The sequence below is a fragment of the Scomber japonicus genome, chromosome 19 (assembly GCF_027409825.1).
Source record: "Scomber japonicus isolate fScoJap1 chromosome 19, fScoJap1.pri, whole genome shotgun sequence".
Classification (NCBI taxonomy): Eukaryota; Metazoa; Chordata; class Actinopteri; order Scombriformes; family Scombridae; genus Scomber; species Scomber japonicus.
Genome location: NC_070596.1, coordinates 12,187,573 through 12,307,847, shown reverse-complemented (window position 1 = coordinate 12,307,847; position 120,275 = coordinate 12,187,573). Strand labels below are relative to the sequence as shown.

The 120,275-nt window shown below is 39.0% G+C and overlaps 3 protein-coding genes and 1 long non-coding RNA gene across 5 annotated transcripts; 1 reads left to right on the top strand and 3 right to left on the bottom strand.

Moving 5' to 3' along the window:
* The first annotated feature begins 3,926 nt into the window (after positions 1-3,926).
* Positions 3,927-16,526, top strand: crkl (v-crk avian sarcoma virus CT10 oncogene homolog-like). 2 transcript variants are annotated; one of them, XM_053339932.1, is made up of 4 exons: positions 3,927-4,594; positions 4,835-5,147; positions 5,774-6,248; positions 14,123-16,526. In XM_053339932.1, the coding sequence occupies exons 2-4, from the start codon at positions 4,837-4,839 to the stop codon at positions 14,255-14,257; spliced, it is 921 nt and encodes a 306-aa protein (XP_053195907.1). In that variant the 5' UTR covers positions 3,927-4,594; positions 4,835-4,836; the 3' UTR covers positions 14,258-16,526. The 2 variants fall into 2 exon arrangements, with proteins under 2 accessions (XP_053195907.1, XP_053195906.1); XM_053339931.1 differs by having other exon boundaries at positions 3,927-5,147.
* Positions 16,527-20,739: 4,213 nt separating this feature from the next.
* On the bottom strand, positions 20,740-23,841 carry LOC128379817 (T-box-containing protein TBX6L-like). The gene is made up of 9 exons (XM_053339459.1): positions 23,718-23,841; positions 23,287-23,434; positions 22,953-23,055; positions 22,240-22,404; positions 21,989-22,135; positions 21,762-21,838; positions 21,567-21,640; positions 21,147-21,360; positions 20,740-20,929 (listed from the first exon to the last, which is right to left on the bottom strand). The coding sequence occupies exons 1-9, from the start codon at positions 23,839-23,841 to the stop codon at positions 20,740-20,742; spliced, it is 1,242 nt and encodes a 413-aa protein (XP_053195434.1).
* An 11,718-nt stretch (positions 23,842-35,559) lies between these two features.
* LOC128380203 (matrix metalloproteinase-17-like) lies at positions 35,560-99,901 on the bottom strand. The gene is made up of 10 exons (XM_053339928.1): positions 99,767-99,901; positions 75,557-75,689; positions 75,267-75,402; positions 60,754-61,040; positions 48,139-48,315; positions 47,338-47,440; positions 45,289-45,371; positions 44,240-44,392; positions 43,612-43,869; positions 35,560-35,885 (listed from the first exon to the last, which is right to left on the bottom strand). The coding sequence occupies exons 1-10, from the start codon at positions 99,899-99,901 to the stop codon at positions 35,560-35,562; spliced, it is 1,791 nt and encodes a 596-aa protein (XP_053195903.1).
* Positions 99,902-111,844: 11,943 nt separating this feature from the next.
* Positions 111,845-112,839, bottom strand: LOC128380211 (uncharacterized). The gene is made up of 3 exons (XR_008323476.1): positions 112,719-112,839; positions 112,030-112,099; positions 111,845-111,920 (listed from the first exon to the last, which is right to left on the bottom strand). It is a non-coding gene; the product is annotated as an uncharacterized LOC128380211 (long non-coding RNA).
* Positions 112,840-120,275: the final 7,436 nt, after the last annotated feature.

The window sequence follows — 120,275 nt, the reverse complement described above, 5'->3', positions numbered from 1 at the left end:
CAGGGCAGGGCACACACAACACAAAAAAATTAAATAAATTGCCTAAACACACAATTGTACCGTCCTTGAGTTGTTTTTTTTTCTTCTCATTTTCTTACACAATATAAGTTGGCAAACAAAACATGTGCATAGTTTGCTGTGTGGTGAATCTGATGCTGTGGCAAAAACAAGCATCTGATAAAATGTTGAGGTTTATATGGGCTAACAGCTTATACCTCAACGGAGGGATAAGGTCTGCAATATATTATTATAGTGAGAGCTTTTAACCTTTAATAAGGTTCACCAACCAATAAACTATGCTATCATTACAGCACTTCAATAACAGTGTGTTCCAGACCTAGAGTTTTATCATCATTAATTTTAAATATTGTGTTACTTATTCGGGAGGAAGAAAGGAAAATATCTCTCACTGGTTGTTTCAATATTACAGACATCCCAGACCAAGCAATATACAACTGTGATGATTACAGCAGAGTGTCCTTCATTAAGAAATCAAATGTGTTCTTTGTGTTGTTTATTTGGACAAATATATTTGAAGAAACCTCTGTTTACTATAGTCTGATTCTGCTCTTTGTACAGTATGGCTTGTGTGTCAGCATTTCCTCATTCATGAACTCCATTTTCTGTATTCACTCTCTTTGAAGAAGTCAGATTCTGTGTAATAATGTGCGTAACGCACATATACCATATGCATACTTGCACAGTAACTTATCTGTGAACCACAAAACTCCCATATTAAATATAAGTATGAACCCAACTGCCATCATTTTTCTTTCTTGGATCAACTGCACTTCTTGTGAATGTTTAATGAAAAACTGAAGTAAACAAAGACAACACAGGGAAGTGGTAGCTCTGTGGTCCAGAGCCTTTGCTACACTGACTTGCAACATTGTCCCACTGTATCTGTATGAACTTTCCACCAGCTGTGTGTGTGAAAATCTCCTACAATGTTATGCATGTTAAGTGGAGCAGAGGAGGACTTGCACACAGAGAACAGAAAAAGAATTCAGAATAGAGTCTGAATTTGTCACATTACATTACAGGCCAGCACAGACAGCGAATAAAATGTGCAGAAGTGAATAGAGTGTGAATGTTGGACTCAATGCAAAATGAGGCATGTATGATGAATCACCTTATATATGGGTTACTCTACTGATGCACCTGATCAATGATCCGGGGCTTGATTGAACACCCTTGAAGCTTATTACCAGCAGATCAGGTCATTACAAACACATTAGGATAATATAATTTGATAGCATATATATATTATATACATCGCCATACTGATATAAATATACTCACACATGTTCACTTTTACACAGGGAATGGGACCATCTGATACAGAAAGACACAGAGCCACATGGGAGGCCTGCAAATCAATTAAAAATCATAATAATGGGGCTTCCAGGCTTAATTTTAACAGCTCTTTTATTAACACTCCTCAGTGAATGTTAACATATTAAGAAAGAGATACGGTTAATAAATAAATCATCATCCTGTACACAATATTCCTGTTGACTTAAATTCCCCCAATAAATCTATGCTCAGCAGCTTTGGCAGTCATGTAAACATGTATCACTGAGATGGCACAGAGCCATGTGGAAGTCAGTACATTTAAAAGTATCTGGCCTGTCTTCCTAACATAACTCAAAACGTAGCTTGTAGTTGTGCAACAAAGTAGGGCAGGTTAAGAACTGCAGGCAGCCAGGTGGGGCAGACAAACACCCACCTTTCCCTGCCTTGTTATGATCATAATTTATTTTTGCCATGGAAATTCTGAAGAAATTCTTAACTTTGCCAACATAAATGTGTTTGATTAGATAATAAATATGATGTTTAACAAAATCCACTGCAATTGCGATGAGTGTTCATGTCTTTTCTCTTTGCACAGTGCAGTACCTCATATAGCTCAGGCCAGGAAGCACATTCTTAAAGCAGTAGTAATAGCCTAACAGGGATTAATGGTTACTAAAGTAATCCTGAGCTTGAGGGACACTACTTTCACTCCCAGAAGTAAAATCAGAGGAGTGGCCAGGATATCCTCTTTAACCCTGTCATCATTGCATGCATTTGTGTTTCTGTATGCAGACAGCTAATGGTTACAGTTGTGCTACACAGCTCATGTGTCTTTCAAATTTTTATTACATCTCTTGCAACAGTCTACAATGAAACATGTACAAAACTGTAGCTTAAAGTTCAAATAAAAATGAAACAGTTGTATCACGCATTCACCCACCAGATGGTGGTATTTCTGGGGGGGAAAAAACTCTTCACTGAGCATCCTGTCTATCTAAGCCTACAAATTGTTTACAGTGGTCACACATCGGCATGTTATAAGGTCATAACCAGAGCTTCATTTCAAAAACCTTATAGAAATATTTTATAATGTCACTTTCAGCATTTGGGATGGTGACAAACCCATTTATCTAAATGCTACAGATAATCACCTTAAGGAATGGTTGTAGTCATTTTATGGTAACTAAATACAGAATATATTGTTAAATCAAAGGTGTAAATCTATTGTATAGTTAAAGCAAAAGCCTTTTGTCAAACAATATGAGTCCCTAAATATCATTCCTTTTTACCTATACTTCTGAGTAGGGAGAAGCCCTGTTTGACTTTTTTTTTTCTTTCTTTCTTTCTTTTCAATTTGTTGCATCGGGAGCCTTTGTGGAAATGTGGGAATTGGCAGGCATTAGCCAGTAAGACCCAGTGGGTGCAAATCTATTAACATTCAGACAGTGTTGCAGTGATGAGAGCTGCTCTGTGACAGCTGCAGCCTGAGGCACGGGCACTGAGACCTCAACAACCAGAGGAACAGAGCTACCTTTTTATATATTTTACTTTCATCAATGAGCAGAAGTAGTCCCGCCACATTGGAAGGCTTTTCATGCTCAGTCGCTGCTTTCCTCCACTATATACCCCACCACCTCCCATTTGTATGACTACTTATTAAGTCTTCTTTGGACGCACTGCCCCCTGCATTTAAATTCACTCTCACCCTTTCAGCATATTGTGCTGTGGGGTGGATAAATTGGGGAGCTCCAAATCGATGTGTCACAGTTCTGTGCCAGATAATACTTATTATGAGATTGAATTGAGGGGAAGTTGGAGAACAACAGGAATTGAAAATAGGGAAATATGTAAAACTTTTCACTGGTGGCATGAAAAAGCTGTTGCAGAAATAGACTACTGTACAACAGTAGGTAACATATACCTACACATGACATATATTTATTGTTGTCTAAAATACAAAATGTGCAATAGCCTACATTTCATTCACTACTGTAGCCTATATCTGAACAGGCTGTACAAAACCACCCACTATGTCTATAATGTATCTTTCTATAATTAAATCTGAGTACTATTTACTTAGTTGCACTGTTTATATCCTGTGTAAGGTTCACAGAAATGGTTTTACCTGTATACACTCATTTCTTGTGAATATTTCTGAAGATGGTTGCGTTGTTATTCCGTGTAAGTACATTGAAAGCCACTAAAGTAAAGCTACTTGGACAATACTATATTTTTGGATAATATTGTATTAAATTAGCTCTTTAATGCAGTTTTTGTATTTTATTTTGGAATGTTTTTACATTGTGGTATTGGGGTTTTTTCCTTCTTTTTTTAACTTATTGTACTTTTTAATTGCATAAGCTTATTCAGTATTTAAGCGCAAAAACAAGGGCTCCTGCTGTTGTTATAAATAGACCCTAACTCATGTATTTTGACCCATATTCACTCTAGCTGTGTCATGGAAACATGATTGACACCTTGCTCGACATGGGGGTGGGGAGCTGTACGTCCTCGTCAACCGCCTCCCCCTCCCCCCCCCCACAGCCCCCCCCCCCTCCCTTCTAGGCGTCAGTGACGTGCAGTTAGAAAGCGGGACCTGCCCTCCCGTCGCCATTTTTCGGTCTCGTACTCGCACTTCTGCTGGCTCGGGTGAGGGGGGGACGAGCAGAAATAAGGGAAAGTATTCCAAAAAAGATAAGAGTCGTAAAAGCCCGGGATACCTCGTGAGCAGTTTACGGGATGCACGCGGGAGCTACAGTTAGCACCTGAGATGCACGCGCAGGAGACAAGCCGCTGCTGTGAAATCATTTTTTGTGTGAAGACGTGTTGCGGGCCGCCATCTTTTTTTGCTCAAAAAGTCTGCTCAGAGTCGAGAGAGGGGATTCAAAAACGCATTTCCATGACGTGTGCCTTACCGTAACACCAAGAAGATAGAAATTAATCACTTGGTTTGATTACCCGCGGGCTAGTGGCGACCTTTTTTTTTCTACAGACATGAGGATTTATCAGATGAAAAAGTGAGGCCACCTTTTCCGCTCTCATAACTGACACTGACTGTGGAGGAGATAAATTATTAGAAGAGAAGCTCGTGTGTATTCTCTCGGAAGGCGGAACGAAAAGGGGAAGCTTCATTGATCATATTTTTGCTTCTTCGGGCTCCGTCGATGTTTGTTTGTCGCGTTAACTTTGAATGTTTTCTATTTTGGCCGCTCCAACAATCACTCAGCCTTTGACTGGAACCACATTATGCTTCAAAGTTGGGTCCAGCCAGTCGCAGCCTGCCTCTGAAAAACGTCAGGTTGTTTTATTATTATTATTATTATATTATTATTATTATTATCATTATATAAGAGGTCTTTGGAGCCTGCATCGTCTGTGCAGATATCTCGGAAAAGAAGAAAAAACCTCAGGGCGACGAATGCCCTGCTCTGCATCTCCCCATCGGAAACACGCTTACACGTTTTAACTTATTGTCTAGTCCTGTTTTAGTGAATTTTTTTTCTCGTTTGTAGACTGATATTAACTTATTTTTGAACAGAAATGTCAACTGCTCGGTTTGATTCAGCCGATCGGTCCGGCTGGTATTTTGGACCCGTGTCGCGACAGGAGGCACAGAATAGGTTACAAGGACAGAGACATGGCATGTTTCTTGTTCGAGACTCGTCGACCTGCCCGGGCGACTACGTGTTGTCAGTATCTGAAAACTCCAAAGTGTCTCACTATATCATCAACTCTTTACCCAGTAAGAGGTTTAAGATAGGCGATCAAGAATTTGACCACCTCCCTGCCCTCTTGGAGTTCTACAAAATCCACTACCTGGATACGACCACGCTGATAGAGCCAGCCCCCAGGTAGGAAAGTCACTCAGTACCCCTCCACTAGCTACCATAGCTGTAAGCATGATGCTATATGTAAACATCTGGGCCTAGCAGAGGTGTTGTACTATCAAATTATCTCGTAATCCAGATTGTCTATTTTTATCAGAGGTAACCTACTTTGAGTCAGACTGCAGTATCCTGCGGTTATGCCACGCAGCGTCCGTTTTTTCCCCCAAATTTGAAACTGTTGGACACACCACTACTATCAGCACACATACATGTCTCTTTTTAGTATAGCCATGTGGTGTTCTTAAGACCCCAGGATTGAAAAATAAATAGTCAACAGCTAAGATGCTGGTAAAGTCTGTGGCTTGTAAGTTTATGTATTCTGTTAGCAATGTTTGCTTACATAGAGCCACAACTCTTAACTACACATTACATTTTGCTACTGCAGCACTGATTGTTCCTTGCAGTGTTTCTTTACGCTGAGTTTCTTTAACCTATTCAACAAAAATATCTGATGCTTGAGGGAAATCTGTCCCTGATGTCATTAGTCCCACCATTTCTGAGTTTTCATATTCTCCTCTTGACAGTAACCTTCTTTTTATGGTAACCACATTATGTCTTCTCCCTTTGCCTCATTATTATGATCTCCAAAGGTACCCAAGCACAGTGACAGGTCCCATCCAGCCCATGGGTGGTTTAGACGAGAACCTGGAGTATGTGCGGACTCTATATGACTTCCCAGGCAACGATGCAGAGGACCTTCCTTTCAAGAAGGGGGAGATCCTCATCATCTTGGAAAAACCAGAGGAGCAGTGGTGGAGCGCCAAGAGTAAAGAGGGACGTATTGGGATGATCCCTGTGCCCTATGTGGAGAAATTGGTACGACCCTCACCCCACCCTGGCCAGTCAACCCACGGATCTCGCAACTCCAACAGCTACGGCATCCCAGAGCCCTCCCATGCCCTCGTCCATGCCTACGCCCAGCCACAAACACCTACGCCACTGCCCCCTGGCACGCCTGGGGCAGTTATCACCCCTCTACCGTCCATGCAGAATGGCCCTGTCATGGCAAAGGCCATCCAGAAGCGAGTGCCGTGCGCCTATGACAAAACAGCTCTTTCTCTGGAGGTATTGTAAAAGTCTGTTTGTTGTTCTGTCTCTTTCTCTGCAGTCTCTTTTCCCCTGTCCTGCCTTTCTAGGAATCACATTGACGTCACTTGCCATTCAAAATTATGCTGTAATAGATTGCTGCTTTTGTTGGGGATAAGCTGCATTGTTTGGACATTTGGATCCAGCTAAGCCATGCCTACACAATTAATTATATATGGGTCAATGCCCCAGTTTTCAGTTTTGTGAGGATATTGTGGAGTTTTGCAGGATTTAATTATTTCATTTTAGTGAGAACATCTGCTGCAGATGACAGTATTTCAGAGGCTGATTGAAGATTTAAGGGTTTTCTCCTCGCGTCATCACAACTTGTGGTGGCAGTGGCGGTAATGGTGCTAAACCAACGAATGTAGTTGACATGTAATTGTCTCCAACTATTGTCTCTCCCCTGTGTTTGTGTGTGTGTGTATATCTCAGTCACAGAATAGAGTAACAGCGCTTATCAGAATATACAGATTTGATTGACACATGAGATGGTTTACAATACGTGTAATTGGTATCTGAATTTCCTGGGCTACTATACCAGTGCTGTAAAGGTTAGAAAAGCTGCACCACTTAAAATAGAAACACTCAAAATGTAAATATCCTCAATCATGTATTGGTTAATAGGTCTGGGTCCGGATAGGATTTCGTCTGGGTCCGAACCCTGACCACTGTCTGCCTATTAGTGAACTCAGCACTAGTCAATAGCTCAAAACAATTCCACAATAACATCAGTGTTATTGTGCTCACACAGTGGACGAGTGAAAATCATGAGTAGCCCATTGATATTAATGATAGTGGGAAGTTCTAGCACTGGCACTTACTATGCAAAATGAATATAGAGGAAACACTGCTGGGATCTCTAGGAGGGAAAGCTGTAGGCAATATTGACGGTCCTCAGCAGCATGCATTTGCATTTTGAGTTTTTCATACTGTGTGTGTATAGATATGTATATTTCAAATATGGGCACATTAAAAGTTCATTATAAAGTTAAATAATTTATAGGATATAAATGTGTTTCACACCTTGAGCAACATTCTTCTAGCAGTGTAGTGTTTCCTGTAATGTTAAACAGCACTCGGCTGTAAAATTGCAGCAGTATTATGCTACCAATGAGAAAAGGGGAAAACACCAGTGCTGCCTGCAGGGTTACTTCAGCAATCTTGCACGAGATGTGTGAAAGTGTCTTGAGATGGTTTTCGGCTCTTCTCCAATCCTCTGATGTGTCAAACTATGTTCTTGTTGAATGGTCACATCAGAAGATTCACAATCAAACAGTACCTACTCTGGTTGCTTGCTGCCTGCCCGCACTACTTGTTGCCAGAGATGTGGTGTGAAGCAATGCTTCAGGTTTGCCTGTACCCAGTGATTTAACATATTATCAGTGTTAATTCTTCAGTGTTTTTAAATGCATTAGGAGATTTTTAGACAAGGAGAAAATCCCCTATCTGCAAGTCATTCATATAATCTTCCCATTAACAACATGCTGCTCTGGACACTGGTATCATACAGTGTGTTGATGCTTTCATTCATTCATGAAAAGGAATTAGCCAGCATTAATTGAAATGAATGGATGTATATTGGACAGTGTTTTTTTTTTCTTTTTTTTTCCTGGGGAGTGGATGAGGACTCTGTGAAGAGACTGACCACAGTGTTGTGCTTCAGTTTCCACTAATGAGCAAGTGGAGCCCAAAATCAGTTGTCTGCCTCCCAGTGGCTCAGGCTCAATCTTCCAGAAAGCCTCCAAACGGGCAGCGGCTCTGTTGCACTTCACAGCTCTGTTTCATTTCTCAACAATGCACTCTGGCTAATACAGATCTGCTCTGACTGTGGCAACATGTTGAAGCATGTGATGTAATGCATAATGTGCACTTCACACATTCGCTGGGGCTCCAGAACGCTGCGCTCTGATGGCATACTGAGCAGTGAGGCCCCCAGGGGAGGGATAAAAATGAAAGGTATCTCAGCCCATCTCTGCTGCCATTTACCGACATCAGTGTGTGTCGGAAGTAGGCAGTCCCTATGACTCTTGCATGGAAATAAGGGTGTAAATTAGACAATGAACAATCCTGGTGAATGGTTTTCACACTAAAGGTTACACAGCTCCCTGGTACAGCTTTGGTCCTGTCTCCTCTGCTCTCCCCTCCTCTGTCCTGTTTTTAAATATCAACATCACATCAGGAAATGCCTAACACCTTATTCAGGCTAACACTGTGACGTGAGTTGAATAGGTCAACATGACACATCAGCCAAGGTCTGCACCCTCTGCTGCCTGTCACTGTCTATCTGTTGTCAACAGCCTCATGGAGCAGAGATGGAAACTCTCATTCAATAATTATGATAATTAAGTGTTCGTTTAACTCACACTGCAAAAAAAGAGAGAGCGAGGGCGGTCAAGAATGTGGAGCGTGCACGACTAGGCAAGCACAGCACGCATTGGAGAAGTGAAACTAAACTTTGTTTCGGTGTCAATGTTATGCAATTCTGTAAAATCATTGTTTTAAGTTAGTGTCTCTGAAGGAGGAGATATAACCTGTAACTGCAGTCCCATGCTGTATAATTAGGTCAAACATACTTTGAATATATGTTAAGTACGTTAGGCTTGTTTCACTCTGTTCACAAGCATCCTCCTTTTCCAGTGTAACTTGAATTCAATTCAGTTTCACAATTATTAATGGAATAGATTACAACTGAAAATTGCACTTGAGTGGAAAATTAATGGATGTATTATTGCAACAGCAAGTACATGATAGATATTCTAGTGTTTCCCTAAGTTATTAGCTGTGCTTCATAAAAGTTAACGATAGATGGTCTAAAAGGTCTGTATTTGAACTATTTTACATGAACAATTATTACCCATATTAAGCCCATTTAAGTCCAAATCTATCTGTATTGTTGCCATTACACGCTGGCCAACATGACTGCCAAAACATGTCCACTGATCTCTTTTCAAAACACTACAAACTGTTTTTAACATATGAGCAAAATGCAAAGGGTCAATTAATTTTTTCACTCTGATAGTGTGCATCATTGATCAAAGCTGCTATGGGATTAGGTCAGTCAGTCATGTTGCCTCTGTAACAACATATTTCAGGCATGTGGAAACTGTATCTAAACTTCCATAATTTATTATTCCTGATGACAAAGAGAGTCTGTTCAAATCTGTGCCAGCGCATCCTCTTCTCACTGATACTGCTCCATCCACAAGCACAGGAAAGACAATAACCGACAATGTGAAGGAAAACTTTGATGCAGACTTCATAGTGCTTCCTTGCACTTTAAAGCATAGATGGATTCATTTTTAATTGTAGTCCATTTTTAATCTTGAGTTGAACTAAAGAATGTTAGACATAATGCATTATGTAAAGTAGACAAGTGGAGTAGGTATATTTAAAGTATGTTAAACATGATAATGAGATCATTCATATGTCAGCAATAGGCTACATGTACAAGTTTAGTGTAAACATACTGTAGGTCTGAGTAAGGTTAATCTTTGTTAGTTTTCTTGATGCCAACATCATCAAATGGATTTTGGAAATTGTGATTGTGTCAAGTTTTCAATGGGCACAAGTCATTCAGTCATTAGTCAAGTTGATTTTTTTTTTGTCTTTCTTTCCTAGAAAGGGTAAAGGAGTTGTGTCTATGTTCTTTAACCTTTCTTCTACCTACTGTACAGCTCAAAGATGAGCAGAAGATTAGATTAATGAAACTTATAGCTTGAGAACAGCATCGGTACTATGACTGGAGGCATTAATGTTTTCAGGTTCTCCATCCGTTAAGAATTTGGTGGTTAAAGATGTAGGTCAGTGTAACCTCACAAAACATGTTTTTGGCCATAACGCAACAATTCACATGCTAATAATCACACAGATGTCTAATAAGATAAAATTATGAAGTGATATCCAAAAGGTAAACTTCACTATGACATCACAATTTTCTGCAAAAACACTTTTCTTGCCATTCTTCAACAGCATAGCTCAGGAACTGGAAGGACAGATTGTGGACCTATTTCACATTTGGTCGGATGCTAGCTCGGTGACACTAATCTTGAAACTGTGATGGTTGTACAGATCTTGTGGTGCCAGATTAATGACGTGTGTGACATATCCATATTAGCTTCTTTGCACCACATTGCATATCTGAAGTATCGTCTACGGTCACAGCTACAACTTTTGTGTTTTATCAGAATCAGCTTTATTGGCCAAACATGTGAACACACATGAAGGAAATACACTTAATACCTTTTTATTACATTCCCTCAAAGTCTTCACTACAAATATTATTTGAGTCTCGAGGGTCTAAGTTGTAGCTCGACTTGTTGATGGAGGCATATGAGGATGCTCTTGTCATGGATGTTTGTTTGTGGTCTCCTGAGCATTAGTAAATAGTTAATGAAGACATCTGTAGGGTTTCTGAATGCAGTTGTACTGGAGCACAGTGAAGGTATAAGTGCTGCTTTTCTGGCCTGAAACAGGAGTATTGGGGAAAACCCTTAACAGGCACATATTCATTGAACTTTGGATTACTAGACATCCATTGTCTGTCTGCAATGAATTCTACATTTTAATGCATTAATATTTCTCAATATTTTCATTGATCTTGTACTACTTTTGCACTTTTAATATTGTTTAATAAAATTCTCTTCGTTGTATTAAAGAACTAGAAACCATACCTTTTTAATACATCAGACCTAAGTAGATTGTTTTGATACTAGGTGAAAAGTTGACATTTTTTCAGTAACTACAGTTAATACTGAGTAATCATGGTTCACTATCATAATTATCATCATACAATGAGAGAAGGAAGCCACCGCGAGCCGTGTTACATTTGACTGACTGCGCTAAAGTTTTCTTTGCTCTAAAAACTACCGTACCGTATCTGTTCTCATCATGACTCCTCTATCTGTCTCTGTCTCTGTCTGTCTCAGAATAAGTCATGGCTTACGTCAAAAAAGCTTTCTGTTATGTACTGTGGCTATTTTGGAGCCTTTGGGGTACAAGCGGCAGAAGCTATGAGTCATTATTTATTCACTGGGAGACAGGCAGTCCCCAACTACTGAAATCAGATTATGTTCCTCAATGTTTTGGGGTTTCACATTTAGGCTACTTGGTTTGTTTTTATAGCATATTATTATTATTCAACTTTTTTATGACTACTTTTCAACAAATCTTAGAATGAAGTGTAATGAGATGCATTTCAACACTTACAAATTTAGATTATATGGAAATTAAAAAGTGAAAATGTCTTACAGGCTGCTATTTTTCCACCTTTTTAAAAAGTCTTTCTTTGAACGGAAGTGATAGTGATCTAATTTCAGTGCATTGTGACAGGACAATTACGGGGGAGTTTTTTTTTTTTTTTTTTTTAATATTACCACGGAAGCCTTTTATGACTAAGTAGCATTCTTGTCATTCCAGTGCAGTGTAAAGGATTATTGTTACAGATAATGCTTAGGATGAGATGTCCTTGAAGTCTCATTCTGAAGATGAAGCTACAAATAGTGTGCCCTCACATTCTCGTTTCAATCATGGTTTTCATGATGGAGATTTTTCTCTTCTAATCCTGATGAAGAACATATGGCTTAAACAGATTGGGGTCACATTCAATGTCACAGACCCATCTGAGCGACTGTCATCAGTTTAAACCACAGTGTACCATGAGGAGATCTGACAGACAGGTTTTATTCTAAAACGTTGACAAATCAGTTGTGCTGATATGGTTTGGAGCAGGTTTTAAAATAAACATTGGACATTTGACAAAACACATTTTGCTTTTACCTTGGGCTATGAAAAATGTTGAGTTTTTTCTTTTTTGTAAAGAATTTAAATTGGCATTTAATCAGCAGTACATTGTGTGAAAGTTACTCTTAAGTGTGTTTTCATTCACATGTTTATGTGCCCATTTTCAATTTTGCTCATATAAAACCCCAAGAGGAAATGTCAGAAAAGTGAAGAAAAAAAAAAGTCTAAATATAGCATACACATTTTCACACTCGGCTGAGGTGGAAAGGTTGGTATGACAAAATATGACACAGTGCAATGGAAACAGACTTCCCAATAAATTATGATGGACATGAAGCATGTGACTTAAATGTCAGTCCAGCTTCAGCTCCATTAAAAAAATGGTGTCTCAGATCAGATCAGATCTGTATGGAGCGATGAGGAGACATTTAGGGCCCCATTTTAACAATCTATAGTGCATGGCGTGAAGCACGTAGCGCAAGTGCCTTTGGGGCATGTCCAAATCCACTTTTGCTATTTTAACGGCGGAAAAATGGTCACTGCTCCAGGCGCATGCTCTAAGAGGGATGGACTTAAGTCTCCTCATTAAGCATAGGCGTGTTTTGGGCGTAACACACGGTAAACCAATCAGAGTGTCATCCATTCCCTTTAATATCCAGGAGCGCTGTCACATTGGCAGATTGCTATTATAACGGAGCATTTACCCAGCAATGTGTTTCAGTAATATAACATGAGTTACTTTTGCTGAAAGGAAAGTTGGCTGATGAGCTGCTAACCTCACATTTAATTCATATAAAGGAAGAATATGGAGATATAACCAACCAGTCTGATGAGTGTAGACGTGTGCAGCAGCCTGGTGTCATCAGCTGATTTAATAAACAGTGAGTGGCTCTGTGCAGCATCTCAGAGGCTACAGACTTTCATAGGTTGTTAGGACTGTCCACAACGGCGCTCTCCAATTACAATTAATTAATATGATACATTTTATGACTAACTAATATGACGTGTATTTTTAATATATTGATGTCATAATACGATTTCACATTGGTCCTTTTTATTTGTGATGTTTTGCGTGTGTGTGTGTGTGTGTGTGTGTGTGTGTGTGTGTCAAGCACAGTGTCTGTGCCTATATACCCGCCTATCTCGGAGCATATTGGACTGTTGATGATGTGCCAGTGACTTTAGACCTGTTTTGTTTTTTTTTGTTTTTTTGGGTCAGTAGCGCAATCTCTTTCCTCTGCCTCAAAATAGCAAGGCGCCACCAATGCGCCTGACCACACCTCATTTTGAGACCAACACGTCCATAGGCGCACAGACTGGTGCAAGTGCATTTCCTATTTAGACAACTGCGCCAGGGGAAACTAACAAAGACACATGCGCCACGCCCGTCATCTGCTGTGCACTGACCACAAGATGGGGCCCTTAGTGTTTGAATGATGATAAAACCTTGAAATCTTGAATCTTGTTTTTGTGTTGCCTTCTGCTTTCATTTAACCTCATCCAACTGGAATATGGGTGCCACCAAACATTTATAAAAACACACAGCAGCAGATGGAAACTCACACTAATTTCCATTATTTTTAGCTGATTTTTCCAAAAGTTTTCAGAAAAAAAATTGCACTGAAAATCTACTTATTAAATAGTTTCGCTATGGTATGTGTTGAAGCATCAGGATGTTTTTAGGGAGTTGTCACTTTGCAGATAAGCTGTGAAGTGTGCTGGGCTTACTGTCACATCGTGACCACATCAAAGTGTATACACACTTAAGATAAATGTTGCTACTAAATGTTGCAGTCCCATTGTCGTGTGAATTAGATAAAAAATGTTCCTCCAGAAATTAAAGACTGAATTTTTTAATGTTGTCATCCAGTAGAGTATCTTAAGACACCATGACTGAAGTTGAAAATCTGGTTATAGTTGGGGTTATTTATGTGTCTAACATGCATATAACTGTGTAGGACTGTGTAGTATTTACAACATTGTGCTTCATATTGTCATCAGATAGTGTTTGATGTGATATTGTCCACCCATACTGAAACCTTGTGTGTCATATAATATATTCAGATGTCCTGCCCCTCCTGTAACTCGGCCTCGTGTCCTTCTTTCCTCAGGTCGGTGACATCGTCAAGGTTACACGGATGAACATCAGCGGTCAGTGGGAGGGAGAGGTGAACGGACGGCGGGGTCTCTTCCCATTCACCCACGTCAAAATCCTAGACCCCCAGAATCCAGATGAGAGTGACTGACCTAAGCGTTTGACTGGGCCCTCTTGCCAGTGTCGACCCCGCTGTCGAATCCGCTGGCTGTCTCCACCTTTCCCGCCAGTGTCACCACGGTTACGTGCTTGCCTGCTTGGGGCTGTACCATGATAGCGACCCCTCTGTTGTTGCCAACCGTTGCAAGGCTTTCAGACTGTTTACAGCTTTGGACGTCGTATCCAAACTTTAAAAAAAAAACCTGACCCCCACCCCTCTTCTTCCACGGTTCCCTTTCCCATGTCTCTGTTCTAGGCTGGGCAGTATTTGTTTTTTTGTTTATTTGTTTTTTGTTTTTTTTGCATTAGTTTCCTTTCCAGAACTGGGCATCAGTGTGAGAGTGTATGTGTATGTGTGTGTGTGTGTGTGTGTGTGTGTGTGTGTGTGTGTGTGTACACAAGTGCATGTGTGTGTTCATCATGGATGGATATTTACCACATCATGTCCTTTTTTTAAAAGATTTCTCTGAATATTTGTTATGTTTGAAGTCTCTGGGACTTTAGAAAGTGTTGGTGTGTATGTTTTGTTGATGTGCAGATATTTGTACGAAGTAGGGTGGAGCAATACCCCTATGGACTCGGGAGAGCACTGAGGCAACAAGGATAACCAGCCAGTCAAACGTTATTTCTCCAAACAATCAAGTCACTGTTGTACCTTAACCATTACACAAGCACACACATGTGAATACACACACTTATTGGCCACGAGTTGTTCAGGTTAACAGGTTTTTGATGTGTATGCGTGTGATTTGTGTCAGGAGGAAGCAGAAGCGATGGGTTCGCAGAGGATTCTGGCACAAGTCTGACTGACTGGGCTATTTATCTTTATGTTAACAAGACATGACTCGGCCATATGTGATTTATCATCTTTTTACCTAATATTTGTGCCACATGATCAACCATAGTGTTTGTTTTTTGTTTTTTTAATTTTGTTTATTTTGTTTGTGACATGGACACGTTGTATGTTTAGAGGGGTGACTTTGCATGTCCTCTGGGTGACCTCTCTACTGTCCTTTTTACATTATTTTCAACTAAAAGGACATTGCTTAGAGATTAGCAGGTTTTTTTCTTTTTCTTTTTTTTTCAGTGCACCAAGCACTAGAAAATACATTTCAACGTTTTTTGCATAGGAGTGCCAAGTTTTGAACAGGTCAAATAGCAACAACAGCAGTAGCCCTGGACAGCACTTAGCATCCGACTACAAAGCTTGCTAAAATCGCATTGTCACAGTGTGGGCACGAGGACAGAACGCCCTCCACTGAGGTGGCATAGGTCGGAGAAGGAGGAAATGTCGCAGCAAGCCAATGAGATCCCATTAAATGCCTTTTTCAGAGAGCAAGATAAATGCATATTTTAGCGCATTCAGTCCCCTCTCTAACCTTATGTTTTTAATGTGCGGTAATTCCTCTCATTTAGGATTTTTCTACTAGCTTTATTCCTTAAATATTTGGTCTGTGCACAATTTTTGATCCCTTTTTATGCAAGCAGACTCTTATCAAGAGTAGCGGAAAAGCATCTGTGTTCATGCTGTGCTGCAACCAATTCTATTTGATCAATAGGAGCCGTGGATTAAACAGATGAGCAAACAGTGCTGACCCCTATATTTCTGCTGTAAAAATGAACTCCCCACCCCACCCCCCACCCCCCTCTCTCTTTCTCCTCTTAGTGCTTTTCGTTCAAATCATTGCTCAGCCGGAGTAATATTGCGCAGCTTTAGTTGTATCGCAATTTCTTTCTCTGTCTCTCAATTTGTAGTCAGCTGTTAAATCAAGCCTTTTTTCAGTCAAATGAGTAATGTTATTAAACAAAAAGTACCTACGGTGGACATTTACAAAAGGGAAAAAAAGCCTGCTGGTTGCCTCTGTGCATGACCTCTTGGCCAAGGAGATGGTTCAACTTGGCCAAATGCTGCTTAATGTCGTTTATTTCCTTATTAAAGAAAAGTTTCTTGTTTTTAAATGCCGTCTGGTCTGAATTCAACCAGTGGATTTTTTCTCATCAGACTTAATGACTTCTACTAATTAAGCAATACGCCCTGATTCTTTTCTTTCTAGAGGTGAACTTGCTTTTCTCATGCTTCTGACTTTTTGTTAATGGCATTAACAGTATTACTGTGCTCTCTTCTCATACTCTAGGAAAGCCTGTCTTTTACTTAATAATTGAAAATTGTGCCTTTTATTTTCTTAAACCATTTACACCTGTGCTGGTATTGACCCTTTATGTACAGAACAAGTAAATAAAATTTACGTCTACTTCTTTAAGCTGCTCCGTCTGGTATTTTTATCCTCATGTCGTCTTTTTTTTTTTTTTTAACGCTGGCGGGTGGCTGTTTTTGCAGCAGCCAAGCATCACAGGTTGTGTATCTAGAGCACAGGACAGTTGCTCTTGCTCTAATTTTTGACAGTTCCAGTTTAGATTCTGGCTGTGCCCAAGAGAAAGGAAGCAATTAATGAATTTTAATGAAGTGCTAATAAAAGAATGTCAGCTGACCTAGAGATGGGGACTGGAAAAACTTTTCAAGGGCAATGTTTCAGATGGGTACATTCAGTATCTGTTCAGTGTATATATTATGGGCCCTAAATGCTTTTGGTGATTGACAGGTGACATTTATGTCCCCTGAGTTAGATGTGTATGGAGACTGTTCGTTTAGCTAATTCAGGGACTCTTCACTAGGACTTTATGAAAGCAAATATGCTGGATTATGCAACTGTTCCCATTTGTACTACCCTTGGGCATATAGTACATACTTCTATAGTACATGTACCGTGACCGTGGAATGCCACTGTTTAACACAACTCGCTTCTTCGTGTACATATATGTGTAGTGCATCATACTGATCATACAGCAGCCTAGAAATAATTGCTGCATCATATTATCATAAGCCACAAAAATAGTAACTAATGCCCAAGATACCTTATAAACATTACCTGATGAGATGCAAGGTATTATTGCATAAAATTTCAAGTAAATGATCTATTCATACTGTATCTATAGTAACCTCAGTTAGAACAGAAGTTTTGTTTTTTCTGTGACTTCCTTAATCCTCCTCTTCCTTAATGTCTGTCTGGTTATGAAGAGGAAGAGGTTTGTACAATTTGCTTTGTTGGCCTCAGTCTACCTGTTGCCAAGAATAACATCCAGCATCCCTCACTAAAGGTTAAAACTCAATGAAACCTTTCAGGTAATACATTTTTTGACTGGTGTGTTAATTGTGATATGTTTTATGTTCCTTAATTGGAGCATACGGTTTTGAAATTATGATCCTCACATCAATCCCAACTTTGTGTATGTAGTTCTGGCTGTGCCCTTTATCACTGGATGCTCTGTGCTGGCTGTGTATGTGCCTGGTTAAATTGCCATTAAAAGCAGTCGATGTACTCCTCTGGAATGCGATAGGCGGTGGCTGCAGAGAGAATGACCATAATAAATCAAACGTAGCTGAATCTGACCTCTCCTCGAGGCACTGTGAGCGTGTGTGTGTGTGTGTGTGTGTGTGTGGGTAAATGGATGTGTGGTCCGGTCGATGTAGACCTTCCTACAGTCCATTACCACCACCGCCCTCAAGCTAGCTTTGATGGCAGCTGCCATGCTGTACAGGCTTTGGCCGACAGAGGTGAATGCACAGTATATATTTGCTGTTTAAAAAGATGAAGAGTAATGAGATGGAAGGTTCATAATTTATATCTTAAGGTAAACCAAATAATTGTGTCACTGATGAAATAATGAATGTAACTGATTCTGGTTCCACAGTCATTAAATTATTGATATAATATAGATGTGCTCAGCATAATGTAGCAGTTAAAACACATGGAATACATGTACTGGTAATATATTATTCAGTTGAACGTCAGTGCAGGCAATTGTCTGTTTGTAAATGTCTCTGTTTAAGCTTGCTTCTGAACCTGCAGAGCTATCAGTGATTTTAGAACAGCAGGTACGGTAGCCCTGAAGTGCAAAACACAATATTTCAGGAAGCACACCAAAACAGAAAAAGGTAGGAGACAACAATTCTTGGTTTCTTTTTCCAGAACATTGTGCAAAGTTATGTTTTATGAATTGCTGTTGTTTTATTTGAAATGTGTTTTCTAAAATGTTGTGTTTTGCACCTTATACATCAGCTCTCACAAAAAGAATAATTTAATATAGCTCAGAGTCATAATGTTCATCAAAAAAATAATGAACATTTTCACTCTTTGTCAGTCTGCGTTTTAAGTTTACGTCAATTTAGTGTGATTAAGTGTGTTCCAGAGACCTCCGTGTCTTATCCTGCAGTTGTAAGTAATCGAACATGATGAAAAAGATGTAAGCTCATATATTAATCAGCACTGAAACTGGCACAGTCAGGCTTGTATGCGTATAGTATACGTCACACTTTACTCCAGGAACTGCCGGGTTATCTCACTCTGTCTGTTTAAATAAGCCTTTATGAGCCTTATGATATTCACTTCCTACAGCATATGATAGGACTACATGTTCCAAATACTCCAGAAATTAGAGAAACCCAAACAAGCAGTAATGTATATTTTTTAATTAAATGAACACACACACAACATTTTATCAAGTTGCTCACTGAGATCTTTTCCATATTTCATTTTTTTCATTTTTCATCTAGTATAAAACACATCTTATAATGGTAGGTTGACTGTGGTAAATGCCTACACTAAATGCCTACATGGCCTTCGGTTGTTAAATTATAAATCAAGCACACTAATTGACCCCATCTGTTTTCTATAATTCATTTTATAGTGAGGTTAGAAGAATCCAGGGCTCCATGAGCTATGTGGGTAACCCAGATGACCCAGGGTACCTCAGAAAGAGCTGGAGGCTCAAGCGGCCATCATGTTAATCAGAATGTCACAGTTTCAAATTCCTTCAAACCGAACATATCTGACATTAATGAAGCATACCATACCATGCCTACTCCTGGTATGGTACAATACATAACTTCTCTCTTGTAAAAGGAACACATCCAATACATTTTTTACTGCAATTTTAAAACTGTTACTCAAAAAATATGTCACTTGATGTGCTTCAGAAAATTCCTTTGCAGTGTCTGCTCCCTGAAGCTTTATACATGTCCCAGATATGGCTTTCCTCGGTCTCCCTCGTAAAACATTTACAGCACAGACGTTCCTGCCTTCTGCTGGGGAAACTATGCCAGACTATGATGGTAATTCCACACTAGCTGTCTGTCATGGCTTTATCAGGTCAGACTCCCCGCTCTAGGACATTCTGTCACCGCTCCATCGTTCTCGCCCCAAAGTTCACTGTTGTGTAATATTTGTGCTCAAATGATTCAGATACAGTTGATGCCGACATACTTGGTGTTCCTGTGACATTTAACAGCTGAACTCTTAGTTAGCTGTGGTAAAGCAACATATTACCAGAGCAGCAGGGTCATGATCTCACAGTATTAGAGGGATTGACATTAAACTTTGAAGACACTTTTCATCAAGTACCAGTGGGTTAAACCTTTGGACATATCCTGTGAAATACCTCAACATCTACACAATTCTTAACTCCGATAAAACTGTAATGAATACTAATCACCTGACCATAACGCCACCATGAGGTTTAGCTTTTTGTTTTTTTGTGTATGTGCCAAAAACTATCAGATGATTTGACATGGTTGATACGTTCATACTCCCCTCAGGATGAATGGTCCTGTGACCCCTCTCATGCTGTTTGTTCAGTACTTTGCTCTGTACTTTGTTTAGTGCTAATTAGCATTAGTTAGCATGCTAACACACTAAATTTAGATGGTGAACCTATCATCCCATTATGAATTAGATGTCCATAGTCTTAATTCCAATCAAAATACTTAAAGCAGTGTTTTATTGTGATATTTATTTCCACAGCATCTTAACTACATTCTGTATTTATTCTGACTTAATATGACTTTTTGGATATAACACTGAAACTATATAGTCTTTACAGTTTGTTGTTCAAAGTACATTTTGTAAGGCATGTCATTTTTACACTATAGTGTAAGATGAGCAGTAAATTATTATAAGGGGATAACCTTTTGAAGCTTTTCAAAATACCTTTCATACCTCAATATGATACATCTTATTAAAAGTGGTATAATACAAATGGGTATTTTTTTCATCATATCTGCAGATTCAATTTCCAATTTATTTCCCAGCTGTCCTGAAACAGAGCAATATACTGTGCATATAATGTCTCAAGACACATACCGTACCTATTTTAGCCCAAGCACAGGCTGTACTTGTGTGATAGGGAATATAAAAAGTCAGGAAAACATCTCCACTTTAGATGAATAGGATTTTTGTCCAAGTTACGCCCCACAAACATGACATGCTCCTGGAAATACATGAAACTCTATACACATTTATACACTTTTAACACAGACTGCTGAAGAGGCCAGTCAGTTGCTTGTCCACTCATAATAACAGCATTCCTTGAAGATTTTAGTGGTTTTATCCTCCTCCAATCATTGCAAAGGGTCAAAGTTCACCAACAGGAGTATGAGAAAAGTGGGTACTGGCTCCAATCTGCTGTGTTGCTGTGGTGGTGGTGGTGGTAACCGTGTTGTTGGGTGCTGTGTTCAGCTGTGGCGAGTGGGTGAGGGACAGGGTGGACATGGGTATGAGCTGCATCAATGTCACTGGAGGGGAATGGGAATCTGGCGTAATCCACAGATCTGGAGAAAAGACAATAATGTTGCAGTTAATTTTCATGTATCATTATGCTTATTGTCCATGTATCTTAAACCAGTGAAGGGGTCTCATTCCTACTTCCATCACTACAGTCAGATTTATTTATTTAATTTATATGTGTTATCACTGTTTATATATTTTATTTTCCTTTACTAAAGCCCACTGGTTTGTATATGTAATGCTGAATATCTTAAATCAGACCTGTAGGGCTGGTATGCCATGGATGCAGGCACCATCTGTTCTTCACAGCTGTAGTCATACTCTTGCAGCTCCAAGGGCTCAGCATGCAGACTCTCAGATGGGTCCTGCTCAAGAGCCCAGGCTGAAAGATGACCCCCCTTCAATGACTGCTCTGTGGAGGCCTGATTCTTCCCTGCATCCACTGACTGGGTGGTGGAGGGCATCCTCTGCAGGCCTAAGAGGGAAATACAGTATTTAAGAGGATGCAGTGTGATGACACAGATCTAAGGGAATACATACTGACATTACCAAGTGCTGTTTTTAAAAGAAAATCTTTTGGCATGCTTCAATATGGGAATGAAACAGTTTTGTGATTAAATTAGTTTAACATGCAGACACTGACATTAATGAATATATATCTCAACAATTACAGAATCTTACCTGAAGGACTCTTGCAAAGAGCTGTCTTGTCCAGTGTGGCTCTCTTTGCAGGGGGACTTCTACTTGAACGACACCTATCGAAGAAAAATAGAAAACAGCAAAAGTTAGCATAACATTTTATACTTTAGCTACATATGTGCTTACAAGGAGCTCAGAACTTCCCTGCAATAAACTACTTCCTTAATAAAAACATACCTTTTACTGTGGGAATGGGTGCCACCCTCCCTGAATCCTTTAGCGAAGGGGTTGTGGTCAATCTTCAGTTTGGTGATCTGAAAAAAAAAAGATGATGAGAAAAGTTAGTTAAGAGTAAGAGAGTTATAGGTTTAATCATTCAACATCTGTAATACCTAGTTTGGGTCTGCATGTGTTATCATACTAATGTTATCTTTTACTTTTGATTATTATTTATCTGTTTGTACCTTTGGGTTTTGGTAAGCAGTCACTGCAGTGAAGGTTGTCTCTGGGAAGGAGAAAGTCTGAAAGGGGCCCCAGCGGACAGTGTAAGGACTGTCTGCCTGGATGACATGAAATCTGGGGTAGTAGCGATGCATGGAGTGCAGGATGATCTGATGAGTAAAAAGAACACAATAAGCAAAATGCATTGTCCAGTAAGGCAAAGGGTAAACATAGTGTGTTATAATCTCTGTAAGAAAATAGGAGAATGTCTTACATGACCATGCTGATCCAAGGTGTTGTTGGTGAGCTTCACCTTGAGAAAAGACAATGACTGTTTCATCCAGTGACTTCCTGTGGCAGGGGAATCCGGGTGCATGTATGTCCGACGTGGGGGCTGGGGCTCTGCCTTTGCTGCGACCTCCCACTGCTCCTTTTTCCACTACAGAGGGAAAAAAAGCAGGGGGTTGCAAAGTGTGAGACTTCAGGACATGTCTAATTAATCAGAACTCTTCATGAATTATTGAAATGCTGTTTTGTATAATGACTGATAAAATGAAAGTTTGTTGGTAGGATTTCAAGATTTCAACAAACTGACCACCAAAACAAATCAGTCTTACAAGTTCTCTCCTTTCATTTTATTTTCAAGTGTGTGCTAAAAGCAATATCTGTGAACAAATGGGCCAGAGCAGTTGATGTAGGAGCTGCTGAATGTATGAATGACTCACTGCTCCTCATTCACTAGTGAATGGGATGCTAATTGATTGGGCCTCCAGCCGAGTGTACACAAACAGGAAGCTTTGAAAGGCTTTGATATGCAGCGGTGAACGGCCCAGAGTAGGAAGGCCGATGTCTGGCTGCAGACAGTTTGCATTTTACATACTGCAGTCTGTTGGTTTTAATTCAATGTTTTTGTCAGTAAACAAAACAAAATGTGGACCACTGTCAAAATCACAACTCCAAAGACATCTATGCTGCATATGACCATACCTTATATTTGAAGCTGTCTACGGGAACCATGTCGATCATGATGACATAATTGGCAAAAGGCTGGAGTCCAGATAGACTCACACTGCAGTGTGGAAACATTCTCCTGAAACAGGCACACAAAACTCATTAGTTATGTATTGTTTTACACTTTTTTATCTTTGAAAAGTAACTATATGCTATATGTGTGGTAAACTTAGCATATTGGCAATTTCTTGTACTTTTTTGTTGATAAATTATACAAATTACTACTGATATTTTCAGAAAGCAGGGAAGTCCTTGGTAACTGGATTAAATCTTAAATCAGAAGCCAACTAAACTGCACCAGCACTATTACCTTCCATGCTTTGTTATAATCATCTCTGTTCCAATGCTGTGAAAAGACTTCCAGAGATCAGAGTTCTCCAGTGTCATCCTGATGCAGCCCTGCTGGTATGAGTCAGCTGCTGAGGGGGACCGGGGCATGCTTAGATTAGATTTGGAGTCTGAAGAGAAAAGACAAATACACACATAAACATGAAAAATCAGATCAATATGATTCGAATAAGACAGCAGTACTTGAGACAATGTCTTAATTCTACTTAAATGTTTTATTCTAGAGATAAAGGGTAGGCATTATGTTGCACATCCTTAATTTGATCTCGGTTTTCATTCTTCATATTGGTAAAATATACACAGTTTTTCATGCAATGGAATAAATGAAAATGCATGTTTTTCTCTTTTAACATTAGTCCATGTGCACAAGCATGCTCATAAGATACAACTTACCAGACATGTGCTGCATATTTCTGTATCCTCTGATCATCAGTGCCAGCAGCAACCAGTAGATACTCGATGCAGAAGTTTGTTGTGCTGTTGTGTTGAGATGTTCAAACACTGAAGTCAGACACATCAAGCATCTCTACCCTTGAAAGACCGGAGCCTTGAACTTGATTGGTTATCCCAGAAAGGGTGGAGTCTTAACAGCCAAGAGGGTGTAGTTGGAGCAGACCGAGGGGGCAGGTGAGAACATTACCTGATGTGTTAAGCCTTTGTTGTGAACTCAATGCAGTGGGACTATACTATGGGACTGTATGGAGATATTGGTTTCTTATTGTTTCAATGCTCATACATGGGCCATCACAATACTGGTATGCTGTGATGAAAGTTTTGTTCTGCATATAAAACTGCAAAGTTGTTAATCTTGGACATTTAGATATTTCTCATCCCAGAGAGACAAGAATACAACATTTTCAGAGCAGAAGATGTTTGGTTTGATTATAGATACGGATGTTTATCTATTAAATAGGAACACAGTTTTACATCCTTCATTTGTCTAGTTTGAATGACATCCAAACAGACTTTTACAGACTCCAAACAGTAATAAATTAAACAAAACACTCATGTATGATTAGTCTACACAGACACGCTAGACCTGATTGTGATAAATCCAGCATTGTTGCAACTATATGCAGACAGACACTACAAAACAGGACTGAACTATGGTTAGTCACTATGTCCAAGGTGAAGGATAGTAAGCATAATTTCAAAGAATGCCTCGGGGGGTGGAAGAACAGACAAACAGTTCCCTTCCTGGAAGCTTTGGTTGTGTATTGAGAAACAAGTCTAGAGATTGCAGAGAGTGGAGTTGGGGTCTACCCTTGACAATGGCAAACAATGCTGCTAATCCTATGAGGCCATTTGCCTCCTATACTCAACCCCCCCCCCCTTCCCTCCCTACACACAAACACACACACACTTTGCATTTTCTGCCAATCTGGGGACTACAAGAGTGGGCGTGTGTGCCAGTGATACAAAGACATACAATCCAACAGTTTTATTTTTCATCATGATGAGACTGTGACCGTGACGCCAGGTTGCATTTTCAGCAAAATTTATGCCTTGACAGATGGCCAAGAAGGTCCAATTACAGCACCTTAGAACTCCCTCCTCAAACCGCTCCTGAAGCCTCTCAGAGCTCTCTCCTCAGACTCTTCAGACCTCTCCCCTCAGACCCCTCATGCAGGTATTATCACCACTGTTCGCTTCTTGTTTCCAACCACGAGTGTTACCCCAGACAGCAAAATTAATCTGGCCCATACTTGAACCACATGTTTGCATTTCTTCAGGCCCAGTATATGCCCAGTTCCTCAGCCCGAATCTGGCCAATATACAACATAATTATCAAATTAAACATAAATGGGCCTCATCTGACCTAGTGTGTTTAACACAATAGTAAAAGGCTGTGGTCCAGTTCTGGTTCATAACATTATAAATTAAATAATTTGGGCCAGCTCTGGCCCATACACTACTGATATCAAACAGAAAATGTGCTGCAGGCCTAGGTCTGGCTTATGTACTGCATGAAGGGTATCCTTGTTGCCATGGAGATGCAAAGTCCCATCCCACTTCAGTGCTAATAAATAGTAGATGTCCTGGTATCATTTTTCAGCTTTTCAGAGAGACAGATTAAAGAAACTATGCAAAATATACATTTAGGAAAAGAGGGTAGTGCAACACAAATAAGCCCTGGAGAGTGTGTGTGTGTGTGTGTGTGTGTGTGTGTGTGTGTGTGTGTGTGTGTGTGTGTGTGTGTGTGTGTGTGTGTGTGTGTGTGTGTGTGTGTGTTGTTTGTGGGTATGTGTTTGTGTTCCTGTGAAAGTCAAGACAAAAATAAATTAAGCTCAACTTTCATTTTGGGAAAGAAATTGTTTTGTTCAACTAATAGTCAAACCAAAACACTACTGACAATAAAAAACAAGGCTATAGCCATGCTAGAGGCTCTGTGAGGATGAATGTGCACATCATTGCTTTAAACAAATCTAATACTGCCACACCAACATACTCATAATGACAATGCAAACAATGCTGATGTGCGGCAGGTATAATGTTTACCACGCTCACCATCTTAATTGTTAGCATGCTAATTTGACTAATTAGGACTAAACACAAAGTACAGCTGAGGCTGAAGGGAAAGTCATTAATTTTGCAGGTTTTTGGTCATAAACCATAGTACTGTATGAAGAAGGCCTCCTCAGCATGAGACCCGATATGTTCATCCACCCCTCAGAGGCCCATTAGCTGTGTCCCTTACTGTATGTCCACCAGATAACACAGGAAGGTCTTATTGCAACCAGAGGAATACTCCAAATCTTTTAACTACTACAAAAGGATCAATCTGGACCCTAAATTCATGCAACTAATGTGGCTAACAAACAACAATACATCTTCAAACCCGACCCAGTGCTTTCCAGTCTTGAAATTCAACTCATGGTGTTTCAGAGATTTTGGCTATCTGTCTTTTCCCCCCTTCTCTATCCACTGCCAGCTGTGACCATGGTGTACCATCAGATGATGTGATCAGTTCTGGCCCAGCAACGACATGTGCACATTAGACCTAGTTGGATTCAGTCAACATTGTCGACCAAAATTATCTCAGCCAACAATGGCAATGTAATCATGTTTCAAGTGATTGTTTTAACCCAAGCCATGATCTTAGCCTAGCTGTGACCAAGTGTTTTTTGTGCTCAAACCAGACCTTAACATCACAGCTTTGTAACACCATAAAACATAATTATTAGTTGTAGTTGTTTGGGGCTTTGCTGCTTCACTTCAGTGTCCCCCATAAGCTTAAAGCATGGCCAAGAAATAAGTAGCAACCAGCAGTGCAACAGTGCCCTTGCCTTGCAAAGGTCAGAGTAAACATTTAAATCAGGCCTTAGATCTAATATGAGTGAACATTCAGCTACTGGGTTGCTTTTTTCTTGCATCAGGTTTGTTCAGACACAGATTTTGGTGGATTGCTGAGGTGAAATGTCTCAGGAGGCCTTAGGAGGGGGACCTGCAGTTTGGTCCTTCTCCAAACGGACACTGTGTTTTTTTGCTGAGCCCTATGTGATGCCCACAGTGTAAATACACTGCCACCATTAACATTTATGGGAGGACTGCTGCTGGAATATGGGAGGACTGCTGTTTTTCACGTATTGCCAGATTTGATGTGAATACAGCTGGCTGCATTTGTGGCAATATCTCAGTCCAGTATCTGAGTGCAGCCTGAAACAGACTTCAATCAAAAAAAAAATGTAACTTTTGTCTGTTCACCATCACATACATGCAAGAGCACATTTCATTTCACTAAGTGGCATGTACTATGTAGGATTATGCTAATTCTAAGTGTCCTGGGAGGAGAGCGGGCTCCCTGATGGAGTCGGCAGTTAACAGCCCGTTCACATGAAAGACTGATGGGAGGCAGGCAAGAGCAGCAGATCAGACTTTAGAGGACACTATTCAAGGATTAAAGCCCAGTGAATTTAAGCATACATGAATTTCTTTCTGGAGGTGTTTTTAATATCAATAGATCATTTAAATAAATGACCTGCCCTTGTTGTGCAGCAAACTCACATAACTTAATTTCAGATAGTTCTGGAGATCCCAAAATGTACTAAATGAAGAAATTTGTGAGGGAAAATATGTGTCTAAAATAACGCACAAGAGACCCAGAATTGGAATTTGAAAAAAATTGCATATACATTACATACTGTATATATTTGCAGTCCCATTTTGGAACAACCTGATACAGAATATACAGTATATAATGCTGTCAGAAAGTGTAATAAGAGGGTTTTTACAAGCTACTTTAGGGGGATAAAAAGTAAAATGAGATGAGAGGTTAAAAGTTAACCATTCATACGAATGTAAATGGGTTTTGATCATTTACTCACTTTAAAAATGAAAAATCCAAACAAAAACCTTTCAAAACATTTTAAATATTTGGCATTCTTACACACAATTGATTTGTTGATGGGGGAAAGATAAACTAAATTAAAACCCTTGTATTATAAAAAACAAACTAATGGCTGATTATATGTTTTTAAGACAGAATACAACATGAAACCAGGAAATCAGGGTCCCAAAGACACCAAACCATACGCCCAGTCAGTATGGTCCAAAAACCCCTGCTGAGGTCTGTGAGTCTTCTCACCTTTAATCTCTGTGGGTTGAATATTTAAATAGATATATATAAAAGGTTACAGCATTTGAGCAGAAAATCTCCTCATGGTCAAAGAACAGAAGATTTTTTTTTAAACTGGATAGTCCAGAGGTTTCACAGATAAATCAGAAATATTCTGAAAGGTTACTCTGAGATCAGGCAGTGAGATCTGAATGCTTCATCAGCCTTAGGCAAGAGTTGGAAGAGTCCAGACCAGCTATTACTTGCTTTTGCCCTTTGCTGCTCTGTGATGCGCTCTGTGTCAAGAGGAACTGAAACAAACCTAACATGATCCTCTAAGTCATAAGTTTGATTTGTGGTATTGTTTTAATTTTCAACTTATCTTTCTTTCCTTATCTTTCACTGCTTACAACCTAATCTTGCACCTTCTATTAATGTTTGTTTTAGACTGAATTGTGCAAGGCATATCTGGGAAATACAGTGCTATGTTTCAAATAAAAATGTGAAAGAGTATTGAAGCTGTGTTCCGGGTTGTGTTTGAGGATGTGCATACTGTACAATATTGTCATAATGTTTATGTTGGTTGAATGAGTCACTTCTCCTTTACAGTATTGCTGAAAAGGATGTCTTGCTGCCTCTGTTATGCCTTGCTGCTCTGACTGCAGGCATGTTGAAACATTTCTTCTTTGCTTAAATCAACTTCAGACTTGGAGATGGAATTCAGTCTGCTCCTGCCTGAGGCATGTGTCACCTCTGCAATTATTCTATAGTTAAAGTCTACTTCTGCTGATTGGATTTTAGCGGGGTGTCAACACTTTACATTACATTATGAACAAACTGCAGATTGCAAATGATACTGCAAAGGGGAAAGCCACGGTGCTGTGTTTTTACAAGAAGGTGCCAGCAGGGTTTCTCTTACTTTAGATTTGTTTTGTGTCTCTGTGCTTCTGTAATGCATCAGTTCTGCTGCAGTAAAAATATCTTAAGGCACAGGAAATGTGGTTTCGACAGTTTCGACATGCTAGTTTAAAAGCTGCGGAAACTAAAAGACGCAGTGCATGACCACAGTGGTGTTAGTTTGGAGATATCGCTCTGTGATCTGATCACTGGTATAATGATGGTGACAGTGAGTGCCATCGTGTAGGTGGGATGAATAATTCTTTCTCCTGGTTACAAAAATGTAAGGTGCCCACAAGCATGACATTTCCTTCCTGCTGGGAAAGTGTGCGTACGTGTGTGTGGTTGGGGGAGGGGGAGGGGGGGATTCATAGTATATTTCCTCTTTCAAAAACCACCTTCTGTAGAGTCATGAGAGCAGCCAGAACCACAGTGACAACCTCAGACACAAAACTTATGGGCCAAATATCAAGACTGAATCATGAAGCTACATGGTAACATTAAAGATAATTGTTCCAATATTTAAATGTAATTATGATTCCAAAGACAGTTATATTATGTATCTTATATTTCACTATTTTTCTGTTTTAAATAACACAAACATCCAGGGCAGACTAACTTCACTTGTGTATCACAACTGTACAGAAAAAAAAAGTTTCACTCTGGCTCATCTTTAGCAATACTGCCACCTACAGGACCTACCCTATTTTAACATATAATTGCCTAATGTTGTCATCTTGTCTCTTACTAATATGACCTGGTAATCAGTAGTCCCCCAAATTCAGTTTAAAAAAAGATAATTACATGATAATAAATATAACTTCATGATTTGAAAAACAGTTTTTCAGCTTTCATATTTCATCTTGAACAACATACTGTAGCTAATGATACTGATTATAGAGGGAATCATGTAATGCCTTCAAAAGAAAGTATTTCTTGGACCAATTCTCCTGGTCGTCTGAGCACGCTGACACTTACAGTTAGGAAAATTAGGTTTTGTGTGCCAAATATAATAAGTACTCTTTCTGAAGGAACTTAACAACATGTAATTCTGTTTTCTACTGTGGTAAAATCATATTAGGAGGACAGTTATGTGACTGCCAATGAAATACGGACAAAGAATGAATACAAAGAATGCATTTCTAAATAAATACATTTGTTCAGTTTCTTCCTTGCTTTCTTGTTATAGACTGCAGGTATTTTGTCATGACATCCATGATTAAAGGAATTTATCTCTGAATAATGATAATAGAAATTCAAGAGGGTTGGTAAATTACTCTATTTATTCTCTATTTTGTTTCATTACAGGCTAAAGTGCATGTTTGTAAATGCAATTTGACAGACAAACAACATTAAGCTCTATGTAATAGCTTCTTTGGATATCTCCTGTGCTATTGTACTGTAGTGATAACACTATATCATTACTATATATTATTATTGTTGCGTTTACTGTCTTTTTCATTCAAGTTAATAGCCTTCCTGACACTACACAGCATTAAAAAACCTCAGCCTCCCATAAACATTTGGGTGCAATATGAAATCATTTTAAAAATAGATATATTTATAAATAGAAGTGTAAATACATGCATTGGAAGTCTAGTTAGTACTTGTAGTTGTAGCTAAGGGTGATGTCAGCAGACAAGAGTGGAGGTTAGTGACGACAGGAGAAAGAAAATTAAAAATCAAAGGTACACAAAATAATAAAAGTGGAGACAGTAAGTGGAGTGCTGTAAAGGTCTGATCAAGAACAGCGAGTCACCAACTTTTAGCTTGAAAAGCGTGACAAATAAAAGGAAATTGAGAGAGAATTGATGGAAAGGGGAGGAAAGAGAGAAATTAATGAAACAATTAAACTGAAAAATTAGAGGAGAAGGAAAGAAAAGTAGGCAAAACTAAGAGAAGGGCAAGAGAAGGTGAAGAAAGAGGAGAAAGGGATGACAGATGAGAGATGGAGAGGGTGTGAGCAAAAGAGAAATACTTTATTTTTGGATAAAAGGGGAGCTGTTGAAGATAAAAAAAGCCTGAAATATGATGGACATTTCTTCCATCTGAGAAAAAGACAAAATAATAAGGGACGAAATCTTTGTTTAGTTTAGTTCCAAAACTTTCTATATTAATTAAGAATAAAATATATATATAAATGATTTGACTTGTCAGAAACCAAAGTGCCTGTAGCTCTAATAAAAACTGTCTAATGCTCAGAAAGGCAGTGTTTTGTCAAAGCCTCTGAGAAAAATAACGAGACTCCTGAGGAGATCAGAGCTGAGACCCCTGCAGAAACTTCTAGTACCAGACCTGCGTTCAGCTTTCTCAGGAGGGACACCCAGAGAAACGGTGAAAGGGTTTTAGCTCGCTTGAATCAAAGGCAATTTTTGTATTTAGTTTCTCTATGACCAAATTTCACACGTGGAATATGACTGTGGTTTTTGGCCAACTTTGAATGCAGATAAAGAAAAATCAAGAAAACACCAAAAAGAAAAACATACAATACACAAGTTCTTCCTTCAAGTTCATTAGATAAAACGAAACATGATTGATGTGTCCTTACAGGCTCTGTATCCACTTCTATGAAGATAATCATCCTGCCGGTTTGGCAACTCATGCCAAAATGTTATATTCTACCAGCAGAGGGCAGCAAAGCACAAACAAATGGCAGCTACAAATATTGTATGTGTGTAATACAGTAGGTTTCACTTTCCCGAAACAACTGAAATGAATAATCTTACCCATTACAATTATTCAACTTTAAAACAACAATGAATAAAGATTAACTTCTTAAACTCTAGGGGTTGAAATGATTTAGAAATTACTGGCAAGTCAGTTAACACATGGAATAATAACAGCATGAGGGGAAAGTGCAGCACCAGCAATAAACTCACACAGACACCCACATGAAAACAACTAAAGCTAGGATCTAAACCCAAGACCCTCTGGTGTTGAGCAATTGAAATGTCTTTCTTTTTAAATTGTACATTATCTTCTCATTAACTCATTAAAACTGTGGTTGCTTAGATCTCAGATAACCATAATATATTTAGGAAGTGTTTAGGATGCAATGCGACGCAGTTTGCCACCACAGCAAGTGGAACATCTCACAGTTAACGTGCTCTCTAAACCATCCCACCAAGTTTTGCAGGCAACCACTCCACCAGTGAAAATTTGCACTTCAGTCTGGTTCACTTCAGACTGATTGATTGGCTCTGCTCGGCCCACAGGAACTCTACCATTGGTAATAGGCACAAAGGCCTTCAAGTGTCATTTCTAGTTAAAGAAAAGGCTTTGTGACTAGCAGCATTTCACACATTTAAATACATTTACATACTGTAAATTTAATGCATATGCAGGTACCATGACTGAATACACTCATGTCTGACATGGTTTTAGTCAAGCTCTCAGTGTGGCAAAGAGAGTTCCTGATTCCTCCATCTGCATTTATACCTGGATTTTACAGTACAGGATTTCCTAGAGTTGGACTTTTGCCAGTATTTTGTGGGTTTTCACTGTGGTCCAGAACAACTACCCCGGCAGTCTGTCTCCTTGCAGCATGTCCCACGGCTCGAGCGCTTTTCAATGTCAGGTGTTTAGTGGTCTGGGTTGTGTACTCTGCACCTGTGCCAGTTTCACGGGTCCTGCTCTGAGCTTTTTGATGTGTGTGAGGATGGGTGAAATGCAAAAAAAATGGACAGCCACAACAACAGCTGCTCTTCTCCCTCGTGACCACCACTCCCCTGGTCTGTATAGGGCTATCCTGAAAGCCAAAAATCCACACACACACACACACACACAAAGACAGACATAATGTTATGCATGTGTTTGCCAAACTACCAGCGGTACAAAGAGAGTGTGAGAGTGTTTGATAGAAAGCATGGTTCAGAATGCATATCACTGCAGAGCATTAACCTCCCTTGTCTGACGCAAGCTCTCTCTCTCTCTCTCTCTCTCTCTCTCTCTCTCACTCTCTCTCTCTCTCTCTCACTCTCTCTCTCTCTCACTCTCTCACTCTCTCACTCTCTCACTCACTCACTCACACACACACACACACTGTCTGACATTCTATCTTTCATGATGTTGTCTCTATCAGTTCTTCAGTTTCAGGTTTGTTTGTTTACCTGCATCTGTGTATTTATGTGTCACTAACCGGTCATTTCTCCTCTTACTGTACGATCTCTTCCTGTAAACCACCTCGCTGCAAATGCTCAGCTTTGCAAGCAGCTCCTCCAGTCTTGCATATTTTAGTTACAGAGTGATTGATTGGTTCTGCCTGGCCCATCTGGAGACTCGAGCATTGAGAGTGTGTCAACTACAGAAGAGTCTCCATGTGTGATGGTGCTATTTTAGCATATTCAGTGAACTTGTTACTTTGTAAAATGACAACTTTGTGTTTCCAGGAAACATCCTAGATTTGAAAAAAAGAACACTACATATAATTGGTCTGTTAATGGTATCTTTCCAAACAGGATGTAGCAGCTAGAAAGTGACCCATTCTGCTGCATTTGCCTGTGGCATCAGGTGCTGTGGTAGCTGCTGAGCCACACCAGTTAATTAATACCATTCGAGTGTGTCAAGAGGGAAGGAAGGAAAAGTGCTGCTGTTAGCAGAAATAGCAATTGGGTGGCTTTTTAAACTTTTACACTTTATTTTACCTCAAAACAGAAAGAAGTTTTGGGTCTGCAGTATTTTGGTGGGGGTTCATCCGCAGCCTTTGGGTAGAGTAAATAAACAAACATCCACACAAACACCTACACAGACACGCACATGTTTGCCACTGCGCACAACTATGACATTAGGTAAGTGTTTATGGCTGAGGTTGTAACTAAGGAGTCAATTTGTGGTGCTCACTGTGTGTACTTGTGTGAGTCTACAGGGCTTGACAGGCCTGACATCCTGTTAACTTTGATCTCTGAATTAGCAGTATCTGAGTTGGTGAATATTTTTGGATTAGATAACATTACTGCTCTGATTTGCTTTCCTTAAGAAACACGGGTGTTAACTGTATAATCGTCTTGCCAACAAATCAAAGTGTGAGCGTGTGGCGCGTGATGGACGTGATGCCGTTTGCATTCATGATGAACAGCAGTGACCATCACAAGAGAAAAATACATGCTTAAGAACATCAGAGAGATCGAGAGCCGCTCCTCAGTTGGTGTCTGTAAGCTGTCATATTACCTTCATCTGTCTCTCTTTCACTGACACTGAATAATTACACACTCAGCCCACACAGCCGCCAAACTCTAAATAAAATGTCTCAATATAGATGCATAAGACCACACTTACCCAATAAAGTGACTTTTTTAATTTTTGTACAAAAATATTTTACATTAGAAAACACAGCTTAAAATATACACAGTCCACATGGTTTTGTAATACCAGCAGAAACATCTGAACTCAAATATATCAGTCTATAGGTAAATATATCTTTACAGCAAGAATAAATCCAGGAGCCATGTTGTGAATCTTGTCTTCAGAAGGAGTTTGGGGGAGGTGGGCTGAAAGAAAACTGTCCAACAAGTTACAAAAAGGCTCTGTGAACTTTATGACCTGATCAAAGCAATGTCAAATAAACAGGAATATATTTTTATCTGATGTTGATACAAAAGATACGACTAAATCGAGAGTCAGGAATGATTCTGAGCCAGAGGTGAAAATGAAAAACTTGTGGAGATGCATACATGAGCGGCAGTTTCTCGCTTTGGAGAGCAGTTAAGGGATTCAGGCAAAAGAACTGGTACTGACAGAGTCCATCCACCTTCTTATCCATCCATCACTGCAGCTCTCACATTAGGAGTTCGCAAACTGTCTGCAAGATATTCCCGCTTATCACAAGCACTTTAGTCGCGCTAGTTCAGACTGTGGAGTGATATGTGTGTCTGTGTGTTCACAATTCACAAAAATCTCACATTCCTCTGGTGATATCCTACTGTGCAAAGAATTTTGGCATTATTATTCCAGTTTTTCAGAAATCCGATACAATGGAGGTGAATGGAAATTGAAAAATCACATTAAAAAAGTTCAACACCAATGTGTTTTTTTCCTCATTTGTGTCGTGTCCCCATTTCTCTGGATAATTTTCCAGACCATGTTGTAAACGGTTTACATTAGAGCTACTTCTTTTCACAATAGAAATAGTCAATTTCAGTTGTGGATTATCCAGAGTAACAGGGAATTTTTTTGCAGAACGTCATTTTTCAATGTGTCGAACAGCGCAAACTAAATCTCATTCACCTCCACTGTATTAGGGTGGAGATATGAATCTGAGAGTGATATCTTAACATCAAATCAAACTATCAGCACAGATACACTACTAGAAAAAAATATGTTTTTTCGGTTTTGTAAATGTAGTGAGACAAGCCTGTAATGAAGCACCTGCTGTAATTTCCTAAAATAGGCAACAGTCTGTATGTGTGTGTGTGTGTGTGTGTCTGTGTGTCTGTGTATGCTGTTCACCTGCCTACAATCCAGGATGCCTTCTACTTTACTGTATGTGAAACATTGCTGCTGTAAACATGCTGCTCATGAAAACAATTATTCACTGTTGGTGTTCGGTTCATTTACCTTTTTCCCTTCAGAAATTAGGTAGTATGACACTGTAAAGCATTGTAAGTGGGTTGATGCCTATAACAATGACTACTTTAGATGACAAAGCCTACCAAAAGGCTTGTGAAATAAATAACAGCAAAAAGGATAGCAAATTTAAGAATAAGAACAAAAGTTTCCAGTTCATGGTTTGATTGAGTGTCCAACTGCCCTTCAATCAGCTCAGGAACTTTGTCCCATGCTTTGGCATCATAGCAGTTCAGAGCGAAGGGCCAGTAAGAACGTCCAAAAAGGTGGCAGCAGCCAGATGGGAGATGGGGAGAGGCGGGCACCTAAAGGTGAGGCAGTGTCAGAGGTGCAGGAGCACACCTCGTATCCATTCTCTGCGTGGTCTGGGTGATGGTGCACGTTGACTCTCGTCTCTGTGCTTTTGGGCTCTGTGTCTGGAGAGTCCGACTGCATCTCAGTGCACAGCAGCCAGTCTTTAGCAATGAGGCGGGGGTATCCTGCCTCCACCTCCATGTCACTGCCTGGGACTCGCCAGTATTCCTTCCCTTTGAAGAAATAGGACGAGCCTTTAGGGAGAGAGGGCAGAGAGTTGGTATTAGTGTGTGTGCATGACATAGAACAGTATTTAATATAAGAATATATATTTTATTATTCACAAAAGGCCCAAAAGTGACTTAAGCCTCATTTGGAATATGCAACAAGCACTCAACACATAAAACAAAAAGGGGCTTAATTTCATGAATCAGTGATCCAGGGTGCAAAGTGTTTATGTTTAGTACTTTAGTTGTCACAGTATTATTACCTTACCCCACAGCACACTTTATATTAAGAGATGTGGTTGGATTAATATGAAACATGATTGGATTATAAAACATACATATGAAGGTGTTCAATGACATCATATAATAATATCATTTCATTTGAATTGACAGTATTTCTTGCTAGTGAGTTTATCCATTTTTGGATAAAGTTCACATCAGTTCACAAACATGAATTCTTTGTATTAAAAGATGGGTTTTCCCTTCCTAAAACTATCTTAATGTACCATCTATTTCAGCAAGGAAAACATTTCAGCAAGCAAGATGTTTGGATATAAGGAAATAGTAATATAAAGATGTTCACTGATGTATTACCAAGGTCACGCAAGTTTCAGTTATCCCTAGTGACACTTTCCCTATTGTGTCTCCACTGCTATCAAAACACCAAACTTGTGCAGGCGAGGAAAAAGGCTTGCTGCAAAACAAAGTTGAAGTGAAGTTTAAAGCTCTCCGGCTTCAAATCAGGCCCTTGGTTTAGTTTTGACGCATGAAAAGACTTTCACATTGCTTTTGTAATAGTTAATGTGCTTGCTGTTTGGTTGGTTGACTCCACTCAGTTCATATAACAACAAGAGTTGAACTTGTGCATAGAAGTGTTATTGTGCACCATGTGTTGACAGTGTAAGCTTTTATTTTTAGGCATGTTAGTAACGTTGGTTGGTACTTTGGTCCAGACTTAAATATTTTAACAGTTACTGGATTGGATCTCCAATTCTCTGATTTACCTGAAAATTATAATGATATTCCTATGAGGCAGCTATATGACATAATAAACATGACACCTACTCAACATCCACATTGTGGGCATGTTAGCATGCTGATATTAGCATTTAGTTTGAAGCATCACTGTATCAAGGCTGTGTTGCTGTTAGGTGGTGTGGGGACAGTGATGTAAAAAAAGGCCACTTGACGATCTGACTAAGAGACTGATGATTCAATGGGGGAGTCTCTGACAGACGATCGACCCAAATTCAAGGTGGCAGACACATCCTGCATACAGTAAACTTGACAGTAGACTGGACCAGATAGATGGTGTATTTAGTTTTGCTGAGTGGAAGAATTTAACTGGCTAAAGGTCAAGACCCTCATACAGTACATACAGCAAGGCAAGCCCTTGTAGGTAACAGATACATGTACAAATCTGAATACATTCTGCCTTTCCGGTATTATTAAGCCTGATTAAAATATTATGATAAATTACATTTAATTACACATATTGTATGGCCCACTTTACCAATGAATGAATTACTATTCACAATCACATGGATAAAAGGGTTTTGGTGTGTGTGTGTATTGTCCAGCAAAGAACACATCTATGCCTTGTGGGCAGTCTTGACACCATAATTGCACTGTGCCACTTGATTGTTGGTGACACGCCCCCTACTGCGCCTGTCCTTTCACTTCAGGGCACTTAAGTTAATTTGAGTTGCCAAAATACCAAATAGGCACTGACAGAATGTGCGTACCACTTTGTAGGAACAGAGCTTCAATAATGCAGCATATGCCATTGTAAAAAGTGTTGTTACTATTCAAATATTGAGAACATTATCTTTTGTGGCACAGTCTTTTTGCTCTCTCATATATGATTTCTGATTTAAATAAAAAATATATACTAAATATAAAAATCTACTGTGTGCATGTTCATGCTCATGAAAAACTGAATTTCATTTTCAGTTTATCAACTCAAATTCAGTTTCTGATAAATTTGTCATCTGGAAGGCAATCACCTCCTCCATGGCTGTCAACACTATTAACTTAACCAACCACAATATATATTGGGCTGTTGTCTAATTTGTTTTCTTCATTAACTGGTGTCTGTGACAAACAAGAGGAGAGGAATAAAGATGTAATAGTATTTTGGCTCATTCATTTTCTAAACTGGCGACTTAGATTAATAAGAGGCGAGAGATAAACAATAGAAGGAGCTTGAGCGCCTTAGAGAATGGCCTTAGAGAATGCCTTTCAATCCGGGTAAACATTTTTTGTGTTGTAGTGCTTGTCTCACACAAGCTGAATCTATAGAAAATGGGGGATTCTTATTCTGTCACATCATACAGGTTTGAGCCTTGCATATATCCAAGTATTGGAGCAAGTAAGAGAGTAAGTAATAAGAGAAAATTAGAATGACAAATATATTCCTGCAGTAAAGAGCCTGTACCCACAGAGGAAACAACATGGGTTCTAATTTCTAGCAAACAATATTATAATCTTAATGAAGAGTTCTTTTTAAAGCAACATTATTATTAGCATTATAATGTGTTGGCTATATGACTCTTTAAGCTATATTAACAAGATACAATTTGCTCATTTGTAGAAGCAGCTCTTTGCCTTAGATTTCTATTTCTACTTGTTGGCCTTCTTAAGAAATACCAAACATATGTCAAACATAATCTCTAAACTTCCAAATAAGGTCGAAAATAAATGTCTAAAAGAAAGTGTATAAACACTGGCTACATTTAAAATTGTCCAAAACCCCCAACAAGAACCCTGAGGGCAATTTTTTACAAGAAATCTTAATTTCCTTTTTGAGTTTATATTGGACTAACAATTAAAATGCATAAAATATAAAAAAAATAGTTAAGAAGGGAATGTTGTTGGTCTAGGCAGTCTTCTAGTAAGTGGGTGAGGGCTCAGAGCACCATGTTGATCCATTTCCTGTGATAATTATGTGAATATATTCAAGCCTGGCTGCAGCTTGTTGGAATAAAAAAGAAAGGTATGATCCTATAGTGTGCAGAGACACATCTCTACATCTGAGGACCGGCAGTGACACAATGCACCTCTATCAACCCGACTATAACCCTAAAACCATGTCCAAATCTTCAAACAACTCTCCGGAGCACTTTGAAGAAGTGACGACTGACAATAATGTCCTCACTTTCCAAAAATGCCCTCACTCTCTAAGTCGAAAAATTCAACCTGATTTTTATAAGGATAGAAGTGCAAAAGCTCACATACTCACAAAGTCTCCTTATCCATATATCACTATTACTGGAAAACCAAGCCCATACTGTAGGGTTGAATGCCATTTTGTCTTCTTCAAATGATTCTTTCTTTTCCTCAAAGACTAAAAGTCCCAGATCTGTCAAAGTTGGTGAAAACATGAGATCTCACAGACTACTGGTAGATTTCTCCTAAAACCTGTTTGAAAATACAGTTTTCTTTAGATATCTGTTTATGTTTCACTTAACAATTTAAATTAATATGATATATATATTTTTTCTTTATAAATACAGGTTTCATAGTAATTGTCATCATTTAGTTATTATTATAAATGTGTACTTATTTTGCAATTATCTCAAGACCCGAAAAATAACTTGCTTGAAAAGGTGATTAGATTACCTTTATGCTAATATCTGCTCTTGATAGATTTCCCCTTGACTACACTATTACAGCTTTGGGCTAGCTTATGTGACATTTTTCTACAGATTAAACTGTATTATTTATGCCTGACAAGTTTAATTTCCCTTATCCTTTCAAACTTTTCTCACCATGACTGAAAGGCTAAACTGTTTCTGGTTGCCACACTGAAGTCAGAAATGACGATTATTATCATTAAGGCCATTTATGCCACCTTTCCCCCTTCACAACAATCCTTCTACATGCTTTTATCCTGTCTTTCTATTATTTCTCTATCTCTATCTTTTGTCTGAATCAATCCATCAATCTTTCTAATATCTGTTCTTACTCCTTCATTGTTTTCACTATCTCTCTGTCTATTTCATCCTCAGGTGTCCACGTATCTTCTCCTGTCTGGATTCCTCCTCTTTCCCCTTTTCTACATATCGCTCCCGGTCGTTCTGTTCTATTTTCATAACAAGTTGTCTTCATATCTTCTTGCAACCGTATCACTCTTTTCTCTCCCTGTCTGTCTCTATCTCTATTCTCTCTATATACACCCTGAGAAACAAGCAGAGAACAGGCTTTGATGTGGCTCCAGTTCTCAGACCCCACGGTCCGTCTATGTGCATTTGTGTGTGCAGGTTTCCAAGCTTACCCTTACCGGCTTTGTGGTGATAATGGCCAGGGGTGAAGCAGAAATAGGACTGTGAGACTGGCCTATTCTCTCTCTCCTCTCCTCTCTCTCTCTCTCTCTCTCTCTCTCTCTCTCTCTCTCTCTCTCTCAAACACACACATCCACGTGCATACACACATCAAATAACTTATAGAATATTTAAGGCTCAGAAGACAGAAGACAGACAACCAAACACCTGACAGGGAAATAGCTTCCTTGTATTCACATACTGTAGGGAAGATTAGGGACATCCAGACTTCCATTGAGACTAGCCTCAAGTTTCAGAGTTCAGTTGCTGGTTTTTGGGGCGTATTTTTGAAATGTAAAAAAAAAAGCCTTTGCATCACCCAGAGACGAATACACACATAACATAACAGAAAATATCAATTTCACAAAGTTTCTAAAAAAAATGGTGCTACACTGTTTCACACCTCTCATTAACATGAATATTTGATCAAATGATAACTATGATCCTTTGATGGAAGCAAGCATTGTGACCTTGACAACCAGCTGCTACAGTGTAGCTGCTCACTGTGATTACACTGGGCGAGCTCCAAGGTTTGAATGTGTTTAACTGTGTGAATGTGAAGCGGAGTGTTGGCAAAAAAAAAGACCATGTCTGCTACGTCAAAATAACAGATAAAGGTTAAAAAAAATATTTTCACACATGAAAAAACAATTAAATGCAAATGTGACTCTAATCTGTACACTGCAGCTATGCCAATGCAAAATTGTGCATGGGTGCAAGCAGAGAGACTGTCAAAACAAACTAAACTAAACTAAAAATAAATGTTATGACAGAATGTACTGTATGAATGATAACAAACTTTAAAATATGGAATGTGTTTTCTTTGGTGGAATTTATCATCCATGAGGGATACATGTTTTCGACTAATAAAGAAAATATTTTAAACTACTTTCAGACTTTATTTCCTTTGGAGAAAGAAAAATATTGCACCCCCCCCCCCCAAAAAAAATTAAAAAAAAAAAAAAATTAAGAATTAAAATGCACCGTAACTCAATTCAATATACTCAGGGCTTTGCTGTAACAGCCTTGCTTATTTGAGCAGTGGCTTATGCTAGCTAACTCATTCACGTGTAACTCGGGTCATTAGCATCAAAGCTATCATATGAAGGTGGTATAAGACCCACACTTTTAAAAAATGATTATTTATTACTAGGCAGATTTTAACATAGCATGCATACACAACACACATACATACGAGTGCTGCTGACGCTAGCTTGTCATTGATGCTTAGACACCAGCTAGCTTAGTTAAGGTGGGTCACGCATTGTCATGACAAAATGTTCAGGAAAGCTTGGCATTTCACCTGTTGCTTAGAGCCTTTTTGATTTTGTTGGAATGTCCTTATACTGACTGACAACATCCTTACTGTTTGGCTAGCTAATGTTTCGTTAGCAAGATAGTGATAAGTTGGGAAGGGTGGCTAGTTTTCATTCAATTGTTACCGTAGAGTAGACTGGTCTATTTTTTGCTCCCCCAGACAACATGGACATATGGAGATTATTTTCAACAAAGAGGAAAGTATGTCATCACTGTACTGTAATCAGGTTACTTTAACTAGCTTCCTGTTTTGACAAATAAAAGCCTGGCTGGCCCATGTATAACTTGAGTCACATAATTGACTAATATGTTACTTTTTGAGGAGCATTTTTTGTCCCACTGCTTGGTCTTTGGACTGGGTAAATTCCCAGTGTCACAGAGTCATACTTTAGTCAGTTGTCAGTTGCAATTACATTCAGTTTAACTTGCTATAGTTATACATGTCAAAGAATACTGCTCATGAAATAATCACCACTACCACCTCTCTTGACATCTAGATGCTTGACAGTGAGTGAGTCAGAGGCAGAGGCACAGATGCAGGGACAGTGGAGACAGCTCCATTGCTGATGAAAGGGGTTTTTCATTTTTTTAATTTGGATATACCCATAATTCTTATGCATGCTAGAAAATGTCAACCTCTTGGTGGTATTATAACAATAGTAAGGGGATATGGGAACAAGAATGTTTATACAAAATTTTGTGTCAAGCCATTGCATAGATGTTAGTCAAGACAGAAAAGTAAAAAATGTCAACCTCATTGTGACCCCGGAGGAAGTCTGGGGAACATCAAAATGTTTAAGAGTCATCCTCTGGAGACTACAAATTTAACTGAATGGCGATCCATCACTTGTTGCTATTATTGATATCCTTTTTAGCCATGCTGCTAACATGAATTCCAGTGATTCCAACACTTTTAATGCTTTACTGCACCTAAGAAGATGGCTCAGAATTATAATTTGATAGTAAAACTTCATCCAAGATTTGGCAGCTGCATTTTAGCTAATTTGCATAATTGTTCCATCCTTGTCTCATTTTTCTCTCAGAGTTCATCTACTCAGAGGATTTCCCCTGAGAAGGATATTACACGGTCCTGCCTTTAGGCACCAGCAATGCCAGAGCTACCAGTGGAGTGACGCTCTGATGGAGTGTTGCAACTCTATTTTTCTCAGAGAAAGGCGATAATTTGTTGCTGGAAGAAAAAGACAACGGTGATCCATCATTCATACATTGAATGTGATAAATTAGAATGTCTTTTTAATCAATTTTTAATCAAGACAAAGGAGGTCAAATATGTCACTGGCTTCCTTCTGTATACCTTTCTACTTTGGGTGATAGATTATTTTACCGTTTTGATCATTTATGTTGTGGAATATTGAAAAAATAGCAATACAGCTTTATTAACGCTCCTACGTTTATTACATAAAGTTTCTCAGAGAGGATGCCACCTTTTTGAAACAGCGAAGATTTTTAACCTCACTTTTTAATTAGATTTCATAAGAACACTGGCTGCAGCTATGGAAGCAGTGTAACAGACAGTTTTGGGAAAGAGTAAAGGCGTCAGTAAATGCCAAACTGGTGGCATGATGAGTCATGCAACTGGGTGTAAAGACAAACCATGTTTACTTTCACACATCCACGGTCAATAAATGCATAAAGCAGGCATAGCTGTTGGCTTGTCTGGTTGGAAAAATTGCTGTTCTTGCTTGAAGGGCAGTTTTAGATGCCATTATTTGAAGTGTACTGATGCCTTAAATCCCCAAACAAACCTTTCCATATACCCTCATTTCATCTCTCACCTTTAATCTCAAGCAGTGACAGAAAGAATGAGATCATGGATCCTGTGGACATGGGGTCAAAATTAAATTTCTCTGCAGAATGACAGGCTATATTCTCTGTGACAGTATGACAAGGTCAAAAAAATTCAACCATTGCCTCTCTTTGAGTTGTCTTCTGCCACACTAGGAGAGGTCAGAAACAGAAAAACACCAGAGGGACTAAAACTCCCAACATGCCTGGGAGTGCCTGGAGATTCCCCGAGAGGAGACAAATCCCAGTGTGGTTTGAGTTCATATAACAACAGGAAGAAGTGAGCCTAATTTTATACGACTACCTACCATCAGACCACCTCATAGCATCGTCCAGTTCTGTAGGCAGCCCTTTCCAAAGTGTACTGTCTTTAGGGTAGCCCAGATCCATACGTCTCAGGTGGTCGTCATAGCGCCAGTAGTGGTTGCCCTTGAAGAAGTAGGTTTTGTCATTGTGTAGCCAAACAAAAGCTGCATCCACACCTTCTGAGGGTAGGCCAAAGTCACTGATGGGACGTGGGTAACCCTCCTCCATGATGTTGTCTTTGAAAATCCAATATTTTAGACCTGAAGAGGGCCGACAAAGAAGTGTCTGAGAAAATCTACAGTTTTATAAATCACACATTGCAGACATAGTATGAATTTGAGATGATACATTTGGAAAGATGAAAAACCTAAAAGATATTTTCTTGCCATGCAGACAATGAAGAACATTCTCTCCCAGGAAAGGTGTTTTACATTTTAAATCAAATATGCAACTCGCCCTTTATAACGCTCCTGTACTCTATAGAAAAAGGAAGTCACACAGTTTCGATCTGTCCCAGCCACATTGTAAGAAAGGTGTGAACTGTCTTTTTTCATCAAGCAACATTATAGTGCAAATAAATCACATTTTTTAAAAGTCGGCAGGTCATCAGGGACTTTCCTGGGATTGTACCTTTGAAAAAGACTATTTTGTGATCCCCAGGCCTTTCATACACGGCATCCACGCTGTCAAGATTGGCTGGTAGGCCCCTCCAGAAACGATGGAGCTGAGCAGGACGCAGAGACACCAGGTGCTTCTCTCGAGTTAGGCGCCAAAAGTACTTTCCTATGCATAGGACAAAAGAGGATCACTAACATTCAAGATGCTGATTTGTATGTGGTGGTCAATAATTAGTTGTTATTTTTATGCATTCCTAAATGATTGTGATGAGGAATGAGGAAATAGAGGGTTCATATTTCTGTTGCCATATTTGTTTAAAGAGCTGGAATACATATTTCTAACAGCAAAATAGACTATATTATTTCTTTAAAAAAGTATGGACTAGTTCCTTTCTTCTACACTTTTTCTCTTGTCATATTTACCTTTAGCAGAGGTTGTCATTATTTAAAAAAAAACATAGTGAAGTGGTTGTCAGAAAATACCCAAAATATAACAGATTGAGTCATGTGTCACAAGGATCAATCCTCGTTTATGAGGTTAAACATGTGACAGGATGACGCCATCTCATACTTTTCAGGCTGATTAGACCTGGAAACAAAATCTACTTCTTCAGTTCATCAATTAAAATGTCTTAAAAACATTCAAAAGGTCATCTCATTATGTCACCGCTTGTGTTATATAATACATTGAACAGGTTAAAAATGATTTATGAAAAGGCCAGTTAAAGTTCACCATACTTTTCTAACACTGCTGCTGCTGACGGTATGTGAGTCTGTTTCTTGTTTCTGTTGTCCGTGGGAGGCTTAGGGTCATTCCTCCAGAGGGCAAACATGAAAGCCTGATGTAATTTGTGGACTGCAGTCTCTCAGCAGGGCTGAACTGGCTCAGTCGGGTGTCTACAGCTACCCCGTCTCTCCTCTTCATCCTCGTTAATTTTCTCTCTGCTTCTTTAATTTGCTCTTCCTCCTCTAACTTCAGCTCATTTAGCTAATTTCCTTTCTATTTTTCCCCACACAGCTCTGAAGCTTTGCATCTGTCTTTCCCCCCTTGTGCTTCTGTACCTTTGAAAAAGAAGGCCTCCCCTCGTATCTGGGCCACTGCATCAAAGTGACTGGTGCATCTGTCTGGGGCATCTCGCGCCAGCCTGAGAGAGATGTGAAGAAAAAACCAGTAGAGAAGATTGTAACAATTGTGAAAAAAGAACCTCTTATGTAAAACTGGACATTTATGACACTATAAATGTTTAAACATTACAGACAATGTTGTTGTTGTATTCTGATGAGTTACTCATCATCAAAAAATGATATAGAATTATACAAGTGAAGAAAAGTTTGTTTGTGGCAAAATCTGTTAATACTTGTTTCCTTTAAATCAGATAATCTATTTCAAGATCTTTTTATGCATTTAAATTTTGTTCACGTTTTTCCTGTCATCCACTGCAAATGGGTGCATGAGTCTGTGAAACCTGGCTAAACAAAAGAGGAGATGCTATCAGGCTGACATGGTGAGGTCCCTCGCTGCATTTATCCCTCGGGTTTATAAGTGATATAAAGCATCGACGTGGCCAGCCTGCTAATGATGAGGCCATTAGCATCACAGGACTAAGAGTGGGAGCCCGCCAGGCCTTATATTATCAACAAAGGTCTCTATTCAGAGCTCTGTTACACCACTGCCTAGTGGTCAGTATTGGCTCCCTTGTCAAGCCTAATCCAGCTTTTTCACGCATTTTGACCTGACTGACTCGCTGGGAAATGATTAATGAAGTCAGGCGAAGTTTGAAACAGGGGAGCAAAAGATGGTTAAATATCCCACCAAGGCTAAGCTGTAGCTCAGATGTCAGACGTACTTCTCAGTACTGCCTTGTTGTTTACTGTTGTGTGTGCGTACTCATGTGTGCATTTTGTGAAACTAATTTGAATTGCAGACCTTCAGAATGAAGACATTTTTGTGTTTGGTTGTATCTCTTGGGGGCTACTCCAAGGTTAGGGCTTGGTGGTTTGGGGGTGTGTGTGATACTTAAATGGACAAAATTAAGTCTAATTATCCTTGATAATCTGAAAAAATAAGGCTGATAGCTGCTCAACGTGCTTTAGGGAATCATTTAATTAGATGGGCTGGCTCCAAAGCTCACTCTCGGCCTCTCGGCTAATTTGCTATGTTGGCACCTCATGACTTCATATCAAGTTCCAGAAAACTTGTTTTACATTCAGCAAATGTTAAGTATTCCTGCATGGATTCATTACATTCTTTCTTGGCAGATGTGGAAAAAAGGTTAGCAAATGAAAAACACAATTACAATAGATTTACAAATTCTGATGCACATTGAGTCATCAGAAAAATAGAAATCTCTCTATAATGAGATCCAATGTGGTAACTCTGCAATACATACTACTTTTTTGAAACCTATTAAGAGCATGATGTTCTTTTGGATGTCTCAGTTACTGCCTTAACCTCACCGTTGCCATTTTTATGGCTGTGTAAACATACCTAGTAAAAGGATTTATATCAACTTAAAGCATGAGTGTAGCACAGATTTAAAAGGTTTGTGTGATTTAAAAGGAGTTTATATGTGTGAGCACCTTTACCGACTGAAGTCATGAGTTCTAATAAGATGTGTCCTGAGTCAGTTGTAATTCAAACATCATTTTTGAAACCAAAATTGCAAAGGTGCTACCCGATTCTCTCAACTCAGCTGCAATCCTCTGGACATTACAGCCCAAGCAGTGTTATGTTGACTAGGATTACAGAATGAGTGAAGCCTGAAAACATCCTCTGTCACCAAACAAAACTTCAACTTTGGTGTTGCAAGGTCACTGCATTTGATCTTGGTACAAAAGTAGAGGTCTGTATGTTTGAGAGGCAGAAACTGAGAGCAACAGAGACTTAGGGACAGCTGAAAGACAACTAATTATTTCTATGCTGCATAGAACTGGGTGACAGTAGCAAGTGCATGCCCATGGGGGAATGTTGGATCTCTGTAAAATAAAGAGTATAGTCTAGATCTGCTCTATGTGAAAAGTGCCCTGAGATAAACTCTGTTGGGGTTTGGCACTATATAAATAAAATTTAATTGAATGGATAGCACTATATCTTTGGAATCTTCTACTTACAGAAGAGTAGATCTGTTTTCAGGGAGGTCCAGCAGGACAGGTGGTTCAGCCGTCTGGGAGGGGTTGCCTGGTCGATTTGTATGGGACACTGAGTCTCGGACACCTGGGATGAAGTCACAGGTCAACTCAAATTGATACACATTATATCATTCTGCTGATCCTTAGTTTTCTTTATATTCTTAATTGTACACTGTGTATTGATTTTAATTCTCACACTTGACTTTACTCCACTTCAGTTCACTTCAGTTTGATTAAATTAATATCCCCCACTTCATTGTCCTGTTCTTCATGTTTATCACTCTCTGCTCTCACATTGCCATTTCCTATATCAGAGAGTGGTGTGATAAGGTCGCATGCCATAACAAAGTCCAATTAACTCCATCCATGTTTTCATTAAATCAATAACCTTGCTCTACAGAGCTCATCAGTTGCTGCTTCCTGTATGATAAGGCCTTTGCACTTCAATCTGCTAGGCTGACACCAGCAAACTGGGGTTTCCAACACAGCACCTGCGCCATGTTCATTATGTTCTAATAAAAGGTTTTAATTTGCATTAACAGACTGCAGGTGTATGTGCAGTGTAGAAAACTGGAGAACAGTCACTTTGGAAATACATGGAAAGCTAACTGTAAAATATTTTTCAACAATGGCCTCCTATAAATGTCATGCATGCTGTCACTTCCTGTTGTTTTTGAACAGTATCGTCCCCAGCACGAACTACTGAAATACCATATTTAATCATCATCATTTTTGTAACACTCAAGGAAGATTTTTTAAAGGGTACTGTGATGGAAATTATACCATAGAGCTGCCAGACGCGGACTTTGTCTTCATAGGGTAAGTCGTATTTCAAAGGGTCTCCTACAGGACCCTGGTAGTATGGTCTCATGATGGACTCCATGGCTGAGGTGTGGACCAGGCCGATAGCGTGACCAAACTCATGAACTGCAACTGCAAACAGGTCCATCCCATGAGAGTCTGAAGAAGTCAGAGAAAAAAAGATAATTACATACAATTAAAGTTGACAGAGTACATTATGGTGATAAACCTGGGTGCTGTCTCCACAACCTTGGTCACAATCCCGGGTTAATGTGCACAATGCTCAGTGTTGGTGTTATAGGTGAACAGTTACTTTTTTGCGTGAGGTTACAATAGAGTAACTATAGTGGTTATTACACCCATAATTTAGTAGATAACAGAGCTAACTTGTAGACCTCTAAGCTATATGATCTGCTTTTGTAATTAAATAATGAATTTAAAATAGTAACGATACACATCTCTGACTATGGATTTCTAGAAACTAGGTCTTCTATAGTTTTTTCGAAATACGACAAACATCTTCAGGACACACCATCACCAACGTGACCTTTCTGCTATACTGTGAGTCTCTGTCCTAAATTGACCCACTCAAACCCCTGTTCAGGTATCCTTTTTCTGACTCATCTGCTTACGGTGCAAATTAAGAGGCATGACAGACAGCTCAGGAGGCTTTGAGGGCTGTTAGGAGTGTGGTGTAGTGAGATAACTATGGTAATACTGCCTGAGTCCCTGGGTTGCCAATCAAAACCTGAGTGCAGAAAGTAACCTAAAGAGGCTGCAGGCTATTAAAGCACCTTTCCCTCGATGTTCAGCAAAAAAAAAAAAAAAAAAAAAAAAAGAAAGAAAGAAAAGAAAAAAGCCTCGAAAACTCCTTGTCTGGCTCTGCGAAGCAAGACAAAACCTGGGGCTTGGAGATTTAGATTTGCAAAAATATTGAGAGCTAGCGTGTCAAGCAAAGCTAGCTTAGAGTCCCTTGGTGGCTAGGCTCAAGTCTGCATTCAGTTAACCTTAGGCTGGCCTCGGCTTGGGACATGCACTTGTGCTCACAGTACCCATCTGGGGTATACAGAAGGCAAATGCCAACTTTAATCTACAGAAGCACACGGTGCAGAGAGGAAAGGTGAACAAAAGGAAGGATAGAGGGAGAGAATAGGGACAGAGTATGTACCATGTCATCATATTTATGGTCCATGTGAGGCTGACAGAAAAGATCTCATGCCTGTGGACAATGTTGGCGTGGAGAGAATTGGGTAAGTGAACCAGATTCATTTAGGAAGGCAGAAATAGATAGAGAGACAGAGAGGACTGTATAACTCTACAGGCTATTGAATTCTAATCTTTATTTAGGGGTTGAATCTTTGTTCTGTTAGATTCACTAGTGAGTCATTAAGTAGCCCTTTATTAACCTAATGCTTTCATTTTCTGATGCTGAGGATGAGAATTAAGAACTACATTAACTAGACCTCTAAAATATTCCTGTCTGCCATTTTCCCCAGTCCTCAAAAAACTGGGATCACAGGACTCAGAGGAGCTTTGAAAGACTTATGTTTGGTTACCTTAAAAACATCACACACACCGTCAGATAGCAAGTTTATAAGCATGATAATAAACCAACTTTGAGTCTTATTGTATTTATTATTAGGGTTTCTTCTCTATCAGAGTTCCAACCTTCACAGGGACATAAACCATGGACCCAAGCATGCATGCACACGGCAGAAGAACACACACAGAGAGAGCTGAATGCAATGAAAATTTCACCTGCTTAATGACGCTTTTGTTTCTGTCAGGGTAATCAGTATGCAGAAGCAGATTGCTGGTGGAGTGATAATTAACAGAAGCAATCTACTGCCTGTCAAAGCAAAAACAGCACTTCCAGACCTCCACTTATTTGATCACACCGAGATTCTGCCTCTTGCGACTTGCTGCTAATGGATGCCAGAACTATCAATCACACAGCAGGGACGAACCGGTCTGCTAAATGTGTTGCTTAATATTCTACTATTCAACATCATCATACACATTAGGAGATGGCCTTAGCGGACCAAGATTCAGGGTCCCGCTGAGAACAATGCACCAGGAGATGGGGGAAGGGAATTAGCAAAGGCAATTACTCAGTATATAGGATTTGTCTGATAAGGTTAATTTTTATAAAGACGATTATAGAGCTCTACAATCTGCTGAAGTAACAGCATTCCTTTTTTACCTTCTGGGCTGAACTTACAAGTTTACATCTTCTCAAGGGATTAGCATGCTTTTGAAAAGTTGCTAAGAACAACAATTTGTGAATCTGATACCTTTGTGGGAGCAGAACTACACCAGGCAGGGCTTAACATCTGCTGTTTTACAAGCAAAACGACATGCAGAGACAGTGATACTGACATCAGCTAAACAATGCCTTTGAGACAAGCTGATGATGTTGGAGGAGGATTTTGTGAGATAGCGGTGGGGGTGAGACTGGCAGAGTGTGGCTTTAAGAAATGAAGAGTTGTTTAATTAACTTTATTTCTTCTGCCTGAGTGCATCAGTCTACATCAAGCCTCAGTGTGGTATAAACGGCAAACTCAACAGCCAAATAATAGCATTAGGTTAGTCGAACTTTATGACCACACCACAGGAGAAGAGAGACATCTACCTGGTCTGTGGCTAGGAGTATCTTCAGGGAGCTGATTAGTCAAGTAAAACCCTTCTAAAGACATTTGAGATGAGTTTTTTCTTCAGAAGATTTAACAGTTAAAAATAGATGTCTGTGTGCTTGCTTTACAGATGAAAAGGTTTGATGCACTGGATGCGAATTTCACCCTTGAGGGGATTCACCACAGTGGAGGAAAGAAGTATCCTTGAAAACAGGAATGTCTAACAAGGTATGATGATTCACAGAATCTATCCATATTTTAATCTTCTTCCACATTGAAGGCCACTTCACTGTACTAACACAACGGATGCCATCACCCTTGAATTTGACTAAACATTTTACGCCTGGCAAATTTAAAACTGTTTTACATCATTTTATGATATAATATCAATTAAGTGCACTCAGACTTTTTACACGTCTCAAGGACTTCTGATTCGTTATTGTCTGCTGTTTTGTCTGTATTATTGTATTGTTTGTGTTTTCTTTTGCAGCTTGACTCCTGAGAGGAATTACATTGCATTCACTTGTATATAAATGAATAATAGTAAACTAGAATGTGAATGGTAAAAACTACTTAGATTATCTGCTTCAGCACAACATGTCTTTGATACAGTTCTCTACTTTAACTTTAGCTCAGTGGTTGTTAAAACTGGTGAAGAACTGTCTATTGGAAAGCTCTCTGATGGACAAAACAACTATTATGACAAAGACAGAATACTGTCATAAGGACACCTCTGACCTCTTCCTCCTTTACCGCCCTGCTCCTATTAACCAAATATACATTTATGCAGCTGTTGTTGCCTGCCCCCCATTGTCCCACACACACACTTTCAAACAGACACACACACACACACTCAGGCTATGACAGTGTTGTCTGCTTGTCCTGCCACTGCTGCAGCCTGCTGGGAGGTCTAATTGGAGCAGATTGAGTTGCTGTCCTGTGACATATGGTTCGCAGCCCTGACAGCGCAAAACAAAGGAGGGAGACCCACGCAGGTCCTGGCCCCATCACAGACTCACCAGCTGTGGTAGTCAGCCTCACACACACTCACTACAAGCCCCATCCCTTAGATTGAGGTTCAGTCCGAAATGCAGTCAATAGGGCAATATATCTTTCCATAGAGCCCTCAAGTGGACCACAGCTCAACAAAATGAATCTGTTAACCAACCATTAGACACAGTCTTCACATCTATGATAGTTTTTTGATCGGCAAAATGTTTACTGTTGTATATTTTCTTAATGAGGAAAACTAATTTCATGAAAATTTAGTCAGTCTAAATTTTGTTATGGAGAAGCTAAATCAAATTCATCCTCAAGATTTTCAATATCAGAAAACAAAGACTTTGGTTTCACTAAATATTCACTGTTTGCTGTTTTACGTTTACATTTTGTAATTTGGCTGATGCTTTTATCCAAAGTCACTTATAAGTGAATTAGAGGACAGAGACTCAGAAAGAGCCATGGTACAAATTCTCATGTAGCTGACTAGGTACAAGTGCAAAAAGAAAGAGTACTACACAGTACAAGTCTTTTTTAGTTTGAAAGAAACAATAAATAAAGTATGAAACAACTGGAAGTAAACAAGCACATAAGAAATACTGTCATACAATACATCAACAACAGGAAAGTAGTGTAGCAAGGTTAAAGGGGCTCAAGTGAGGTTAAGGTAAAAATGTGAGAGTTTGTGTGTCAAACATACGGTGTCATGACAAGAAAATAACCACATGTCCACAAAATGACAGGTTCAACTAGTGAAACAGTTCTAAGCCCAACATAAAGAGAGCCGAAGGGAGAGTGGAACTTCCTAAAAGAAAACCTTACTGAAAATCAGACTCACTTTAGTAATAGCGCAATAAATTAAAAGTCCATCCTCAAGCAAAGGATGTAATCAAAATGTGTCATGTGATTCACTATATTAAAAACAAGTTAATTAAAACATTTCTTAAGTTATCTTTAATGAACATCAGTTAAACGTTGTGGCTCAACAGAGCAGGTAACCCCACGGGCGATATGCTCACAAAGTAATTACTGCTTAACTTCCTCAGAAACACGCTTTAGTTTCTTTCAAAAAGATGAAAGAACTGTTGCATTCAGTTACAGGAGCTAGTGGAAAAGAGGCTAGTGTGGATATATCTTTTAGTAACCTGAACAGGATGCAAAATGAGCATGATAGTGATATTGCAACAACTAATCACATTAGAACAAAAGATGGATGATGATGGTCTTTTTCTATGTAAAATTAATTGTAAGTGACTTTACTTACAAGTACAACTGCTATCTTTTATTTGCTACTTGTCTACATAAGTGTAGTGTTTTATTTCCATTATTACTAGTATTTATACAACAAGAATACATTTATTGTACTCCATATAGCTAATAGATTTGGTTGACGCAGTAAACAAAATGAAATCCACTTGCAACTAGCTGACTGAAGCACAATTGCAAGATTATATTTTGCATACATGCAAAATGAAAGATAATGAAATACACAGAAAGTGCTACAATGTAGGAATGGACAAAAATATGATTTATATGATTTATATTAATTGATAATCTGCTTGGATGCTAGTTCCTGGACTTCACCCTGGGGATGGCCCATAAGTGGCAACTTTTTCAGAATCAGGCAGCATCAAATAAAGCATTTGTGTTTGTGTTACACTAACTGAGATCTGTTCTATACAGGGCATTGCACAAGATAATGCACACATAACACTGTAAATCACACAGTGTATAGGCCTGCTGTCACCGTGCCTGTGTGGCAAAATCACTCATCTTGTCAGTGCAGCTGCTTCATTACATGCTGCTTGCTTACAGATTTCTCTCTCTGTTTTGCTTCCAGCTTTAGAAAACGTATTCATGTCAGGTTTTGTCATGAATTCATCTTTCATCCAGGAATTACTGTATTTGGTATGTCTGAGGCTGAGGTGAGAAAGGGGTTTAGTTAGAAATAGGTATAGGCTGCCAAGGGGTGCAATCCAATGTTTCTCCTGGAAGGAAAAAGGCTTCACTTGGAATCAGAAGAGGAGTAATGGCATCCTCATATATCACAAACTTTTGGCACCCCTTCATCTCTAGGCTTCAGGGACTTCTCAGCAAATTATGGTATACCGAATGGCAATAACAATCACCCTTGCACTGGTTAGGTAGTTGCAATTTTATAGAAACCAAGACAAAAGACATACATTATTACCCACAAGAAACACATGATTTTAAAAAATCTTCTTTTTTTTTTAGCAACATTTCACTGGAACAATGGATGCAGCACATGAGCCCACAAAAACACATCTGTCATTAAGACTGAACCTTTGGCTTCACCACAAAATGTGTGGTTTCTGCCATGGAATCCACTTTTTTAAAACCACATTCTTATAAAAAATGAAAACCTTCTCCACAAAGGTCCATGTTGTGTTGTGTCCGAATTCCTTCCAAGAAAATGCTTGTTTTACCTGACTGAGAATGTGTGCTACATTTTTTTCAAATTCACAGTACACACAGTTAACTTACAGTATGATTATGTTAGGGAGAATTTAGTGAAAATAACCAGAAATAAGGCCTTAGTATGCTTCAAACTAAATGCTTGTCTAATTGTTTAATGGTGCCTTAAACCCCCATTCTCTGCAGCTTTCCAACGTCAGACTTATGGGCACCACGTTAGACAATTTCCGAAACTGACAATTCGTCATGCACTACCACTTCACTCAGCAATTAGATAGAAGGGCTCTGGTGACAAAGTAGGCAGGATGTCAAGCTCCCTTTTCTCATTCTTCACACAACTGAATGCCTTTGAGGAGAAAATGACCAAATGTGTCTGTTTTCCTCATTTTTAGTCAAGAGTGCAGGGACACGCAAAAGACATAATTCTTGGAAAGAGATGAGTAAGGCAGTGTGACGAAGCCAAGAGGAGGCTCTGAAGGCAGGCTCTTCACCACAACTTTGAGTATGATCTTCTCACAGTTATAGACTTTTGCTGTTAGATGAAGTTGGCCAAAATTTCACATTACCTAGTTCATCTCAAGCATGTGTAATCCTCTCTGTCCCCTGTAGGGAGATAAAGCCACAATGGACTCCCTCCATCCTCAGCACCATGTTAAACCCTCCCCCAAGTCAGGTTTATCTTAGCTACCTTGTCAGTCACAGCTCTGTGCCAGGTCATTTTTGGTCTTCCATGGGTCTTTTTGCCTTGAGGATTCCATCTCAATGCAACCCTTAGGACAATTCAAGCATACTGAATCCTACAGTGCATCCACCTATCTGCAACTGAACTCATAACAGATGATAGTAAAACATGTTTGTGATGCTTTATATAACATATATAACATACTATACTATATATATATATATATGCCTCTGATCAACTTTGTTTTGGCTGTATATGCATGTGTATCTCCTGAACAGTGTTCAGTTCATTTAGAGCCACAAGAAACCAAGTCAAATTCCTTGTGTTCTGTTGTTATGACCTGAGCTGAACTAGATAAAACGAAAGTCAGTTTATGAAATATACAAACAAAGAAAAAATAAAGTGGTGTGGAGAAGACTCTGCTGCTACAGACTTGGCTGGCTGAGAAAGAGGGTGAGGTGGTGAGAGGAAAGGCTTTTTTGTAGTTGCCACTGATTAGACAGTACAAATGATTTGTCTCAGCACCCTGAAGCAAAGGACAGGTATACAGAATACACACGACCACCCACCCTACCCTGCAGCCTGCCCCTGCAGTGTATATTACCACTCATGTCCTGAGGAGGGCATCAGCCAGTTCTTGGTCTCTCCCAAGAATGGAAACACTATATGTTGCATTCTTGCAGTAGTAACTCAGACACATTAGACATTGGTTGGACAAGTTAGACATTGTTTCAGAAAAAAACTAGGCATTGATTGATTGAGGGAATGAATAGTGCCAAATCTGATGTGGGTTAAACCTAAATGCCACAAACCAAAATATTTGTGAATGAGCAAAACTCTGCTAGCAGCTAACACATCAGCAAAGGCAAACCTGTCTTTAAAGCTTGAACTGAACCATAGTTCATCATGCTGACTTAATACCTAATACTTAATAAGGGTACTGGAGATTTTAGGAGGTCCATGCCTTGTCACACTTTAGGCCCAGTTTTCCAGTCCTGAAGTTGACTTACAACACTAAGAACACACCTTAACAGTGCCACTAAACACAAAAGCGTCTTATGAAATTAGTGTTCAAATACATGAAGCGATAAAGTACAATGCTCTCTCCATTCAACTTCAGCTTAGCCAAGGGTCAAAACTGAAGTTACAAAGTCAGTGCTAAACACCAAATGTAGCACACAAAAATATTTCCTTAAAAAAAAACGTACAAGTCAAAAAATCATCCTAAAGATGCAAACAAAAAGGGTAACCTAGCTACAATAAAAAGCTCTATAGCACTAAACACAGCCACTAAATCCTGAACTGTTGAGTTTTGGAGACTCAGTGCAACAGCTAAAGTCAGCTCCTGTCTCCCCTGACAACACAAAGCACAGATAAAGCTGTCATGTGTTCAAAAGCCAAAAATTGTTCTCTAGAAGACCCCAGTCCCTAAATTTCCAAAATACTACCTTATTTGGGGGATGCAGGGTTTAAGGCAACTTTAAACATCGCAATGCATGATCAGCTAGAATAGGGCAAGAGCACAATACAGCATACCTCCAACAGAAACTTGTCACCACCCAGGGTTACCTCAGAAAAAAAAGATGGAAACAGTTCAGCAGGTTCACTTGGCATCTAACTTACCACTTTTAATCTGAAAAGCAACTTGTACCACTGTACAACACAAAAAAAAGAGAAAGACTACTTACCACCACACCATACTTGGAGAACAAACAAAGCAAAAACTACCAAAATCTAGGGAAAAAAGAATTGACTGGATGAATATGTACGTTACAAGAAGAACACCAGCTAAACCAAATCAAACTACTGCTCCTGATCCTATCCCAGATGAGCCCCCATTTCAATCAGGAGAGATATAGTGCGTGAAATGAAGATAATTGTTTATTATAACATGATATAATGATAAGTAAACCTTGTCAAGAAAGTATTTGGTGCTTAGAACAGGGAGAGTTTTTAATGAAGGGAAATCAGCCCTGAGCATAATAAATCCTCCCAGGGAGTCCAGACAATGGCGGTGGTGGTGGCTGATGACTTCTATTGAGTCTGATGAGGCTGATTAAGTTGACTAAGTGATGAAACTGATAAATCTGCAAAGACTAGGTGATAATAGGGATGTGGAGGGGGTGCGTATACCAGCAGCATGAATGTGTTAAAGGCAGAGAGAAACATTTAAAGACACAGTAGCAAGATGATAGTCTAACAATGGAGGTGTGTGACTGCACAACTGGACAGATGTGAAGAGCAGATAGCTCCATTCAAGTCAAGTCAAGTCAAGCTTTATTTATAAAGCACATGTAAAAACAACCTCAGTTGAACCAAAGTGCTGCACAGTTATTAAAATACAATATAATCATACACACAAATATAATAATAAATTAAAAAAAATAAAGGAATAGTAAGAGCTCAATTAAAAGAAACTAAAATTAGAATGAAAAAAAATAAAAAGAGTGAAAGTAAAAAGGATTCTTGCCTAGCTGGGACTGAACGCCAAGGAGAAAAGATGGGTTTTCAGCAGTGTCTTAAAGTGCTCAACAGACTGTGCAGCTCTAACCTGGAAAGGTAGGCTGTTCCACAGCTTTGGGGCCGCCACTGAGAAGGCTCTGTCCCCACGGGTGGAGAGTCTGGACCGAGGTACTGCCAGGAGCAGCTGGTTTGTTGACCTAAGTGCTCTGGAAGTACTGTGAGGCTGTACAAGCTCTGATAAATAAAGATGGTGCCAGACCATTTAAACACTTAATACAACAATTAATACAACCAAAATTAACAGGCAGCCAGTGCAAAGATGCAAGGATGGGACTGATGTGATCACGCCGTTTCTTTCCAGTCAGCAGGTGGGCGGCTGAATTTTGGACCACCTGTAAATGGTGCAGTGCTGACTGGTCGAGACCAACAAACAAAGAGTTACAGTAGTCTAACCGTGAGGTAACAAAGGTATGAATAACTTTCTTGAAATCATTCCTGGGGAGATAAGCTTTTACTTTTGCTAATAGTCTTAGCTGGAAGAAGCACTTGTTTTGACAATAGAGCTTATCTGCTTATCGAACCTAAAGTCACTGTCCAAAATAACACCAAGGTTTCTTGCAAATAGGTGACAGTGAGACTTCAGGGTGCCAATGGCGCTGTCATAGTCATCTAAGAGATTTTGTTGGCTGAATAAAATAATCTCAGTTTTATTTTTGTTCATGGAGAGAAAGTTTGCTTCTATCCAAGATTGAATATCATTGAGGCAGTCTAATAAGACCTGGACAGATGCTTGCTCATTTGTTTTTAAGGGCATATAGATTTGTACGTCATCTGCAAAGCAATGAAATGAGACATTGTGCTTTCTAAATATGGATCCCAATGGCAACATATATATGAAAAAGAGGAGTGGGCCCAAGATAGAACCCTGAGGCACCCCACAGCTCAGGGGGGAAGTGGCCGAAGTATACTGGCCCAGCTGGACAGCCCCACACAATGATAGCAAAGGAAATTATTATTATTATTATCATTATTATTATTTTTAGGTTGCTTAGCTGCCACACATTGGACAGGACCAATGATTTGTCTCAGCTCCTTGAGATAAAGGCCAGGTACAGAGAGCACACACACACACGACACAGGATGTAACATATGCATAGATGGCGAATAAAGCTGATTCATATGTGATTGTTTTTATATCTGGGGACTCTTGGAACAATTTTTAGCAGCCGCTGTTTACAATTAAGGGTACAATCTTTTGTTTGATAACACATTTCACATCCTTTGTAACCTGTATGGCAGTGTCACAGCATGATTTATAGTTAAGTTTTTGTCAGAGAGTTGACCTTGAGCTGGGATTGTTTCATCAAACTACAGTTTCCAAAGTCGATAACTGCCATGTTTTACTTCACTCATGTTTTCAACTGGAAACCTGAGAGAGGTTTTAGCCAAATATTTATCACGCCATCTCTTCTTATCACTGTTCCCTCTTTCATGATGTCCATCCATCTTTCAAAAAGAGGGGATGAATGGAGGTACTGAGCAGAGGAGAGAGGAAGGTCATTTTAAGCGTACTCATCCAGAAGAAAGGAAGAATAAAGAAAGCAACTCAGAGAAAAGGAGAGTTAATGGTTTATACTGTCATTTGTGTGACCACGCTGAAACATCCTTTGCCTGACGATGCATTCAGAGCAACTAGATCACTCCATCTGCTCATTTCATCCAGATGAGTGGATGTATAATGCTCCCCCACCCTTTCCTGCTTGCCACCTCCCTCCAGTTCTTTTTGACTGGACCGTAACAGCGGGGCCAGCCCTATAAACATGAATGTCCCTGACTGACTAACTGACTGACTGACTGACCGACTGAGTGACCAAATGGTCAAATTGTTGCCCAAATTCCAAAACTCCTGTATTTGCCCTCTGTACACATTCCAACCATGAACTAGGTTCTGACCTAATCTTGTTTATAAAAAGCACAGGACAGTGGAGAGAAAATGAGGCTGATTATAAATGACAAAACCTCTGGTTTCCAGAACATGACCATTTGGTCACATTTTGAATGGAACCGATAATTGTTTTTGCACCACAGCAAACAAGAAACCCAGCAAAATCTCTGGAGTTCACAATTATTCATAAGAAAACAAGGACACGCATAGTTTAGCAGATGTACGAAGAGGAGGCAAATGACTGATGATGTCTACAGAGAGGAAAGATATTATAGTACTGTGAGAGACTATCTGTATGAAAGAGTGAAAAAATGAATCCGTGAATGTGAGTGAGTTACTATCTGAGCCCTAAACAGGAAAGGACTGCGTTGTGTTTTCTATAGCTGTCTAAGAATGAGGGATAATTCTAATATAAGCTCATCTATTTCTGATCAGCAGAGCTGATTGAATTCCATTTAGAGCCGCTGTCATCCTGTCCTCTTTTCAAACTCGTAGATCTCCCTCAGCGGGCAATCAGGCTCTTTGAAAACTGTTTGATGAAAGAAATTTGGCCAGATCACTCAGGATAACATTGCATAAACCAATCTATTAGCCCACACAGCTCAAAGCAAAACACACTGTGTGAATGTGTTTCATTGAAATGGGCCAAACACAGCATGTAATAAAGACAGACTTAATAATGATACAGTACAGATAATAATTAATCTAGCTCAGGTTAATAATCCATCTTGATAGTATTACCAACACAGATAATATTAATTTATTTAATGGGGTTAATGAGATCTCCACAACTGACTTCTGGCTTAGTGCAATGGAGGTTAATGGAATGTCATGTTTGGTGCATAAAATATATTTTTAAAATCTCAACAGTTGGGCTAATGAATATTGATTAATCTATCAATTATGGTTTTCAATAATTAATTTCCATCAATTGCACAGTCCAAAACCCCAATAACACTCATAGAAAAGCAGCATATTCTCACATTTTAGAAATTGGAACCAGACAATGTTGAACTTAAGCCATTCATCGATCATCAGTTAGTCAGTTGACTAATTCATCAGTTCTAATAATTTCATCATAACACAACTGCAACTTTGCTTTACAAAAACAACAGTGCACACATCTTGTTAGAACTTTTTTCTTCACTATTACGTCGACATTATAGGAAGTCAGTCGGCTCACAACATTGCAATTAGTTGAATCTCAGAGGTCTAAAGCAATTAAGGGCTGTTCTTTCTAAAATATTACCCAGGATAACCCCTGTTTTAAAACAGACCGAAATAAACTAATTAATAGCAAATTAAATCATTTTTAGAGAATATAGACATAGCTGTATAATAAAATATGTGTAAATCATAGCTGCTGGCACCTCATGGATAAACATTCAAACAAACACACAGGGACTTGTGGTTAATAAGCAGATTGCAACTTTCCTCACCTGGTGACCTGAATGTCCAGGCTTCATCATCATCAAAGTGTGTATCCCCAGCTGTGAACCTCTCTCCGGGGAAAAAAGCATGTGCCACGGTGCCCCCTGGTCCATCAAAGGGATATCCATCATTGTGGTCAGCCTTAGTGAAGTCGATCTGGATGTCTGCATCACTCCCTGCCACCTCGTGGAAGTTAAGCGGTGCAATGTCACTCCAGACCTTCAAGGCGTAGTACATCAGGGCTCGAACAGTGTCCCTGCCCAGTAAGGCTGAATCTTTAGGAAAGGTTCTTACTCTGAAGGAGAGGAAGAGGAGAAAGAATTCATTAAATGCAAAAAGGAGAAATAACATGGGTGAGTTGAGAGGACAAGATAGGAGATGAGAGAAGAGGTGGCTGATGAGAGGGAGCTGGATGGGAGAGTTGACAGAAGAACAAAGTAAAAGTTGAAGACAAGAGAGCAGAGCTGGGCAAGAACAGAGGAGACACAGAGGACAATATACAAGACGAGAAGAAAAGGAAAAATTAAAAGGAAAGGGTAAGAGAGGTAAAATCTGTAGGAGGAGACAAGAAAAAAGGAGGATGTCAAGTGTAAAGTGACAAATCAAAGACAAACATGAAGATCGACAAGAGACATACAAGGTAAAAGTGTGGGAAAGCAAACAGGAGGGGTTGGTACACAGCAAATTCTGTAGAGGAGCAGGATGGAAAGATAATTTTGAATTGCACAAAAGCATACAGGCCAGATACACAATGTTTACCACTGTGCCAAAATTGAACGAAAACAAAAATTTGTTTATTTTATGTGAGTCCATCAGTTTTTGAATTTCATGGTTAGATGCACCTGCTTCTCACATAGATTGATAATAAGTTGAGAATACAATGTGCAATGAAAAGATTATATGTCATCGCTTTTTAAGAATCACCTCACCAGCTTTCCACTGTGTTTCCCTGTCTGCCTTCTTATTTTTACCATCTATAGCGACAGTAGAAGCAGGACATGAAAAACCTGAAAACTGTTCAGACATCATACCCCTCTCCTTCCTCACTCTGTTGTTCTTTGTCTCATTCCCTTTCCTTTCTCTTCACCTGCCTCAGTCTCTGCCTCCTCCTCCTTCTCCTTCTCTGCTTCTATATGATGTACTAGCCTTCTTTCTCCCCACAGGAGCACTTTGTCTAAATACAAGAGGGGAACTGGCTATTACTGACCGCTGTAGGACACAAGAATCTGAAATGTAATCAGTAGGAAACATGGCTCCTAGCCAAGAGTACAACCCAGTCATACCACCACAACCAGCTTAGCAACTGGTTAAAATGAACTAAGTGGCAAACTGAATGAGCATCAACAATCCATGTCTAACAAGACACAGTCACTACACTGAAATATTGTTTTACTGATGGCTTCGATACATGAATACTGAATGTACTTCATGCACTTTCAGATTATGTCCTTCTACTTACATCTCATATATTGTATCTCTGACGTCAGTGTTCAGTGTTGCGTATATGGCTACGGTGCACTGCATGTATGCTTATAGCCATGCCTATCACTAATTTATGCAAGCCCTGTGTTAGAGGCTTATAGCTAAAGGCAGCATCAAGCAGCTGGATTTTATTGACAGTTTTAATCTCTTTTCTAGGTGCTGTGAATTGCATCGATGAAAAGAGACTGTATCATAATCAAAAAAGGGGCACAAATATGGACAGTGATTTCTGTCTGAAGGACTGTAGTTCAAGACTACCAGGCCTGATGTCCCACACAGAACAACTGATTTCCACAAGCAAGACATACAGTGTGTCTTTGGTCTCTGAAACTAAAACTGAAGGACAATGGTAAAACATGATATTGCAATTTACCTGTAAAAGCCAATGAAACTGTGAAAAAAGGATGAAATGGTGAAAGGATGCAAGCAAATGATGTAAGCAAAAAGGACAGTAAACTCAGTTGGAAGAGTTGAAAGTGACCGCACTTAAGAATGAGGTGAACCTCATCTGAGCTGTGACTTTTCAGTAAATCCTGGATAAAATGGTTTAAAATGAATTCTGTCAAGGCACACCATATTGTTTGGTTTGGTTGGTGTTTTAATCTGGGTTTTCTTTTAGTATTATTCATCAGTACACATCGGTTTAAGCCTTTATACGATAAACTGGAGTGGAAAGCATGAGATCATAATCATTTAATGTTACAAAGTGTGAAATGTTCAGATTGTCAACAGAAAATGAGTCAGACTAGAACAGTCCAACTTGGCCTAAATCCAGTGGTACTCCAACTGGGTGGCAAGCCCTCCATAGTGGGCACCAAACCATTGTAGGGGGTGTAATGTGATTAAATATAGAACTAGCTTGAGAACCACTAATGAGTATTAATATTTTAATCTTATCGACTTTCATGAAATCAAAGGCAGTTTTGATATTTTTTATAGGTTGCACTTTTTCCAGCAATGACCATTTACATTCTGTAGCTGTTTTTCAGTATTTTACAGTTTCACAGCAAACAATGCATGACTGTTTGTACTTTTGTCTCATTCATATTAGCCTCATTGTTTACTGTCCACTCTCCAACAACTGCATCAGACCTGTATGAAGTTACTGCTAATGCAAACCAAACATTACCTACTGCTGCTGGTTCACATCAGAAACATTGAAGTGGTGAAACACTGGGTTGCACTCATTGTAAAACAGTCACTGGATGTATTTGTCACTGAACTGTGACCATACAAAACAATCATTATATTTCTGCATGCTACAAACTGCATACCTCCAACTATAACATGACCAACTACTTTAACTGAAACACCAAGGGTTTGTTTGGCTGTACTGTTAACAGACACACCAGTTCCTCTTCTGACATGTATCTGGCAAAGTAGCTGTTTCAGTTGTGTTTGCCACCCCCAGAATGCTGGACCTTTAGTCTCCAGTATCCAGTATCCAGTTACCACCAAATGAATCAAATCTTAGGAATTATTACATTGTCAAAATATCCAAATCAAAATTAAAATACTTGCACTTCTCTACCTTCTATTAGTACATATACAAATCTCACTCCACAAAAATAGCACCAAAGCCATATCCTTTTCATCAATTTAGACAAGTTGCACCACCTATGGGACTGTCAAACGCAGACTGTGCCAATCATGGTAAACATTTAGGTCACAAATAAGTTCAGAGACTCAAGTTCTGTCACTACAAACAGTCGTCTTAATAATAAAAAAAAGCTCCGTGTCATTCAGATTCCTCTTTTGTTAAATTTGGCATCTTGAAAGCCGAGTTTCTGTCACACAAATCATTTGTTTGACATTTGTTTCAATTCACACTCAAATTCTTTATGATTAAGGACTTCTTGCTGAGCGTTGGTGAGTCATCCCTCTGAATGAAGCTTCTCCCCCACAGGTTTTTGTTCTTTTATCAGACTAGGATATCTGGTCATGGTGATGGTGCATCAGCGGTTCATTAAAGGTTAGGTTCTTTTTTTTTCCTGATGGATGATGAGCTTGTGGGGCTCTTTCTTCTGGATTTAAGACCACTGGCATTGTTGATAAAAGATTTAAAAACGATTAAAAAAAAAAAAAAAAAAAAAGGTCTCACATCTACTTTAATCACAACCTTTAGCTAGAGAGTGTTGATACTGGATTGAAAAAAGAAAAACCAGATTTCTTTCAATAGCATGCCATTTAAAACAACTTTGATAATATTGATCATTTTAAAAGTTTTTATCGATCTCACCAAGTCATTTTTACAATAGCAATGTTTTCTCAATAATGATTCCTATATGCAACTGCAATTATGTTATTGTTAAGACCTGACAATTTAAACTACCTTTTTTTAGGTATGGTTAAAGATCCCCTCCAGACATGTTGTAATATAAAAGACTCCACTTTGAATAATAATTTGTGTCCAATATGTTATTTTTTCCACAATTCACAATCTCACAATTCCATAATTATCTTGTTAAAATTCTTCAAATGACACCTCCTCCTTCTCCCTCATTAAAAATACATCCTACACACCATTTCACCTTTCTACATGGCCTCCTCTGACACTTAAATGTACCGCTGGACATAACTCATGTGCTGCAGATTAATCCAATTTATTTTACCTTGCCATGCTGTGTAATGGAAATGCACTGGCAGCGTGCCAGCTCAACTTGAGTGCTCCCAAGGTGGCTTTGCACGACAACCCCCCCCAGAGAAAAACAATAAAATCTGAATTTCTATGGATACTGCTCATAACATATGACATAATCTTAGCACTTAGGAATTTCAACATTTATGCCTACTGTCAGTTTCAAGCATTTCCCACTGTGATAGAGACTTAATTTGTTAATGACAGTACAAAAGACCACAGAGTGTAAGGTGTAGATCAAAAGAATAGTTTGTTCAGTAATCTGATCACTGAGACTGGCTCTGTGTACTTGTGCCAACCTTGACAGCTCATCACAGGGGTTTGAAAGTGAATGCATTCTCCACAAATGACTCAAACATTAATAGGTTGTATATTAGATTAGCGAGACTAGATGGCTGTCTTTATGTGCAAATTATGTATACAGTACATTAGTTATACATGCTTCCAAATGTTTGTGAATGTGAGGGACTCTATTGTTAATATTCTTTTTTATTAATTCCCCAGATTAGACTGTGCATATCCAATCTGCAGAGTAAAAAAAAAAAAAGCTGAGAACAGGATGTAGGCAAAAAGTAGATAATGAAAGAGAAAAGAGTGATAAAATTAGCTAGAAAACAGAGAGCTAATGTGAAGGAGAGAGAGTAAAAGAAGGAAGTAAAGAGCAGAAACACAGACACTCTCCTAATGCAGAAATATTTCTGACAACTCCCTATGGCTTCATTTCTAACTTTAGTCGAGTTTGTTCTCCTTAAGTTTCAGCGTTTCTCCAGGCTACTACACTCAGAGGGAACAGTGATCACACAGACACATTTCCATCTCTGACAGGGTATCTGATGTCTCCTTTTCCTTACCCGCCAAAAATGTTCCTCATTACAAAATGCAGACTTCCGTTGCAGACTTGTTTAGCACAGGAGCATGAGTATGAAAGAGAGGGGGAGATGGAGACAGAGAGAGAGAGAGAGAGAGAGACAGAGAGAGAGAGAGAGAGAGAGAGAGAGAGAGAGAGACAGAGACAGAGACAGAGACAGAGACAGAGACAGAGAGAGAGACAGAGACAGAGACAGAGACAGAGAGAGAGAGAGAGAGAGAGAGAGAGAGAGAGAGAGAGAGACTGCTCCCTTTATCCCAATGATACACAAGCCTATTTGGGGAAGGGAAAAAAAAAACTTTTCAAAAGCCTTTCCTCCATATACAGTTCCATATATCGACTATAACGTGACACAATTAATAATTGTGCCTTCCATGGTAGTGATAAGGATAATGTACTCATTTCCAAAAAATGTGTGTTTAAGCCCTCATAGTCTCATTAAGTTATTGTTGAGGTTAGATCAAAGTCTTTGTTACCTAAAGCAAACCATACATGATACTTGGTTAAAGATCTGGTGCTCCTGAGGATATATGGCACTGTTATTTATTTGTCTAGCACCTATGCCCCAGATAAATATTTGTTAATAGTCATATGTGAATGTATGGTTTGAATAACAAGAAACTTTATGTGGGGAGGATACAACTGGCATATTTAGAAGTAAGAAGGGGCATTTGGAGTGAAATTCATGACCTTGCACCCTGCACACGACCACATCCAGAGTATGGTGTTTATGGGGACCAGTCAGAAATAGGTCTGCAACCTTGTCATGCTTCCTGCACCAAAGATTAGGAAAAAGTGATTTAACAGACTTTGAAATTAGTCGGACAGACAGAAGGCTGATTAAGTCAAACTTCATTTTCTCGACCTCTCTAATTCCTTCGAACGATTTCCACCTTCATTTGACAAATGAGTAAGAGCAAACTAGGCTTAGGTAAATGTGTGTGTTTTGCATACACACACACACACACACACACACTCTCTCCTATTCCATTTCACCTGTTTGACTTTTAATTTCCATGTGCTTCTTACAGACCTTTCCACACGTGTACGGGAGAGTGATGATTAAGTTGAAGAGAGGAAGCAAGGAAAGGAGAGGGAGAGAGGGGAGAGGGGGGAGGGGGGTTGGGGGGAGTGGAGAGATGAGCAAAAAGAGGGAGAGAAAAAAAAGATGAAGAAAAAACTCTAAGACTCTTTTGCTGTCCCCCGCCTTCAGCCTCTCAGCATGCTCTTACCTCCTGTGGCTCTGGCTGCTCCACGGAGACATGAGCCGACATCAAATGTGACGCTAAAAAGTACACGCGCATGCAAAACACATTTGCACGCACACTCACGCACAAATAATATTCACCTCCTGTGCTCTGCTACCGCTACCGTAGACATAAGCTGATTAACCTGAAAATTCAAAGCTCACATGCCTATGGTGATTCATGTATTTTGTAGATGCACGCAAGTACCATCACAGATCCACATACATGAAGATATTTCACTGCCAGAGACACACATTCATGCTTCGTATTACCAAAAAAAAAAAATCCACATACTTCAATATACACAAGCACATACACACACGTCATGTCATTCAGGCTGAAGATGAAAGGCACTAAATTAAAAGGCTCTGCATGAATCTTCCCTCTCTCCACAAATCTTTCTCTCGCCTTTTTCAGTTGGCGTCTCACTCTTCCCTCTTCTTTGCCGTTTCTCTGCCTACCCCTGACTATTGCAGTCACCAGCTCTGCAATGGTGTTGTGAAATCTAGAGAAAAAATATGATGGGTTCCTATAAGATAACACTCAATAACGGCGATATAGTTATTCTTAAAGTTCCGCCAAGCAATTTCACAGGTTGATGGCCTCGAATAGCAGCAGGGAGATGAAGGCTGAGGGCTGCAATACCCTGGAATTATGTAGTATGATGTCAATAAACTCCTCTGTGTGGCAGAATCGCTTTGTGAATTGCTTCTCATACATATGTGGGGGTAACTCTGGGTACATGCTTCCCTTGCTAGAAGGATTTCAGCCACTGATTAGTCAAGTTAGCTGATCCAGTTGAGTTCAGCAGTGATGTGATTATGGGTTTGTTTAAACTGCTTTAATTAAATGTGTCACTGCATAACTTCACGTTTCCTGTACAAATTCAAAATCCATAAATGTACACCAGTATGGACTACTCGCTCCTATACCAATATATATGTCCAGGTATGACTTATGGAGACATCTAAAAGAAAACTGAACTAAACTATGATTGTGGTGGGGGCTGCAAGTGATTATGGATTACAAATCTAAGCCCACTGTGGCTACCAACACGTCTGCTCCTCTCCTGGATGACTCTAATAAGTTTTACGCCTACTTTAAAGCTCACGATGAGGACCCAGTGACAGCAGCACAGTGCCCACTCAATGAAGTGGATCTATAGCTGACAGAGGTTTATATGAGTAAAACTTTTAAAAGTGTTAAAGCTGGTAAAGCAGCTGGGCTAAGGGTTTTATTGACATCCTTCTCATTATCATCATTGACTATTGACTGAATAATGCTTCTTTATTTTCTGAGGATCACAACTGGTTTGTATTTGATTTATCATTAAACTGGATTCCTAACCTTGCCAACCACCTCTCTACCACAAAGTTTTCTGCCACTTCCCATTTTAACTTTGATGTGCACAGTGATGTTGGCTACTTGGTGCAATCTTTTAATGAACACCGCCTTTCAGCATTGGATAAAGTGGCCCCTGTTAGAACTAGATCGGCTCCTTTGATCAAGTCCTCCCCTTTGATAAATGACAACATTTGCTCTCTAAAGAGAGACTGTGGGAATGCCTATGGAAATCCACCCGGCTACATGTCCACTACATTTAAAAGAACTTTTGATATATTTCAATAATGTGGTAAAGATGTCAGAGCTAACTTCTTCTTTAATCTTATATCTAAGAATTGGCGCAATCCTTAAGTTTTATTTCACAGTATTAGCATTAGTATTTTACTCCTGCATCATCTGCTGTTTTCTGATTATTCACTTAATTGCTTTATATCTGTATGTTTATTTGTGACATCTCTGCTCTTGAAAGGTACTATGTGAATAAAGTTACTTACTTACATTTTGAACCTGTCATTGTGTGTTGTAAAACCATCATTGTGTCTGTTGCTAGGACAACACTGGTTTCTTGCCTTAATGATGATCAACTTGCTGCTTTGACCTGTGTTATTATGAAGTGCCTGGACAGTATTGTTTTGTCACATTTAAAATGTAATATTCCCACAATGCTTGATACATTACAGTCTCCTGCTGTTCCACTAGATCTGTAGATGACACTATCTCACTTGCTGTGCATACTGCTTTAGTACACTTTGAAAAGAAAAAAAATACATGTCAGAATGTTGTTTATTGATTGCAGCTCTGCTTTCAATACAATTGTACCATCAAAACTGGTGTTGAAAGTCAGAGTTCTGGGCAACTCTATCTGTAATTGGTTATTTGATTTCCTGACAGACAGGGCCCAGACTGTGAGAAACATACTCATCTACATTTAGTTTGTAGAACTGGCACAGCCTCAGGGTTGCTGTCACTGTCCCCTATTGCACAGTCTGTTTACACACAGCTGTGTTGCCAAATATGACAACAACATCATTATAAAATTTGCAGATGACACCACAGTCATTGGACTACTAAGTGACAGTGATGACAGGGCGTGTAGGAGGGAAGTGGAAGATTTAACCATATGGTCCCATAAAACCTCTCTCTAAATGCTAATAAGACAAAATAAATAATTTGACTTCAGAATGATCAGAGAAAATCACATTCCTGTTTCCATCACTGGGGTTATCTATTGAAATTCTTGATAGTTTTGTTGTTGTTGTTTTTTTTAGCATACACATCTCAGACACCCTCACATGGTCTCTCAACACCAATTGCATCCTCAAGAAAGCACAGCAGAGACTGTACTTTCTGAGACAGCCCAAGAGATTTGGTATGACTACAAAAGCCTTGGTGAACTCTTACCACTGTACCATTGAGACTGTCCTGAAAGGCTTTATGTGCTTTGACAACCTGACTGCTCAGGACTGCAGAGTGCTACAAAGGACAGCAGCAAAAGTCATGGGCACTATCGCAACTTCATAACATTTACACAACATATACACAACTTGCTGCAAAATGAAATGCCAAAACATTATTAAGGACACAATGTAAAAAACATTAGTGGAGCATAAAATCATACACTACCTGTTTCAGTAACAGTTTCTTTCAGCAGGCAGTCAGGTTGCTGAACAGCTGATGCACCCAAATGCACCCCACATTGTTGGATATAGTAAGTAGTGCTATTACAGATTGCATCATGTACATAATCTATGGAGCTTGGTAGTGTTTTTTTTTAATGTTGTTGTTCTTTTTGTTTTTTTGGGATGGTGTGCAAAGAGAGTATTTCATTGAATTTTCATATTCTACATTATTATTACTTTTTTTTCTACTGAGGAGTCTACAGCTGCACAAAAACAATGTAAAACCAAGAGTACTTGTTATTATCCTTTTAAGAGACGTGCACAGTAAAATCGTGTCCATGAGTGGAATCAACAAACTGATGCTTAACTTCTAATGGTGCACTTGAGCGAGAACAAAATATTGTCGACAGTAAAGATCAGTCAAAATATTGACGAGAAGGCTTACATTTTTAGGCTGGTTATTATTAACAGCCACTTAAAATCCACTGAACAGTTAATGTGCCACATTGTTAAATCCAGTAAAAACAGCAGTGATGCAATAATATTAGTAGTAGAAGGATGTTTTGCTATGCTGGTCTGTCCTCATCGACTAATGGAAGGCTCCAAATTAAATTTTGTAAAAACACTGATGCATTCTAATGACTTTGGTGATTTCCTGACTTTTCCTCTAGCACCATTAGTAGGTGGACATGTTTGAGTCTAAGTCTAAGCTGTGAGATGTACTGCTACATAGTTCAGTGCAGATATTTAAATCCTCCTCAGGATGAACCGTAATAATTTTGTCAATCCTCTGACTTTTCATCTGTTGTCATTATCAGGTAAACACTGTAATTTGTCTTTTGGTTTATGACTACACCCTAAAACTAATGACATTCCCATTAGCCTCAGTTGTACTGCATTTAGTACTAATTGGCAAATGTCAGAGGAATTGGTCTGAGATAAGCACTGATTAATACTGAACAATATATATTTTATAGGTGCCAAAGGAACAAGAGAGAAAAACTGTTTTCCATGCTGTGGTATAGCTGGTCATTACTGCTAGTGGTTTCATGTTATTACTTCTTCTTATAGCCCCAGGGCAACTTCTAAGACTATAGCATGCCGGTGCCCTTGGATACAGCTGTGGCATTTCTTAAGTCTCACTAACAACTGTGAGCTATGGCTATAATTAGTACTTTGATGGACCCCTGCTGCTGAGTTATGACTATGGCTACACTGAATGCTCTCATTACTAACCGCCTTCGACTTTGAATATGGCTCTTCTGTTTTTTAAATAACTCTCGCTGGGTTTGAAGTGCTTGACTATGCCATACAGGTCTCACAAAACAATGTCTTTAAGCTTTGGGGTATGTTGATGCAATAATAATACCCTCCCAAATGTATAGAGCATGACGCCACTGCAGCCCTATCTATGATGGATTTTAATGGTCATTCAGTGCATGTTTATGGGTCTACATTGCTCATGCTCGTACATGGTTCATTTACTTCATTAGAAAGATGACAGTGCATGACTAAAGAGACGAATGAGAGCATATAGTAGGTAAAACCCACCTACTGTATTGAGACTAAACAGGTGTAGAAACAAAAGATGCAATCTTCCACCCCATGACATTTTCATCTTGTTTTTTTCTTTCCTCTTTGTTATCCTCATCCTCCTTTTCTTTTCTCTCCTCCACTCAGTTCACTACATCAATCTGTTTGAGTTATCAGTCGGGCTGCTAATGACTGCCAGGCTGTCTGCTGTGATAATGGGCTAACAATATGAGATAATGAGCTAACAGTGGGCTGTTACACAACACAACTGTTACAGTCTGCAACGCGCTCGGCTGTGTGCAGCGTGGTGTTTCAGCATGTGTGTAAGAGAAAAAGAAAACTAAGGTAAGCAGAGGTTAAATTGGGATTAAGAGCTGAGCAGTGACACAAAGAGTCCTAAACATCATGACAAAAATAAATTACTTATATTGCTATTGTGGAAAAATATATTACTCGAATCCCTAGAAGTCCCCACAATGAAAAAAACAACTCAGCCTAGCACCATATCTTTTTTTCCCTGCTTCTAGTATGAAAGGACTGACACTCACCACTCACCACCTACTCTGCATGTTTTCAGAGGATAATGATGTGATTGATGTTTGTGTGAACAAGCTGAGGATAATGTGACAGACATTGTCAATCGTGCTGAGGTGAGCTAAATTGAGAATAAGTGGGCGAGTCCTTGATCCTGACTGTAGTCTCATATACTAATTAAACAATATTTACATAGCCATCATTTGCAGGCCGTGATAGATCAGGGTCTCCCATAACAACCACATTTGAAAACAGGAAGTAAATGCCTTATCTGTATCACTTGATGAGTAATATTACAAACATACATGACTAAAAACTAATGACTAACTGAAGCGGTTAAAGAAGGTGTGTGTCCAGGAGCTTACAGTTTAGCATTAAGATTATACATCATAGCACACAGAGTAGAATAATTAGCTAAATACTACAATGAATGTTCCAGTTAGCATCTGTGTTTGAGCCGAATACTGTTGCAGATAAACTTAAAGACCTAGGACTACAGCAATTGCAGTTTAACCTTGATTAATACATAGAGCCAAGTTATATCTATGTGCCATTTTCTTTCCCTTTATACCCTCTGTGTGTTTAGCATGATGTAAAAAAAAAAACACATCGCCCTCTTGGCAATGACTATGAAGAAATAAAACTGATATATTGATGTAATATGTATGTGCCATAAATGATAGGTGATGTGAATAGTTATATATTTCTTTTATGTGGCTGATGTGGTGGATCAGCATTAGAACATTTAATATGCCTGTCAGGTCTCCATTCTGTCAGCCCTGTTATTCACCCATATAACCTAATGAAGCAGAAATATCATGAAATATAAGATGATAAAAATGCATTTCTGAACCAGGCAGTGAGAGAAGTGGTACAACATCAGTTGAAAAAAAGAAAAACAGAAGCATAAAGCAGTCCCAGAGAATTACAGTGGAGGCCAATCTATGCAGGATATCAATGCTTTGTTATGGTGCTTTACTGAGAATCTGCACTATATGGAAATCTCTCTGGATCTGAAGGCAGCAGATAATCCACCACTGTTCCTATGCTACATGCTACTGTTCTACAAATCTGAGTGCTGTGAATACAAAAGTGCTTCGCTGGACTGAAGACAAGTCTGTATTACTTCAATGTGGAGTGAGCTGACAGGACCATGGCATATGATTGGCAGCGGCACAAAGAAGGGAATGAAAGTTAAAGCCCACCAGGAGAAAGACAATGCATACAGGCTGGTGTGTATGTGCAGATATGTGTGTGTGAGTGTGCTCATGAGCAGTTCTGTTGCCTCTCCTGACTCCTCGGTTCTTGCATGTATTGACATTCTGCACACACACACACACACACACACACTGGCCCACACACAAGCTTATGGCTCATTGTGGAGTCGTCCCTGATAGTGTGCGTGTATCAGCGCAGACCAACCATATGTTTTACTGCCTCCTCCACTGCTGTCTAACACTACAGCATGGTTTCTCAGATGGTCACCGACGATCGTATGAGTCAATCAAATTTAGCCTCTATCAAATACTTACTACCTATACTTAAAAGGTGGCTATAAAAAGTTTGTAGCTTGCTTCTTGGAATGTACGGACCTCATGGATGAACAATGGAGAATTAGTTGAAGCTCCAATAGTTTTTACGATATTTCATATTTGCAGTGACTCTGGGTCACCATTGTAATTAAGAAAGAGATTTAAGATGAACTAGATATAAAACATAGATGTGATTTTCAAGGTAGTATTCATTTGATTACAGTAGAACTGCATGGGTTATCTAATGTCCTGTTAGTAGATCTAAATAATGTTTGTAAAAATCAGATAATGCAGCAAAAAGTCATTTTTAATCACTTACTATTCACGATTGTGTACCAAGGAATTTATGTCCTGAGGAATCTTAGTTCATCCTCAGACAGAACAGATGTGTTTGTTGTTTATAAAAGGTTTCTCTAATCAGCTTGCCACTTTTACAAAATGCCCTTCCTTTGGGCCAGTATTGATCTGCAGAGCAAAAGATTTCCGGCTCGAGGAAGGGTCCTCTAATCTAATCAAAAGAAGCGCAGATGGAGCTGACTGGACTGCACTGATGTGATGTACTGGACTGAGCTGAACTAAGCTATACTGGACTGAATCTGAGTGTACGAAACTGCATTAGGCACAGAACTGATCTAATTTGAAGCAAATAAATCAGATCCTTTCAAGTTAACTGGATATTTCTTCTTGAGATAGTTAATGCTAAACTTAAAAGTAGATATTTCTGAAATATTTACTGACCCTAACTTTAGCCTAATGCTAACCTAATCCTATTTGTAACAGTACCCTTAGGCCTAAGAGTGGTACTGGGACAACCACAGAATATCAAAACTTTTCAAACATTTAAAGGGGACATATTATTCTTTTTGTGAGTTTCTGTTATTTTTCTATGTTATGATGTCTATAATAAACATAGTCAAAGTTAAAAAACTTTAGGTGGATATACTTAAACATGCCACTCATGTTCACATGTTCACAGGTCAATAGCCAGAGCTTCAGTCTGCTCCTAACACTTTGGCTGCATTCGAAACCACCAATTATACTAGCAGTATGCACTGATCTGGCCAAAATGTAGCATGTAGTATGTATGCAGACAGAAGCAAAATCTGCAGTATGTCAATTGAGCACAACATTATTTTAGGCACACCACAATGTCAAACTCAGCTCACTAACCCAGCTATGTCAGCTGAAAGCAGCTGATCTAAAAGCCAGTCCACATCAGCTGGCCTTCAATGCATTTGGTTGGCACATCTCATACAGGGTGCCTTATTTAAAGCTGCATCAGTCTGCCTACACTTGCTGCCTCCTCTGCAAGCCATTTGCAACCTGCCTCCATCCAGCTCCTCCATACATTCTATGTCTGACCAAAACAGTGTAATTTCTGTTGTCATTGTCGTTACTTGCTCTTTCCTGTACCTGGGGTCTTTACCACTGCTCTTTCTTTCCATGTATGGTGGAATAGCAAGGAGGTCCCAGGGAGGGTCCTTGCTGTTCTCCCTGCCTTAGGCTTTCTATGTAGGCATATGGAAGGGCAGGGAAGTCCAAGGGAGGGGTTTTCTGCTGCTTTCCCTGCTATAGGCTTTCCATGTAGGCAGTCTACAAAAAGTATGACTGTGCTCTCTTTTCTATGGATATACTGGTCTGATTTTCATGTATTAATATGTGTAATAGTAAAATAGTGAAATCAGCAGTGTGTCTTGCTGACCTCATATTTCATTGTTCCCTACCTCCAGGATAGATGTCTCTTATTCCATTTGTTTGGAGGAGTCAAGCTTCGTTTCCTGCGGCCCACTGTCACTTCAGCTTCAGACACATCTGGTAGAGAACATCTGGGTGTTTTCATTAGGCCCAGTGTGGCTTGGTCTGGACAGGAGAGGAGTTGATCATGTCAGAGAGGTGCTGATTTAACACTATTGAAATTTATGAGGTTGGGTTTCTCATATTTTGCCTCCATCCATCCAGCCAATAGTACCAACGACATGTTTCCCTCCCCCCCAAAAAAAACACAGCCACATACCGAAGACTCCGGTTTCCTTCAGCCCTGCAAACTTCTGCATGGCTTTGATGGCCTTGGTCAGGGCCTCCTTGGTCTGAAGCTGCCCAGTCACCGGGTCAGGGGGTGGGAGGTAGCCAAACTTGCTCAGCCAGTCCTGGAGGGGAGAGAGTAGACACAAGAGTTCAAGAGTCATTCCAGGCATTTCATCACTCCAAGTATCCCAGCGCTGTTAAGATGGTCTGACACCTGTTCATGTGTACAGTCTGTGGATACTGCGCACCCACGTACATGTGTATTCAGGTTCTGAGAGATCTTCAGCAAAGAAATATGTTACAAAAATATTCAAAACGCATAAGACCTGATTTATTATTGGATCTTGTTATGTAAATTACTGTACCTAAGGTTTTATTCTGCAGTCTCTTTGTGTGTGTGTGTGTGTGTGTGTGTGTGTGTGTCTATGTGTACAACAAGCACATCAATTAATAAAAAAGAAAGATAGATATGACAGTAGCAGTTTCTAATTAGACACAAATAATACATTGATCCTTCCTTTAAACCATCACAATCATTCACGTACACATTTGTCTTTGTCATTTGTGAGGACACTGTTTTGATATAGGCTTACTTTATGTTAACCATAAACAAAGTCCTAACCCTAAATTGTAATGATTTACCTTGTGAGAGGCAGCTTTCCTACTCCAGATGGGAGGTGAATCTCCACTGTGTGACTTCTTGAATAAAATGTTGTTAAATTAAGATGATCTAAATGTCCTTTGTGTACACTGGAATTCCTATGATTGTTTTTCCACATTATTCCCTGTCCACCTCAGCATCTGCACATGAGCTCATAGCTGTGCACAAGATTACCATCTATTAGTTTATTTGATTATTATGAGTTTAAACACACACACACACACACACACACACACACACACACACACACACACACACACACACACACACACACACACACACACACGATTGTTGAACTATTGCTTCACTTTCTTTCTAGAGAGCAAGACCCTATCCGTATTGTTTCTTTTTATACCTCACACACTTTTCGTGAGACATTTCTCAATCTGTTTTGTTAAGCTCCATCAATTGATTGAACACAAAAGAAAAATATTGAAATTTAGGGGCTTCACCTAATGATTATTTTCATCATCAATTAAGTTATAGATAGTTTTATTGAGTAACTGATGAGTTGTTTGGTTTATAAAATGCCAGGAAATGATGAAAAATCTTGATCACTGTTTCCTAAAGCCCTGAGAAGACCCTAACCCACAACAGTCCACACCTCAAAGATAATCAGTTCATTCATGCCATGGATGACTAACAACAACAGAAATGATTCACTTCTAAGAGGCTGCTACCAGAGAATCTTGGACTTTTTCTTAAAAAATCAATTACATATTCAATCAATCAACTTAATTGTTACAGCTCTACTGACATCCATTTAATGATTTTTTTCATAATCTAATCTTCATTTAAAACTGTATGTCATATATTACTGTCATGCCTGTGATGAAGGTAATATAGATTTTTTACTTGTGTATGACACCTGTTCAGAGAATAATATTGCTGGCAGGTTCACAGAGGAAACAAAATCCAGCAAAAGTAGAGAGGCCATGCATATATAAAAAGTAATATTCCAACTCAGTTTCCATCTAAAATGTGTGAAGTTGCTGCCAATCAATGCAGCCTAGCGGACTGTGAAGTTGCTGCCAATCAAAGTAGCCCAGTGGACGGCATTGATTGATTTTAGAACGTATAAGATCCGACTGACGGATGCATCAGACCCAGTGTTTCCCTTTTTCTTTCTCTCTTGGTGTTCCTCCCGTGAGGTATTTCTTCTACTTGTTTGTCTTTTTCTCTCTTCCCTTCATCTGTCTCACCTCCACTAAACCCTCCTCCTCCTCCTCCCTGCTCTTAATGTGAATGTCAATAATATTTTAAATAGGTTTTTGATCAGCACTCATCAGAGGTGAGTGACACAGATCAATAGCATGGCATCTCTTTTGTATCGACTGTGCTGGGAAAATCCCATTAACTGAATTACTTAACTTTAGTGAAGCTTTCAACTGGCTGATATTTGCCTCCTCATCCTTTGCCATCTCTCCAGAGAGCTTGGGGGAAGTTTACAGGGGAAATGAATTGACCCTTAATACAATCCAGGAGGATGAAAAACAACAATAATTTTCTGAAAGAGTTTCAAACTGTAATGCCAGGGGTAAGTGAATGAATACTAAGAATGTAAAAGGTAGTAGGCTATTTATGCAATATTGCTTTGGGAAATAATCCAGTGGAATTACAAACTGATACACTTCAGATTTTTTCATTGCACCTTATGGACAAAAGGTGCCTCCATCAGAGCTGTAAAAAAAAAAAAAAAGGCACTGGATTGACGTGCACTGCCTTAAGACAGTATCTGACACCTCGCTTTCCAGAAACTGTGAGGGGAACACAAAACAGACCTGAAATAGACCCTCAAAATAACTGCTCCATAATACTGCTGTGTATGGGTGACTTGGCTATGTGTGTACTGAGCACAGCAGACTGGGCAAGAAGAACAAGCGGTCAGGCAAAAGTTTTAAACAAAGCCTCAAGTTAGTTAAACAGATTTGGAAGCAAAAACATAGGAATATCCACAGTGACATTTCCTGAGTCAGATGTTGAGACGGGTTGTACACAAGCAAATGTTTCTTTGCCTTTCTGACACATAGAAAGCAAAATATTCCTTTGAATCTAAACTAATTTAGCGAATCCTATCCTTTCTGTATGCATATCTGTGCGTGTGCATCCATACAGAGAGGAAGAGGGTATAACAGTCTTATTCTCTCTAAGCAAGGTGTGCAAGTGATGGATTACATTCTGTGGTGTCTAGAAAACCACAACTCCCTTTTTTTCACACACTCCTCATAAACTCACTACATCAAACTTTTTTTTTTTGTGGAGCCAGCAAATAATTTAAACACTTATGTCGTAGCTCATGTGGAAGTGGGAAAAATGCTGTGAGACGCGTCAATGAGTTCAGAAACATGCTGAACAGTACAAAAATATATACAGGGGTATAACTGTGTTTAGGTGAGATTGGGTTTTAAAAGGCTGCACACATGTTCTAACTGAGAAAGGAAAAAAATATCAAAGACTATGGGATATGGAGATGAAGAAACAAAAGCCACATTTACAGTAAAATAGCAACAATTCACTCTCTCCAAGATAATAAACGATAATTATAAGATGACAGGAGTATGACACACGCATCTCAGATTTGATAAACCCCAAAATAATGGTGCCTTTCTCCACGGGTCTTCATCCTTGAAATACAGATAAGACACATAAATGAGCATCAAATGAGAAAAAAAATGAGATCCTGGCCCATACAACAAATTTACTCTCTCCACATTTCTGATTAACCAGAAGAGGAGCAACACAGATGACTGACTTCCTTTTAATCTCTCAGTAAAATACACAGTTAACCACAGACTGAAACATCCCCACTGGCCCACTTGCCAGCAAATCACTATTTTTGTGGCCCCGTGTATATTTTCATTGGCCCAGCAGTCAAAAAAAATTTAAATCAATTATTTTTTCCTGTAATTATGGTGAATTATTCATTGTATATATATATAATACCTACAACAGTACAAGTTCCTTGTAGATTTGGTTGCTTTCCTTTAGTTATGGATATGCATATATGGTATATTACCCACATATAAAATATACAATTAGCCACATATTGCATCAGTAAATGAATAATGTATGAATGTAGGTTTTTCCGTATACAGTATAAATGTAGGTTATTCTGTAAAGCCTTTTTATGATAATACATTTTCAGTGAGTATAGATGACTGATAATAAACTTGTGCTTCAAGAACTGAGACGATGCTGAGAGATCTTCAGAAACGTACTCGTTAAGATGAAGCGGTGAAAGAAAGAATATAATGGCGTCTGCTTGTGTGCGAGTGTTCAGTCCAAACTCCTTCTGTCTGCTTTCACAAGCCACCTGTCCACTACAGGCATGGAGTTGGAATGTAATGAATGGATGGGGAGAAATTCAGAGGAGTAAGATGAAACAAAAATAAAGAGTGTCTGTCACCGCAGTAAATAATCTGTCAAGCATTTGATGGTTATTTATTTTTGCTTTAGAACTCAACTGCCGGGAAACAATCAGGAAATAACGTTTTATTTCTCTCATTCACTGCTTTGTACTTTCTACTGCTGCTCCCTCTCCTCACTCAACCACTGCATCTCTCTCTCTCTCTGTCTTGTCTTTTTTAAATGAGTTGGGAAACCAACAGCAAAGTCTAACTTTACTTTTAATGTTGTCAAATGAAGACAAATATCCCTCTGTCTAAACTGTATACTCATGACTCTGATTGGCCGATCAACTTGCCCTACTGGCCTCGGGCCATCGGGCCATCAGTTGTGTCGGACCCTGACGTTTTTTGGCTGGCAGCAGTGTTTTGACTGCTGTGTTGTTTTCAGTTTAAAACAATAGTGCAGATTCTTAAGGTCATTTGAAGAACACTACCAGGGAGATAAATAAAATCTCTTTAAATGTAATTACCTTTTTGTCTTGAGTAACATTATTTCAAATGTAACTCCGAGTCTGGCTTTCATGTGTCATTAGTTTTGATGGCAACTCAATCCGGACAATGAAGGCATCAAAATGACAAATCGGCTGAAAGAAAATATTTTGATAGCTTTCAGGAAATTTGCGATGTGTCTTTCATTCAGTTTGCATTTGCAGTCAATATGAAATTAGTATCTGATGTAATAAAGCAACAACATTTTTTTTTATTATTATAAGATCAGCAGCAAGGAGACGGCGTTCTGCCAGTGCAGGAGAGCTCAGAACAAAAGAGATTTGCCTTTCTGAATTAGAAATGACATTGAAAAACACTATGGCTGAAAAGTTATTTGGCATCCGTTTTTCAATTAAATAAATGATTTTGTGTCTTTATAAAACGTGTAACACTAACACAATAGGACTAATCAATTAAACAAAACTATTCTGAGACAGACGGTAATTCAGATGAACATCGCAATCAAGCTCAGGTTTAATAAGCACAGTCGCAACTTCACATCCTCTCTCTGGTATCATAAAATGGGTCTGCTTGCACATTCATTATCAAATTGCCTTCCAGTTTTTACACAATGCTTCCATAAATTCATGGAAATACAAAAGAGAGACACAGTTCAGTGATTGTAAACAAGCTGCATTTCACGTGGCATGTAAATAAAATAAGTAGGGCAAAGATTATTTTCTATTTGTGATATCAAAAAAACATATATGATGTACAGAAGAAACAACCACACAAGCTTCCAAATACAAGCCAACAAAACTGTACCCTTTTATGTCAGAGGACAGGCTCAGCTGTAGTCCAGCAGACCTGAATCTGGTGTTCAGTGACTTCAACGAGGCAAATGCTTGCTGATGTGGGGGGCTTGACCCAGAGTTCCAACTCAAGCCCAGGGGGTCCTCACCATTTAGCTGACTTGCTGCTCAAATTACCTGTCCAGTCTTGATGTGTTATCACTCAGTTTTGATTGGCATGTTCAAGCCTTTGATGAAAGCAACATAAAAAGCTCCAGCAGAATAAAATGAAACTGATGAGGAGGTTGTGTGCAATTTTGTCTGAAAGCTACCTCTAACAAAACAACACTGTATGTATGTACTGTAATTATCCAGATACAGAACTCATAATAATGAAAAGGAGCATAAATTCACAATATCTACTTCAACTCATAATACTAAGGTATTCATGGTCATTTATTCTTCTGTTTAGTCAAATGAGAAACATTTGGTTGAGGCACATCAGGAGCTCATTTGTGAATTCTGAATTCAGTTATGTGCTTGGCTATTTCGTGGTTGACATTGGTAACTTCCTAGAGAGTTAGCACATACAGTAACTCGCCGTAAAAACAATTAGTCATTTTTGCTCTTTGATTTTTGTATGACAAATCTCAAGCAGTTTATATTTCGTGATTACTCCATGTTTCATATTTGCGAAAAATTTCATCAGAAGCCCCCCGAATGTTCTCCAAAACCACACAATCCACTTTTCTTTCCTCTTTTAGCTGTGCCATTTGAATACTAGCAGCTGTGCAACATTTAATCAGATTGAACACTGTTCATCATTGTCAATAAGCTAACATTTATCATTTGTATACTTGGTAGGAGAGAAGGCTGCACTGATGCACTTACTTCACAGTCATAACAATCAGTCAGCCTCCTAAACCAACCGCGTCTGTTGATGGACCACCAACTGCAGCAGCAGTCAATTCTTCTCAGCATGTAACTCTGACAGATTCAGCTTTCTGTGTGCCTCATGACTCACAGTCTACCTACCTATCTTTTTCTTTTGTGACTGTTCAGATTTCTTTCTTTTTTTGTAGCTTTTGAAATATATGATTTGTGACATAAGATCCTTTTTTTCTCCTGTTTAGACATGCTTCTCTAATCAAAACATTGGCCAGGTTGTTCTCTCCTGTAAGAGCTCATTGGACACTCATAGAGGAATTTGGCTCACAGCTGGTATTTTAAAACCAGAATTTAGAGGATGGGCATCCTTCCTCTTTAAACATTTAATTAAAATACGATTTTAAGCCAATATAAGCTTTGGACTAAAAGTTAGACTGTCACAGAATAACCCAAATGTTTAATGTCCCACCATAAAAAACCCAAAAGAATGAGAAAGAAAGATCTCCTCCCTCATTCCACGTAAATTCCACTACGAGTGAATGTCTGCTATTTCCTCCTCTGGTTTCCACACACTGTCAAAATCCCTTCATTTACAATTCTGAAGTCACAATATAACTAACCAACATACTTGTGTTCCTCAAGCCAGTAAGTCCATAGATGTCTTTAAATATCACTGAAATTCAACCATTCTCCTATCTTCATGTGAGCATGTACTTTTTATAAAGATGCTTCACATCAAAGCACCAGGTCTAATCACCAGAAAAAACCCAAAAACAAATCTTTATTTCCCTAGGATCAGTGAATATTGTTATAAACTTCTGATGCTATAAACCGATCTCTCTTTATTGAACTGCATGTTGCTACATTTTAAATGCTAAAGAAAGAGAATGTTTATTCTTTATTTTTGCAGCCTTGCTACAAAATTAAATGTTCACTGCAAAATCAAAGACGGTGAAATCATGTAAAATTGATATATGATATGAAAAATCAATTTGCAAGATGAGTGTAACAACAAACATGTGGGAAGGCCTTGTGAAAACATCTTACAAGCCAGATCTGTGAGAACCCTGCTGTGTATTACCTACTCTCTTCCAAAGATGCATAACCCTGCATTATCTTGACATAACATATGGATGGAAACTGTATACTGTGACACTTCAAGGAAACAATAAATGCTCATGTAAGGACCCAGGAGCTCTCACATACATATTACACAACACACATTCAAATATTTTATTTATATCCACAATGAAACAATAATTCAGCAAGGATATAACACATGCTGCACACTTATAGTCTGCTTTTCACTTTCTCACACATACATAATTGAGGCATGGAGTGGATATTACAGGGTTTGACATACTCTCAGCCTGTGCTACAGTATCTGGATGTGAAGGATAATTTATCTCTGTAATCCTTTAACACAGCAAGGCCTGGAGTAGAAAAGAAGCTACAAATTCATAAAATATATTGAGAGTGAAAGAAAAGGGGGCCTATAAATAGGCCAAGCTGAGAATTTAGGATGAGAACAAGTAGGTCTAAATCTTTCTTCACCTCATTAGAGTTTGTGGTATTTATACTATGGTACAATATTTATAATGTATTGTGGTATGTATTCATGTAAAGACCTTGTCTGACATAGAAACTTACCCACGGTGAGTCTAATTAAGTCATCATTTAAATTACCTGTTTCTCAATAGTGTAAAAGTATAGCTGTAGGGAGAGCAGAGAGAGTGATGGAACTGCTCACTGCCTTTCTGTAACAAAGCTGCTTGCTCAAGCCAGGGAAAAAATAGATTTGAGGTAGAAAACCAAGCTTCATGTGTGTGAGACATTGATTAATGTGGGCGCAGATTTGAAGCGTTGCTGAATTGCCGATGCATCAGTTATCAGTGTAGCGTTTGAAAATGGGAGACAGGGAGGCAGTGTGTGTGGGTGAGTGAGTTTGAGGACAGATAGGACGTCGAGCAAGTGAATTTCACAGCAAAGATATTTATCTGTTTGGTTACATATGGTTTGATACATTTTGCTTGTATGTGTTTTGTTAAAGAAAATACTTTAAATGTCGGTGCTCATTAAGTTTCACATTACATCCATCAGAACCAGCTGGTAGGAATGAGGCCCCCAAAGTGTTAATCAGAACCAAGAGTCTACAGCCATGCCATCTGTGAGGCTGCACAGGAGTTGTGCTTTTAGCTAAATGTCATGAGGGCATGCTACTACTACATGTCTACTACAGCAATGTTAACATGTGGATGTTTAACAGATGTAGCATGTGCCATGGTCTTAATTTAGCCTATTTACATGCTAACATTTAATTTGCATCATACATCACAGGTTTGACTTTTTTACATGCTAACATCATTGCAGACAAAGGAAATAGTTGCTGTTTAACATATCATCATGTCATATTGTAACATAACCTGGCATTAAAACTGCTAATTTTATATCAAATGAATTAAGAGTTTTTAACACACACACACATACATACATACATACATACATACATACATACATACATACATACATACATACATACATACATACATACACACACACACACACACACACACACACACACACACACACACACACACACACACACACACACACATACATACATACATACACATATATATACACACACATCACACGACATTCTAGTCATCACTCCATGGCTACTTGTATAATAATTAAAAATGTGGAGCTCCAGGCAACACTTTGGCCAGACTTTTAAAACGATGATGTGCACAGTCGTCGCCCACGGTTACCCGCTGTTTTTGGATGAAAACAGCTGGAGATGATAGGTGGGAATGCACGTTCATGAAAGAGTTCTTAGCAGGGAGGGGAGTTTAATTGACCTACAATTTTTCATGGAACTGCATGAACCATTTTTAAAATGTGTCAGTATCCAACAAGCCTGTTGATTTCAGTGGCACTAAAAACGGTGTACATTAGCGCACATGAGCACAAATGTCTGGAGTTGGTTGCACAAAAAGTAACTAGTGCAAAATTGTGGTTTCATAAAGCACAACATTATTTCTTACGTATTTCTTTATTCCCTATGACGGAATGGTGACATAGGGAATAATAATCACAATCCATTTTTGGTCCTTTAATGTAAGGCTTTCAGCTCGTACAGACGCACACACACACACACACACACACACACACAATGAGTTCTGTGACCATGGTATCACCACAGCAACATCTCTCAAAAATGGAATCTGTTTTGCCCCCATGCATGTGACCTCTGTCCCACAATACCTCCCTGTTTAGCCCTGTTGAACAGCTGCTGATTCCCTTCATCTTCAGCCTCACTCACAGGAAATGAGTCACTGGGAGACATTTAACCTTGCGACCTTGCTGACTCTAAAAAGGTCAAGAAGTTGCAGAGTCCATTATAGTGTTTACATTGTTCCTTACTACCTAGAGGATGAGGTCAGATCAGCGGCTGACCTCCTGAACTTTTTTAAAAGGTTAGGGGGCTGCACTAAGTCTGAAAGAGTGAATTTATTTGAAAAGTGAGTGCTACATTAACAGTTTTGAGATGCCATCATGTGTGCTTTCATTCCAAATAAGAATGAAGATTTCCCTTGGCTCTTATGTGCTTTTAGTCAAAAACTAAAAATGCAGACTTTATTCTTTTGCTCATGGTAGAAAGAAGAGAAGACATTCAGAGCAGAAAATGCAACATGTCATGCACACATTGCAAGCATAAAGAGTCATAAAGAACACAAAAAAGCACAAAGATACTGAGGTTGCAAGCCTGGCAATGGCAATTTTAATTTAGAGCAATATGAAGACATAGTTGACAGCAGTAGAATTAAAGGGGTGGATAAGTTGTCAAAAGTCCAGGACTATGAATACTAAACCAGAGCTTGTTCAAAGATTGGTTCTACAAATCAGACAGTCACATTATTTCTAGACACGTCACACATGTCTTTTTGAGTTCAAGCCACTTCTAAAGAGCAGTGTGTATCATTATGGTGGGAAAAAGTTAGGGGAAGAGCAACAACAAATTGAGTAACTAAATCTCACAAAAAATGCCCTGTATCAGAGATAATTGATAACTAGTTGGCCAGCAAGTTGGCAAGAGCTGACATGCTAAAATATTTGGTAACAGTACTTATGAAATTAGCATCTGCATCCAAGTTTACTACTTTTTTTCTGAAAGCACCCTATGCAACTCAAACCCATTAAAGTTCTGTCACAGAGTTTACTGTAACCCTGACGACAGGTTTTAAATGAGGCAAGTACAGAATCTGACTTTTTATATATGCTGACTTAATTGAGTGGAAAGCTATAAAAACATATTGTACGTGCCCCTCTGTTCAAGAGGTTTGGGACTGAGTATCCAACACTTTGTCTCAATTTACAGGCAAGGTCATACCACACAAACTAACCCTGCTACCAGTCAATGATTTAGAGGTAAATGAAAGACAATGCTTCAAGTTCTTTCTGGGTTTTTTTTTTTTTTTTTTTTTTAAAGCCACCCAAAAACCACTCAGTACCTCACAATCTGAGCTCCAGAAAAAAGCTGACATTGTTCCAAGTCATTGAAAAGATGTAAGGCAAAATCTCTAAATTGTGTTGAGATATGGTCACATTGCAGCAATACAAATAAAAAAAACTAACTCTGCGGGTTATTCTCCTAAAACGCTTTTGTTTTGTCTAAAGCAACTCAGAATTTCCCCATTATAGAACCACACGATGTTCCAGTAAAACTTTCCATAAACAGTTCAAGTCAACACATGACAAATACTTTGATGCCCATATCCATTGTTCTCATGTTCACAAAAACATTCCCAGTTTTACTACTGACAAGGAAAAACAGAGTTGGTGTCACAGTGTGGATGGTAAGATATCAGGATGCAGATAAAAATCACACAAAGACCCTAAAATGAATTATCGCCTTATTAAAAAAATAGCTTTGACAACACATTCAGATAGTAGAGTTCTTCTTCTTTTGAGTTATGCTGTAAAGAAAACCTGCCAACTAAAATACATATAAGCCAGTACAGACATATCACACGAATGTAAATGCCTCACATCAAGCCATCTCGCTTCTTATCTCGCTCTCCACCGAGATTTCTCACAACCAAATTTTGTCAGAACATCGATCGCTGTTTGCAAGACGCTATCATTATTCAAAGCAGTTGAAGCAGCTTCCCATTTTATATCACCAGCTTATTCAGAGAGATGGTTTACTTAAAGTATTACACTAGGATGATGTGGGATACAAGGAATGAAAGATAGCTTGAGTGTATTTGACTGAGACGCTTCTGAAACCGTTCCAATGACCTGATCTTGAGCGTAAACACAATTTACTGAAGAAATGAAGGATTTAGTCTCATTTGTGCAAACAGATCAGATCAAAGAGGGAAAGGGGGAGGAGGGAGATATAAGGGGATAGAGAGAGAGAGAGGGGGGGGGGGGATTGGGGGTGATATGCAACCTCAATGACATGTTTAATCGAATAGAAAATTGAAGCTAGATTGCCAGGCTGGTACGGCTGAGTGTGAGGAGTAGGTGCCTAGAAATTATGCATCTATTCCTCCTCACATTTCCTCTCACTGCTTTAAGAGTAACGTGACCTATCTACTTTGTTATGTTTCAATGAATTTATGTGTTCAGGGTTTACACAACTCATAAAGAAGCATTTTTACTAACCTGCCTGATTTCAGTTTTTATTAGCTTTTATATCTGGCCAATAACTATAAATAATGAAATCTGGCCAGAAAATTAGTCTGTGTTTAGGTTTTGAATTAAAGTAGGTATGCATTAATTTGGATTGGTCCTTAATGAGTGTTAATGAGTATAAGTAATTCAATTTAATTTGTGTAACAATATGAACCAAAGATGTGGATTGCTTTGAGAGATAGAAATAGTTAGATGATTGCCATTAGTGAAGAAACTGTATAACATACAGGAGAAAGGCAGCAAACCACAGAAGCACTATGTATAGTTTTTCAGAGGAAAACACTGAAGTCAACATGCAGGACCACTGAAACTAAATCGAAACCAGACATGAGTACATCATTGACCAATTCTGTGATTTTTTTTTGTGAAAATTACCAAAACCTGAGCTTAAAAAAAAGATAGGGAGAAATGTCTGGAAAGTCCCACATACTGTTATTCTTAACAATCTTTGATTTCCACAGCAACAGTAGCAACAGGTGTTCCAGCTCTTAGTCTTCATCATTAGCCCACAGTAGGAGCAACACATTTAGAGTGTTAGCCAAGTACATAAGAAATCTATCATTATGAGTTATACAATCAACCTAATACTTTATGTCATATCCCAATTGATGCCTGAGTTGCCTCTTTTCATAAATCTAACAATGAAGTGTTGCTAAAGTACATCCCTCAACTCTACTGCTAATGTTTCTTTTATGATTTGATTTTCTGGTTCAGGTTATCTGCTTGACTTCTCCACATAGCAAAGACTACATGAGCATCTCCACAGATACACATTTTACCAATGTTTACCACTTTTGTTGAGTAGAAAATGATTCACAATATGTTGACTGAGTGGATATTTCACCTAACAGATGGTGTTTGAAATGTTCCTGTCTGTTTTCATTTTGCTACAATAAAAGTTGCTCCAACACAGTCTACTACAGCGTGTGGACTGCCCACATCGCTTAGACAGCTAGATGATTTTGGCAGCAGTGGACCTGCACTTATGCTTCCATTATTGATTTTGTATGCTGTCTTCTGCTCCAGTTACTTATTGAGATAATATCAAATGAATTTCGAGTGATTAACTTGCTAAAGAAAATTATGACTTCATTCTGCTAAGTAAAACTAAGAGAAAATCTGTCAGTTTGATAAATATGGAGAGAATCAGACAATTTTCTCTACATTTTTCTCTTCATTTTCCATTACCAGAGGCATATGTTGAACTGTCCTCTTTGCAAAAAGAACTCTAATCTGCAGTAATTGATGTTTTGTTGCAGAAGGAAATATAACTTTTGGATGCATGGGAACATAAAATACAGCTGTATCTGGTTTAAAATACTCACTTCTACTGATATCAGGGTCACTGAGACTAGGCACAAGGGACTGCTTCTGCTGAGGAGATACAGTACGTGACAAAGCCTCCATAACAAGTAGGCGTCAGGGAAAGCAGTATACTGTATATCTAAGCTCTTACACCAAAGAACAAATAATAATAAAGAATGAACCCTTTTCATGCTATGTAGTGACTGAAATGGAATACGGCGGCTGCACCTGTGTGTATGGATCACTGCACTTCCTGCAGTTAGTTCCAGTGAGCTAAATGAGATTACTGGTGTCAGTTAGTCATTTAATTAGCCTCAACAGTAATTCTTAACTTCATGGCTTTAGCTCTTCATATATAAAAATACATTTTATCATCTGAAATATAAAGTTCAAATCCTAACTGGAAATTAAATGCAATTTTGCCTAACAAAGAAGACATAAGGAAGCTTTACTTTCAATTAGAATGAGTAAAAAGTCTTTAAATTGTATGCAATGAACTGAAAAGACAGACGATGCAGATAGGGTCGTTGACAGTATAAGTCATCACTCAGATTCCAGCCCACTATGTTACAAGCAGATGGTGCACACGCCACCCTGCTGAAGCATTCAATCACCTCACTCCAGGAAGTATTTTATTCTGCAGCAGATACAATGTGCATTATAATAGAACATAAGCCAAGAGTGCCGGAAGCAGGGGGTAGAAGGGGAAATTGCTTGCTTGCTGTTATTCAGCTAGAAAGGTGTACGATGGTAGTCCTGTAAACTTTAGGGTAAATTAACAAAAAGCTTGCATCTAATGCCACAAGCTGCTTTGTGTATGGAATAATACCAACCTGTGGTGCATGCATGCTGTATATACTACACACACACACACACACACACACATTTTTGCCCCTGCACTTCTGAAATGAATCCTACCCCCTGACAGAGGTCTGACTTGTTAAAAGGATACAAAACATTCTGATAGATAGCACTTATTCTGACACCCAGTTTCAATTCAGTTTGAGATGTGACTGTCATTTACTAGACACTTAGGAGGAAAATCTGTTCTAATTTGCATGTTTGTGTGTGTGTGTGTGAGCATGACAACAAGGATTAAAATGTGACTAAGTGAATCATTCAATCCCTGGTTTTAGGAACAGCTGGTTGTACAGAGAGCCAAGACATAACTTCTGTGTGTTCCTAGAGGCAGTAAGGATGATGGTGGAGAGACAGAGATGTTAAGAAAAGGAGGTAGAAGGACAGCAAAAAGATAAGTACATAAAAATGAAATGAGAGAGAAAGAAGAGAGACATGGCCAGTTAAAAATGACATTGAATGCTGGTTTCTTTGAATTATTTTCCAACCCATGTGACTGTGTTGGTCTGAATGGGGTTATAAACAACACAGACAGGGAGATGGGAAGAGAGGAACAGAAATAGAAGAAAAACAGATAATGTTGGGGATATATAAGGACATACATTAAAGGATTCAGTTGGTGATTTTCTGTATTTTTCTTATTGTCAACCAAAAAATCAATCGTACTCACAAGTATTGTGTGTGTATCAAAGCCTGCCATATCTTATTCTTCTGTCATATAGACCTCCATTGTTGTCCAAAACCTATTAAAATCATGTCAACGATCCACATTGTTGCACCAGGTGGCATATTCCTTCACCACAAAGAGTTAGGGTACATTAGTTTGTTTAGAAATGGCTCCAAAGACTAATAGCAGCGATCACATTTTCAGTCCCCAGAGAGTAGTTCTGTGTAAGGGAGACGGCTGTTGTGCATACATATCAAGTTCTTTTACAATTTATAATGTATAGAGTAGTCTGTGTCTTTGTGGCAAAGGACTATGTCACCCAGTCAATGTTGGTCTACATCACAGTTATAGATCAGGCTTTGAGAACACACACTCTACACATTAGATTTGTTGAAAATAAGAAAACATTGAAAGTCAACAACCATATCCTTCAAGGGAAAGAGAGACATAGGCAGACCAGGTTATTGGGAGAAATCAGGGTGAAGCAGAACAATAGAAAATGACTTAGTACACAGGAGCAGTTTATCAAAGTTTTATGTTTAAACTTCACACAGAAACCTTGAGAATTCAATGCCTGCTTTCCGTTAAGTAAAATCACAAAAGACACAGCCACGTTGTTTGGAATGATGCAAACAATGGCTGACCTTTCCGTGCTTGACAATTTGACAAATGTTCTTTTAGGGACTGCAGGAACCTCTCTGCTCTGCTCAGACTGTTGATCACTGGCTCATCAGAGGATTTTGTTTGCCAAGGGCAATTTTGCTCCATCTGCGCCAGCAGCAATTCACCCTCTCCTTTGAGAGGCCAACAAGATGTACCAAAGTCATTCCTGTGCACATTAAAGTTATACCAGCTCTGCATTTTTAAGACGTGTCAGTTAGAAATTGTAACAAAGATTTAAAAACATTATGCAGTACATAACCTAACCCGTGTATCAGTGTCACACACACAACTCTGCATACAATGTAAGAACAAACACATTCATCTATTACAGATCAAATACTGCAATATCTAACCTTTTATATATCAGATGATTATTAATGTCTGAATAGAAGTATGGATGGATGGATAGAATTTTATGACTGAATGGGAGAATAAGAACCTAAAAAATGTTTTCCAAAGATAAAAGATAAACAAACTGATGGAGCCAATTAGAACATTTTCCTATAACTGGAGCTTAATTTAACAAGCACAAGTTTCAGTGGCTCCACTGAGAGAAAAATCCCACAAATCTTCTTTGAACTTCTTGTCTCTGTGGGCGGTAATGTGGCATGGCACCCAGCCAAAATCCATAGACAACAAGGATTGAATAAAGCTTGCCCAGTGTCCCTTGATAGGGTGGATAAGGGAGAAGGGTGTAAATGTACTAACTACTACATACACAAACAAACACTCACCTGGTGGCTTGACAGATCTTTTTAATTATCACAGTCAGTCTTCTTTTGGCATAATCTTGTTTCTGTTTATTAGTTTCCAGTCTGTCTTTACCCTGCATATATCAGATTATCTACTGTGTTAATTTAAGATTGAACAAATGTGACTGAATGTAAATACTTGTAAGAATTTCAGAATCAAGAATTAACACAATGGTTTTTTTTAAATATGCAAATGTTTCTTAATTCTCAACGAGGGATTTTATTAACCCCATTCCCAGCTAAAGAAATAAATTCAGGATCAAGTACATCTGGGATAGTTTGAGGAAGGAAAACATTTGCTGCAAAGTGGAACCTGTCCATGCCAGACTCTGACAATCTAGAAAGGTCCTAAGAAACTGGAACCCCAACACAACAAAAAAATGATTTGTAGCACTTATCATTCTGGAGACTGTTTAATCTCCCCAAAAATCAACTGGGTGAAAAAACTGAGGGTGGGTGGATCAAATGTTCAGCTCTCCACATAGTAAGAAAACATGTACAACATGTAACACACTATGTGAGGGATTATAATGTGTAAGCCTCTTCCAGCTGCAACAGTCAATGAAACCTACAGTGTGTATGTTGTCATTATGTTCTTGCAATTAGATAACTTGCAGGCACAAACAATTTTTTTCCATCTACTACTACTTTTCAAGCATGAACACATGCTAAGCTATCTGTAGCCTCACAAGTTAAAAACATGCAACATGCAAGTTGCCCCGGATGTAGATCCCTATGCACTTGGTCATGATGGCTGTTCCAGGTGGCTAGTTTCTGTGTTAACTTCATTTAGACTCATGTTTATTTGGACAGCTCCAAGAGGCTTGTACAGCTTGCCCTCTGTATCCAAGCTGTGAGTGCAAAGTTAGCATGACCCTTAGAGCCAAAGTGGCCACATTTACAGGAAATCAAGTTAAAGTAAAACAGAATTATCCTTCAAGGCAGGGTTCGAAGAGGTTTTTTTTTTTTTGAGGTATGCTAAAGGTGAGTTGGAGATGTGTGGGTTTGAAACTCTGAATGCAACTTGTCTTTTTGCTCTTTTTCTCTGCAATATCTTTGAGAAATCTCCAACTGGATCACAACGAAAGGTCACTTGCTATTTCGTAATTTTCTGTCAAAAACCATTTTAATCAATATCACATGTATATTGTTTTTTAATCTCTGTGACATTTAAGGAAATGAAAAAAAAATGTCAGCCAACCCATCTTGAAGGAACAGGGACTGTATACATAATACAATTGTATTATTTGTTATTGAGCATTCTATCAATGTGTAATTAATAATATTAATAATAGTGTGGAACTCTTGTTATGAACATGTGCATGCATTAATAGACTGTATGCAGTTCATGAAGCCCACACAAAAGCAATGAAATAGCTTCCATGTGTTACTATTGTGACCCTCACCATGAAAGCATCTCTTTGTGTTGTGTAGTGTTGGCTGAGGAATGTTGCCAACTGTCACGGCCACAGTATGTATACATGTGCAAAAATACATACATGTACACATGCTTTATTTTTAAACTGAAGCCCAACATACTGTGATGCTATTCTTAACTGCTAGATAAAGCCTAGTCTAGACCACAATTGACAATCTTATAAACTGCAATTGACACAATCACGAGTACCACTTGAAATTCTGCAGACTGTTAGTGGCTCATTATATTCACTTGATCGGAAGTTGAGTGTCAACACTGGACTAAAGAAAGTAGCCCTAATTGCCAGCAATAGTTGGATGGAGACGTAGCTTATCTCTTCCACCCACTCAATCTCTCTTGGTCTTCCTCCTGTCTTACTCCCTTCATTTCACTCGGACATTCAGAGAAATGGGATCATGAACACATAACAGTTTTGAAGTTGACTCCACAGATGAGCAATCATCTCATGATCCCCCAATCCCCCCCCCCCCCCCCCCCCCCCCCCCATCATCTGCTCCGATATGGAATGACAAATGCTAATGAGAGACAAACTATGAGATCACCATGTGGCAATGCGTCGCACACATATGCACTATAATGCATAGCCACATTTTATATCAACACACAAACACTTGCACTCACACAAACCACGTTTATTATAATTCTGCCAATTTCTGCAAGCAATTTCAGAGTAGCTTTGTTGTTGCTTTCGGGTTTTCTTGATCATGCTATTAAAGCAATCTATTGGCAGTTGGCAAAACTATAGATTATTTTAGGCTTCAGTATGCAAGCCAGCACAACACCAGAAACCACTGTAATTACAAGATCTGGTCGGTCCTTTGAATAGCAATGGCAAACCAAAACCTTGATCTGGTCAAAGACAAGAAGGAGGGGCGGACTCCTCAGTTTAAAATAGAACTACCCACATGGAGTTGATTTGAGGTTTTCTATATGGGGAGCCCTGGAGTGAGCCAACTCGAGTAATGAAGTCAGCGTACGCCAATGGAAAAGGACTATTGCGTGTAGCTCTGTTCTTCACTCACTTAACCACAATATTAAATCTGTCACCACTGCAAAATCAAACAAAAATAGGCGGGATAGAACTACTCTGTGTGACTACAATTGGACATTTGGATTTCTTTTGACATGAAAAGCTTTCTTGAGTCACAGTAGTATCATTCCAGAGCAGTTCAATCATTGTACTAAACACACAGCAGTGAAAGAGTGAATTGGTCTTTGCACATTCATCTAAAATGCACATGCAATACATTTCCTCAGAGCACCAGGTTAGCCACATTCAGACAGGGATTTACCATTTAGGTCAAGGATAAAACCAGACACACATGCAGTGTTTATACATCTATGACCTGCTAGTAATCCACCAAGCTTTAACTAAACTTTAAATCATCTAAATTTTTTTGGTATCGTCATTGACTTAAAAAACGTCATGCGGAAATGTTGCAGCTGCCTCACATCAGTCCTATACTGTACTGCCATGCTATGGTGGCGGCCAATAAAGTTTCAGGGCCCTTAAGATCCTTGTTGAATGAATTGGACTCTAATCATATTATAAAAGCAGCAATCTACCCAGAAACTTGCAAGTACACAGATAACTTTTACACTTTACAAAAGCTGCGATGACAGATTGTGGATTGGAGGACTTTCCGCAGTATCTCCCTCTTCCTGAGAAGCTGAGAATGTGCTATATTACTTACTGAACTGTCTCATGTACTCTATGTCAATCATTATACAATGATATACCCTTTCTACTGTGAAGTTCTCTCCCACTTAAAAAAAAAAGAAACAAGTGCTCTTGCCCTGGATATATGAGCCCCATGATACAATACTACAGACAGAAAGGTCACACCACTTGATGGAAGTGGGACAGCAGTGCTAAAAGTATCTTAATAGTCCAGCCTGGCACTGCAACAAATGGGAAATACAGATTAACTAGCAATGTGTGTGCTTTTCTAGTGTGCTTTCATTATCTGCAGTCAAGCCGCAGCTATTGAGGACAATTAAGTAAAAATATCTTACAGGTATCACATCCAAAAGTGAAATCTCTTCATGAATCATTACACTGACTCCTCTTGCCACTCGTTAGACGAAGTATCCTGTTCCTTTTCATTTCATATGTGCTTTCTTCTCTTGACCCTGTCTGGTTGATTACTTTCAGTGCAGCAATCCTTCTATTGTACTTTCCCCTGACTGTCTCTGCATCCAGTTTTCTCTTTGAGCCCCCTCTATCCCTAGGCCCCTGGGCGTAATCAGAAGAACTATGATGTGCTGGTAGAAGAAAGCCTCCTATCTGAATTGGAAGAAGACAAGTAAAGGAAAAAGAGTGAGACACTGAAGGGAAAGAATATGATACTGGTGAAATAGGCACTCATAAGAGGCAAAGAGCGACCTAATGAGGGGTACTGGTGCCGGGAAGACTAGTTGCATAGTATTATGAGGTCTAGCGGGGAGGGTGAGGGAGCAGTGGTGGAAGTTGGCGGAGGGGGGTAGCGTCTACCAGGCTTTTCTTCTTTTCTTCTTTTTACCCCCCTCCTTCTCAGTGGACATGAGACCAGATGGTACTCTCATTGAAAAAATTATATATCAAAATGAGAATTGGAAGCAGACAGGCAGGGTGTGGTTGTCCCATCAGGCGTACATCACACACGCGTTTGGTTTCATTACTTACAACACATAAACAGAATGACAGAAATGACATTTTCCTCATTGAAAGAGATTACATACTACACACAGAAATTCTTCAAGGTCAGTATTCTAAAAGATTAAATAGTAATTAAGGTACTTTTATCAACTGCTGATCTGGTCACCTCACTCTATTCTACAACAGCTGCTAAAGCAAGTACAGTACAATATCGCTTCAGGAGGCAAATAGTCCCCAAAGGAGCTCAGGTATTCTTTGCTAGTACAGAAAATAGCCATCAGGTGTAAATTGATATGATGAGCTGAAAATATAGCACAGAATACATTTTAGCTCTCATGTAGTTCCCTCAAATGCTGAAATTGCAAATTGGTGTTCTGCAGTGATGTATTGGGCTGAATAACAGCAAAGCAGGAAACTGGATGCCTTTTAAAAACAAAAAAAAAACTAGATGCCTCAGAGCTGTTCTTAAGTTTGTGGTTCAGTTAATTACGGCCACAGAATACAGCAGTTACAAAAAGAGACACATGAATTCAAAGCACAAGCTCAACTAAAAGCCAAGTGATGCAGCACAATAGCTCAGAAGTGTAATGGGACTGGAGAGCAGCAGAGCCAGATATCAGGACACGGTTCTGTGGGTAGGTGGTTGTTTTTGTGGACCAATTCCCAAATGTATAGCAGTTATGAACACAACTGGCCTGAGATGGGAGAACCCACTTAAACCCTCAACAACCAATTATCCACTGGCTCTCAACAGCTGAGTGCAATCACATCAAAGCAGGAGATGTCTTATGTAAAAGTCAGTCAGCCAGTCACAGGGGAGGAGGGTGTCTGTGGACAGCTGCTCATCTGTATGTCTGTCCAACACCCTTGGTCGTCCTATAAGCTGACAACCTGAGAAATAAATCTGTCTTTGTCTGAGTATGGGTCAACACTAGTCAGGTGTCCGACCCCATTCACTCCAAGGATGAAAACAGGTCACTGTATATTAGTTTTAATCCAAACACACTCACACACTCACACACTCTACACTATGAAGCTATAGGGTGATTCTGAAGTCATGACTTCTCTTCTCCACTGCAAAGAGGCTTGGGCATATCCTGTTATGTTGTTGCTTTAACTTTACATGAGGTTACTAACCCAGGTCGAACAACAAAGTCCACCTGAAATTAAACTGCCATTTCTTTGTCTGCTGCAACCGACATTTACTATATTTCACCATTTGCTCATGTAGCTGGAACTATTATTTCAATACAGCAACATAAATCTTAAGTAAAGCAGTAACATGACCTTTGATCATAGGTGGGACACACTAAGCCTGATAGCATCCTGCTACACAATACAACAGTCACAGACTCTGGACAACAACCCACATTAGCCTTCTAGTCTCCTTTTTATCTAACTTACAAACATGAACACATCTTGTTCTACATCTTAGCTTGCTGACTGAGCCACCAAACATACATTCAGCAGACAACTGTGCATTGCTAATGCCAGTTAATTAACTGCCCAGCTGCAGCACATTAAACAGCATGTAAACACACCTGAAAATGTCACTTTGGTCTGGTAAGATGCAACCATTTGCATGACTTGTAGCAGCAGTTTTGTAGTCTGCCAGCTAATTTCAACCAATACAGAACTATTAACAATACATTTAAAAAATATGATCACATTCATTGTACTGCAAAGACGGGTTGAATGTGATTTCAGTCGGACTTTAAGCTTAAAACGTGCACACAAATACTGCTGATAGCTGTACTTCCACTTCCTGCTGGTGCTTGATTATAAATGCATGTTAATGTGAAAGCAACGTTACACCTTTTCTGCGAAACTGGCTTTCCATGTTTAATGCTAAATTTGCAAAAGTTGACTCCATAGTTTTCACACTGTACATATTGACTAGAGGGTTTTGATTTAACATGATTAACTAAGCTTGAAAAAGAAGGACAGCTCTGAAAGCAGGGACATTAACAAAGACCTTATAGTAACTGCAGTAAAAAGAAAAGATTGTCTAGCGGTTTGGTGAAGATATGTGGAACCATGTAATCGCATGAGAAGCTTTTTTGGTTTGGATACACAATGGACAATCAGTGCAACATCGACTCTGATCATCATAAATCACAAAAGCTCAGCACGGTTTGTAGGGTCTGAATATCTGTTCACAACGCCAGTAATTCTACAGTAGGAGCAGTGTGCGAACAAGAATATGATACCCTGAGTTTGTGTACGGAAATCAATATCTGAGGAGGAAATATTGGATCAGTGCATCCGTAATTAACACTAAATCAAATGATTCCCAATAATGTGAAAGGTTTGCTTGTGCTGCCAATCTCGCTATGGTTTATAGGTGAGCTCCAATTTCATACAAGCTCATACAATCCAGTTGTGTTACTGAAGTAAAACCATGGCTGATGAAGAGAGTTGAATGTCTAGTAAGCAAAAAACCCAAGATAGCTTTCTCAGGAGTTGATTCCAGTGAATTTTGGAGAGAAATGGAAATCCAGTGATGCTCTTGATGCTCTATTTTTGCTTGATATGTAAGAAGCTCACACATTCAAGAAAGCTTTAAGGATTTTGTCACCAAACACCAGTTCATCCACATCTAACCAATGTGAAATTGAGAGCATATAACAACCCTATTTACCAGTCATGTAGATCTACAGCTGTGGATCCAGGTCTTGATTTTATATTTGACTAATAATCAGGTAAGATAGTCAAAAGAAGGATGAAACCCCCCATTGATGTATCCTCTCACCTTCCACACACCCTAAACTGATCCTAAAATGACATTTGTAGTCAATGTATTCAAGTCATACACAAAACCACATGGGACAATTCATGTTTGCAACTAATTGTATCTAATCAAGGAGACAACTGTGTGTCTTCAGGCAGCACATATAAGCAGAGTCAGTGGAAGTGGCTCAGCAATAGAAATACCTCATTCTCTGATAAAAGAGTTCATCAACTGAGAGAGGCATGAATTAGCAGCATAGCTTTGAGGAGTGGGTTTGTTTTGGGAAAAAAAACTCTATATTAAATACAGGCATAACAATAAAACTGCAAACACAAGACAAATGTATGTCAATTTCTATCATGGCCTTAATTCAAACAGTAAATTAGATGTTGCCTAGACCTACTAATGAGCAGACCCTTGTTATATCTGCAGGGGCTTTATTCCTTTATATGTAAAGTTGAAGGATACTGTTGGTCTAATCAAATAATGAAAATAGACAATAATTTGCTCAGTTTGCTGGAAGGCCAGGTTCACTATGGAAGAACGTCCATAGGCTATACACAACAAATTACTCTAAACTAATATTCATGTAAGAGACTTATTGATGTACATGATATATCATTCTCATTTGACATTTCTAATCAAAATCAAGTGAAATGACTTCTTTAATTTAGTTGGTTGACCAGGATAAGCTGCTTCATAAGATCATAATTTAAAACAACTCTATTTGAAACCCAGCATTCATTTGAACTTCACATCAGATGACATATAGCTAAACAAAAGATCCTGTCATAATATACCTATAGAGGCATGACTGAGCAAAGGATATAGCCAATAACCTCTTATAACTTGATCTGTCACTGTGCTGGAAGAGAGCCCTCTTTTCAATTGATTACAGGATATATAGCCTACAATGTCAGCATGCTGTGGAAGAGGTCGATATTCTGCCAGGGCAAATACATTTACATTTACTTATTGCAAGCCATTACACTGATCCTGATCCCTGGTTTGGATAGCTGGCTCCTATTTTATTTTCCATCACATCCAGCCTGCAATGCCGAGCTGCTGCGAGGTGTTAAAATTCAGATCAAGTAAACAGGATTTGTCACCGACATCCAAAAGTATGCAAACTGTCTATGTTCAAGAGTGAGAGTATATGTCCACGGGTGGTATCAAGTGGGACAACTTCTCATCTTCAACCCATGTCCAAAAGTGGTGATAAGTAGGAAAACTTCTTATCTCTATATGGAAAAGGGTAGAAAACTTACCACCCCCATATCCAGCTGCTCGGTAGTCAGGGAAGGAGCCGCTCCTGTCAGAGGTAAAAACCACAATACCGGCACCAGCAGCAGCATCACCGGAGAAATATTCCTCATCCACTTGTGAAGAACCGGGAAAAGCATGATGCCCTATGCAAGGCTGATCCTGCAGGGCTCAGACACCGACCCCGACAGCCGCATCCACGGGGTAATTCACACACCGACCCTCCTGTAAAATGTACCCAGATAAGTCTACCTCACTGTTGAGCGCAAACACATAAAACACATTAAAACCGGTAGCAGTATAGACGTTTAACATTTACAAGTTTTTTCTTCCTCAAAACGGCACTTGTAACTATCACCTAAGTGGTCATAATCAGATTGAAAGGCGGGGGGAGTATGTCTTCTTGTCTTATATTAAGTCCATCAGCAGTAATATCCCTGCAGCAAGACGCGCGAGCTCCCCTCCTGATCGTGCAGTCTCGAGCACTGGAAAATGAAAAGGAGCTGCGTGCGGTTTTGTCCCGAGCAGCAGAGATCGCTCGTTGACGCACACGCCGAGAGTGGATGAGTATTTTGCCTGAAGGATTCAAGAAAAAGGGGGGTAGGTAACGGGGGTTCAGTTCAGCGCCTTTGCCGCCCATTTGGTCACTACTGAATTAATGACGCGCGTCGTGCGTAATTTGAGAGTCTCAAGGGTTAAGACCACATACATAAAGCACAATATGTCAATGCTGCCCTGTTATGGTTATAGGAGAGATATGTCAGTGTTTTAAGTTATCTTTATCTTAATGAACTGGCCTTACAAGAGTTGTTTTTTTTCAAATCCATCCCTAAAATCAGCATTTCTTTCTATGCTTTAGCCATGTGTCTCCGTGCAAGACCTAAATCTATAGGTTTACCTGCTCTTGATTTTAATCACCATCATCAGTGCTCCCACTTTTCAGGTTTTGCCCAATCTGTGATTTTAGTGCCAGCAGAAAGTCAAAGATGTGAGTGAACTTTACCTTGCAGAGTGCAGCCACAACATAGATGTAAGCCCTTATTAACACCCTCTCAAACCCACCTCTCTGTGCATTGTGCATCCATTCTTTGATCTTGAACTAGACAAATTAATTTAATAAAATTTGCACCATGAACATATTCAAACTAGCATTTTACTTTGGCTCATCCAGCAGACATGGCCATAATAATGCAGGGTGCGTGGGTTTGTCTGCCAATATGAACTTTATGAGTATATCCAGTCTAGACAGGATTCAGAAAAAGGAAGAGCAATGGATGAAAGTGGGAGTAAGTAAATGTTTAGTCTTGAAACTCTTCATCACAGACTGTAAAAATCATCACAGGTCTGACAAAGAGGGCAAATGCTTTTAAACATTTTACTTATATGTGTGTGTTGCATTGGAGACTATAGAGCTGATGTCTCATTCAGCTATGTGTGTGAAATCATGTGTGCTTGGTTGACAAATACACTTAAACTTGAAATAAGATGCAGCTTATGGTTTTCGCCATCTTTTGCATTTTGGAGTCATGACCTCCCAAATGAGGAGTGCAGGGTTTTTCCTTTCACACTATGGAAACACAAGTTAACACTATCTCACTGGGAATACAGAGCAGTGCACACATGGCCTGACACATTGCATCAAATGATCCAACTCAGTGAAAGTTTTGGATCCAGGGAGAACAAAAGGTGAACGAATCGCAGCTGTCAATGAATGCCCACATGGCAGACATCTAATCCTATGAGTCTTCAAGTCTTGTTAATGGAGCGACAATTTCCAAAATAACCATCAACACACCTATTAGTAGGATTTAGAGATTTAGACCATAATGACTCATTGGAGAAAAAAAAAGTATTGATTTTCTAGAGGAAGGAAATACTTTTTGAATGGGTGTCAATTAGAGCCAGCATTTAGCAGCCATCAGTGGCATTGCACTTTAAAGTACTTCAGCCTCAAGCTGTGGTATTTTCAGCTTGCTCTGAACACAGCCTCCAGTCACATGACAATTTCATTTGTTCTTTCACTGCAACACCAATGAGAATTCTCAAACTAGACCACAATAAAAGGTAATTCATAATTCTATCATTTGTCAGTTGATCAATGTCATATACATATTTTGTTCCTTTTACATACATGTAAATATGTAAATCTCTTTTTTTCTGAAAGAAGGGAAAAAACACTATTAATAGTACTTCCATGATGCTGTAATAATACCTACTTTCAAATTAAATGTGGGTAGTCAGCATTTGAAGAGTTAAATAACACCCAATTAAATATACATATCAGCAGAAGCTGGGTCAGTGAAGTAGAGAAACTGCATATGTCTCTGAAATGCAAAGATGTTTTATTTTGTACCCCTCATTACACTTCTATTTTCACCATATTTGAGAAAACATCAGAGCAAAGCACAAAACAATTTGCTGAGCTGCTGAGATAATTATTACATGAAACAATGGTATCATCCCACTGCTTTCTTCTTCTGAGTGGAGACTAATGTACTAACGTATTTATTTTGTGTTGCATAACATTAAAACACACCAGGTAATGGACTAACAATCAGTAAAGCTGCATGTCCGTTTAGCATATTAACCATTTAATTGACTGACTGATTGGTTGATTTGCCAATAAATTAAAGAATCTGAATACATTTAGTTGAAAATCTGAACCAAATGACTGCGGCTTGTTTTAAATTCATCATGATCATCATGTTAAGAACAGAAACACATATACATCCCCACAACTCCATTTCTTATTCAGATCCATTACAGCAGTCATTCATCACTGGTCCACAAGAATAGACATGAAAAATATGCTTTTTCCTCCACAGCATTAAGCTCTGCTGTTTTAGCGCTGAAGGCTTAAAGCTTTACTGCTACCAGTCCTAGTCAGACTTGTCGTAACCACAACATTACCATAACTGTACCATCTGTATATTGTTTCTAACAGCATATCTGTAGGCAAAGCAGTTTCAGTCCTTCAGTTTCATAATAACAGAAGGAAAAACATCCATTTTCTGATCTAAGTCTGCTCTGCACATTTGACCATTACCACATTTTTTGAAATCTTTCACCACCTTGAGACTGTTTGGCAGAGAAAATTAGCTAATTTTCTTTGGTCAGAAAGTATAATGAGGGTACGACCCATTGACCAGTGTGGACGTGGACTGCATCGAATCCGTTGCTTGCTATTGTAGTACATGCATTTTAATATTTGTTGTAGAATGCTGTGCCAAATTGGCTGCCCACTCTTCCATGGCAGAGGTTAAAATGCAGAGGATTAATCAATATTGTTGAATATCTTTCTGTACCATCACATTATGTCACTGAGAATCAGAACAGAGTGATAAGAATGTTTTTGTGCGGCTTAGTGGGATGTTATTTGATCACCGAGACAGTGTTTGACACTTGTTAATATCGTAATGAATGCCTAATAAGTCCTTATGTCAACACAACATTAATTAATCTCTTTGCCTTTTGTTCTTTGTCTTTTATGTCACTGTGTTTGTAGGCTTGTATTTATGCAGCACCTGTGGAATATAAATGCAGGCTATTTGAACACCTTGTCAAAGGGAAGTTAAACAGGTACATACAGTAGATGAAGCTCCATATTTCATGTGTTCTACTCTTTGATAATGGCTGCACTATTAATGTGGAAACTTATGGCAATCAATAAGACATTCATGTTATCAACACAAATATATACAGGAAACACAAAGGGTGTCATAGCTTTTGAACAACCATTGCCAAAACATTTATGCAAGAATAAACATCATCAGCATGAAAAACCCATACATAGCATTGAGTGAGTAATTATCACAAGTCTTTATTTAAACAGTATGCCTTTATCCCATTTTTTGATCTTCTTCTGTTGCTCTCATCACCTCCAGACAGATGTAGCAGCGATGAGTGAAATATATTGTCCTTTTCTGACTATTAAAAATATATGGCATTTAACATTTACAGTTCTGAATCCCTTAGGAAAGAACCAACTGAACACTTTAGTTTAGAGAAATGCAAATACTTAACCCTAAGAAGTTAGAATGTGTCCTGCCAGTGTGCATGCCCACACTGTAAATGTTTCTAATAACATTTATTTAGTTTGGAGGACTTGTCAATATCACTCTGAACAGGAAAATCAATAATGGTAATGGACTAGTTGTGTATAATCAATCTTACATGGTGTGTGTGTATGTGTGTGTGTCTCAAATGCGTCTCCTTCCACTTCCGCATCTGTCTCTCCTTCCTCCTTCCTCTCCAAGTTGCTCTCGCCTAATCTTGCTGTCACAGACTCGCAGACTTTGATGTACAGTTCTAGTAAGTCCATGAGAGCTTGAGGCTGGCCCACCATTAAATCTACAGTGGACGAGAGCTCTCCTGCAAATGTTTTCAGGTCTTTATGCACACTTTCTGCGAGGAGACTTTGCTTGAGGACATAATCCATAATTCATATGATTGTGTCTTTTAAAATGGGTATGGCAGAAGAAGGCCTGGAGTGTCCAACAACAAATAAACATAAAGAAAACAGACAGAGTTGGCAAGAGGATGTTGAGACTGACATGTAAATGCAGATGTACTGTAGGTCATTTGCCAGGGTTCTGTTGTTTGTCCTATGTGAGAACTTTTTAAGTCTTTACACATGGCAACTTTAGTCCAGACAGAAATATCTTGGACGTGGGCTGGTCCCCAGAGGATGGAGCCTATTGACTTTGGTTATCCTGTGACCTTTACATATAGTGTCACTGTGAGGTTGACATTTGTGGTTTTTCGAGAAATGTCTAACCAACTATTGGATAGAAAGTGATGACATTTTGTTGTCATGTTGACACACTTCTGAATTGTAGCATCACTTCACTTTTGCATAAGTGCCATCATCATCTCAAAATGTTTCCAGTGTTTTTATTCATGAACTAATACTTGCAAAGACTATTTCACATGGTGAACATCAACATTATACCTACTAAACAGCAGCAAAATTGTCATATGAGTCATGTTAGCATTATGATGTTAGCCTTTAGCTCAAAGCACTGCTTTTGCTAACGGTAACCTCACCAAACCACTCTCATGCCTGCAGACTCTTGGTCCTGTCAAATTCCAAGTATATTTCATTTTATCAAAAGATTTGAACAAATGTACAGTAATTGTTACAAATGAAATATTAGCCTCAGATTACTGGTAAATGCTCTGTTGTAATGGTTGTTTTCGCAGGTTTGTACCAGTTTGAGCTCTTTATCATCCTGTTCAGTGTTTCCCACACATTCATTCAGCCCGCCACGAAAGAATTACGTCCGTCACGAATAGATTTTTCGGCACGAATAGATTTCGCTCATGAAAGCATTATAATGGGACTCTGTCTGGGAATGTAGCTTGTCGTTACAATTCCGGGGCAGTAGGTGGCAGTACTATGCAGTAACTCCAGCAATAAAACCAAAGAAGACGCACTTAATGCACCTGGTCGGCCAGAAGAAGAAGAAGACCGGAGGCTATCTGCAAGCTATCTGTATGTCTATTTATCAATATATCTAATCTGTATATAAATATGTACATGAACTGTTGTAGTTCTGACAAACTCCGCGTTCTTCTTGGTCGCCGCCGCACACCCACCCCCACACCCCCACAAATAGATGCCTGTCCTGTGGGAAACACTGCTGCTGTTTCACACATTTAAGGTGAACATGCAGATGACATCAGTTATTGAGCTTTCAGTTTGTCTAGTGGACACATTTATAAAAAAAGAAAAATCAGTTTTATTATGCATCATCCAGATAACTGTATTTGTAACTTGAGAAAGCATGACATCAGCTCACTTCACTTTAGTCTTTTGCTGTCTGTAAAAACAGAACTTCAGCGTTTGCCTTGTTCTTTCTTCCATGTGAATACATGATGGCAGATTGTAACTGTTGTTGTTTGCTACCCAGGGGGGACTGATTTTGGCAACTACACTTAGTGACATCTTGTGTAAACCCACTAAAGTAATCGCGACTTGCGAGCACTTCACTACAGTTACGCAGCTGTGGAAGGCACTCTTTATTAAAGCGGAGGGTATAAATAGGCAACCTGTGGGACACACGTGCCACTCCATATGTATGAAACAGTCACTGTGCATGCTGATAGGCATCCCATTCGCACAGCTGTTGTGTCCTGTGTGTTTCAAGTTGAATGGAGTTAGTTTAAATTTTAATATTTTCAGTTTTAACTTTGTTGCCAACATTAAAAGACAGAATTAATCATACATTAATATGCATGAGAAAAATGATAGCTGAAAATGTGGTAAGACGAGGTTTAATTTCATGATATTGCTCCCCTTTCTCTGTTCTTTAATTTAGAATAAATGGAGTGTTATAAGTCAAGAGCTCACTGTTTGAGGAATGGCCCTAAATACAATGAACCCTGAAATGAGATGAGATGTAGAAGCAAGGTAGCAGGAAGGAGGCTTTTTCGTGTTTTCAGTGTATATCTCAGGAGTGTATGATTACTAAATACATTTACTCAAGTGCAAGTTTGAAGTAAAATGTATTGGTACTTAAATAATCCTTGTTTTTAACCACACCTGCTACCTTTTCCTGTTAAGGTTATCTGAAGAACATTTACCTGCATGCTCCTAATTTGCTGTCTCTCCTGTTATAATCTCCAACTGTACTCTGGCTGGCTGCTGTCACCTATTACATTTCATGAGGTCAGCCAGTCTGAGGAAGTTGATGATACTGGACACAAGAAAACTCACTGTGATATTACTTTAGTTTGGCTTACGCAGCAAGAGGTTTTATGTGTTCTTTCCACCTTAACTTCATCTCCAGCCCTCCTGTTTGACCTCTGCACTCTGCACTAATCCTGTTTTCTACTCAGTGTGTGACAGCTGGAATGTCTAACCTTGTCAGTAAAGTAAGATTTGAGAATCAGAGTTGGCTTGAATGTTTAATTGTTGATAATAATAAAAAAAAAACATACTTTGATCAAATATAGATACACTGTAGTTTAGTGGTGAGGTTTTGAGTACAATAGGAGCAGATTTTTAAAACAAGACAGTTCTGCTCTGCTCAGGGATTTGATAGATGATTAATGAGGTGTTGTAGAGTGCAATACAAAAGGTGAAAAAAACCCCAACCCTGTGCCTGACAGTTTCTGTCATTTGGTGCCCTCAGTCTAGTTACGAGAAAGCCCCCAACAAGTGTTTGGATGTATTATTCATTAACCTATACATCTTCTCCAATTTCATAGAGACATAGTCAAAACCTGTTACATATACCAATGACAAATTAAAAGGAAAAGCCAACATCATGTGTCTTAGTAAGATGTTGGGCCACCACATGACACATAGCACAAGGCCATAACATATGAGTCACACAATTCATACTCATCAAACCATTCAGTAACCCCTCGTGCCATGTGGATGGGGGCATTGTCATCCTGGAATAGTCCATTTCCATCAGGATAGAAATGTTTCATCATATGATAAAGAGGATCACTCAGAACAACTTTGTGTTTATTTGTAGGGACCCTTCCCTCTAAAAAAGGGACAAGTGAGTCCAAATAATGCCAGCAAAATGCCCCCCAAATCATAACAGAGCCACTGGGTCCTCTCATTGTAGACCTGGACCAGTTTTTCCTTTCATTTGTTACCCATCTGTATCTATACATATATGTAAGGTTATATAAGTTTTTATTGTCAAGAGTGAAAAACATTCACTCAATTCATACTTTTTTTTTAAAAAGCAAGAAATGTGGCATAAACAAATGCATGCTTCACTCTAAAGAAGGGGTAAGAGGGAGGAAGCAGAGCTAGAGAAGTGCCACTTCAGTTTGTGAAGCACTGTACTCCTCTTTCCATAAAAGCCTCCATTTAAAAATGCTTTTAGAGATGCTTTCCATTTCACATAAAATTATACATATATCTATGTATCTATGTGTCTCAGTCTGTCTGTATATCTTTTATTTAACTTTTTTTTTCTGCAATTTTTTTTTCAATTGCTTAACGACCCTCTCCTTATTTTTACATTTTCATATACTGTACAACTATTATGTTCCCTCAATCATCCTCCCTTGAAGTAGTAGCCAAATTAATCCAATTATGACCCTCAAGTGGATTAATAGCATTATAATAAATTATTCATCACAGGTTACATTTGATACAAACAGGGAATGTTTCTGTCGTACTGCTATGACAGTCACGTAAATTCATGGATCACTCCAAGTGCCTGGTTTTATACAAGATGCAATCCACTCCTCTTTCCTAGGGTTTTTCTGCTGAGAGCGTCTGCGTGTGTGAAATGCATATTGATCTCAAGATGTGTCTGTGATTAGTGGCTAAAGTACAATTAGACCCTTGATTAAATCTGTAGTTACGGACAGCCTGGTTGCAACACGGCTTAATGAAATCTGATATGCAGACTGAAAGAGGACTGAATACAGACAAGCAACATTACTGCTGTAAAACAGATGAATGTCCGGTGTTTCAACATCCACCGTCTCCTACTTCTTTTATTCCCTCAAGTGTTAAAAAAGCCAACAGAAATTGGATAGTGAAATAAGAGAGGCCAAAAGGTTGCGCTCGCCATAGATATGCACCTTTCTTCCGTCCATGTTAATCAGACTGAAGTGTAATCCCGATGGGTCCTTCTGCCCAGAGGCTCTGTAAGAGTTGTGTCCTAGATTGGAAGTGGTTCTCTGAAACTGTGCCTGGGGCTTGTATGCACCTGCCCAGAGGTAATCTTCCTCTTCTCAGTCTCCAAGTCCCTCCAGCCACACACAATGACAGAACACACATCATGAAAAAACATAACTATATATTGCTGCAAGTGAATTTGTGTTTGTGTATGGATCAGAACATGTGATTTGTATGCTGAACTGTAAAGTATAGGCTACTCAGTACTGATTGTACCTACAAATAAGGCATTATGCTTTCCACTCTGTCCATATGTGTGGGTGTATAGGGTGAGCTACTTGGCTTCATTTCTCCAATGTTAATAAGTGTCAGCACAGGAAGGGCTAGTTAGCATTGCCTGCTCTCCCACAGTTCAATGATGCTGTGACCCTGACAGACAATAAAGAGCTGCACCATAGGGGACATAAGTAATGCATAGTGGATATAATGTTCTAATCATTCTGCTGTCCTGCTTTTTCCTTTTCATTCCGTCTTTCATCTCCTCCTCACATATCCCGCCAGGACAACACCTGTCAGGCTGTGAATATGCATTTGTTATTGTGCTAAGTGGCCTTTGAACAAGGACTGCTGAAACAAATACTATACATATATTAGTTATATATATTAGTTGACTTTTTACCTAGATTTTATGATGCCGTTCTTCCCAAAACTTTTGTTGGCTAACTGTTGGTGTTCATCGCAGTAGTTTTAAATAAACAAGTTCTTCTTGCGATGTTCAAAACTGTGAAAATCTTCCAATATCAAATTTGAGGAGAAAATAACTTAAAGAAGAGAGGAATATGCACCAGATTCCCTCAAGTAATTAATTAAAAATATATACAATAAATAGTTAAAGACCGTGTAAAGTGAAATCAGACATTTTCTTCTAAACACATTAAATAGGTCATAAATGTATTTCTAAAAAAGGTGTAAAAAGCATTTCAACCATTTAGATTTGAATTGTGGAGCTAGGCTTCACAAACTGTGTTTCAAGATTTCTGTGTCAGGATTTAGTAGGCGGGTCTGAAATCTCCGCCGCGTTACGTAACGCGGCGGTAATTATCATAAACCCGCCCCTGCTGCTGTTGCAGTATAAATACATTCAGCGCATTAGCCTCAGTCGTTTTCCAGCTCGCTCTCGCGTTTTGGATAGCATCAATTAAGGTAATTTTCAGCTAGCTAACTAGTCATGACTCCTCGTGTGTGCATCTTCACTGGAAGTCTGGATTTTTGAGCAGTCCGTTGTGTCTGGTTAGAGGTGCCGCACCGACCGTCTCCCTCCCCGGCTTACGTCCTCTCGTCCCGCCGGTGCTACTGGCATTACGTGCCCGCCACCGACCGTTCCCCTCCCCGGCTTACGTCCCCTGTCCCGCCGGCAGCAGGTGCTACTGGCATTACGTGCCCGCCACCGACCGTCTCCCTCCCCGGCTTATCCTCCCATCCCGCCGGCAGCAGGTGCCTATATCACCGCCACCAGCCCGCCACCGCCCGTCTCCCTCCCCGGGTTACATCCTCCCGTCCCGCCGACAGCAGGTGCCATCATCACCGCCACCGGCATTATATGCCCGTCAGAGAGTGTAAGTAACGTTATGTGCTTATAAGTTATAATACTGTACATTTAGGCAATTAAATGCATTTTGCTGAATGTGCAAATCCTGAAAGTGATTTTACATCATGCACCCTGTCATGCCCGTGTAATGTTAGCATGCATGTAATCGTGACATAATTTGGCCTTATTCCCTGAGCGTCATCCATCCGACAACACAATGATAACCGACAGGTAATATTTTATGTGCACCAATATAGCTATGACAAGGAATTATATGTAGACTGAGGTTTTACGTTTGTGTGTAATGTAAAACATGGACCGAGGGACACCTAAAATGAGCGTCAAAGTGGCTTCCGAGGTACCCACGAGGTATGTTGTGTGTATGTATGCAGTGGTCATGATGACAGCCTAATGTCTCTTTTCCTTATTCCTGTTTTCTTTTCCCATGTACAGGTCTCAGTGTCTTCCTCCAGCATATCTGGCAGCCACTGTTCCTGTGACTTACCTTGTGCCTAGACTTGGGCGGTATATATTTTTTTCAAGCCTTCATAGCTTCCAGACATTTACCTTGGTGTATGGTATTTATTACACATTTCTGGCGACTAATTTCCGTGGTGACTAAAACATTTGAAATTAAACCACTATAACAGTATGAAGCACTCAGAAAGCACCTTGGTATACTGCAACACCTTTATACCGCCCAAGCCTACTCCTGCCTCAGCCAATCTCAGGACCAGAGCTCCACCAGCCTCCATTGTAAAAGAAGTAAGTTGTGACACACACAAATATATCATTACTCAATAATACATTTATTTTACACATTGGACACATTTTATAAACAAATAACAATATAAGTAAGCAATAAACTATAAATAATAAAACAATCTAAAGGGGAGGTTTAAAACCTGTGTATTCCCCATCTTCATCAGGGTACTCCTGATGAATGCGGAGGACAACACAGGAGGGGATGACAACCCGGTTGTCCTTTCCCAGGTATCCCCAGCACCAGGACACAAAACTCCTGTAGGCCAGGTAGCGAGCACGCCTGTAATAAAAAATGTAGAAAAATACTTTGATTTGTATTTTTATGTATGTTTCTTTTTGGTATGTTGTCCTCTGTGTAATCAAATTTGACACTGGAGCTGTCTTTCACAAAACATTATTGACATGTGTTGTCTTTTAGAAGAACCTATCCCAAACCAAACTGAACTTATTTGTTTGATTGATGTAATAAACAAAAAGCCTTTCCCTCCACATTTTTTGTCATGTCTTACAGATTGGGACCTCGGAAGATGAGTTTGATTCATCAACCTGCAGTCTACCTCCTCATATTGGCTAAATGGATGGACAAGAAAATGGACAGCAGTTTTTTTATTCCAAGGAATTTCCACGACCACACAGCTACATTTTCAGAAATAATAATAATAATAATCTAGTGATTGCTTGTATAAATGTCCAATCATGTGCATTCAGTTTATACATCTATATATCAAGGTGATGTACATGTTGGTTGATTTACTATGTAGTGAAAAACAGCTAAAGAATGAACCAGTATTTATCTGTCCAACATGAGAGTTTATATATAGCTCAGGAAGATGAAGGATTAAAATGGATACAGTCAAGCATCACTCATGTGCTTTAAGTGTAAATGAAATACACTGTATACATTAGTTAACTATAATATGATTGTATAAATGATGTAAGTTTATTCCCGGGTACTAAACCTTACCTCTCTTTGAAAGGCATGTCATTTGATCAACACAAGTGTAATTTATAAATATCCGAAATCAGTAAAACAAATATTATATTGTCTACGTTACCCAGATCTTTCCTTTTCCGCCAGTGGTCCATGGTCTGCCTGATAAATGTTTAGGGCATTCTGCAGGGAGTAGGGGTTCAGGCAGACTGGCTCCAAGCCTGGATGAAGAGTCATGCAGCGTGGCTCTTCAGGCAGCTCTCCACATCTACTCTGAACCTATAGGAATATGTGTAATAGGTGTTTTAGTGCTAGACATCTAGTATGCTGCTGCTTATGTATTCATTATTTGAATTATTATTGTGAAAAACAGTTTTCATTTACATACAGCATTCAGCTCCTTGCAGCAGACATTTTCAACCTCTGTGGGCATTGTTCTGCATTCTCCACATGTGCACCTGCACAAGTACATTTTTAATCACAGTGTGACAAATGTTAACCATTTCAGTTGTCAGTTCAGTATGAAGCCTGGTTCAGCAAAATGACCTAATCAGTTGAAGCATATTGTCTTATTCAGCCTGTGTAATGATGACATTCAGCAATCCACAAATTAATCAGAAGACACAAGTAAGTAACTGACTAAGTGAAACTGGCTAGTGTTATATTTTACTTTTTTGTAGTCTAATTAGTTACCTAATGCGTTTCCCCACATTTGTTGAATAATGTGATCTGAAAAAACGAGTAAACTGCCTCCTTTCAAAGCTGGACAAACTGAATTTAAATGGGTTTACCACCCACTACAGTCTAAAACAAATACTAGTACTACCTTTATTAGGTATAAACAAAAGGAGTAATTAAATTAACGAAACATTAATAAAAATCAAGTGTTGTTTAATCTGTGAACAGACAAAACAATCACAATTCTTCATTACATGAAACCCTAACGTTTTTGCTAGGCTATAATAGTCAGTGGGAGCGTAACTCGGTTGCTAGCTTGGCGGCTAACTCGGCTAACTGTAGACTCCCATAGTCAGTAATACATATTGCTAACTTGCATAAATAGGAGAAATATATTACCATTCTGTTGCAGACTGTGAGGCACGAGATTGTGCAGGTTCATTGTCTGAGTCAGTGTCTGGCTCTGATGGCTCGAACATGTAGGGCTGGGTCACTGCAATGCTGTTAGCGCGAGCGTCCATTGCTACTGTTGCTATGTTACACGGAGGCGGCCCCCTTCCGTGCGTAGGTGTGTTTCCAGCGCCTTCAGCAGACACGCCCCCAGCGTTTGGCAGCACAGAGAAGTGCTTGATTTTTCATGATTTTAAAAGATAATTTTACATACTTAGACAATTTTTCTAGCATTCAAATTTGGAAGGATGGTTAATAACACATCTGTCTGTGATGTGACTAACTCAGAACACAAATATATTTTCACTTTACACGGTCTTTAAAGACTGGTTGTGTTGCAGTTTTTAAGATGTGATATCACTCAGATTTTTTGTATTATTTATTTTTAATCAATGTTGAACATGGATACATTTCCAGATTTTGATAAATTAAACATGAATATATAATAAGGCCTATAAGTAATGAAAAGCATTTTATGATACTAGTTTGTCGATGCTGTTTGAGTACAGAAAAAGACAGTTTCCATATTTACATGTATTTTTTAAGGCAGATCTAATTCAATACTGGCTAGGGACAATAAACCTCATTGTTTGTGGTTAAATTAGGAACATGTTAACTCTTGTTTTGCAGACTTTTTAATTCCTGGATGAAGAAGCACTGTTTGCATGTTAAATAAACCCCAAAACAACAACAAGAAAAACTCATATTCATAATTGCATAACTATTGCTAAACAGAGACTTAAATGGCTTTCCTCTACAACACTTGCTTCTGGTAGTTTAATATATATAGCAATCTACAGTACACAAAGTCCTTCCTATCACTCACACAAAATTAGGCCATGGCATGCTATGGAGCACAATTACAAGGATTAATAAAACCAAGTAAATGCAAAAAAAAAAAAGCTTTGTGGTTTATCCAACTAACTACCAGACCAGAGCTTCCTGTGAGCCCTTTGAAACTCCTCTGTCAAAGCCCAGGCCTGTGCAACTAGCGTATTAAAAGACCTGAGATTCTGCCAAGTGACGTAATCTCTCACAATATAGTGTTTCCTTTCAGCAGTCCCTTAACAGAGTGAAAGAGAGTCGTCATCATGTAAAACAATATTTAACAAGCATAGTTTAAAAAGCCTTTCAAACTAAAACCACCAATAACATATCTATTTCTAGCATCCTTTCTTTAAATTCTTACTTTGACCTTTCCTTGAAAAATATTGATGTTTGAAGTCTGCTTTAATAGTATGTCATCTTATTCTGGCCCCAGCATAAAAGTATAGCATGCTGCAGTATTTTATAATCCTGAAATAATCCTAAAATCCAGGACACGGATCTTTTAAACTAAAGCTAGTTGGAAAGATTAATTATGCCCTTACCATTTATAATATGCAGCATATGCACCATAATGAGCATAGGTTGTGTTAATATTAGTTTGTACTGGAGGGCATTTTAAGACCTGAAAGTTTGCCAAATATAAGAGCCAATCTCTCTCTCTCTGCTTCTTCTTTCTGTCTTTCTTTCTGTGTACATGGTTGTTATTTTTCATTAGCGCTGTACAGTTTGTGTGCGCCTGTACATCAAAGAGATTATAAATTATAAAAGAAACTCAGCACTTTGTTCAGCTCTGAGAAACATGTTGTATTTTCCAGCATCACAGATCGATGTTCAAATCGACCTCTACTTGTACGACTGTACCGCTGCAGTGAAATAAAATTAGGCGATGCTAATAATCTGCATAAAACCATCCTTATATGGGGGGGGGGATTAGTCTTTGTAACTTGGGATTTCACTCTTGCATTAATCTTCCTTAAACCCATCATGGTCATTCAGTTCAAGCTATTGTGTGAGATGCTGACCAAGAAATTACATTAAACACTCGGGTGCATAGACCTCAGTTCTCAAAACCAGCTTTTGGGTCTAAAACCAAAACACAATGGACTCAGTGTTCCCCAAAAAACGTAGCGGAAATCTGTTGTCATTAAACCACCCTCTGATGATAGAAAGCTCACTCTACAAGCTTTTGCCTACAGACATTTCAGGTTCCTCTGCACAACAGTAATGGCTGAATAAGCATATGAAAACAGCTTATGCGAACAGTTCTTACATCCGTGCTAAAAAAGAAAAAAGAAACATCACCATGAGGTGCCCCGCAACTAATTGATCATCAGGTAGTGAACCATTAATCTCCACTCTTTCAAACTGACAAGTAGGACAAGGGCCCCAAAGCTCTGAATTGAACAATAATAAATGGTTATTCACTGTAACTGGACCTCCATTTCTGTTTCTTGGTATTTTGTAGACCCAAACCTTGAAGTGCTCTGAGACACTAATGGCTATATCTGGTGTCGAAGACCGATGGTTCACTCCAGCCTTCAGCATCTGCACAGGCTGCAAACAAAACAATCTGTCAGCCAACCCCTTTCTGCATCTTTGCCTCATTTTGCAAGACCACTGCTATCCGGTTCCAGTCGATGCAGATTCCTCCTCTGGGGCTCCCATCTCATCCCATCCACTGAGCACGTCACATATATTTCCTAATTCCCAGAGGATGAGCATCTGTGAACACCAATACATGTTCATCTCTAGAGGGTGGACCAGCCCTCTTGGGGGTTCTTCTTCAGAAGTTTAGGCATATGTTGATGGGGTGGGGAATAGTGCACCAGGTTGTGCTTCAGCATCACAATGAACTTATTGAGCCTGGGAGCAATTGAAACATAAAAGCATGTGTCTTTTAAAGTATATTATGGAGAAACGACCACCTGAGTAGACCAGTTCCTAAAGCCCATTCACAGTAAATATGTAGAATGGACAGAAACCAGTTCACACAGTTATCAGGCAATTCCCAGTTGTCCTCAGTACTAAGAAATACAGAAATGTATTATGTCATTCTGTGGTGTGCAAGGAGCTTTGTGTAGAATTCCAAAATTTCACAATAAGAGACATTTCACCATCATCATGTCAATCTGGACAGTAGTACATCTATATCTCTCAAGTCTCAACAATAAAATGCAGAAAAAAACAATGCCTAGTTTCCACATATAAACTATGATGCCAGAATACTACAGATTAGAGGCATAAACATGAAGTGACCTGCACCTACTGTACATGACTAACAGCAACTACAACTGAAAGGCAGCTATGACTCATTATATGGTAATTATACAGCAACAGTTTCATCTGGCTCTTGGCTTCCTGCAGATAACAAGGTATTAGAGATGATGAAAAGGCCCAAGAGATTGTAAGGAGGACTCATTCCTACACACTGAGAGTCCACGATGGAACTGCCACAGTTGAACATTACTGTAATTGGGTATAAACGTCAGGAAGTGGGGGGAAAAGTAAGAGATGACATTATGATTATCACAACTGTAGCTTATGTGAAAATGTACTGGTCTTAATTAAAGAATCTAATTCTGGTTTTTCTTCCTTCAACTGCCAAGGTTATTATGCTATGATGATACTCTAGGGTGTTACTGTCATTGTTGGAATAATAATCTACTCTCCATGTTATTTTACATTTCACATTTCTGGTTGCTGTGTATCATTATAGACATGTACAGCTATAAATATGCAGTTACAAGGTATCCATTGGTTACAAATAAAAAATAAAAATCTGTCTTACAAGATCTATACAGTAGTGGGACCCTAAGATTTGGAGCCTTAGTCTGTCTAACTTAATTTATTATGCCTCATATTTCCTGAAACAATAGTTTTATTTGTTTAGATTGGATATCTATAGTACAATAAAGTATAAGAAATTCATCCTATGACTTTATTAATAACCAACCTTAACCTTCTTCCTGATTACTTATTCATAGGAACATAGTTCTGATGAATGGGCTGTGCTTTGAGCTTTCAAAATATTCAATTTCCCCCTTTGATTCCTCCGTTAAATTAACATTAATGGAATCATCAGAGTACAAGTAAACAAACTTCACAGCATTTCTTGGCTGCTTGGGAAGACTCGGCACACTTCTCGTTTCTTCTTATCCGTCAGAGTCCAGATTGTTGCTGAACGACTTTTCTTTCATTCGGGCAAGAATTTATTTATTTACTTTTTTTTTGAGACAGTAAGCTCTGACTATGCCATCAACTCTGCTCCTCATTTTTGCGTTCAATTTGGTTTACTGCAAACTTTCTATTCTACATTTTAAATCCTGTTAGGCTGTGTGTGTAAAAAAAAAAAAAAATCAAATTGGAGATTTGAGTCAATCATCCTAAGAAATTATTCAGCATAATGTACAAAACCACCACTAGGGCACTTTGTCATAGTACAAACTGTACCACTAACTCTATGGGTTAAAACAAGCTTCCCGATCATGAGGATATTGGCCAAATGAACATAATGAGGACAATGGCTACTTCCTGTCTCCCAAAACTGCTGCTTGTAGACAGATCCAAATACAGCTTCCTGCATTGACAACAACAACAGATCTTGAGTGTGATTGTAGTTACTGCACAGTGATTTAACACCAGGTTTAGGTCAAAGTTCACTCATTTGCCAGAAGTGTTATTTGTAAGTGATTCACCACCTCTCATGAAAAATCAATAGGAGGCAGCAGTTTCACCAAGCCTTCATCTGACTACATCCTTAGGGACACTGTAAAAGCTTCAATAAAAATCCTGTATGCTTTGTATGAAAAGTGGCCCATATTACATATCAAAAGCATGTTGTAACACTTCACATAACATCTCAAAATGCACAGTTGAGGAAGGTTTTTTATATTTGTAAAAGCTCTTGAAACAGCGTGAAATGACACTTCGAAGGTTAAGATGTTGGTTTCTTTGTCATTTTGTCAAGTATAATCCAGAGGCAATCTCATAAGAGGCTCTAACTGCTATTATCATAAATCCAGGAAATGAGCGTGTCTTGGAGCTGTAATTTCCAAATTAAAAAAAAACTGAGGAGATAGACATGATATTGAAAATGACACATATATCACAAACTGACTATGTCTTTGAACTATCTTTGACCTCTGTATGTAAAGTGTATTTTTACAGCTGTTTGCCATTTTCTACTGAAGTGATTGTGTGAGCAGGAGTTTGGATTTCAACAATACAGCAAATGAAAGGAGATTATTTATTTTTGCACACAAGTACAGCAGGTCCTAGCGGCACTTCTCAAAATAAGCTTGCCTTTGGTTTGAGAGGCTACCATCCTACTGATTGATCCCACCACCAACAGTGGGAGATATGTCCCTCTGTTCTAGCTGTTTTCTATGGAACCAGCGGGTGATCCTTGATCAGGTTTGTGACTAGACTTTGTCCACATACCACACAAATGGCCTCTTTAGTCTCCTTCCTTGTTTGATGTATGACTGAGAAAACAGACACCATCAGGGAGGGCAGACACTTCCACTCAATCCTCTCCTCATGTCTACCAGTGCCTGTACTCTCATTATTCGGTCTGCGCTTCCACATAAATATAAGACAGTATTCTTCAAATCAGAGCACACAACAGCACATCTGAGAGTTTTTTTCTTCTTCTTTTTTTTTAAAAGAGGTATCAAAGATCCAATATAAGGATATATAAACTTTGGATAGATTTATTTCTGTTCTTTAGGCATCCTAGGAAACTTATTTTAAAATAGACCTGACATATTTGCTTTGAATTGACTGCACCAACAAGTGAATCAGAACAGCACCATCATTTATCTGCAGCTGTGCACCCTCTCTCTTTTACAGTTCTATTGTTAATTTAATTTCTAACCATAATTCAGCTATTAGTGTCGGTCCTTGCACAGCATTCATTGTCAACAATCAGAGCTGCTTCAGTAAATGAAACCTCTGGCATGCAGTCACGTTACTGTGCCCTCAACTCCCCATAGGGTGCTGGCTCCTCTTCTTTATCATTTAAAATGAATGATGTCACTGACATTGTGACTTATTCAATACATTGCAAACATCAACCATAAACCTTGGTGTGACATCACCAATTCTGCTTGTAGGTACACGTCTCAGAGATTTAAGGTAAGATAGAAACTCAAAACATCATTCTTTACAGTGAAGCTCAAGCATCCAATTGTATGAACAAGAAGAAATAGAGTGGAGAGAGCGGAGGGGAACTTTAAAGTTTTGCTGGCTTGAAGCAGGGTTAATATGAGACTTTTTCAATATTTCAAAACCAATTTCCAGACATTTTAGTAGCCTATCACATGAGACACTCTCTGTATGAGGTTTGTGAGTTTTTCTTTTTGTACACTCCATTATCCACTGTCACCCAATGTCTTCACTTGACCTATGTCTAGAATAAGGATGTCACAATCACTGGAATACAAGAACATTTTAAAATCTCTTAAAACACGCTGTTCCGTCCATGGGACGGGTCGGAGGTTGGGAGGTAGCCACAAGTTATTCTGAATGTTTTAAACATCAACCCTTACACACATATATTCATGCCGTACCTTGTTAGAAAGCTTAGATTGCCCTGATTCATCCAAGACCACTCACGAATTATATGGTTGCTCACAGCCGTAATAATATTAGCAATTGGCTCAGCTAGCCACTCAGCTAAAGTAAGCTAACAGCTATAATGCTACATACCTTCAAAGTCTTCCCTTTATCCACAACGACCATCTTATGACTCAGGACTTTCTGTACAGCTCGCCAAGTATCCATTCTTGTGAAATATGAAATCCGTTTCCTTCTAACCGAAATACTTTCCTCAATATGTCAACATGTATTTAGTTCAACAAGTAATGTAACACGCGTTCATCTGTGGGACACGTGACTGTTTTGTTTACGTCTGTTAGCTCCTCATGTCGCCAGCCAATCAGTGCTTATGAAGGGGCAGTACATGCCTCCAAAGCCAATGAGGACATGTGACCGACGACAACGGTTTGATTGACAGCTGTTCCAGCCAATAGAAATTTTCATAGAAATGACGTTGACAACCTTTTAGCCAATAGTCTGAGGTTTCCAACCAAAGACATATATACGTATATATGTCTATATTTCCAACAGGGTATGACACTACGTTTGGGTCTGGTTGTCCATAATTAAATGCCATTATTTAGTGCTTGCGCTCCAGTTTCTGTGCTTTCAGTGGAGCAAACTTTTTTTTCATGGACATACCTGTTGAGAAATAACTAATTTGTTAGTCTTTTGACTCCAAAATCGGACTGCATGAAGCCAAGACCTGTGGCTGTGGCCTAATTGTGTCTATATCCTGCTAAGAGGTCCCTGAATGTCTGTACACATGTCATTGTATAGTCAAACCTATGGGCGAGGAAACAACCCCATCACTCTAACCTCTGCCACTCTTTGTCAGTAAATCCCAGAATCAAACAGACCTACTTTCAAGAATCCTGAGAGTGTTTCCTTTCCAATGATACCAGACACATCTCTGAGTCTCAAACTATATGGGATCTGTGCTGCTCACAACTTGCATGTCATTTAGGCAAAAAACATAAAAATAGGGGCGTGTTTTACTATAGACCAGGCAGAAATGACATTTCCTTAGAATAATTATTTAGGAGAGCAAATTAGCAGTACTTGTTTTGTAGGGTTGGA

What these genes read in the sequence shown, in the direction of transcription:
- LOC128379817 (XM_053339459.1), bottom strand. Translation starts at nt 23,841, where the DNA reads ATGTGTCTGACTTCAGTGTTTGAACATCTCAACACAACAGCACAACAA. An exon ending in ATTATAACAAAGCATGGAAG is followed by an intron (nt 23,056 to 23,286) that starts GTAATAGTGCTG and finishes TGCCTGTTTCAG; the next exon opens with GAGAATGTTTCCACACTGCA. An exon ending in CTGCTTACCAAAACCCAAAG is followed by an intron (nt 21,839 to 21,988) that starts GTACAAACAGAT and finishes TTTTTTTTTCAG; the next exon opens with ATCACCAAACTGAAGATTGA.
- crkl (XM_053339932.1), top strand. Translation starts at nt 4,837, where the DNA reads ATGTCAACTGCTCGGTTTGATTCAGCCGATCGGTCCGGCTGGTATTTT. An exon ending in CTGATAGAGCCAGCCCCCAG is followed by an intron (nt 5,148 to 5,773) that starts GTAGGAAAGTCA and finishes TGATCTCCAAAG; the next exon opens with GTACCCAAGCACAGTGACAG. An exon ending in AAACAGCTCTTTCTCTGGAG is followed by an intron (nt 6,249 to 14,122) that starts GTATTGTAAAAG and finishes TTCTTTCCTCAG; the next exon opens with GTCGGTGACATCGTCAAGGT.
- LOC128380203 (XM_053339928.1), bottom strand. Translation starts at nt 99,901, where the DNA reads ATGCTTTTCCCGGTTCTTCACAAGTGGATGAGGAATATTTCTCCGGTG. An exon ending in AGCAGCTGGATATGGGGGTG is followed by an intron (nt 75,690 to 99,766) that starts GTAAGTTTTCTA and finishes TCTCCCCTCCAG; the next exon opens with GACTGGCTGAGCAAGTTTGG. An exon ending in GAAGGAAACCGGAGTCTTCG is followed by an intron (nt 75,403 to 75,556) that starts GTATGTGGCTGT and finishes TCTCCTGTCCAG; the next exon opens with ACCAAGCCACACTGGGCCTA.